This window comes from Idiotropiscis lumnitzeri, chromosome 17 (assembly GCF_059441095.1).
Source record: "Idiotropiscis lumnitzeri isolate Australia: NSW breed Sydney's pygmy pipehorse chromosome 17, RoL_Ilum_1.0, whole genome shotgun sequence".
Lineage (NCBI taxonomy): Eukaryota > Metazoa > Chordata > Actinopteri > Syngnathiformes > Syngnathidae > Idiotropiscis > Idiotropiscis lumnitzeri.
The window spans coordinates 7014033-7117997 of record NC_142407.1 but is presented as its reverse complement, the minus strand read 5'-3'; the positions used below and the strand labels follow the sequence as shown (position 1 = coordinate 7117997).

The 103965-nt window shown below is 39.6% G+C and overlaps 5 protein-coding genes and 1 long non-coding RNA gene across 11 annotated transcripts; 5 read left to right on the top strand and 1 right to left on the bottom strand.

The window, feature by feature from the left end:
- The first annotated feature begins 5473 nt into the window (after positions 1-5473).
- dhx33 (DEAH (Asp-Glu-Ala-His) box polypeptide 33) lies at positions 5474-13642 on the top strand. 2 transcript variants are annotated; one of them, XM_088280122.1, is made up of 12 exons: positions 5474-5850; positions 6143-6303; positions 7142-7369; positions 8169-8339; positions 8851-9036; positions 9168-9279; positions 9448-9607; positions 9711-9799; positions 9878-10005; positions 10594-10797; positions 10895-10981; positions 12235-13642. In XM_088280122.1, the coding sequence occupies exons 1-12, from the start codon at positions 5640-5642 to the stop codon at positions 12541-12543; spliced, it is 2046 nt and encodes a 681-aa protein (XP_088136248.1). In that variant the 5' UTR covers positions 5474-5639; the 3' UTR covers positions 12544-13642. The 2 variants fall into 2 exon arrangements, with proteins under 2 accessions (XP_088136248.1, XP_088136249.1); XM_088280123.1 differs by having other exon boundaries at positions 5704-5850; positions 6143-6295.
- A 1993-nt stretch (positions 13643-15635) lies between these two features.
- Positions 15636-18385, top strand: c1qbp (complement C1q binding protein). Its single transcript, XM_088279684.1, has 6 exons — positions 15636-16003; positions 17139-17289; positions 17365-17452; positions 17592-17687; positions 17782-17904; positions 18046-18385. The coding sequence occupies exons 1-6, from the start codon at positions 15754-15756 to the stop codon at positions 18193-18195; spliced, it is 858 nt and encodes a 285-aa protein (XP_088135810.1). The 5' UTR covers positions 15636-15753; the 3' UTR covers positions 18196-18385.
- A 1028-nt stretch (positions 18386-19413) lies between these two features.
- mlxipl (MLX interacting protein like) lies at positions 19414-35562 on the top strand. Of its 3 annotated transcripts, none has more exons than XM_088279632.1 (17): positions 19414-19839; positions 23057-23163; positions 23251-23333; positions 23408-23497; positions 23582-23623; positions 28176-28338; positions 28746-28826; positions 30347-30495; positions 30568-31129; positions 31219-31292; positions 32092-32332; positions 33165-33280; positions 33380-33502; positions 33582-33709; positions 34600-34723; positions 34905-35034; positions 35127-35562. In XM_088279632.1, exons 1-17 carry the CDS (start codon positions 19484-19486, stop codon positions 35288-35290), a joined length of 2733 nt encoding a protein of 910 aa, XP_088135758.1. In that variant the 5' UTR covers positions 19414-19483; the 3' UTR covers positions 35291-35562. The 3 variants fall into 3 exon arrangements, with proteins under 3 accessions (XP_088135758.1, XP_088135757.1, XP_088135756.1); XM_088279631.1 differs by having other exon boundaries at positions 28161-28338; positions 33177-33280; XM_088279630.1 differs by having other exon boundaries at positions 28161-28338.
- Positions 35563-37695: 2133 nt separating this feature from the next.
- Positions 37696-97981, top strand: srrm3 (serine/arginine repetitive matrix 3). Of its 3 annotated transcripts, none has more exons than XM_088279583.1 (14): positions 37696-37900; positions 64072-64370; positions 71929-72024; positions 76424-76516; positions 76993-77073; positions 77221-77289; positions 79066-79101; positions 80012-80062; positions 80483-80590; positions 81971-82127; positions 91730-91995; positions 93529-93774; positions 93854-93985; positions 96270-97981. In XM_088279583.1, exons 2-14 carry the CDS (start codon positions 64084-64086, stop codon positions 96541-96543), a joined length of 1896 nt encoding a protein of 631 aa, XP_088135709.1. In that variant the 5' UTR covers positions 37696-37900; positions 64072-64083; the 3' UTR covers positions 96544-97981. The 3 variants fall into 3 exon arrangements, with proteins under 3 accessions (XP_088135709.1, XP_088135708.1, XP_088135710.1); XM_088279582.1 differs by having other exon boundaries at positions 91727-91995; XM_088279584.1 differs by lacking the exon at positions 79066-79101 and having other exon boundaries at positions 91727-91995.
- Positions 97982-100080: 2099 nt separating this feature from the next.
- On the bottom strand, positions 100081-101407 carry LOC148319893 (uncharacterized). Its single transcript, XR_015839648.1, has 2 exons — positions 101252-101407; positions 100081-100991 (listed from the first exon to the last, which is right to left on the bottom strand). It is a non-coding gene; the product is annotated as an uncharacterized LOC148319893 (long non-coding RNA).
- Positions 100492-103685, top strand: hspb1 (heat shock protein family B (small) member 1). The gene is made up of 3 exons (XM_088280290.1): positions 100492-100944; positions 102372-102435; positions 103179-103685. The coding sequence occupies exons 1-3, from the start codon at positions 100560-100562 to the stop codon at positions 103333-103335; spliced, it is 606 nt and encodes a 201-aa protein (XP_088136416.1). The 5' UTR covers positions 100492-100559; the 3' UTR covers positions 103336-103685.
- The last annotated feature ends 280 nt before the right edge of the window (positions 103686-103965 follow it).

Here is a 103965-nt window from a genome sequence, read left to right as displayed (position 1 = left end):
GCACCACCAAATAGAAAATTGAAGATGTTCATCATGATATAATTAGTATTGTTTTTAGTGTGTGGAGCTGCATTGCATTATACTGAGATCTTACTATAGATATTGTGACAGGAGAAGCAGCTCTCGACTTTGTGGTGTGCAGTTCCACAAGTCTAATCCCTAATATCATGTCAGAATTACATTCAAGTAACTCCCCTTGCCTAGTCTGCGAAGCAACTCTGAAACAATTTTGTGGTCTTATGAGATACAGATAATTACTGCTGGTTAGAAAAAAGTGAAGTATTCAGTCTCGTTGCTCTGTCTTCTATCCCCTTTGGCACCAGTGGTCTGACTGTTCTGATGTGACTGGTTTTCATAATTTGATGCATGAAATTTCAATTTTTAGTTCCAGTGGCATATATAAGGGTCAATAAACGAACGAATGAACCTCATTGCCTCCCCAATGAACCTTGAAGGGTCAGACTGACATTAGTCTCCAAATCCTTTGCTGGACTGAGGCGTGACCTGAAAAAAGGCTTTTTGTTCCTTAAGCATACTGCCGACTTGCTTTGATTCTGTACATCAACACAAAGAATCAAAGCACAAGAAAGAATAAGAAAAAAAAAATCTAAGAAATTATTGGTTAGTTGTTACCTTGTGCCAATGAAGTTACATCAGAAACGTTATGAATGCAAAATGTCGCGTTGTCACATGGGAGAGTTCATTGTCACGATGCAATTATCTTCTCCACTAGGGGGCGCAATTAAAAAGTGAAATAGTAGTATTTTTTTCTTTTATGTCATAGGTGTCAAACACTTTCCTGCATGCTTCCAAAAACGGTATGCAACAGCTGCAACCCACCTGATTCAAATGAGCCACTCATCAGCAACACCTGTGCTTTATGTGGTCAGCGGTCGTGTCTTGTCTGAGAATAGCACATTGTAAACTGAGCTGTGATGAGCGTTAATTAACCATTTTGTACAACCCAAAATCAAAAATGTTAATTTGATATATTTTGAAACAACCGTCTTGCAGATTCAAATCCGAGCAGTGATACATGTGGATTTGTTCGAGGAGAGATTCAGGCGTCTTCGTCATACCTCAGTCATTGTTCTGTTTATGCTAATTTTCAACTGAACATGGTAGTTTGGGTTGACATGTCGCAGTTATTTTGGGATTAGTAGTCACATGACATGCAAAGAATGGGCCAGTGAAAAGTAAATTCTAACGTACTCAGGCATGCATGTTGATGCAACTACTGTGAAGTGTTGAATCGAGACGAGGTGACGTGTCGCATGGCTTTTGTTTGTGAACCGTGCAACAGTGAATCTGAATCAGAATAGCTTTATTGTCATGGTACCACGAGGTGCAGCGAAATGAAAAAGGCACAACACGTCCAACAGAAAAACAAAAACTATGACCAACAGCAACATGCAGAACGGGAGTCCTCTAAATCTCCTCCTCCCTGCTTTTGCAGATGAAAAGAAAAAAATACACAAGGGTTTAGTAATGGAATTGATTAATTATCTTTTAACGTTTTCAAGGGCTGACTGATGGTGACTGAAGGATTTGTGGAAGTTCACCAGGCATGGCTGGGACACAGTGGAATGCTCTTGAAGGGAGAGTAGAGGCTACTTTTAAGAAATAAAAGGGCAGAAAATTTGAGCAAGTGAAGGAAAGGCTTTGTGAGCGAATACGAGGGAGCTGTAGAAAATCATGTGGTAACCTTCTGTGAAAAAATCTTATACGTTAATCAAGTTCAGTAATCTTTAATAAATGTTGCATGTTTTGTGTCAAACAAAAGTCCCCTAAAGATAAGTGCATGTGTGCGTGCTTGTTCGATGTTGAAATTGGCACGTATCTAAACATAACTGAAGTTCAAGGACTGTTTAGTATACATGTTTGTGTTATTGCACATGTGGCGGTAATGCGTTGTGGGCTGTGTAAATAAGTGGAGAAGAAATATTTACTTTTGCTTGGTGATGACCGTACTTGATAGAAAAAATTATATAGGTGATAGAAAATACATCACATGTTAATTTTAACTTTATGTCATGTCCTGTTTTAGTAAGAAGACAAGAAGCTCACACACACACACACACACACACGCACGCACACACAAGAAAGACTTTCCTTCAACTATAATGTTAGGAAGGAAATAGACAAGAAAGAAAAAGGACATGGACAAAATCTTGAAAAAGTGGGGGGAAAAACGCACTAAGAACTTAAATCAAAGCTGACCTGAAGGTGGAACATTTGATGACGGCTTGTGTGAGGAAATGAAACTCCATATTAAGGACTATAGATCCAAATGTGAAAGAGAACAGAAAAGAAATGGGAATTACAAATCATGAAATTGTTTAAAGCGAAAGTGAAATGTTAAGGAAAACAATGAAGAGTTGTGGAAGTCTAAGCTGAAAATGAAGCTCGATTTAAAAACAAAAACAGTTTAAACTAAGTCCAAACTAGTCAGCGCACGACAATGAGTCAACCTGGCCAATCCTCAGGGAAGCCGTCAAATCACAGGAGATGCAACTTTATAAAGATTAAATCACCTGTCTCAACAGGTTTGTTGCCAAATCCACCACAGTACAGCAGCATGGTGAAGAAGGGCCACAAAGCCAAAAAAAAAAAACAGAAATATTCAACTGTTCTGCTGAAAAAGATCAAGCTCTTAAACGAGCAAACTCCTAAGAAGAAAAGACAACCACTCACATCAGGACAGAAAGTGTAAAAGAGCCAAGAACTTGAGGATGAGATAAATGAGGCAGGGTCACAGTTGGAAGACAGGAAGAGGAAAGGGAAGGAGGAGCAATTGGAGCGTTGGGCAATGTTCAAGCAGAAAAAATACGGATAAGCTTCCTGCGCGCAATATGAGAGGTGTAATAACAAGAGCTTATGGGAGGAAGTCTTACTTTTGTCGCAAATGGGACGGAAAACAGACTGAATGACCTCAAACCTGGATTTATTTACCGATCCAGCTAATAAATTATAACGATACTAAAAAAAAAAAAGACGTGGCGACAATACATTTGCTGGCAACCTGGAGGTCTTGATCTCAAGAATGTTTGGTTTCCATGAGAAGGCCAGTAAATGGATGGCTGCGTTTGAGGACGAAACAGTCGGTAAAAATACTGAGACCTCAATGTTAACCTCGTAAAGGTTATTGAGCCATTTCCTGTTATCTGAGTCCTTCGAAGTTCTGATCCTGTCCCAAGACCATCCGCGACAACGGCATGGTGAGCAACTCACCCGTTGCTGCCTCATCCATGACCTTTGACAGTCATAGTTGTTTTCGACTGAGTCGTGTTATTTAAATCCACCTGTTGTCAGTCATGATGAGGTATCATAACATGGGTACATGTTTGACTGATGTATGAATTACTGTAGGATTAGAGTCCTGCTGCAAATCACGAAAATCCACAAGTAATTGACGCCACCCACCTGATACTGTTTAATGTGCTGGAGTTGTCTGTAAATGCCACAAGATGGCAGCAAATAGCTACTTTTGTCCAAATGAAGCACTTCAACTCATTTCAACAATTCCTTGGCACCAGGATCTCTTCAGTTAGAGCTTTGGTCTAAACATCAAATTGAGCTGGAAAATTAAAAACAATAAACAATAGCATATTCAGCGAAGAATGGGAACTCTGAAGTAAGTTTTTTTTTTTTAGCAAATACTGACCAGCAAACACGTACGGGTTCACTTTACTTTTGTAGCTTCTTTCATTTATTTTTCATTACTACTACTATTTTGGTTGACCCAAAAAAACTGAAATAAAATTGAATTGTCAAAATACTTGACTCAAAACGTTTTTTTCCATTCTTTCCAATCTCTCTTATTTAACACTAAACCTGTATTAATTGATTTTTCAGTGTTAACATGGCCAAATGCAGTCAAATTGAGAAGTATACCTAAAAAAAAAAAAAAAACAGCCATTGAGGTTTGATAACCAAAAATTCACATGACTAATCTATTCAGAACGATGCATGCTTGCTTACAGTTTACTGGAAATTTGCCCCGTAGTTGTTTAAGTTGTGGTTTGTGTGGTCCAACATTAGACAGACTCAGGCTATCGTTCCTATAATAAAAAAAAAAAAAAGCAAAGAATGACACTTAGGCCATACCAAGTAAAGTGTTGCTGTTACTCAAGTTAATGGTTTGAATATCAAATGATTATAGAAAGACTACAGAAACATTGCAGTCGGGGAAAGACAAATGCTACTGAGTCACAGCCAGACAGGAAAGTATTTGCACTAAAAACAACACAAGGTTATTTACTGAGTGATTCCAGAGAAGCTTGGCTTAGATACAAATGCTGTTTTAATCCCCAACATTAACCTGAGCATGACACGGTCGCGATAACTCATGGTGCTGTGAATTATGGGAGGAAAATGAACTTGATGTCACGAATTGTATTTCTCCACTAAATAACAAAACATAACCTAGATGACATATTTTCAATGGCTAAAACGTTCTTCCAGGTGCATCCAGTGAAGAAGAAACAAAAACAGCACACCACTAATTTTGAGCGCCATTGTTAACTTTGCTGTTGATTTTATTATTATATTCAAGAAAACCACAGCAATTGAACCCTTATTTATTTGGCCGTGTACTATTAATCTAATATGGATTAAGAATGGTGACTTAACGTGAGAATTTGTGCAGTTTGCTCTGACTTCCACTTGAGCAACATAAAACAAAATATTAAGAATGTGCAGCAAATTATGTGTTTACTTTAATTTACATGCATTTGTCATTCTATTTTCATGTTTTTGGTTTGTGATTAAAGTTGATGGGGTAGATTTAGACCACTTTCAAAAGATTAACACACTACAAATGTTCCAAGATTTGTAGCTCGACTCGCGACGGAGCTGAAAATCACTAGCCAGCTAATTTTTTTTAAAATAGAACAATGAATGGACAAAACATATTGGCATAGTACATTGTTAATATAAGACATAAAGGATAACAGACCAACCTCAAGAAAGTATCACAAAACAATACATAAGGAATAAAATAGAAGAATATTAATAACTATAAAAAATAAAATAAAGAAATAAAGGTGATCACTGGGGGCTTTTAGCAGGGTTGAACTCCGCTACCTATCAGTATAGTTTCAGAGCATTTTTTTCATCATGTATTTCACGGATGCAAAGTAATGACACAGTTCTTTATGAAAAACAATACATTTAGGTTTAGATTTGATGTATCTATTTCGCTAGCCAGCTTTTTTTTTTCAATTAACTTTATCAACATTTGCACATCCTACAAAAAATATTTCAACCACCAGTGACAGTGCAAAGAATATATAAAACATCATTCTTGAATATCAATCAAATAAAAACAATCAAGCAAACAAAAAAATTATAAAATAAAATACCAGGGGAATAAAAGTTTACAAAAAATATCAAGATGTTTACAGGTATTGAAGTTTTTTCGCAAACTGACTAAAGTGGCAAGCTAACCTGTGACGTCAGAGACATGCGCCGACGTTTGCCTCGTGGGCCATTTTTTTAAGCGTGAGCAAAACAACCGCAGTGGCGCTTGGAAGTACCTCTTCGTGAACATGAAAAGCGTTTTTCCTCTCATTTGTTGATACTGTCAAGCCTTAAAGACGCGACAGCGAGTGCACTCAGGAAATCTTGTTTTCTAGATCATGCCCTACGATCCCGACCATCCTCCGGCTAAAAAATTCAAGCCGGGGTCCGTTTTCTTTCGCCTCGACAAGCAGAGACCTGGCATGCTGCTGCCTGGGAAGGCAAAAGCGACCACGCCGATTCATGTCCAGAGAAAACAGCTTCCCATATACCAAGCGAGAACTCAACTTTTGAGCCAACTGAGACAGCTCCACAATGCTATTCTGATAGGTAACGTCTGTAACGAAGTCAAAGTACTTAATTACTCTGCATACGTAACATTGTCTCGTGGCAACCATTGCCATTTTTTCAGTTATCGGTAGATAATGTAGCATTTTTTTACGTAATTCATACTATTAGCAATGCTGTGTAACTACATATCTAAAAGCATTTTCAAGTGCACTTATTGTTTTCTTTTGCTCAAGTACAGGAGTTGAATCTGGCAACAACGATGGTGTCTGAGTGTATGATGTCACCAAACTTGTATTTCTTTTTTGACAAGACCCAATATCTGTGTTATTAGGCGAGACTGGCTCAGGGAAGACCACCCAGATCCCCCAATATCTGTATGAGGCTGGGATCGGACGCCAGGGCCTGGTTGCAATTACTCAGCCCCGCCGAGTGGCTGCGATATCACTGGCAGGAAGGGTGGCAGAAGAGAAGGGGACACAACTTGGCAAGCTGGTTTGTCCTTCTTCCATTCAGTAATGACCCTGTTGATCACGATTACACGCCGTAGGACATAGAAAAACTGACACTTTTGTCACGATCCGATACGATTCCCAATACCTAGGTGGTGAGCCGATACGTATTGTGATACTTAAATATTGTAAAGTATTATCCTTAAAATATGTAAAAAACCAGCAGCATGTGTTCCCCAAGTTTCAACTTCGATACCATTTTTCCTTTATTCAAGTGTAACGATTGAAAAGTGCGTGAACCATTCCATTGATTCCTGACACACGTGAGTGCAAGATAGGGAAAAAACCCAGAGCAATCACAGAGCTCAACTTTAAGGGCTTCAAACGTTCCAAAAGAACGTGTAAGCATAACTCTTAAATGTTCAATAACAATATTCTTATAGTAGGTTCCCCTAAAACGTTACCTATTCTTCATAGACTGGCTTCATTTAGGGACAGAGAGGGTCTGGTTCAGAAATAAAAGCTGATCTACATGCTCTGACTTCTTCCATTGTGGCTGTGGTTTTGTTCGACTCTTTTTTTAGGTGTCTTTAGGCAGTGCAGTGCTGCCATGTAATTGTCTGGCAGATTAACATACGACTGGCTGCTATGCTGGCGCTGCACGACCGCATGATATCGACAGTATCGATACTATCTTGACGTATCGGCTCAAAAAGTAACGCGATACATTACATATTTATGATATTTTTCCCAGCCCTACTATGTACTTTTTGAGGTAAAGAGAGAGAGTGAGTACCAAGTAGTAATCGACAACATCCAAGACCTCACATTTTCATTATATTATTATTACTAATACAATTTACATCTGCAACTATTTTCAGGTGGGCTACACCGTTCGTTTTGAGGACGTCACGTCCCCCGAGACTAAGCTGAAGTTTATGACCGATGGCATGCTCCTACGCGAGGCCATTGGTGACCCCTTACTGCTGCGCTACACTGTGGTCGTCCTGGATGAAGCTCACGAGCGCACCGTGCACACAGACGTGCTGTTTGGAGTTGTCAAGGCAGCTCAGCGTCGGCGCAGAGAACTTGGCAAAATTCCTCTGAAAGTATGTTTTTTGTTTTTTTTTTAGTGAATGTGAACACGTGGTTTAAAGTTTTTTTTCCACTATTTAAAACAGTTCCCAGGTGTCTTAATAACATGTCTGTGAATTGCTTTTGTCAAAATTCACTTAAGATAAAAAAAAAAATCATTTCATATCTTGGGATCAAATTTCATATCTTACTGAAATCTGCTCGTTCTAAGCATCTAATGGAAGTGAAGGACTGCCGACGTAACTGTACTGCTGGGACAGCGGTGAGTCTCGTGTTGCCATGGCAACCAAGAGTGGAGCCTGAAAATCTTTACCTTTGGAGGTGTCACATGGACACATCACCCACAACAAATATCTCCACCTCATTGACAACTCCACTAAACAATCATGGATGCGCTGTTTATCGGAAGCTAGCGCTAATCTGCGCGTTTATGCAGCAAAGTTGAATTCCGCTCTGTTTCCCTTTTTGACTTTTACATGATAGCAGGGGAGTCGCACCTTTTTGGGATATGTGTTTTGGCCATGCTTAAAAGTGGCTTTGGCTCTTCGCCCAGCTTAGTTGGTCCTGCCATGGCCAGAGACACTCGGTGTGAAGGCGGGGCTTACATTATTTTGAGGAAGTGCAGAATGACTCCCTCACAGACAGATGTTTAGAACTGGGCCAATGACAAACGATTTACTTGGTTGTTTAACTTCACACTTAATGGTCACTCCTGTGACCCAACTATTTGTGTACAAGAAATTCAAAAGTAATATTTCTTGTCCAATATTCCTCCTTTGTCTCATTGTTTTTCCCTTTGTTTAACGTGCCCAGGTCATCGTGATGTCAGCTACGATGGATGTGGACCTGTTCTCGGAATACTTCAACAAGTCACCTGTACTGTACCTGGAGGGCAGGCAGCATCCCATTCAGATCTACTACACCAAGCAGGCTCAGTCTGACTACTTGCAAGCTGCTCTTGTCACTGTTTTCCAGATACATAAGGTAGTCTCCAATGAGGAGACAATAAAATGAACAAAGCATCCTTTTTTTTTAAATACGGGTTATATTATAAATTATTTTTATGTAATTTATCTACGTTAGATGCGTTTTTATCATGTCTAGTCTGTCAAAATTAATAACAAACCAAATTACTTCACAGAATATAAGCAAGGGTTTTATAATGTAAACGGGAAGTCTTTTACTCAAAAGCTTTATTGAGAAAAAAATTCAAATTACTTTAATACTTGCTATATTTCTGGTTTATTTTTTCACTCTGATAACCACACCTGTCATAGGGCATGATTAATCAACATCGGACATAAAATAATCAATAATTATTTCTGATGATTCATCGTTTAGCTACTTTTTTTTTTTTTTTAATAAAATGTTGTCCAAATGCTCAGAACTTAATCTTCCCCTAAATATTACTAATTTCTGTTACAAGTAAACCATTTTGCCTATGTATATGGTTTGTGTTCCTCCTTAAAACTGCAACGATCTCATGTGTGCACAGGAAGCAAATCCATCACACGATATCTTGGTCTTCATGACGGGCCAGGAAGAGATCGAGGCTCTTGCAAGGACATGCCGGGACATTGCAAAGCATCTTCCTGACAACTGTGGCCCTATGGTAGTCGTCCCTCTGTATGCGTCACTGCCTCCGACGCAACAGCTCAGGGTCTTTCAGGCAGCTCCAAAGGTAAAGTCACTGGCAGAGGAGTGCAAAGTAGAGAAAGTGACAATTTTTCGTTTTTGTTTTAAATGCAACTGGTAGCTGCCAAATTGGTGCCCATTTATTGGATGCAATTTGCTTCTGTTTCCTTGTTCCAGGGTTGCAGGAAGGTCATCTTGTCAACCAATATAGCAGAGACATCAGTTACAATATCTGGGATCAAATATGTCATTGACACAGGGATGGTGAAAGCCAAACGTTTCAATCCTGGTGAGATCCCATTGTCGCTATTCTTGTGAGGTCATTCACTGACTATGACCCCTCTGCCTTTGCTATCTTATTCTATAGCGTCTTGTATAACTTTGATAAATTGGTGCTTTTCTTTGCTCTATTCAGTGCATGTTGGTCGTTGATTACTGTTTGTCAATTTGCTCTCAGACAGTGGGTTGGAGGTCCTGGCAGTGCAGCGGGTTTCCAAAGCGCAGGCGTGGCAGCGAGCAGGCAGGGCCGGCAGGGAAGACTCAGGAATCTGCTACCGTCTCTACACGGAGCAAGAATTTGATAATCTCATCCCTATGACTGTGCCTGAGATTCAGAGGTAACCTTGTTTTTGTTTTTGTTTTTTATAGGTAATTAGTTCACACTCGAAGCCACGTATTCTCATATGGGTCAAACTGAGTGAGTGGCCTGTTGTTTTCTAGGTGTAACTTAGCCAGCGTGATGCTCCAGCTCATGGCTCTAGGGATTCAAGATGTTATGAATTTTGATTTCATGTCCAAGCCCTCCCCAGGTAAGATGTAAACAGATCATGAGCTGTAGAGCATTTCCTCACCACCCGGCAAGCTGCAATTTCACCTCCCCATTACAGATGCCATTCACTCAGCTGTGGAGCATTTGGAGCTGCTGGGGGCTGTGGAGAGGAACAATGGGCAGGTTCTCCTCACCGCTTTGGGGAAAAAGATGTCAAGCTTCCCTCTGGAGCCAAGATATGCCAAGGTAGCACTGTTTGAAATGTTTACTTACAACGAGTGGGTATTTGAAGTAAAAAAAAAAATATATATATATATAAATATAAAGGAAAATGCAATTGTTTATTTTTAGTATTACTTGGATGACAGAAAACATTTAAAATGTAATTATTTTGCAAATAAATGATGGGCTTCTGGACTACTGTTAGTGGTGCACGTGAGCAAGGCAGCAACACATTTTTGTTCGTGTCCAGGCCAAAGCTATAAAAGTGTTGCTTTGTTGTAATCTTGCAGCATCTTGGTGCCAAGGATCAGTTGCATCAGGTGTGTTTTACATTTTTGTGGCAAATTAGTGCCATGGAAATATGTTAATGTGAGTTGATGTTTCATTCAAACAAGAGTCGTGCTTTGCAACCATCTGGTGGCAATCTATATGTATTTATAAACCTTTTTTTGTACCAATTACATGTGGATTTTAATTTTTTGAGACATGGCTCGCCCCATATCCTCTCACACGACACTGCGCTTTATGTAACCTGGTTGATTTGACAAATTGCCCACAGATGATATATGTATGCTAGCAGACACATCAGTTTGACATGTTCATGCTTTGCAGACCATCCTGCTGTCCCCCAACTATGCCTGCTCTGAGGAGATTTTAAGCATCGTGTCTCTGCTGTCAGTGGACACGGTGCTGTACAACCCGCCAGCGCGGCGCGAAGAGGTTCTTGCTGTGCGCAAGAAGTTCATGTCCAGCGAAGGAGATCACATGACGCTCCTCAGCATTTACAGGGCATTCAAGAAAGTCAGTGGGAATAAGGCAAGTAGTGCATGTTAGTACTGTAACGTAATCATCAGATTTCACCAAGCTACTTGATGAATGTATGGTTGGTTTTTGTTTTTTTTTTCTTTTAAAGGAATGGTGTCGCGAGAACTTTGTCAACAGCAGAAACATGGGCCTAGTGAAAGACGTCCAAGGTCAACTCAGAGAAATCTGCCTTAAGGTGCATCCCCCTCAAGTCCTAATACAGCAATTCCCTGCCTGCATTATTTTTAATTTGCTATTTGTGGAGTCCTCTATTTCTGTTGTTGTTGTTTTTGCAATCTATGTTCTGTTAATTATCTGCAAAAGTCCTTTTCTGTTCTATTTGCATTTTTGTGCTCTTTCTATTATGCTTCGATGCCACAAGATGGCGCCAAAGTCCTGTCTAAATTAAATGTCTCTGCCAAAATTAAAAAGACTCGAGCTTTGCATGCTGGGGAGAAATTGGGTTGTTTGTAGAAGTAAGCAAAGTCTAGCATGTACTTGATCACTTCAGGTGTAATTTATAGGGTTTTTTTGTTTTGTTTTGTTTTTTTCCCCTCTAAGGAGCAAAAAAAGATCAATATGAAAATATAAATAGATATAAATATAAGTATAAATTATATGTAAATAATTTATTTGATTATGTTGTATATATGTGTAACAAATATGCATTTAAACAACTATAAATATTTCTGCAATTTATCGGTGGACAGTACAAATGCTTCCCCACATCAATATGATAACAAAATTACTACAACAAAAAAAAAAACATTTCATCCGAGTGGTGAAGTAAGGATATTGTAGTTTAGTGGCATTGGATTACGTCAATGAAATCATGAAGAGTAAACTGATAAATTGTCCACAACAATGTGGATTGGGAATAATAAATTGGGACAGGAGCCTTTGCACTTGAATCAGAAAACAAGACAAAGTTCAGGATGTCAAAGAAGTGGCTAGGGGCTGAGCATACTGCCAGAATGAATTGTCTGCTGGACTGAACTTTGAGCCCAATGACGATTGCCATTCTGTCCAAAGAATCAAGACAAAAAAAAAAACACACAAAGGGTGGATATCATCTAAATTGTTTCCATTACACAGATGACAGTACTTGAGGACAGGAATAATAAAGGGGCCAGCTTAATGGCGATGAAAAATGGAGGCGCTGTCGGTGTCGATATTTTCTAGCGCTGTAGTAAGCCATTTTTTAGAATTGTCATGGGCAAAAGTTTCTCTCAAAGATTACATTACTCACGCCATATGAAAAACAATCTAAAGGATTTTAGCATTGATGTCAGGGTGAATATAAACCTTAGAACAATTGCTACTTGAAAACACTTGCAGCAGCAAAAAAAAAAAAAACTGTTTTAATGTGAACAGTGTAAATTAAGGCTAAACCATTTTTTGGAGTTGACATACTCTATTATAGTTCTGTTTTTCTTTTTGTTCCGTCAGCTGAACTTAAAGCTGGAGTCATGTGGAGCGGACACGGGGAAGGTTCGCCAATGCCTCGCCCACGGAATGTTTGTGAATGCCGCGGAGCTTCAACCCGACGGCAGCTACTTAGCCCTGGACACCCACCAGTCGGTGGCCATCCACCCTTCGTCTGTCCTTTTCCAAGCCAAGCCAGCGTATGTGGTGTTCAATGAGCTGCTGCACACCTCACGCTGCTACATGAGGGACTTGTGTCTGGTAGATTCTGATTGGTTGCTGGACGCAGCACCGGAGTACTTTGGCCGCAAACTGCGCCCGATGAAGAGCTAACCGGTTGTGTTTAGTGCGCCTCACTAACCCAGGGGTACTGGATCCTCGATTTACGCTTCCAGCATGAAAACTTCATTATTATTATTGTTTTTTTTGTTTTTATTTTGTTTCTTTTTATTTTGTATTCATGGCTAAGTATGATCAGGCCGATGTTTAAAAATCAGGTGTTGCAGAGAAGGTTGTGACCGAATGACAGCTTCTATGAAGGACTGTTTTGGCATCTTTTGGAAACCTCCTGAGGTCATAAAAGTGCTCAAGAAAGTGTATTGAAATACTCAGTGTAGTAATGGATTACACTACCTCCCACTTAAATCTTACGTCAAAGTGTCACTGCAGCATGAATCTGCACTCTGATGTCACACAACTCAGAGTTGACAATTGTTTTAATAATCCCGTTTTATCAAACTGTTCAACGGCTAAACGGGGTTTTGTTCTGGAATGTTCGAATTTCTTCTCCTTTGCTTGTATTTTAAAAGAATATCAATCACCGTTTATCGTTAGTACATGTTTTCTTTGCTGTGAATGTCAGACTATGCGGAATAGAATTATTTGGAAACCAAATATTGACAAGTTGACTCGCTTCCAAAGAAAGTTAATGTAGACAAAAACTAAGCCTTGTGTTCTACTGAGTATATAGAAAGCGCTCTTGAAGAGGTGTTACGCACGCATTGGCTGTAGAATTGATTCAGTCAATAATGTATTTTAAAAACGTTCAAGTTTTGACTAAGTGTTCCAGCATGTAATATGAACTTGCTTTTGTAATATCTGCACCCACTTGTGCATGCTGTTTTGGCACAATTCATGCTTGGGAAGATGCATGAACGCATCTCTCGATTCTGCCTTTTGCGATTGTCTGGAGCTAACTAAGAACGTTTATGCTATTCGTGGAGAAGGAAATTAGAAGAAAATATCTGATTACTTCTTTTGCACTTTGTAGAAAGTGAATCCCAGCTTGTGAAAGATACAGAAGGTTCTTTTGTGATTTTTGTACTCTTCGACTCAGGATTGTACAATAACTTCAAATATTTTTACACTATGGAAACCGTGTAAGAACACCTGCATGTCCTGTTATAATAAAAGAATCCATTTGAAAGGGTTATTTGAGTTTGGAGGTTTTAAACCGGCGCTCACATCAGCACATCTCACATCGGGTCCTGATTTTTATCCAATAAGGGTAAAAAATAAATAAATAATTGAATGTAATACTAATGTATTAACCAACATTTTGTATGAAATTGAAGCAACTGTGCTTTTGTTGTCGACCAGACCTCTTGCCCAAATTCGGATGGTGTTGGCTCCAACTCACCCGTCATTTTTTATATCAATTTGAATCTATTTTCCTTTTCATAGCCTGATATTGATTCATAAAACCATATATCGGTACTTTTAATAACCTTTTTCCTTGTAAATCTACATGACTTCACGCGTCTCGCAAGATCTTGTCATAAACAAAACAATACAATTGATGTAAATGCATATCTAACATAAGGGTCAAACACTTTTGTGACATCAATTGTGATGTCATAGTCATGTTTTGGGGTTGGATTTGATCGAAAGGGGCAAAGGTAAACTAAAGCGACAGGAGTAAGCAGAGCTGATCCAAACTAGGTTTGTAAACCTTGCCAGATTTATTAGTGTTTGTGAATGAGAAGCATTGACTTTGTGCACTCTGTACACTGTAAAAACATTACATATTTATTGAGTTACTTATTCTTATACAGTATATTTAAGTTGGAGGGATATACAAGAGACAACAGTGTTGTAAACTCATTTCTTTGTTGAAAATGCAGGAAAGAAATTTTTTACATTAGTAAAAGTACAAATATTTTGAATTCCCAAACAAGAATTTTATCTACATTTTATTGCCTTGATGTTTGTTTTTTTTTAACAGTTAAATGTTCTATGATGTGGAGCCCTTTTGTTTCTTAAGACTTCAAAAGCAGCTTGTTACCAAAAGAGCCACTCACTTTCCTTCTTAATTTGTACTTTTCAACCTTTTATGTGTGAATGTTAATGGCCTGTTTTGGGCTGTGAGAGTCATTAGAAGTATAGTATCGGAACGCCATTGTTTTTTCCTCCTGTTAGCCTTTTAGCTCATGTTAGAAAAGTACTTAACAGAAGCAAAAGATGCTGTTGTGCTTGGGATACACCATCCAACTCCTAACCAACTTGTCAGTGTCCTCTTGAAATAGTGATGTGGCAACTCCTATGACTTTGATTCATGGGGAAAACAAAATATGCGGCTACTTTACTATGTCCTCTCCGAACCAACTCTGGACAAAAAGTTTGTATATAAACAGTAGGCGGCGTAGTGGGAAACTGGTTAGCATGATGGCCTCTCAGTACAGAGGTCGCGGGTTTGATTCTGGCCTTCCTGTGTGGAGTTTGCATGTTCTCCCTCATTTCCTTCCATATTCCAAAAACATCCATGCAAGGTCTATTTGATGCTCTAAATTTGGCCGTAGGTGTTATTGTGAATGCAAGTGTTTGCATTCTACTGAGAGTTATACCTTTGGGCAATATCTACATATTGTCACCCCTATAAAAACAGACGTTAGTCAGAGGTTACTCGGAAAACACTTTCGTAAATTTTTCACTTAATGGTTACTCAAGTAATCAATTACTGTACTACTTTTACTTGAATAGTACAAAGTGCCCCACCAGTATGATTTTAACTACTGTACCCAGATTTGGATTTACATAAATTTAACAGGAGAGAAGCCTTAATTGTGATACTCTTCTACATGTCTACTGTCAAACCGGCCGGGATTGTGACAGGTGAGATAAATATTTTTACAAACATTAACAATAACAATAAAAAATGCTCAAAGTCCCTTATTAAATAGGTCATAAAGCATTCAACACATTATAAGTAAACTCTGCTCTTAAATGTGATGTGAACTAGCCAAGTGTAGTCAAATGGGATTGAGTCTTAACTTCAAGTGCTTTTGTTTCGACTGTAAAACAGTTTTCACAGTTCCAAACAGCACGACTGTCAACTCCAAGATGGCGGCGATCTCGCCGTATGATTTGTGCTAAACGAGGTATTTCCCGGCTTCCTTTGTGTAAGCCATTACTTCCGGCGCATAGGGCATAATTACGACAGGTCAACGTGCCCTTCCACACACGTGTGTTGCGGCATCCGTCTTCAGTAGCCGGACATATTTTTTAACCGAGTCCGTAGGGTTATTCGTTTCCCACTTTTCGAACATGCTCAAGTCAGTTGTACGCGCGGTGGGAGCCGCTCTTCGCCTTCCGACGGCCTGCAAATCCACAGCACGGGCTCTGCCGCTTAGTTACCCGACACTGTGCTCGCCGAACGCGGCCACAGCCAGACCCTTCACCCGCTCCCTCTGGATGATGAACGGCAACGGAGCGTCGGGGTACAGGCCGAAGCTGTTCACTTCCAAAGTGTTGAATCCGTCGGCGTCGTGTGGATGCGGTGCAATGCATACGGAGGGTAAATTGAATGCTTTAAGATTTGCCGCTAATTTACGCGACTTGGCAACCGGCGGAACAGCGTGAGAGTTCATTCGAGGGATAATGGTTTATTTTGAAACATTCTTATTTGTAAGGCATCCACAAGACACTTATTTAGTGGGGGAAACAATGGAGAAAAACTCTTGAGCGCTCACCATGGCAAGGACATAGTACGATGTAGCTAGCTGGTCAGCATTCACCTTGAATTGATGCGTTTTCCGTGTTCTACGCCGCTTACACTTAGTGGTTCATCTTAGGAAAGAGGTTCCAAATCTATATGCCAAAAGACATTTCAATTAAAAAATGTAATGGCACACCTAGAAAGAAATAGGTACAAAATGATAGGTATATGTGTGAAATCTCAATGATTAATTGATTTACTTGAGACTTCCATCATTAACCAGATGAATTCCACTAATACAAGTATAATTTCCTGAGACCAATATAACACTTTTAAAACCAGTGGAAAATAACATCAATTTCTAGCTGTCTTAATACGAATAGGGGTCGAGATTTTGAGTGTGACCTTTTTGTTCAGAGTTTCAAACTTTTTTGTGAATTTCTAACCTTTATAATTGTTTGGAAAATGTTTCTAACTTTGTAAAATTTGCTGAACAGAACAGACAATGTGATGAACTTGAACATAATTATAGAAATCCAAGGTCCATAGTTTTTTGAAAATAATGTATTGTATTATATTTATTAAGTATTTGTAGTTTAGTTTGGCACTGGATATATATAGAAAAAAAGTAGTCCAGAATGAACAAAGACGATTAAAAAAAGAGTAAGGAATAAATATAGCACACTTGAGAAGTATTTGTGTTGGATAAACTTCATGGAGTGAAAAGAAAATGAGTCATGGCGGCCCAATGTAATATCTAGGAACCTGTCCCAATTTGTTTGAGAACAGCAAGCTGTGCTAAAAGCGCTAAAACAGTTGAGCACGTACATTCAAAAGGAACGATCAAATTAAGTTCATCTGTAAGAAACTGCAAGATTCCAGCGGCACACCTGATCTGTAGGCAATCATGCCCAAAGTAATCTGCAGTGTCAGTCATGGCAAACAAATGTAAAATGTCACCCGTTTGACCCATGTATTTTTCTTCCTATTACAGGTGACAAGGCATTTGGGGAGTTTCTATTTGATGAGATTAAGGAGGAGAAAAAGATTCAGAAAAGCGGAACGCTGCCCAAAGTATCCGGAGGTTGGGAACTGTCTATGGACGGCACAGAGGCGCTACTCACGAAACGCGTTGCAGGAGAAAAGTAACGCAACTGTTCTCAAGGCTCTGTGTTATCAGAGCTGTAAATATACTCAGCTCATCTTCTCCCCTTTTACAGAATCACCGTCACATTCAATGTCAATAACAGCATTCTACCGAACTTTGAGAATGAGGCCGATCAAGCAGAGCAAAAGTCCGGGGAAGAGGTAACAAGTCATGCTTGTCTAGAATGGAAACAAACTGAGCCATGTGAAGCAAATCTACTCCCGAGTAGCACTTGCATGTCCCTTTTTTTTTTTTTTTTTTTTTTTTTTTTTTAAATAAGCATCCCGTTTGTCTTTGCAGCCTGAAATTTTGTCAACGCCCAACTTTGTTGTTGAAGTTGCGAAAGAGAATGTAAAAAGTACACTCGTGATTGACTGCCAGTTCCTTCAAGATGAGGTACAGTCAGCCAACACAATTTTGAACAAACAAGTGGCAACGTGACTCTGGATTGTAAGTAACCGTGTTCTTGTTCTTCATCTGTTCGGGTTAGCTGGCACATGCCGAAGGAGAGGAGAGCGACATCTTTGGCGTCTTTGAGGTCAGCTTCCAGCCAGAAGGGGAATCGGAGTGGAAAGAAACCAGCTACACACTCACCAAAGATTCTCTGAATGATGTGAGTTTCTGCACAAATGGCATGACCTGATGGATTTCATATTTTTTTTCCTTTATAATAGAGATGCCTGGTCCAAGTCCCAAAATAATTTCTTTTAAGTGTTTAACCCCCCCCCCCCAATTGTCTTTTTATTTTCCCCAGTCCCTCTATGATCACATGATGGACTTTCTGGCCGACCGGGGTGTCGACAACACCTTCGCTGATGAACTGATGGAGCTGAGCACCGCCATTGAGCATCAGCAGTACATCAAGTTTCTGGAAGAACTCAAAACCTTTGTGAAATGTAACTAATCGTATTTATAGATTCCAGGTGTCTTTTTCTGTCCGCTCCACATCCAGTCGCAACTAACGCAAATATTTATAGCACTTAAGAATAAAGAATTTGAGTTAGCTGCGTAATGAGACAATAGATGTGTTCCGGAGGTTAATTGGATATATTGTTTTTGTTGGTCAAAATGCAAGTAAACAGTTTTTTCCATCATGGAGCGATCATGTTCCTATATTATTTAGCTTCTGTGTCCTAGTTGGGAGTGTTGAACTCTTGTTGAACCAATCCTTAAACTGTCCAAATAGGCCTATGTTTTTCTCTAATCTGACCAAAACCTGAACTGAGTCAATGATTGATGGAATGAAATGCCCATTAAAATAACAATTGGTCCATGCTTTTCAATCTTTAACCATGACAAGTGTAGCTTGTTCATATTGCTTGCAATATGAAGTTTAGAGCGTAATTTTAAGGTTGGAATGTTTAAAAATGGCTGAGAAGCTATGGTTAAAAAATATATATAATCTGGTGATTATTCTTCATTTAGATTGTGCAGGTGGTGCTGTGAGCAGCAACCATCAGGCTATCTATTACAATATACCTCAAATACAAACTTAAATGTGAACACTAAAAAGAAGGTCCTGATTTTACAAAGGCAAGAACTTGCATACATACCGGGGTCGTGTAATTGAACTTTAAAGGCTTAAAAAATATTGACTGCTAATGTGTAGTAATGCATTTATCTGCTAGTGATTTTGTATTGGCAGGCAAACATCTATTGAATGCTCTTTAACCACTTTTCCACAGTCGACCTGTTCTCGTTCAAAAAGCACAATGATAATCTGGTGTCAACTAGACCATCACTGATTTTACACTTAATGTGTGTGCACATGGTAGTATACCTTAAGATTATTCTTAAAAAGTTCGTTGCACTCATCGTCATAGTTTCAGGAATTTTTCTGAAAACAAATTATTGTGATGGGGCTTTCTTTTTCCTCCGCCACGGTGCCATCTGGTGGAATATTGCTACACTTGCCTCATACTGACTGATGCTTGTTGTTCCCTTAAAAAAAAAAAAGTCTATTAATAATTACCACCTGGGGCTTCCCTTAAGGACTTTAACACCAGCGAAGTGACCAGAATGCTGTAGCACAATCGTCCATTCAGGGGAAGAGGTGTTGCCTGGTGAAGTGACTCGGCGGCTGTCTGGAGGAAGCCCCCCCCCCCCCCCCCCCCCCCCCAAGTCGGTCACCGCACTATATCATCACTTTGCTATTAAAGGAGGAGGAGGCCTTGATCGTCGCGTTTTGGTGAATGCGAACACGGACTGAAAACGTGGCTATGGCGGCTAACGGGAAAGTTGGTTCTCTCGTCGGCGGCAACTCCGAATCCGAACCTGAGGCAGAACACGCTCAATTACCTGTCAGCGGGCCGGCTTACGGGCCTTTCACCTACACGCAGGTCATCCACAGCGGGCACTTTATGGTGTCGTCACCCCATCGCGACGCATCGCCGGGCGGCTTGAAAGGAGGACGGTGCCCGAGGTACGATTTCGACACGGTGAATCGGACCTGGTGCCAGACCTATCGATACGGGCCATTCAGCTCCGGGAGCTTGAGCATCGACCCCACGCTCACGCGCCTGTTTGAGTGCATGTCCCTGGCTTACAGGTACGTGGGTCGATTGCTTGTTTCATTTTTTGGTAATCATAAATTTGATTCAAAACTCCTTATGAAAGAAAGCTGTTGGAGTGTTTATGATATCAACTGCAAGATGTATTGACTTGTGCAGTGTTTTGCATACTTTTTACATAGCGCCTTGTGCAAAAAAGTAGTTCGTTCAAGATTAAGGTAAAAAATAAAACTTGTTTTATAGACTTAGTGTATTATTTAAATACTATGATTTATAAACTTCACAGAAGTATGCTGAAAGTATGTCCAGCCAAGATGGTCCATTTGTCATTCTCAAGCTCAAGCTCTCAAGTTTTTTTTAAAAGGAAATTGAAATGAGTTATTTTCTCTTTTTATCTATTCATTTTGGAGGGATTCAGAAAAAAGGGATGACTTGAAAAATGCCTACTTTTAACTCATTCACTGCCAGCCCAGGTAAAATGAAAGTACGTCTATATCCGTCAATGGTAGCGAATGAGTTAAGGATATGGCCACGCCCCCTCCGTTCTCTCCATGTTTCACTCGAGTCATTGAAGGGACCATTACAAACTCTCCATTGGAAATCATTGTACTGTCATTCCTTATAACATCCAAAAATGATCAACTGGCACCAAAATTCATGTGGACGTCCCAACTATGACTACAACAAGATAAAAGGATTAACCGCTCCGTGGTTGCTATACATGAGAATGAGGAACTGTGGAAGTGAGCAGAGCTCCATAGATATTTGCTGGAAGGAGCGCTCATTGATGCTCCGAAGCGGCCAGAAATACAGTTGTTCCACTAGTGCATCCTACTTATTCTTCTAGTGCGTGGAATTCTTTTCAAGAAGCTGTTTGACAATGTATTCAATATCCTTTATCTATGCGCTTTGTCCTCACTATAGGATAACTTTGGCATGCAAGTTAGACATACCGTTACAATCGAGGCAAATCTATGCTCTAGTTTGTAACTACATGCCACTAGTGCTACTCTCTTACTTTTAAAAGTTCACTAGTAATATTAGTTGTTCCCTTACGGTTTTTGCCTCACTTGTGTCGTTGCCCTACAGTACCCGTGTGCATAGATGCTACATAGTTTTAAAAAAGATAATTCTACTAGTGCACTGAACTGGTTTATTAGTGAAGACAAAGAGCGAACTGGTGCATGGACCTTAAGACACTTAAACATTTAGCGTGTGCGAAGTTTTTATTAATATTGTACTTTGGAATATGACTCTATTGGGTTATGGTTACATTTACTGAAGTTATTATATATTATTTAAATTAGATTGATTTTGTTCAAACCTCAAATATTACTTCTGGTTAATAATAATTTTAAAAAAGAAAACGTGAACTGAACAGGAAAGCACCATTTTCAAAAATGACACAGTTGTTTCACTCTTTCCAGATGAACATTTATTATTGTGTGTCTATAGACTAATATATATTTTAGATTAATACCTTTCTGTCCATCAAAACTGAGCAACAATATGGAGAAGAGTGATTACTGCTGTCCCTGGTCAATGTACATCAAGTCAATAATAATCATAAAAATGATCAAACTTAAAACGTATAAATGTGGCACTTGCTATTAACCTTAAAAAGCATCCAATAGGTTTGTTGTTATTGTTCAAGACTTTTTAAAGCTGATTGTGTGTGTTAGAGTACGTGTGTGTGTGTGTGGAAAAAGAGAACATTTTGCTCTCGTATGTTGTGCAACCGCCTGGTAACTTAACGACAAATTGGACTTTGATTCTAGTTGGCTGCGCTGGATAGATGTGAGTGTAACTGAGGTAAAACAGAATTGTTCATGCTTATACTTTCTCTTTTTCTTTATTTTTAATCGAGCGCTATTACAGGGTTGTGCTTTAACTAGTGTGGGTTGACTAATTATAGGAACAAATGTAAAAAATTAAATAAAATGTAATGTATGGTATTTGGGGAAAAAATGCCCATTACTGCTCAGGCATCTGTGATATGTCATGTCGTATAGCTACGTTGATTATCCTTTCCATCTCAAATTGCTGTTCTATGTTTCCTTCCATTATGTCCTCTGCTGCATATATTTTTCCTTAACTAGACTGGAGTACGCTGTTTTTCCTCTTGCAGCAAATTGCCGTCTCCACTGTTTTGTGAGAGGGAGAAGCCCTGATGCCCCTTCATTAGACGCATGTTGAAATGTGCTCTTGGGCTTGGCTTCCTAGCAACTCTGTGAGTGTCTCACATTAGGCGTCTCTCTCGGTTGGCGTAAAAACAGAGGGACTCTGGAAAACCAGAATTAGTGAGATGCAGTATCATAAGTCAAGATCAGGACAGATTTTCAACTAAGACATTTAATTGAAAAAAAAAACAAAAAACTTTGGGGTTTGAGTGCCTTGAAGGGGGATTTGATTTTAATATGTTTGTAAGATTTGAATGTAGTATCACTCTTCCACTAAATCAGGCGTGGGCAAACTACGGCCCAGGGGCCACATGCAGCCCGTTAAACGTTTTAATCCGGACCGCCAAACTTGAAGAAAAATTAAATGAATAAATCTTAATGTTTTATTTTCTAAATACTGTGGTGTGTCAAAGACATATTTTGTTGTAATGCGTTTGCTCACTTTCATTTAAAATTAAATGCATTTCTTTTTTCTCCGATGAGGTGAGGTTACCAAAACACTCCATACATCTGCTCCTGTTCCGGCCCCTTTGTCAAATTTTAGAATCCTTTGTGGCCCGCCAATCCAAATGTTTGCCCACCCCTGCTCGAAATCCTATCCTTCACCTCTGGAGTGTCTGACCAAAGACACGCCCCTCATTAACATGCGCAAATGTAAATATCCAATTTCTAGAAAATACATATTCACCCTCAACCAGATACTTAACTTGCTTTTACACAACAACATCGATTTGAACCTCAGCTGCTACCTTGTTTGCGCCCCCCTGTCTTTGTACCTCTTTAAGGCAACTCCTATTTTCACCCTTGTTTAAATTTTATTTTTAAATTTCTGGAGGTGGATATTTCACATTAGTTTCAACGAAACTCCTGAAGCCCAAGCTAATAGGTCAATACTCAGTATAAGGCCGCGGGTTTATGCCCGCAACAAGCGTGCGTGCCTGGGATAATTGACACCTTGTTAGTCATGCCTTTTGCATCCTGTTGAATGTTTTTTCCTCAAGTGTGGTGATTTCTTACAAATAAATTAAGTTTTGAAAAGGAAAGCAACAGAGTTGTAATTTTTTGTCTTTTTTAGTGGCAAGATTGTCTCCCCAAAGTGGAAGTCTTTCAAGGGTCTGCGGTTACTCTGGAGAGATAAGATCCGTCTAAACAATGCAATTTGGAGAGCATGGTTCATCCAGTGTGAGTCCTCTGCCCTTAAATGTCTATACACTAATTAACATGATCTGTTCAAGACTTGAAAAGTGGCAATTTCTGAATACTGTTTAGATGTGGAGAAGAGGAAAAATCCTGTTTGCGGCTTTGTCACCCCATTGGAGGGATCTGAGGCAGATGACCACAGAAAGCCTGAAGTAAGTGATTTATATTGTGGATTTCTTTTGATGTACAGAATGCCTTCCATGTCGCAATTGTTTCATTTATACAGGCGATTGTATTAGAAGGCAGCTATTGGAAGCGACGGATTGAGGTGGTCATCAAGGAGTATCACAAGTGGAGGATATATTACAAGAAAAGAGTAAGTATTCCTTGTTGCTTCTGTATCATTTATTTTTAATTCTCCAATTGCAACTTTACTTGCTATCTTATGGTTCCTTTACAGCTTCAGAAAGAGAAGGATGGTATAATATCAATGCTGCAAGAGGTACGGCAAGTTCATGTCCTGCTGATTTATTTTTTCACGTTCCAAAGCTCACTGAAATAGATGAGTGTGTTTGGGACTCGAGTAGCAATTGCAACTTAAGAAAGATTATCATGCTTAGTTCTATTTGGACTAAAAACAAACTGATTGTGTCCCGGATATATTTTGAAGGACAGACATGTGGCAGATTAGAAAAGCACATTGAGTGAAATGCATGAAAAATCTTTCCATGATTTTTTTTTTTTTTTTTATTAACTCTTTTCTTCAGTCATGTAGAAGTTTATCCTGCAAATGTTACCAACAAGGTCATGTTTGGTAGTCTCTCTGTCAGGGAGAAATGTACAGTAGGCCAAGTGGAACCAGCAGACGGTGCAATTAATTCAGGCTCATCTGTTTTGCCAATTAGCTGTGTAAACTGGCAGCTGGTCAAATCCAAACTGACAGAAGTTTGTCGAGTGAGTGTAAAGTGATGGTGGCAACCAGTCACGTGAATTGGTATCTCTTTAGGAAAGAAAAAAGGATTATTTTCAATGTTCCTACACTTCTGAGGTTTGAATCCAACCTGTGCCCTCTGGTCTGGAGTTTCCAACAATTGCATTTCTAAAATTATGTCATGCAGTCACTGTGGGCCATGTTCTCTAAAGTGAACCTTTTCTGTCTCTGCTGATTTTCCCATCGACTTGAATCTGACATTTACACATCTTCATGCCAGATATGCACTCTGAGCCAAGCAACCTTTCCCTGTCAAAGCTTGCCTTGCGTGTATTCTCCCGTCGATTCAAGTAATTCCCCTCTCATGCACTTCAGTGGCTGTAGTAAGTCTTGTACTCTGGGAAAGTGAAACGCCAAATTTCATTTGAAGTTTAGTAACAGTTCTAATCATATGCCTGAGTGATGCTTCAAGCTAATACATTTAGATCAGGCACGGGCAAACTACGGCCCGGGGGCCACATGCGGCCCGTTAAACGTTTTAATCCGGGCCGCCAAAACTTGAAAAAAATGAAATGAATAAACCTTGTTAATGTTTTATTTTCAAAATACTCTGGTGGGTCAAACAGATATTTTGTAGGAACACTTTTGTTCATTTGTGTTAGGTCAACAAATCTGGTTGTACAGAGACCCAAGGGTGTCTGGCGCGAGCATGTGAGGGACCAGGTTGAAAGCATTCTCCCAGTCCACATGTGGACTGGTTGGGTGAAGTCTCATGCACCTTCAACATGATAATGTGACAACTTAAAGATGGGGCTATTGATAAAAAATGAAAAACCTCCTAGTTAATCTAAATTGTCAATTTCAATTGCAAAGGCTATATTGGAAATAAAATGAAAAAGATCTCTGAATATATTAGGGAATGACATCTGCAAAATCCACTAGTGATTAAGCTTGCAGGGCTCCATTTTTTTGTTCTGAATTATTCGGAACAGATTCTAAAGGTGTACCTAATGTTGTGACTAGTAAGTATACAGAGCGACACAAACATGGAGTTTGAACCTTAAAAGCTGAATTTGACATATTGACAGCGGCCTCATTTTGACTTTAAATATTGTTTACTTCAGAATACTGCTGTAGCCCTACATACTGTCTGATCATCCATACAACTTTTTTTTTTTTACCTCATGGCTTAGTCAGTCATGTACCCGGAAAGGAAAATGGTTGCTTGAGATAAAACCGTTAACAACAACCAACTAACAACTTGCGTCATTGTCCAAATTGACGCATGTTCAGTGACAATAACCCCTTGCACTTCTTCAAGCCTCCTATTTATTTTGTAGGGAGAAAGCGCTACGATTTAATCAAATCTGACCTAGTTCCTGATATGCCTGATTAAAAAAAAATAAAATAAGAGTAAACTGCACGTTCAGCAGTGACGTCACGTACGGAAACAATCAAAAGACGATGAAAGGAAATGGAGACGGAGTATTCAAGTGAAGACACGTGCCTTCTCAAAACACAATTCGGTGATCAACTGAGCCATCTCACTATTTATTTCCTTTCACTGCTGTTGCCTCTCCTCCTTTTCACCGGATGCAAAGTTGTATGAAGTGTAAAACCAAGCTATATGGATTCCAGTTGATAGTTCAAGGCTCACAAAAGAAGACTGTTGAAGGTCTTAGTAAATAATCTTGTTTTACTCATTTTACTGGAACTGGAAACACAGGAATTGTAATATAGTTGTTTTTCCTTTCCCAAAAGCGTCTAAATTTGCTACATGCAGTTTGTAGGCCTTTTGGATGTCATGAAGGTGATACACTTTTGCTTTTCAAACGCCAACACAAAAAAAATAAAACAATCATACTTCATTCCAGATGTGATTAGTATCTACCAGTACCAAAATGCCTTCATTTTCAAAAGATTTTTTTTTTAATAAGAAAAAAGAATTCATTCTGTACTGCCTCCATTACGAAGTTTTGTCAGGTCCTTTACTAAAGTGATCAAAACGTACTGCTTGTTTGTCGGTTTTTCTGGTTAATTTTGAGTTGTAGGGTCGTCATCTCCCAACTTAAAGGTTGTGGATTTGATCCCCAGCACTTGTGATCATGTCGAGTGTCCTTGCGCAAAATGTTGAACCCTCCAGTTGGTCCTGATGTTGCGTCATCAGTATGCAAATGAGTGTGAAGTGCTTTGAGTGCCTGAATAGATGGAAAAGATTAATCAGGGAAGCCCAGACTTCCCTCTCCCCAGCCCCATCGTCCAGCGCCTCATGAGGTGTTCCCAAGGGACAGTCTCTCCAGCGTGTCCTGGGTCATCCTCGGGCCTCATGAACAGAACCAGGGAGGCATCCAGGTGGCATTCGGACAAGATGCCCAAGCCACTTCATCTGGCTCCTCTCAATTCTCAGGAGCAACGGCTCAACTCTCTGCCCCTCCTATGTGAGAGCCCTGACACTCATCTTGGCCGCTTGAATGCGGGATCTTATTCTTTTCGCCAGTTGAAACTCTTTCTGACCGGGGATTCTGCCAGACGTTCCCAGCAAGGGAGGTCAGAACAGCATCTTTCACCCTCATCTGAGCCGACTGACCAGTTGACAGCTCCGGCCTTCTTTTCACCTGACCGTGCGGCAGCAAATCTGATGACACAACCTCGTGCCAATTGTACACATGGACACGCTTTTGTTTGAACATGGTGCTCTAGTGGACAAAAGACCAGTAACCGAACACTGCTCCGGGTTCTGATCAAGGGGGCCTTTCCTCCCTATAGCGCCCCTCCAGGGCTCACTGTCATTGCCCACGTGAGAACTCACCAGAACTCCTTCCGAGGACTCCAAACAGGGTGCATACTCTGAACTGCTGTTTGGTGCATTAGCACAAACAACAGTCCGGTAAAAAAGGGGAGGGAGGCTACCCTCTCGTCCACCGGAGTGAATCCCAATGTACAGACGCTAAGCCTGGGGTAATAGTATGCCCACACTTGCGCCGAGTCGCTCAATTTGGTCAACTTCAGAGTGGAAAAGAGCCCAACCCCTCGAGAGGACTGGCACCAAAGCCACTTTAAACCCCTCCAGCACAGTAAGATGGTGGCTCATGCAGGGGCCATTTGCAGCCTTTTTACCCAAAAGATTATATTCTGTTCATGTGCAAGAGACGATAATACTGCATTCAGTGCATATTTAGTGAGCATGAGAACTATTGTTTAATAAATTTCCTCCATTTCATCCCTACCCATTTTTCCCCATTTGAATGAAATGTACGTGCAGGAAATCCCTCCTAAAAGGCAATCCACCGGAAGTAGGAAATTGCAAGCTGTGCATTTGCGTCTGTTTTTCTGTGGTTGCCACTTTAGTTGATGGGCACCTTAAGTCCTCCTATTCAGCCGCACGTGAGGATGAGTACTGTGGTCGAATTAGGTCAGGGACAAAAGACTTCCCTTCTTATTGAAATGGTGAGACGTCAAAATAAATGAACAAACCCAGCGTAATGATTACCTGGAAGGGGCTTGTGCTTTTGAACAGTATGCCCACTTTGTATTTTTCATTACACACTACTCACACACACAGAGTACTCTTTTCTGCTTGCACATGCATACTATTCTTCAATGACGGCCAATCAAGAGGCAAAAACAAATTATAGAAGGAACAGTCGTCTGCTTAGACGTAATGAAAACAGGCCGTCGTCCTGCGGGTTTCCCTATAAATGAGTGATCTCTCATGTGGATGATCAGAATGAAGCGGCACATCTTGGGCAGAAGGAAAGGCTGTGTTTGGACCTTTTATGTGACTTTCACATCTGGCTTTAGACAAGAGGTTGGTACTGAGGACTTTGTATTGATATAGTATTTAGTTCCGTGTGTTGTGTATTTGATGCAGTGCAGTTCTTCACTATGGCACAAGATACAATCATGCAGGATAGTTAATATAAGCACTTGAGTGGTTTGTGCACATTTATGCTCCGACTGTCTCGTGTGTGTTGTCAATAACCTTTATAACTTTTCTTGGCTCGTGAAAGTTCGATAAATGAGCAAAAGCTTTGCCATTATTTAAAATTGCCTTCCAACAGTTAGGTTAGGAATTGTCAATATTTTTCATCTCTTGTCTGACGTCAAGGGTCAAATCTGCCAGGCAAAGTTGGAGAAATGGTCCAGCCAGATGTATCCCGAGCCTGAGGCAACACCAGAGGACGCTCACATGTTTGACCTGGACTACCTTCTGTCTGACATCTCTGACACCCTGTTCACCATGACACAGAAGCAATGCCCCTGGGCCAGCAGTGAGTGGCACAACAGTAAGTAAGAATATAGCGGCGATATGTCTTGTCGATTAGTGTACCACTGAAAATATTATGTGATGAAATTTGCTCTTCCCTTACAGAAAGTGGGGAAAAAAGGAAATATTAGGGGGTTGAAAAAAAATAGCAGGAACTACATTTGCCTTGAAATACTCGATTGAATATGGCTGGCATGTGCTTTTTGTATTGTTTTCATCTGACAAAGGAGCAATTTTGATTTAGCCCAATGAAATCTGCCTAGCAACAAAAGGCTGCGTTGAGCTACAAATTCATGACTGCAGTTCTATTGATGTTATAGGTAACATTTGATTGCAGTGAAGGTTTATATGAATCCTGACTCACATTTAAACACAATATTCTGTCATTCAATGCGCTGTTAATGTTAATATTGTCCCCTTCTTTAGCATACACAACGAATGCTGATATGATTCAGCCCGGCCTGACTCCTCTGCAGCCCAACTTGGATGATTTCATGGATATACCAGGTATGCTTTGCCCACGTGTCTGTTTTCTTTTTCTCAAAGAATTAAACCAAATGGAAGATTTTTTTTTTCAACAAATTGGAAAAAAGAAATCTACTCCAAAATGACCCTACCACAACATAACATGGAAAAAAAGGTAGGAGTGAGCCAAAACAATGGGAAAGAAAACATATTTAATGATAACAACAAAAAAAAGGGATATTCAGGAAAGTATTTGTTTGACGAAGACATTATAAAAGAAGAGGGAAAATTATAGTTCATTTAGTTAAATCCTGACAATGTCATGGTTCCAAATTTTGAATGAATAATACTCCTCCACAAAGGTTGAATTGACACTCGGACATAAACAATCAAGGTAAAAGGCGGTCTCCAAGTGTAATCTCCCTCACCAACTTTACATTAACCGCACATGGAGGTTCCTTATCAATGTACTTTGCACGCATCTACGTCTGAGACTGCGGCAAATAAGTTCCTACTTCTGCCATGTCAAGGACAGCCGCCTTTAAAAAGAATGAGAAGAGCTTTGACTGGCAGGGAATTTAGTCAGATGTGTTTACGCCCACAGCGGCGCAAACCCCCCGCCCCCCTTTTTTTTTTTTTAAATTGTGCCAGACAGTGCACGTCAACAATCAGTCCAAACAGCCCCCTTGCAGAGTTAGAAAGCTCGTTGCGCCAGACTTGGTCACGCAAAAGAACCCCATGTCAAATTTGGTTGGCTTGTGTCACTGATGGTAGTTCAGGTAGCGTGTGTACAGTTCCAAATCAGCTATGGTGTGAATGTGAGTGTCAGTGATTGACTGTCTCTGTGTCTTCGGTGATTGACTAGCAATCAGCCTTTCAACCAAAGTTACCTGGGATCAGTTCCAGTTCCCTGTGACCCTGAATGAACCACTCTGAAGCAATATAGTATTGCCATCGCCCCCTTAACTCATTCACTACCAACTGAGTAAAAAAAAAAGACGTATTTAGCCGTCAATGGTATTGAATGAGTTTTAATTAAGGGGTTACGTATTTTCAATCTGGAACTATATCCTTAAAAGTCAGCATTAGGACTACTTGCTCAATCTAATGAGAGCCAATACAAAAAAATAAATTTAAAAATACTCTAGATTAAACTTCATACAAACAACTATGTAGCCAACCTTGTATCCCTGTGGATATACTGATTAAGAGGAACTACTGGATGAAACCTTTGCTGTGTTTCTGAACTTGATTATTGAAATTTCCCCACATCAGTGTGCATTGTCTTTGTGCAGTTAACCTATTGATGTGACCTTTTGACTGCGAATTGACTTCTGGTGCTCATATGTACAAACGTGTCCAATAAAAAGGGAACACAGAAATTCATTTATGACGATGTACTACTAAAGCTGATTCATGATCATGATCATTTATGAGGCTCAAAATTACATTGTTTTATGGATGCCGTCATGGAGTTTGCCAAAAACCAAATTTAAATCACTCTCTCTTTACCGTACCTGTGTGTGTGTGTGTTTTTTTTTTTTTGTGTATTATTTTGACAGATATCTTCATGAACTCAGGAGTCCAACCATGTGACCAGACAGTTTTTGCAGACTCAGGCTATTTTGAAAGTTCATCCAGCGTTGCACTTACCCCTGATGTAAATGTGCACACGGCTCCAGAACTGCTCATTGACACCCCGCTCTCACAGGTACTTGCAAAGGTAGTCATGTATACTGTGCTGTAGTCTGGAAAACCAAATAATTTGTCGCTTTTTCTGCAGGCTGGTTTATCTTCTGACAATTTGCCCCAGGCCTCATCATCTAACACCCAAACAGAAGGTCCCACACTAAATCAGCATTGTAGTGCATACCACTCGAGCACCCTGTCATATGGACCCCAGTCATACGCAGATCCCGTTCTTCCTGCGCCGTTCCCCTCCAACGTTGAGCAGGTGTTCTCAGCACCCGTCCCTTTTTTTTACCCACTCCCATGTCACAGGTTCGGCTATCACACGACCGCCGGCGTGACGCCGACCGTCATCACTCACACTGCCTCTACGGTGGGCAGTACGCAACAGGCTCACAGATACCCTTACCCAGCGAACGCATACCCCCAAGCTCCATGCCACTCTCTCAGTTACATGTCTGACCCAGTTCACACGGCCCAGCCTCCTGGAGGCACATCGCACTGCTTTGCGGTTCCTGAACAAGTATCTACCGCAGAGGTGCGAGGTAAACGCAAGCAAAAGAAGGGAGGAGAGAGGTCGTTTGGTCCACCTGTGGGTTTGTCTTATACTTCGTCCACCGCCCCCACGAGCTGCCTGGCTAAGCTGCTCTCCTCAGGTGCCCTTGAGCATGATTTTAGTTGTTGTTGTCATTTATCTTGAAAAGCAGCTCACACGTTACTAACTTGTGCTTGTTTGTGCTTTCAGGGAAGCCATCGGTTGGGTTTGATACTACTCATGTGAGAGTCAAAGGTCACAAGTCACCATCTCCCAGTGCTTCGGTGAGTAATGTGCACCTTTGTCAGTAATGTGCTCATCTTTATCAATCATTTCACCAAGGTTGCTGTAAAAAGATTACACTGTAGTTATCATGACAATGTTCTGTGTCACGCCTAGATTTATTCCTCCATGATTTTTTTTTTGCTCTTCAGAAAACCCAAGCAACCACAGGGAGAACTGTGAAGCTAAGACTTGGTGCTGCCTCAGCTCTATTTCTAGTTCGGAAATGTTTGTGATTTTCATGGGAGAGCGTTCCTTAAATATATAATATGTTGGATGTGGGGCAGCTCAGCGTACCGTGTAATACGCCTGCATCACAATTTTGAGATTCAGTATTTCAAATCTGGCCTTCTTGTGTGGAGTTCTTTGTATGTTCGTGGGAGTTTTCTTCAAGAACTCTGGCTTCATCCCACATTGAAAAGAAAAACCATTGCGAGGTTAATTTAAATCAAAATTCTCAAGACTCTCAGAATTGAATTCCATGGTGTCAAATTGACCATAATTGACTGTTGGCCCTTATATAACTGTGCGATTGACTTGCAACCAGTCGGATGTTTACCCTGCCTCTCGCCCAAAGTGACCTAGGCCCAGCTCTTCTGTGACCTTATTCAGGAAAAGCGCAATAAAAAATTGTTGGATGTTGGATATGGGGTAACAGTGGAATGCAATAAAAAATAAAAAACACTCATCTTCATGATAAAATAAAATGAAAGCATTTACAATCATGTATAAAGATTTGTTTGCAACTGGACAGATCAATATGTATGCACGTCCTTAGTGTCTAAAAAATGTGTTTTGCAGCACGCGTCTTCCAGTGGTCATGTTGGAGGAGCTTCATCTCATGGAGCAAATTGGCATGGAGTGATCCCAGCATTGTGCAACCAGAGTTCCGCTCAGGGTCACAGTGGAACCTCCAAAGGCTCAACGGTGCCTGCCCTGCTCACTGATGACACTGCACACACCAGTACAGCCCTTCTCATCCCCAAGACTGAGAAACTGTCACCTGTCCAGCTTTATGGCACGGACAGGAGCAGTTTAACAGGTAAGCATCTTAATGTAGTTCACAAAAGTTTTTAATATTTCCCCAGATGTGTCCGCAGATCGTATATCGTCTAAATTCAATTACGCCCCAATGACCTTAAATATCCTTCACAAATGAGACGTAATCATTCAATCCAAAGTTCCTGAAATGCCCAATGAACATTCCAACGTTTTCTTTGTACAAGATACTAAAATGCTTGTGCTTATGTTCATATTTTGGATGGTGGTTTGGTTTGCCTTTGCGCATGATACAGTATAATGTTTTGGGATGGACGAGTACCGATACCGGCCTTAGTTTAAAGTATCGGTACTCATCGAGGCTGCCGATACTGTCCACTGATACCTGGGCAAAAATAAAATCTGCCATGAAGTTCCCTTTGCCAGTAGCTTGACACATTGGTGAATCACCATCTGCATGAGGAAGAAAAGGTCTTTGGTCACATTTTTTGTCTACTTGTTAAAATTTGACACATTATAAGTATTAGAGGTATTGTGGATCACTCATACTAGTATCAGTCTGGAAAAAAGTGTCATTGAACATCCCTAAAAAAATCCACTTCTGCTTCATAGTTCTCATTCTGGGTTCATATCTCAGCTCTGGCATTCCTCTGGTGATTTGAAAATGTTCTCCTCATGCTTGTGTTTTCTCTGGCATTCTAAGGATGCGTGGTGCAAGAGCTAAAGAAAATCTATGGACTGTTATGTTGACGACAACATACAGCACACAGTAATTTCAACATGCCAATATTTTGTGGCGCATGAGATTAAATGTTTAAAACCATATACATTGATCGTAACATCTCTACTTTTAGTCATTGTTACTGGATTTCTAGTTGATTTTCCAGGTTATCCAGGCCAAACGTCACCCCCAAACCTGCTAGACAAACCTTCTAATCCCGAAGCTCCGCATTCAAGCTATCTCGGCTATGGAATGATAGAAATGAGTAAGGTAAAATCTATGCTTTTACAGTAAAAGTATAAGGCAGTGTTAAATCTGTTTTGTTAAAGAAGTGCAAGGACACTGGGTGATGTTTAATGTATTCTGCAGCATACGGAGACCAGGAGGATAACCCACATCTCGGCTGAACAGAAGAGACGTTTCAACATCAAACTAGGATTTGACACTTTACATAACCTTGTGACAACACTCAGCTCTCAGTCAAGCATCAAGGTACGCTGAAAGGACGCACAGAATCGTTAAACCGTTATAAACGGCTGACATGTCGCATCTCATCTGCCTGCTGGCTCAGATCAGCAAAGCCACCACGTTGCAGAAGACGGCCGAGTACATCAGTAAGATGCAGCAGAAGAAAGCTCTGCTGCACGAGGAAGCGCAGAGACTCCGAGAGGAGATCCAGCTCCTGAATTCTGCCATCAGGTGAGACATTTACGTTAGTTGGGCTGTGTGCATGCTGTGTTGGAGTGGAGGCCTGAAAGTGTGTGCAAGTATATATTTTTTATCTTAAAATATTCGTAACTCCTGCACAGCTGTTCTACATCACTGCAAACCACAGCAACTATTACAATCATCACCTATGCATCCATCCATCCATTTTCATTACTGTTCATCCTCGTTAAGGTCACATTTTGCTGAAGCCCAACACTCCAATGCCAAGTTACGATAGTGTATTGGTTCACATACAAAAGAATGTACTGCATATTGCTAGTTGTTGCACCAATGAAAAACTAGTCTGCTTTGCAAGGTTATGTACTTGACAAAAAAACAAAAAACAACCTAAAATTAAATGATCTAACTAAAGTAGTAATGAAATACAACTCTGAGTGCTTTACAAATAAAAAAAAATAAAACTAATCATTGGAAAAAATTCCTTAATTTTCATCTTTGTCAGTGAATTTCATATATGAGCGCTTAGGGTTTATTTTAAATGCATTTTAATTTAATTTAATTCAGTGTTTTGCGGCCATACTGACAAAGTTAGGTCGAAGTGTTTGGGCATTGTAGTTCTTGTAGTACTGGCAACATTTGTATATTCCATATATTAAAAAAAAAAGCAAAAAAAAAAGCTAAAACTAATACTAAAATGTATTAAAAGCTAAACAAAAACAAAGCATTTTTATGAAAATAAAACTAATAAACCAGCTCTTAACAACTAAGTACAACGAACTGATTTTTTATTTATTTATGTATAATACTACATTGAAAATACGAAATTGAACATCACTTCAGCTGCTGCGCCGTAGCTTGACAGTCCTACTGTTTTTTTTTTTTCCAACAGCCTTATGTGCTTCTTTTTTTTTTTCTTGCAGTGCATGCCAGCAGCAGCTACCTGCCACAGGTGTCCCCATTACACGGCAGCGATTTGACCACATGAGGCAAAAGTTCCGAGAATACGTCCAGGCACAGACTCTGCAAAACTGGAAGTTCTGGATTGTATCCTTAACTGTGAACGCACATGAAAGGCGGGGATAATGTAGACAGAAAAGAGACATAGACAGATTGAACGCCTCCAAGAAAATAATTACCAAAACAATGCATTTGGTTTACAAATAGTTGTTACAGAAAGGAAAATAACATTATCATAGTGACTTCTATTTCCTCAACTTGGTGTCAGTTCAGCATCATCATCGAGCCACTCTTTGAGTCCTACAACGGAATGGTGTCCACCGCCAGTGTGGAACAACTGTGCCAATCCACGTTGTCCTGGCTGGACCAACACTGCTCTCTGCCGTCACTAAGACCAAGTCAGTCCTCCACAATTCATCTAAATCAGATGATTTTTGTTATTTATCGCTGCACGTGTCCATTAAGATTTTTGTTGATGTTTCATTCTCAGTGGTGCTGAGTTCACTCCGTCACCTGAGCACAACTACATCCATCCTAACAGACCCGAGATTGCTGCCTGAGCAGGCCGCCCTTGCCGTCACTCAGGGTGACCCCTCAACTGGCTTGGACCACTCCATACAACACCCTGCTCAAGACAATATACGCAACATGTGACTGAAAAGAAAAAAAAAAGACTAAAATGTTCAATGTTTGGACTTATAATCATGTGTTATTTCCTCAAAATAAAATTCACCGGCTGTTAAAAGAATGTATGCCCAACAAATAAGTCACTCACAACTATTTGTCAATTGTAAATTCCGATGTGTTATGGATGTTATTTCTCCGAAAGCAACATGTGGAAACCAATGTTTACGGTTGTGTGTGTGACACTTTGACAGTGTCCATTTGTGTGTTACTTCAATTATATATTAAAACTTGAAAGTGTACTGCATTCATTGTTTACATACACCATTCGAACATGACCGACCACAAGATTCCAGAGAAATCATGTGCTTTTGGACTCCATGGTAAACTGTGACCTCGGAAATCTTAGCGTATTCCAGCATTTGATATAAATAGGTTTATGCAACTGTAAGTTCCATGTCCAACATCATCTAATATAAAACTGCTATACAGCATTTTGAAGTTGTTTAAATTACCATTATAATATAATGTGGTGGAATCATTGTACCTTCAAAATCACTTTACAGGAGACCCATTAACATTGCATCATCAATAAAGTCAGACGGTGCAAGCCATTTTTCAACACTTAAGATTGGTCAATTTATAAATAAAACACTCGCACATGTGGAGCTAAAATATACATTTGTGAACAAATATTACATTTACTAAATTGTCACATGGAGGTTTCGCTCAGCGGCAGTGATATACTCCACAGTGGCAAAAGTATTTGCTCACCCATTCAAAGGTGTTTCAAATCAAGCACCTGTGCATGCAGACTGCTTTGTTGTTGTTTTTCTAACAAACATTCGTGAAACAATAGGTCACTCTCAGGCGCTCAGTGAATTCCTGCACTGTGATAAGATGCTACATATACCAAGTACAGTTTTAAAATTTCCTTATTCCTAAATATTCCAGTCAATTGTATCATCAGACCGTCGTAGCATTTTTTTAGCACCAACTTTGGGGCAACAGTATGAAGCCTCCGGCCTTCCTGTGTGGAGTTTGGGTGTTCTCACCGTGCCCGCGTGTTTTTTTTTTCTCCGTGTACTGCGGTTTCCTCCCACATTCCAAAGACATGGTAGGGAAATGGAACACTAAATTGTCCCTATGTGTGATTGTGAGCGCGAGTGGTTGTTCCTCTTGTCTGGAAACCAATTCAGGGCCAGTTGCTACTGGGATAGACTCCAAAAGAAGCAGCTTAGATAATGGATGGATGTGTCTTTCTGAAGAGGTTGTGCGCATTTTTCCCAACACATTATCTCAAATTATTTTAATTCCTCTTTTGGAATGATTTCATATCCCCCGACTGACAAATTGTTTGACTTTTTTTCATATTATACGTCACATTAATGGTCTAATGGACTAATCTTTTGTCTCCTTTTTATATATTACTTCTAGAAAATAAATCAATAAAAATGGTATTTGAACTTGGTTGAATATAGTGTATATATTTTTACATCATCCATTTTTCAAATGTAAGGAGTAAACGTAAAAACTCATCAGTAAAATTACAGTTACAGAAAGTTTTAGAAAATTACAGAAAGATGTTGAACTATCTAAGTCAAGTGAAGTATCTTCATTACAGACACCAGGCGGCCCCAAAGAGCAAAAACGCGGCAAATACTAATTACATAACCCCCCAAACAGAACACAACAGCATATGAAAGACGCCAATAGCATATAAAACGGTAGAACGAATAAGAAAAAACACACAGCAGCACACAAATCACTAAACAAAGCATAAAAACCGAGAACAAAAGAATAAAACGAAACAGCATTTAAAATAAACACTAAAGCAAATGACACAAAGCAACCAATTTTAAGCACAACAGCATATGAAAAAAGCGCAAATCAAAGCAACAAAAAAACGAAACACAACAGTGCATTACAAAAACAAAAAAAAACTTATCTAAACAAACAGTAACACAAAACCATAGAAAAATGACAACACAATAACCAAACAAAACAACTAAACGTTAAACACAAGAACATATAAAAAACACTAAAACGAACAACTAAAGAAAACAACAAAAATCTAATCAGTCCTCCCCACCTGTTCTATCATGTCTATGTATTTAATGTTGTTATGTTTCTAATTATAGGCTTTTTAATATGCTGTTATGCTTAGTGTTTTTGTTCTTTTGTTTAGTTAGTAGTCGTATTTTTTTTTGCTTTTGTGAACTGTTTATTGTGATTTTGTTTCGTAGTTGCGATTTGTACTTCAGCGCCACCGTAAAGGTCCAAGTCACCACCTGCACGTCTTAATTCTGCCAGTAGATGTCGCAATCATCGAGCTCTCGACGTTACACTCTGACACTCCCCTTCGATAGAGGGCGCTGTTTAGTGGCTACCTCAGCAAAACGTTAATTTCCCCTTCTTCTGCCTTCCCCACAGCTCCTCGCTGAGCTGTCCACTTCAGCACCACAAGCCGAGCGTCGACTGCGAGGACTAGCTAATGCCGCAAAGCAGGAACGGCGAGGACCAAGCCACGGCTCTACAACATCAGCACCAGCTACCCAGTCCACAAGACCGAGGAACGTACGCCGACAGCGGCTGGGGACGCCCCCCGATTCCGTGGCCGAAGACTGCGGGAAAGGAAAGGTAAGAGTTTGGGAAGAAGCTTAAATAGGATCAAGTCGATAATAATGTGGCATCACCAAAGGGAGGATAACACGCTGATGCCGTAAATATTTTGTGCGTGTTGCCTATGGCAGCATGTGAATGTTCGAAAAGATTGTTCAGTTGTTAGTTTTGGTTGACAAAGGGCGACACGGTGTAGTGTTGTTGCCACAGCCTCTCCTCGCTGTGCAGATGGTGCGGTTATATCGCTCGTCCATGAATCGCAGCCTCCCCGCGGCCAGCTGCCGCTTCATTGTCAAGCCGCTCGCCCCCTCCCTTTCCGTCCCCCGTCTGTCTCCTCCTCCGCCTCCAGCCACGGGACAACATGTCACATCTTTCTTTTTGCTGGGGTTAAATGAAAGCAGCTCGTGCGCTTTATTTGCTTGACACGCGTTATAAATCTCGAACGCACTCACAAGCTATGCTCAAAGTGGAAGTACAGATACTTGTGAAAAGGGGAAAAAATCATATTCCTTAATGTTGCTCCTGTCCCTGATTTTTTTCTTTCATATTTTTTTTCAATCACTTGCTTAAACTTTACACCTCTGCGTCTTTTTTCCATGTTATCATTCTCAGAAAGTGAAAGGAGTAACGAGCCTGTTTGGACAAAGTAAGGAGTCGAAAGAATAAATCTGTTTCCAATGTAGGGCAGCAATGTAAAAAGTTGTCAGAAAAGTAAATACTCAAGTAAAGTACAGATATACCTGAAAAATATTTGACACTTCAGATTACATGGTAATCAGTTATTTTAGTAACTAGTCATCAACAAAGCATCAAATATTTAATAAGTTTGTTTATAGAATGAATTAGAATGAAATACTTTGTTTTCTGTTTATTTTGGTTATCCTTTTGTCATTTATATTTTACAGTTTGACCTCCGTTTTTTATGCTGGGTTAGTCTCAGAACTTGTGCTGTAAATGTTTTTAACTAATTAATCACAAACAATTTCCACGATTAGTTGTGATTAATAACATTTTCAACCACTTTTTTTGCAAAGCTTAAACAGATATTTATTTTAAATAATATCTTGGAATTAATGCAAAATCACCAAATATGAAGAATATTTAATTCAAAGGCGGTTCTATTAGCTTTCTGTGATTCTTGAATACGATTTAAACGAAGACATCTTTGCAGGTATTCTTCTTAGAACCATTTCTCAAAACTACCCATAAGCACCACACTCCAGCTGTGTTGGTTTGCAAGGACCGGTGGTAACTTGAGCACCGTGTTTTGTTCTGAGATGATGCGCTAAAGATGTACAGCTAAGACGATCCAGTATTTGTAAAGTATGCTAATTATTTTTTAAGTAAATCTGAGTTAAAATATTTGACTGAGTTAAAAACATTTTGATTAATCTCTACAGTTAACACTGTAATTTTGGCAGCCCTACTCAATAATCTGAATCAGAAATCAGAAAGGCCTTTATTGTTATTGTACTCAGTGTGCAACAAGATTAGAGAGCTTCCCTCTCCAGTGCAATACAACAATAATTTTATTAAATATATAAATTAGATTAATTAAAGCGTAAATAATTGAATAGAAAATAAATATGAAGAAAATAAATAATAACACATTATGTCGCTGCTACAACAACAGTAATTTTGTTTAGGTCAACATTGCAGAAAATGTTGCTTGACAAAAATTGGATGCTAGAAATTTAAGTAGTCGGCGCAACTGACTACTATTAATTTTTGGGGGTTTTGGTCTGCGCTGATTCGGTTATTTGGTGGAACAAAATTCAAATAACTGATTAATTGATTGGTTAATTTAATTCAAAAATATGTATAATGAATAAAGTAAAGGTCCCTTGACGCTCACAACAATATGGATATGGCTTTGACCGTCCTGTCGTGTTTAACTATACAACCAAAAGACAAATCATCCTTTTTAATTTTTTTTTTTATTGATTTATTTTTTTGGCCGAATATTTAATTTTGTATTTAATTTTTTTGTGGTGAGTGTGGTAGAGAGGGTTTCTTTGTCATCTTTGCGTTATGTTTTAATGTATGTAAAATGTAATTGAAGCATGATGATGCCGAATTAGTGAGATAGTCTCGGAAAGCTGTCTTTGAGTGACATTGCGGCTGTGGGCGAGAGAGGCTCAGGTAAGGGAGGATATTGATAGCGGGATTATTGTGTTTTGGATGAGGCTACTCAGAAATGTCAGAGCTGTGGGTAATAGTATGCTAGATTTCCTCCTTTACATTTACTTAAGTAACTTTTTGGATTAAGTGTAATTTTAATGCAGCATACTTTTACTTTTATTTCAGTTTTTTTTTTTTTTTTTGTTAAGTTGAAATGCTACTTTTACTCTGTTACATCGAGCCACACATTTGTTTTGCTTTGTCACAGACACTTCTGCCTCGGGTGCAGTCATGTGACATTACTAGCGCTGTTTGACCCCGTTTCACTAATCCAACGCATCCAGGCAGACATGACTGCACACGTTCCCCCACATTGCTGAGTTTTAGACGCGACTTATTTACACGAAGCGTGGCACACTCACTCAATGTTTACCTTGCGGCACAGATGTCAAACTTGAGGCCCGAGGAGAAGATCTGGACGGCCTCATCATTTTTTGTGGCCCGCAAAGGAAAATCATGTGCATTGACTTTATGCGTCCTGCTGAATACAAAATTGTGAATTGTCTTCACTTTTTACAAATCTTGACATGCTACAAGCCTTTTTTTAACTGGCTTCTGATTTAAAAACTAGTTATCCATCCATTTGTCATGTATATGTGATAATAAGAGGCAATTAAAAGTTATAAAGGCCCTCTCAGGGAAACCCTAACTACGCTCTAAAAACAGTTCAAAATAACCCAAGTTTGGGTCAAAAATGGACCGATCCAATCCGAAGTTACTCACCAGTTACTTTGAGGACTACTTTTTACGTTTACCCACCTCTGGCAGCACATCTGTTTGGACCCAGCTATATATTGTCATTAACCTGAGATTAGCAACTTCCATTCCGCAGTTGTGCTCCTGCATTCAAGCATCCTTGAGGCAGCCTCAAACTGCTCCTCCCCCTGTCCTACTTCCCTCCACTCAGGAAAGCGAGGACACAGGGTCGAGCGAGTGGCATCGGAAGAGCAGCAGGAGCACCCTCTGCTAATTCAAAGCCTAATAGATGGAGATCTGTGGGGAACATTTAGTCAGAACAATTAAGATCAGCTTCTGCTTGAAACTGCAGCTCAGCACCACCGGCCGGGCTTTATGCTTTCACGTCAGGTGGCAACGTCTTTGTGTTTTTTCTGAAAGGTTTGTCGGTAAGTGGGAGAGAAGATGAGGGGTGATATTTTTAGTGCTGTATGAAGTGTTACTTTAAGAAAGCTTAAAGGGTGTGTAATAAAAAAAAATGCAGCCATTGGCAGCCTTTGTAGTATGACGCATGAAAGTGTATGAAATCCTACATCAATCGCTTTCCACTGATAACTTGACTGCATATGAATTCAAATGCTTTTTAGTGGAGTAGTGCTAAACTATTAGAACATCTGCTTCATATTTCCCAGATTCATATCTTTATGTGACATTTTCGCGTTCCCCCCCCCCCTTCAGGTATTCGGCTTTATTTCAATGTATCAGGAGTTAGATTCTCCTTCAACAAACAATACTCTCAAATTTGACTTTGATATTTAACCTAGAGTGTGACATAATAATGCTCTCAGGTGGTAATGGAATCAACTTTTTTTTCTTTGCTGTAGATGCCGTATTGCTTCAAGCAGGTCCACAAAAATAGAAATAAATTCAAATAACATAATTGGTAAAATGCAGCTGTTGATGCCTCCACTACAGGTCTTCCATCGGGTTTAATTTTACTCTAAAATTATCACCAGACATACAATCTGAGCTGCTACTAATCTGTTAATATATATTTTCAATGAATTTATTATTGATTCTGGTGTTTATTTTAGCTTTGGTGATTTGGTAAATAAGATTCCTGTATCTGGAGTTGGACCGGATTTCATTTAGATTTTTTGGGCTTTTCAAGGCACATATAGACAAGCGGAATCGTAAGCTATGTGCTTTGATTGTTCCGTCTTGTCGTTGCCAACTACCCGCAAGCATACCACACCGTCTTTTCCTTGTTTGAGGTTATAGCGCAGATGACTTATCAGCGTAAGCAAATCCCCACACTGGCCTTATAGCAAAATTGTCTCATAGTGCTCGGACAGAGAAAATAGCGAGCCAATCGTTCTGTGTTGAAGCGTTTCCATTTCTAATCGTTTCGTGTACCCATATTTTCACCAGAAGTCTCTCACACACACACACACACTCACATACACACCCACACACACACAGAAATGCACTGTCTCTGTTGTCACAGTCTGTTTTTGATGTCTTATCTCACAAAGTATTTCAGACCATTTTGCTTTGCAGTGTAGGTAGGCCGGTGCATAGGCAGTTATTTAAGTCTTGCTCACTGTCGAGCTATTTTTGGTTTCTGTTTCTTTTATTTGTTGACTTTTTGCAGTTCAATGTCATTTCACAAGCCTGTGTGGATAAAATCTGGTGAAATGTTGCTCACATTTTCCTATTAATTTTCGATCGATGTTGGTGTAACTATGGAAAATAGCCAAGCACTCATGTTGTCGCCAGTTCCACCTAAGTGCAATATGTTCACCCAATCCCAGATGTCAAAAGCAGCCGTCATGTAATGAAAGAATGCGGAATTAAGTCCCATGCTGACACATTGAACTTTTGCCAAGCAAGTAAATGAAGCACCAAACAGTCAGAATGGCTTCTGACACGGACAATTCGACATGGTCAGAAGGTTCGCGGATTGAACCCACAACATTCGTCGGGTTGGAAGATGACCTCCAGCAAAACACTTTTCTAGACCCTTATGTTAATGTTCTTGAAAGCATGTGACATCTGAAATTGAGTCTTCGGGCAATCTGCTTCGTAAATTTCATTTTCAGAGTTCAACTCTTCCTCAGTGGGAGGCTTTTAAGCAACTTGGAAGATCACAAGAGCGTCTGCTTCAACTTGTGATCAAAGGGGAAATTTCGTCCCACATTGCACTCCTTCTCGGGAAGATGGGCAAAAAGACACAGATGAAAATTTAGATCAAAGATCGGAACTGAATAATTTAACTCGACTTGTGGAGTTGGAAGGAGGGTGTTGATAAAGAATTTTGTCCTTCCCGCATTTATTCCCAGTTATTCATTTAGGAACTTGCTTGCTCACAAGTACTTCAACTCAATTGCTCATTGATGTATTTGTGCAATAACCTTTTTAAACGTTTCAATCTGGACAATACACTGTATCTACCATCTGATATGCGCTCTATTTGAATTTGAGCAAAACTGGTTTACTGAATTCTATAGACTTTTGAGAACGTGAGGTATTCTATTAGAGCTGTGCCCTTTTGAAGCCGCCACTCAGCAAGTGTTCAAAGGGCACTGTTAGACTGCTTGTTAGCCGTCTCTGGACTGTGTGCATGCATGTGGGCGTCTATGTGTGGTACTATCCCCCAGGGAACCATTTTCTCTACCTCGCCAACTTTGAAGCTGTTTTGAAGATCCTTAGATCAGCGTTAGAGGAGGGAAGACGTGGATGATGGAGGAGAGAAAATATGACAAGATACTTATTGGGGATATTTGGTGGGTGGGACTTTACTTGACTGTCAGATGGAGAGATCATTCCATCCATCTATTTTCTGCCGCTTATCCGGGGGCGGGTCACGGAGGCAGTAGCTTCAGCAGGCAAGCCCAGACATCCCTCTCCCCAGCCGCATCCGGAGGGATCCCCAGGTTTTCCCAGACCAGCCTTCGGCGCATCCTGCCGGTTGGACATGCCCGGACCACCTCACCAGGGAGGCGTCCAGGAGGCATCCTAATCATGCCCGAGCCACTTCATCTGGCTCCTCTCAACTTGGAGGAGCAGCGGCTCGACTCTGAGTCCCTCCCAGATGATGGAGCTTCTCACTTATCTATGAGGGAGAGCCTGGACACCCCGTGGAGGGAAGGGAAGCCTTTGCAAAGTCCATCCTTCACAGAAAACTAAGCCGACTTACTGCGGGCAATGTCGACCGAACAGCCCATATTGGGCTTCTCCAAGTCCACAAAACACATGTAGATTGGTTGGGCGAACTCCCATGCACCCTCGAGGACCCTGCCAAGAGTGTAGAGCTGGTTCACTGTTCCACGGCCAGGACGAATGGCACACTTTGCAGAGAACAAATGGTGTGAAAATGTCTTTTTTTTTCTTAGCATTGCTAATGCACCAAAAATTTAGCTTCCCAAAGGTCAATTTTCAATTTCGGTTCAAAACATGTGATGACGCAAGCATGTGCGGACAGCCCGCTGAGCTGAGTGAAGATGGTGCCTTGGCACAGGAAAATTAGCCCAGAGCCAATATTCCCTCGCCGCGGCATCCCATCGTGAATTGAGGAAATTGGCAGAGGAGGGACAAATATTTGCAGAAACGAGACAATCATCCATCATTGATGTCATTTCCTCAAGACTACAACGGCAGTATAATGTGAATGTCACTTCGTTGACTAATGTCAGAAATCAACAGTTCCAATGGCTCACTTATTAGTATCGGCACATATTTCTACTTAATGCTTTGTTTCAAGTGAGTAAATTGAAAACAAACATGATCATCACTGTTACTCTTCAGAATTTTGCAGATACAAACACAATCTTGAATGGTCCATATCCCAAGCGCATATTCGACGTGACTCATAAATATGTACAGTATAGTTTTGATATGATGCTTATATATTGCGTTGGCCAGTGGTTGTGTTATTATTTTGGCCAATGCTGAATGCTATTTTGGTTGACGGTTCATCAAGTGCAAGTCAAGTCCGGGGAGTTGGCTGTATCATTTGTCTCAGTGTACCAATTGAAAATGCGCCGCCAAAAACGCTAAGCTCATGTTCGGAAGCATACAAGTTCCCTGTATGGCGAAAATGTGTACGCCTACTCGTAATTAGATGAGAAAGGCAGCGCAAATGTGATTATGATTTTTGGGAAAATTCAAGGTTTTTAAGCGCGGGTAAGGGTACGAAAAAAAATATGTTTATGTACATCCAGTGTCATGAATATCCAATTCCACTCCCAGCTTTAATAAACTATTCTGTCTATGAAGGGGCATGAGTGAAATGTTTCATTTGTGTGGTGAAGTCATTTTTAATGTGTCAATGTGTGCTACATACGCGGATAATGAGAGGGGAGAATGAGTCACTCAAAGACAATGAGGAGCTTCTCAATCGAGGGAATGAGAGCCTCAGTAATCAATTGGTGAATGTCTCTTTTTTTTCCTCTTTTATTAAACAATGAAACAACTAAATCCCTAATTAACATGTCATCCACTCGAGCCAAGCTGAATAGCCAGTTACATTTGTCCACAACATGCAACTCGAGCAAGAGTGTAATTGCGCTGGACGAGCGGTGCTGTCTGGCTTAATGAGTGACAGTTTCTCATCGAGTGAAACCAGCAGACAGCAGCAGATGACAAAATGTCATCAGAGCCAAGAAGCGCTGCGGGATACAATTCCATTTATTTGCCCACAAGATGGGAAATAGGAAAAGAAAAGTGATGCTGTGAGCAAAACCGCCGCTAAAAATACGATGCAGAGCTTTGACCTTTTGCAGAACAAAATAAATAAATTATATATATATATATATATATATATATATATTATTATTATTATTATTATATATATATATATATATATATATATTTTTTTTTAATTAAGTCACACCAACAAGCTTTCACCCAGACATGACTCTAGTTAAGAAGTTTGGGAAATTATTAGGAGCAGGGGTGGCGCTCAAACTGCACGGCAACCTGGTAAGCTTCCACTTCAGGGAGAGCGTTGGCAGGTAATAGATATGGATAGTGACTTGTGAATTATTTAGAAGCTTGATCGGGTGTTGTGTGGCAGGGAGATGCTGGCTGACACTGGACTGAGAGGGAAGGAAGTGAGGACCCCCGTGGTAGTTGCCGTCTCCTCTCGGAGTAAGCACTGGAACTGTTGAGCTCATGTTTCTGCTTGGTCTGCTGTTCAATGATGGGAAATGTAAGAATGTTTTCTGGCTAACGCTTTCACATAGGATGTCAACACAATTAATCCATTAAAACAGATGGAAAGATGTCTGGAGTTTTTAATTCCTGCCAAGTGTTCATTTGGAAGGAAATTAATATCATACAATACGTCTCATAATTTGACAGTGAATCATAATTTTAGGGAACTCATTTATTTATTTATTTATTTTTTTGTGAGTATATCGAAAGTTTCAGGAAAATTTCCTTTCAGCAATGATGTCCCCCATCATCCAACATTGGGATTTCAGTTGAAAACATTTCGATCGACTCAACTCTTTTTTTTTTTTCTTGACTGTCTTACACAGACGTTCAAATCATTGCAATACGAGCATAAATCAGTGAGGCATGCTGGGAAAGAGAAAATGACATGCCAAGATGAACATCATTACCTTTGAATAAATACAATTAATGAAGAGTGCTCTTTAATGGCCAGTCTGGCTCAAAAGTGGTTTCCACAAGTTTTAATTGTCACCATTCCTTTTTTTTTCTGTCTTCCACTCCAGCAACTATTAGGCATTTCTTATTCTCTCTTTTTTTTATTTTTTATTAATCCCTTTTGATTTGTGAATGTTTGGCAGGCATTCAGCTGAATTTGCATTGCAGTCCAAAAAACAAAAAATACAAAAATCAACAACTTATGCTAATCAGCTTCAGTAAAAATCTTGCCATTATTGCTGAACCAGAACAGAGAAGAAAATTTGGCTTTATCTTCTGATGGGGGATACCAAGCAAAGTGAGATCTCCTTGCGTGCGACAGCGCTCTCATTCTCTTCCTCCATTCCATGTTAAGTGTTGCACCCACCACGTCACCAAATAACTCAGTGCCTACTTGTTAACTTTTAAATAGGCCGCTAGGCTGGTCACAACTTTGAAGACACCTCTGATGATAAATTAGAAGACAAGCCTAGGAGGCCCATTATTTTTGTCCAGGCCCTGTTTCATGATTTTTTATTTTTAAATAATTCTGTTGAACCACAATTCAAAAACGCAATACCTGATTTTCTTTGGTTAATTTTCATTGCATTGTTCTTCGATATTGCTTATGTCAAATTCAAGTTATTTTCTGTGACCACTGTGGGTTTTTCTTTGATAAAAAGACGAGTGACAACAATTTTGTCCTCGTGTGCTTCGGCCTGGACCGGGGAAGCTTTGAGGTGAGCTGCTCTGAGCTGCTCTTGGATGTCCACTTGGAATATATGATGCTAGTCGAATGGCACTTCTAATTTGCTAGTGGAATTGTTTTAGTATATTGGCCAATCTCATGAACGAGACACTTTATCTCTATTTTAGTTTTGTGCCATCTCCATTCACACTTTTAATGCTTATGATGAGGTGTGGCACGAAATGAAAGTTTCCGCACACAAAAGACCTCAACGCAAATACTCAAGTGGAGTCGACTCACTCGTCATTCTGCCATCTTCCATAGCCACAGGAAGTATCTGACTTGCTTCTCTCGCTTGGTCACAGCATGTGGCCTGTGTATTTGAAGGATTGACTGCAGTGCAACCGGGAGGTCTGCTCGCAGACTCTCAAACATTTTCAACCATGAAGCGCACACGTTTTAATATTCCTCATGTCACTCATGGTTGTGGACACTGGCTTTTTACTGACGGAGTTGCGTCCCCCTTTCAGCTTATCTCTCTCTTTCGCATCTGTATTCTGCTTTCTATCCCCCGACATCAATTAGCCTCCTCATATCCTATGTTGGGTTTAAAGGACTCTGTTTAGAGTCTGGCTTAGTTCAGTAATCATTTTAATCTTTCTCCCCCTATCATCTGTTATGAGATGCAATTATGTGAAAAGTTAAAAAAAAGGAAAACAGGAGTCACTTGCTCAACAGAGACGTATGGTAGAATGCTGTGCAGGAAACAGATGGTGATGGGGGAGGGAAAGGGCAAAGGGAGGGGCGGAGCCTAGTTAGGTGCGCTGCCTGGCCAGAGGATATTACAGCAAGCTTGCATGGACACACTTCCCCAGAGGATTATTTAACTGGCTGGAGAAGGCCAAAGAAGGGCTGCGGCAGTCGTAGATTAGGGGGGATGGGGTGGGATTATGTTAGCCGGGGAACAATTTTTTTCATCTTCGAGTGTTGCAATTTGATTTATCTTGAGAGGGCAAGTCGTTGAATTTGATTATTAATAGAAACAAGAACCCAAGTGTTATTTATATATCAAAATGCTGGAGACAGAATAAGAAGCAACTGATAAACAGTCACTAGTCAAAACCACTACTCGGTTTGTTTTTTATGACCAAATGTAGCCATTTAATAAATTATACCAGACAATCGAGAGTAGCATGGCGGGCAAGTAATATCAACATCCCCGCCACACAGTCGAGAAATCCTGGTTTGCTTTTATGTTCTCTTTGTGCTGCCGTGTTTTGTTCGGGTACTCCAACTTCACCCCACATTCCCAAAACGTGCATATTAAGTTCATTGAAGACAAAATTGTCCATGTGAGAATGAAGGGTGTCAACCGGTCCAGGGTTTTCTCGACCTTCCCTGCAAGTTAGCTGAGATAGACGACTCACCCACAACCTGAATGAGAACAACTGCAACGTAAAATTAATGGATGGATGCAATTGACGAGATGATGCAAAACAAAAAAAAAGAAAATCACATAAGGGATGGTACATGGGCCAAACCCATAAACGTTTAAAGTGGCTCTCATTTTAATTTCATTTCACTGTTTGACTCACTAAGGCATAAAAGGAACTGTCCACTCCCTGAATCATAATGACCCCACCCATTGGTTTATCATCCTCCATTAACCAAGAAGTAGCATAGCTTATAGACAGGTGGACAATCTAAATTAATCACTCAATTTATTTTCTGTTTTGTAAACAGTTCAGCCTTGACGGAGATCTGCCGTCTATTGAATTCGTTTAGTTAGGCACGTTCAACATATCGCGTTAATAGACTAAATCTAATCCAATTGAATATTTTTGCATTGCACTATATAAGATGGCTGTCCACTTGCCATTGTCCTTTCAAAGATCCAAGTTTTTGTACACTGTAGCTGCCATCTCAATATCGATTTTATCTGCGGCTTATTCGCTCTCGTGGCTATGTGTGACCTTTTAAGGTGCCTAGTGCGAGCCCACTGAAATAGCGCCAGCTCACCTGACCTTTACTCGTGCTTTCACACTGCCTCCTTTCACCCTTCGCAGCCAATTTACAGCCTGCTACCGCCTCTACAGTCAGATTTGCCGAGGTCCTCGGCTCCCCAGAGGACTAGCTCGCCTCAATCTATTGACACAAACCAGCATACAGAGAAAGCTGACGCTGCTAGGTGCCTTTGAGGAGCGTGCCGTGGATGGTTTTATACTGCAAATAGCTGGCCTATATGCTATAAAAAAACATCTGTCAGACTTCTCTTTGTGGAGCTATGTTCTAGCTTCAATCCTGTTCCTGTGTCAGGGAGAGATGGAAAACAGGCAGGACAGCGGACCTCGAGGAACAGAATTCAAGACACTTGTTCTAGATCAGCATGGGCAAACTACGGCCCGGGGGCCACATATGGCCCGTTAAACGTTTTATTCCGGCCCGCCAAATTTGAAAAAAATCAAATGAATACACCTTGTTAATGTTTTATTTTTTTAAATACTGTGGTGTGTCAAAGACAGATATTTTGTTGTAATCCTTTTGTTCAGTTTAATTTAAAATTAAATGTTTTTTTTTTTTTTACCAAAACACTCCATCCATCTGCAATTTTAGAACCCATTGTGGCCCACCAATCAAAAAGTTGGCCGACCCCTGTTCTAAATCATAGTTGCTGTCTATGTGTGTGTGTTGTGAGTGTGCGCCAACTTTTCACAGCAGCTTTTAAATATAACTTTCTATTACTACTAATAAAAATAAGGCAAATAAAGGAATTCATCTTTTGATTTGTGTCTAGTTTTACATTCATGACTTCCATCCTACATTGGTGCAGTTGTTGCCCTGTGATGTTGTGAATTGAAGTGTGAATGGTTGTCTATTTCTCTGAGAACCTTAACAATATACAAAATGGATGAAATTGTAATTATCTGAAAGGATCAAAACATTTGCATTCTTTTCCCTGCATCATCAGATGATTGAATGGGGCACTTGCTATTCATGTGAAATACCAAATCAGCTTAAGTGACCTTCTGTCACTGACGGGATAAATGAAATGAAAATCCATTGCAACAATAACAATCATGATGCACTTCTTGTTGGTGTTAGCATTGAAAATGTTGGCAATAAAAAAATTAAGTCGAAGCACGACCAACCTTTGCTCTAACAACTTTAAATTGTCCATACATGTGAATGGTTTGTTGTCTATATGTGTCCCGGGGTTAGGGTCAATATTAGAGTACGTGTTAGGGAATGCATGTCACCATTAGGGCTGAACGATTTATTGTTTTGGGACCGAAATTGCGAGCTCAGACAACACAATTTCGTCAAAGCAGTGTGGTTTTTTTTTTGTTTTGTTTTTTCATTAAGGGCTCTTATGCTTCTCGCTCACGAAGCAGGTCACAAAAAAAAGTCGTGCTGTCGCCCATAGAACTCGAAGTCCTAGTCACCAAACACAAGGAAAGCTTTTGAACCTCTAAATCAAATCACGCTAAAGTTCTTTGTTGTTCAAACTGTCATGGACGATGTCATGCGACGTCATCTCATTAAGAGTTCAATCAATGCTGCATCATTAAAGTTAATATTTGAGGAGTTTCTTGTTTTAGTCATGGCTGTTTTTGTCCTAATTGGACAGGTAGGATAATAAAACTATTACCTGGAAAAAAAAATCTCAATCACTATGGGTTTTATGATATTGACAGTTTGAGCTCAGTGCTGATTATTTTCAGAACACAGTTGTTCCTAATTCCACAAAAAATTGGAGGTTGACGGTCGTCCATCGATGCCCAGCATTTCATTTTATCGACTTCAATGTAGATTACTCATTAATTTGTAACATAAGACGCTGTCACATTATTGCTCTTGTTATTCTCTGATATGATCCAATACTACTTCCTTAGTCTGCTTCTGGAAACAAACTTTATTTGCGCAGAGGCTAAGATTATAGCATGATGCCTCCTCTCAAATATGTCTTAATCCTTTGCCTATCTGGCAGATTAGAGAAGCTTCTGCTTTTTGAAGATTTCTCTCTCTCGACTCCCTCCCCTGGCATGTAAACACATTTAAACACTGAATATCGCCGAAACATTGCTTTAGTCCGTCATATCCCTTCCTCTCATAAGAAACATGCGACCTTCACAAATAAGCATTAGCAAATTCTTATATTCATGCCTGTATCGTTTCTGGAGGCAGGGCAACAGTGTCTGTTGTTACTGCGGCCGTTTCATAGAAGTGATAGATTGATCATTGGCTGGGCAGATTATTGGGGCCGATTTTTTTTTTTTTACATGTTCCCGATTGTCGACATCTGCCTTTTTTTTTTTTTTTATAACTTTCAAGGCTGATAAATTAAACGCTGGTTTATTTTGACTCGCTGCAGCATACTTCTCTCTCTCTCTCTCTGCTCTGCTGGTGGCCCTGCCTGCAGAAGCAGATTGGCCGCCCATATTACCATTTGATTGGTTCCTTGTGAAGTGGGTTGCAGCCAATCAGCAGTAAACTGCCTATTTGCTTTTTTAGCAGATCGGTCTATCACTATTTTAGAGCCCACAAGCACGTAGTCTTTCCTTGACAGATGGCTGGAGGAGATGTGAAATCTGAACTGCCAGTGAGAGAGGTGAGATGTCCATAGTGGATTTAGGGTTTGTCTCATATTATCGCTCTTTGTCCGTGGCCGGGAGGATGCGTCGCGCGTGGCATCCGAGGCTTTATTTCGATGTAATAGCACAGGGAGAAGGGAGTGAGCTCACCTTCGTGGGGTTTCTTTTGCAAAGTTTTTGCGGCTTTTGTGACATTCTGCAGTGTCATGAGAGCTCTGCTAGGTTGATGACCTACATATTTGTCTGCTGCATGTCTGTCCTTATTTCTCCCATTTTGTTTAAAGTGAATTGATTTTGTCTCATCTGTGAACAAAATGTAGCCCCTCTCAGTATCTGTCTGTCGGAAATTACTTTCGTAATATAAATCATTCTATATTCCTAGTTACCGTCATGTGGACCTCGTTAGTTATATTGCTACATGAATGTCTCTGAATTGTAATACATGACATTAGTTCCGCGTCACCTTTGGCTACATGCAAATTGCTCAATTATGACATTTAACTATAATACACTAATGGCCGGGTAACATGAGCACATATTCCCCACAGTTCTGAGGTTTGGCCCTCCATTGTGTACTTTGGATGTTCTGTCGGCGCTTCTTCCCTCATTCATTCTTAAAAGATTTGAATTAAGAAGCCTAAATTTCCCATAGTTGTGAATGTGAATACTTGTTTGACTATATCTTCCCTGTGATTGGCGACTGACCAGTCCAGGATTCAACCCACCTTTCAAACTCAAATGAGATCTCGAGTGCCCCTAAAAATGCTGAAACAGATGTTCAAGAGAAAATAATTTTCTAAATGACTTTTGTGCTCTTTTGCCAAATGTAAGACTTATTTGGCTGCAATAAGTCTTCCTGATATGCCCTCCAAACTGTAACTTGTAATTCGTTATGTCTAATCTTTACTTCTATCTATTCAACATTTGGCACTAAAAATACATTTTAATAAATAACATTTGCTTGCCAGGATCTATATGTTGCTTGCAATTAAAATTCAGGCGCGTGCCTGTATTTTGATTTTTTTTTTTTGTTTTGTTTTATTTGATAACGTGGACTCATTTTTATCATAGCTAATCAGTAGTTCCGTTGTATTGTATTCTGTACAATAATGGATCGGTTGTAACCCTTATTTTTCATCAATGTCTTAATACGTTAGAGCAAAAAGTTACAATTCCTCTAAGTGCGTTGCTTTTGTACCATGTTAAAACGTGTGTTTAAAATATTAACAACGTAAATGTATGAAGAAGAGTTTGCAATTGCAATTTTTTTTTTCAACAACTACTTATTTTAAGGCAGTTTGGCTGTCTTGACCAATCATGGCTCAGCTTCGGGAAACAAGTGAGCCGTGATTGGTCGTTACCTGAGCCCTGACCAACTGTGATGTCATTTTCAGTCAACAAAAGTGACAAAATGCCGCCCCCTGAGATGTCTAAAAACAGGTGGATTTTGCTCCTGAAGTCCAATTCCACATACGCAAAATTACTCAGAATGCCATGTTTAGCCAGTGAACATATTATTGCAAAGATTTTTTGAGGGTCTGACTTCCCCTTTAAGGTCATGGAAGAGCTCCGAGGACTATTGACAGAACCATCCATCAGTCAATTGGTATCTCTTTCATATGCATTCCTATCTTGTCCTCAGCCAGTCTTCCTGTCTCCACATCGTCTAGTTTCAGTTTGTAGGCTTGTTCTTGTCACCCGGTAGAGTTCGCTTGCGGAAGTCTCCAACTAAATTTGCCGGTGCCCTTTTATTTTTTTTTCGTGCAGTAGTAGCCATCACTTGGAAATCCTGCCTCGAAAGCAGTTCTTTTTCTTGGTAATCTCGATTCATCCATCTGGCCTTTGTTTATCAAGGACTAAGAACTGAGAGTCTCTTCGCTTTGACAGTTGTTGGTGAAGGGAAGTGGAAAAAGTCGACAACTCGTGTACAAAAACATTCAGGGGGAAAATATCACCTTTCTGTAATCTTTCTCCTTGGGTGCAGCGGCGTTTCAGAGCTGTCAGCAAACTCCACGTTGCCCCAGTCAGCTGTCGATTGAATACACTAATGATGCACGGAGGGAACTTGATTTGTTCTGAGGGTGAGGTTTGGCAGAAGGGCATTTGACAGAAGCCTCTTCATATCTGTGATTGTTGCATTGTTGTTGTCATGGTGAGAGGGCATATTCAAGGACATACAGAATACAGATGATACACACTTAATCATAGAATAAATTTGAAATTAAATTATTAATAATAATTAATTATTTTAATAATTATTTGAGCGGAGAAAAGACGCACTAAAATTTGATTGTAAAATATAAAAAAAAAAAACAATAATTCAGAAATGATCATCCACTGCTTCTTTATTGCACCACACAATGCAGAACAGAATCTAATAGGTGGACATTTTAGCTTGTTTTGCTTTTCTCTCCAGACTGAAGTAGCACCTCCTGTTACATGCTCATTTTCTAAGAGCTCTTCTGCTCAATCTAATTTGAAATGAATGTTTAGGTTACCTTGGAGCCATGCTGAGGCAGTACTCTGACATTGTAACTCAACTGAGCAGAACACCAGCAAGCATTTAATGAAATGAAATAAATGAAATATTACTTTCTTCTATCCATCTGTTTTCCTTAATGCTTTTCCTCATTTCCGTCACAGGCAAGTTTCAAGTCATGCACCAGGTTATAAGGCGCATTACTGCGCATTACGGGAAGCAAACCACTAAAGCAAATAAGTCAAACTTCATTTCACTTCCATTTGACATCCATACATAAAGCATGTCCAATTATAAGGCTCACCGTTGATGACAAAATTAAAGGATTTTAAGTGCGCCTTATAGTTCGAAAATGTGGTAATTTAATGAATGTAAATTACAGTGTTGTGATTATTATAAATACAATAACAAAAAATTGCTGCAGAGATTTTAGCTGTTACAATTGAGAATTTTATTAGTATTTCCAATTAGAGACCTTATTAAAAAAAAAAAAAAGTTTTGTGACACATGGACTAACCCAAACTGGTTGAAACATCAAGTAATCACGATCACATTGGAATTGAGCTGTGGCACAGTTTTGTAGTTAAAAATCAACACAGATGGCTGTTTCAGAAATTAATCCATTTGTACCGCACGTGCGCTGGTGATAGCGGTCTGCCAAACGAATTATAGCACACAAATTGTAATGAGCTTATTGTTATCTTTTTTCTAGCTCACTGCCTTGCTGTCTAATTAAGTGGAATTGCAAGTTGAGCTTGTTAGAAAGCTGAAATCTGAACAATGTTTTCATATATCCTCCTGGCTCGCGGTTCATCGTCCTATGTGGAACATGCCGTGTCTTCCAGCTGGCTTGCGTCTCCCTTATCCAGTTAAGTAGCTTTTGAGGAAGCGGACCGGCAGCGTGTGTGTTGCCTTCAGCTCTGCAGATTATTGGTTGATTTCAACACGCATTGTGTCAACTGCTTCTGTTCGGAACACAACACAATACAGTTGTCTATTTCCAGTATCTGAACTTGCGCTGACTCTGCATCTGTGATTTGCATTTTGTGCCAGACACACTTGTTTCTCTTTCCCCATTATGTTGTTCACTATTCTTCAATAAATCACGTGTTTAAACCCATGAGAACTGAGTGACAAGGAAACAAATAAACAAATCACCTAATTAATTAGACATGGCCACAAAAATTAGCAACCTTCAGTAGAAGTAACTGTCAGACTGAGTGTGCTTGCCAGCTTTTATGACACGGTGCATGCTGGCGAATATTCTGGTCTATTTCATTGCGTCTTGACGCAATTGGGGAAAAGTGCAGTGTGCTACCTGACTACAACCAGCAGAAGCACCATTGATTCAGTTCTACTGGTTGCAAAGTGCACTTAGACAAAGACCAAGACTATTTCACAACAGCTCCGAACTGCATTATCCCGCCTCATGTAATTCAGCCCCTCTTTTCTTTATCATAGGCCTCCTGCTCATTTATGGACTTGATTAGCTTAGATCTTGTAACTCATCCTTCTGTCTTTATCCATATTGTGATGCCTCTTGGTGGGCTATCGGGACCGCGTGTGCATGCTCCTTCTTAATCCTGATTCATCCCGTGGATCTGAAAATGAATGAATTGTAGTTCAATAATTGCTGGATTGCTCAAGTCGAGCAATCCATTATAGACAAAGTGGAAGTTAATATGACTGAGTGCGCAAAATTATTGCACTGATGGAGCCTGGCAATTTAAAAAGACTGCTCCCCCCCAATCCCCTCAACACTACGTGCTACATACATTTTTGTGTTCTATCTTTGAACAAAAATCCCTTAAGAAATATTTCTGTTTACAGCGTTGCAAATGATTTAGGAGTGTTATATTGTTATTTACTGCGATTGGCTGGCAACCCATTCAGGGGGGGGGCACCCCGCCTTGCCCAAAGATGGCTGGGATAGGTTCCAACGCGCCCGTGACCCTTGTAAGGAGAAACAGATCGGATAATGGTTGTATGGATATGGATATTTACAATTCTACTATTGAGAATAAAGTAGAGTGAAAAGTTTACACTCACAATCAGTCAGTAAGATGACATAAGGATAATAATGCGCGCGTGTGCACCCAATATACATATATACATATATAGTATGTATTTATGTATGCGTGTTTGTTTTAAGTCTGAATTTAACTTATTCCATAGTTTCATCCAGCAATGGAAACACAAAAACTTTAGTCCTATCTCAAATTTATCTTGAATTGTAGCCAGGAAAAAACAAGGATGGACACTAATATTCAACACATGTTGCCCTGATGCAGAAAATTATTTTTCTGTGAACATTTCCGGGGCATTGGGTTAGTATTTTTGCCAGGAGAGAAATTCATGCAAAAATGTTATTTTTTTGGTTTTATTTGATTAAAGTAGAGCAACACGTCATCACAGGAATGGACATGAAGTGCTTTGTTTGTATGACATATGTTAAATAATGCACACTTGGCTCAAAACGATGTCGTTAGAATTTATTTACTACAGAAAGTAAAGTTTACACGGCATGTTGTAATTATCGGGCAGCAATGATGTAACAATTAGATGTTAGTGTTATCTGTAAGACTGAGTGAAATATACAGTCGGCTATATAAAAAATTCTACACATTACGGTATCGTGTTAAGTGAGTCGGGAATGGGTAAAAGATTTTCTTCCTAACGGGTCTAAAGGAGCATTAATGAGAGCACAGATGTGCGAGAGGGGCTCATAAATCTCGGCCACCTGTCCTCTTTTGAAACGAGGTCATCGAATAACCCGACAGCAGGTTGATGTTCGCCACTGGTAATAGTTCTGCTCTGAGTGACAAAACCTTGCCTGTTCTGTGTTTTGCGGTGCTTCCAGATGTTGCAGTCACAGTTCAAAAAGAAGAAATTGGATTTAGTGGAAGTTGTGAACATATATATAGTGCCAAGAAATCATCTCTTGGCTTGTTTATTTGTGGCATCTATGAATAGAAATGTGGTTGTTTGTCAAATGCCACTGGAATATAATACGATAATACAATACAACTTATATATAATGTGTATATATATGTTTATATCTCTCACATTTGTTGTAATGTAAATTAGCAGGAAATTTGAACACAAATTAAAACACAAAATAGAATGTCAGAACAGCGAATGTCTCATGTTGAGTTGAAAGCTGATGAATAAAAATGTGTCATCAAATAAGTTTTAAAAGTGGGCCGAGAGGGGGCTTGCCTAACATTTAATGGAAGATCCTTTGCTTTGCTTTGCTTCGTCCTGGGCACCTCCAGCAGCATTTGATCCGCAGACGTGAGGCACCGTGAAAGCGCGCAGGGGTGGAGGAGGTCGGAGAGAGGTACGCTGGGGCGAGGCCATTTAGAGATTTGAAGACGAACTGAAGTATCTTAACATGAACTCTGAAGTGCCCTGGGAGCCAGTGAAGAGAGGCCAAGATTGGGGTGATGCGATCCGTCTTCCGAGCTCCAGTTAAAAGGCATGTCTTGTGGGTTTAATATTAACGTTATGCAACATATAAGACAGTATGAGATAACTTTTATATGAAACATCAATAATAGGAACTCTACATAAATGAGAACAAATGACAATTTTATTCGTTTTCCTGAAGCAACATAAGTTGACAGAGCAACTCCTCATAATTAACAAGCATTGTATTCTCATAAATCATCTCACCTCGAATGATTTTAGATTTGCAGATCTTTGTGACTAAAATAATCGGAGGTATTTAAGGTATTGAAAAAATTAATTGTTCAAAACTATTGAAAATGTTAGTGCAGGTATTGGTTGGGCAAAAGATGTCTCTGTCCTATCAGATGAAAGTGTGTGGGAATTAAGAATTTTATGCCGCGGCCTCCGTGCATGCTTCAGGTGATTGCAGTCTGGGAATAAACTCCTGCTGTTAAGTGACAAGCGACACTTTAGATCTGGCAGCTGATCTCGCTGCTCTCCACAATGCTGTGCCAGCATAAGTACATCAATGGGGGCAAAAGAGGACAGCGTCCTTTTAGTGCTGCAGTCAGCTGTCATTGGCCTCCTTTTCATGCAGGTCTTGACTTTCTCGGTTTAATCTCACAGAGCCTGCAAGCAGAGGACCAAGGAAAAGATTTCAACTTATTCTGTTACAATAATGGCAAGATTGAAGTCTTAGGGAAAATATGGCTCCTTGCATAAATGGTTTATGTTGGACTTGGGGGGGCAAGGGAAATAACTGGCAAGTGGTGCCCGTAGATGTAACTATAAATGATTACTTTCATCACGTTTCAACCAGTAAAATGCTAATGTTCACTATTCTACACAATTCTCAACTCGTTTGAAATTGGTATTTCATCACAAGACCAAGAGCACACTTAAAATGATTAAAAGCCTTTGGGGAAAGACATGGAAGTGAACGTCCTTGGTCGATTCATGGATGAAACAACTGTTGTGAATTTTGACATTCAGCTAATTAGAGAACATCAAGTTTTGCAAAAGGTAGTGAAACAATTGCACAATTTTAAACGAAAATAATAACTGAAATCGCAGAAATAAATGCATGTGAGACCAATTTCTATCGTAGAAACTGCATTGACAAATTGTATGTATCCTGTAAAGTTAAACCAGGTCGCACCTAAAAGATGCTGGTACTCGCGCTTCACCAGGCATCCTGCAAGGTTTGACAATGTGTCAGGAAAAAGCGTAATAGTCGACTCTAGTGTATATATTATTTTACTCGCTCCAAAACACATTTCAGCTGTCAACGCCTCCTATGAAGCGGCTCATTGAACAAGCTTGCAGCAGACCATTGACATATCTTTCAGCAATGTAAAGCTGTATAGTGTTACGGTTTGCACCCTCTTAACATTAAAGAGTATTTATGATTGCAAGCCTGCCTGGCAGACATCACTGGTTTACTACATGGGTTATCAGGTCATAATTATACACTATATTGTTGAGAGAGGGAGAGAGCGAGAGTGATCTTGTTTTTTCCACTTTGCTTCATTTTCCATTTTCTCTGTATGAATCTTCTATCTAAAAAAAAAAAAAAATATATATATATATATATATATATATATATATATATATATATGGAAATTAAGCTTGTGATTTTGAGTGGCAAACATCCATAAACATTTCAGCTACTTATAAAAAAATATATGAAAGTTCCAATAATAAGATTCCAATGATTACTTTGGTAAAAGTGAAATGAAAAGGCCTTAAAAAAAACAAAAAACAAACTTGTTTTCATGAGCTGGGTCTGCCCACTGGCTGTTTGACCCCGCGTGTGCATGACGTGCCTGGCCTAACGGGGCCATCTTAAGACTCTGGAGTTGGTGATGACAAGCTGTCGGTAACTATTGGTCGCTTCTTTTTTATTGTAAAATTAAAGGAGAAACGGAATGAATCAAAAGTCAAATCACAGTGAGCAAACTTGACAGCCAGAAAGTCACAGACTTTGATGACATAGAATAGAATAGAATAGAAATAGAATAGAAATCCCTTTATTGTCATTGTACTCAAGTGTGCAACAAGATTAGAGGGCTCCCCTCTCCAGTGCAATACAACAATAATACAGACAAATATATAAATTAGATAAATAAAGAAGACAGTGCAATGGAATTCAGTACTGAATAGGGCATATAGAAACACATCACAATGCTGTTTTGCGAGGTTAGGGTGGTCTCGTGTGTGTGTGAGAGTTCAGTATGGAGATGGCTCTCGGAAAGAAACTGTTTCTCAGTCTATTGGTCATAGCTTCATGATTTCACTGTCGCGCTGGCCCCGCCCGGAAGATTTTCAAAGCGTGAAGCTAAATCTACAAATTTAAAATTTTAAATTATGAACTTGGAATTTCATAATTGCTCAACACAACATATTGAAATTTGTAAAAATCTTCTCCCATACATTTTAGTTAACTACACTGCTCGCGTTTCTATGTAAATTTCAGATTAAGGAAAACAACCAGTAAAATAAACAAAGTATCCTCTCTTCCCTGTCTCAGTCAAGGTCAAGACACTTTTCCTTCCACCCGGCAGTGATGGCTGTCTTTCAAACACTGTAATTCAATCACAGAAGCCCAGAGTGACTAAGCATGCGATGACAAAAGGACAATGTCGGTTGGGGAGGGTGGGAATGGAGCTTTAAAACTTGGCCTTAATTGACAAAAATGCCTTCAAGGCTTTCACGTCATCTCTGCTTTTTTGTCTCGTCATAGTAGCAGTCCAAAAAGGAATGCACTTATAAAAGCCAATACCAAAATGGATTTTGTTCGAACTTTAATGTCGAAGAACCACCAAGATTCCAATAAGCCGGGGATTCCATGAATGTTATTTTAGTGCCTTGTGTTTTATACAAACAAATTGACGTGTTCCAAAATGGGAAATTCACCGTCTGCAGGTGGTTACAGCAACAGATCTGTTATGATTTGATGGGCAGATGGCAATGCATACGCATGATTGACCGCTGTGTATCATTAAAATTGGAAAAGATCTTACTTAAAAAAAAAAAAAAAACACTCACAGTATGAGATGGCTCAGGAGTAGAGTGGTCGTCTCCTAATCTGGAGCTTCTATGTTTCATCCTCATCCCCATTTGTTACCTTGTGTATGAAATCCACTTTGTAAAAATAGTTTTCCCTTGAGTGACTTTTTTAAAATCCAATATATTAGTAAAATATACTCAAAAACTCTTGTAAAATGTATTTCTTGTAAAACTTCACTAGTTCTTTTCAAGTAAATATAACTCCTCTTTTTTTTTTTACAGTGTATTTCTGTATGTGCCTATCACTGACACTTGACAACTCATGCCAAGGAAGCGTTTTCACGATAATACATTTCAGAAAAAGAGAAGAAAAGGAGTGAAAAATTGCCATCTGGTACTCGCATCATGTGGCAAGTCTCACCAGTTCCTTCTCTTACGACTCATTAGCAAATGCAAATGAGATTTTCTCACAGCTTGTCCATAATGTATGTTTCACTTTATAATTAAGCTTAAGCACTTGCTGCATCAACTTGACATTATATGCATGTGTGATTGTGGTGCATCATAGAAAAAAAAATAGATCATCGTCATCTCATGGCTTTTGTTTGTTATTACAAGTATTTTATTGTATCTTTTTTCCAAACTCAGTTGACACAAAAGAGGATGTGACAAATTTACAAGCCCTCACAGAAAAAAAAGGTTGAAGCCTCCATTAATGCAGAACTGCAGATAACCTTCAGTCCCCGCAGAGGACTCGCACACGTGTCTGCAGCACTCGTTCTTATCTCGTTTGTTATACAATGCAAGGAAAGAGACTTTTATTTATTTATTTTTTGCCAATTAGTTTCACCGTGACACATAACATTTCCATTAGTATGATGAGACGTCTCAAGTGATTTAACATCAGCTTTGTGGTTCCATTTGTGACTATGCTGATGTGGAGGGGGCTTTCTTTTCTTTTTAGTCTGTTATGTTAGCGTGTGCGCACTTGAGGAAATAATGGTTGCTTTTATAAGGAGTGACCCAATGGCCAATCATGTATTTCTTGCACAAATGTGGTAAACTTCGGTGAAAAATGAAAGAATACAGCTTATCAAGATCTGAGTAGTTTCATGATGATCCTGAATTCATAGATGATCTTTCAACAGAAGAGTGTTTCAAGTAGGGCTGAACAATTTTAGAAAAAAAGTATTGCGATTTTTCTGACAGATATTGCGATTTAAATTTAATTTGCGGTTTCCTTCACAATGTTCAGTGAAATGTAAAAACTAATTGACGTCAAATATAATTTTGTATTCATGTGTAATTGTGTATATACGTATTGATTGACATTTCCGTTCATAGCTGCTGGGTCTCCGCTTCAGACAGACTTCTGTTAACAGTCGATTGTACACCTAAGGACTTGCTTTGGGTCTTTTCGGACTCTGTATTTTACTTTAGCGATTAGCACACATAGTGACTCCTCATTTGCCTCGTTGGTTAAAATGCTGCTTGTTAGTGGGCTAGTTTATTTGTTACCAGGCAGGAGATGATCCACATGACGCAGCTCTATAGTACAAACAAAGTCCGCACTGCTGCTGCGCAAGCTAGCTTGGCGCCTAGCATTCAAGCAGCGGCGAAATGATTTACTTCCGGGACTATAGGTGACCGTGCAATGATTTTTTTTTTTTTTTTTTAATATTGTTGCGGCGCTGGTTAGTGGGACCTGCTTTGTGGGCGTGGGGCACAATGCCCTCTAAAAAGAACGCATCTTTGATGATCTCGATATTGTTTTGCCTGAGATGGCGATTTCGGTCCCAAAACGATAAATCGTTCAACCCTCGTTTCAAGTGATCAAGTGCAGACGAGAAAACATTGTCACAGAGATAAAATAATAATGTGGGAGCCTGGTTTTACCCACCCTGCCTGGTGTCTTCCGGACTCTGCGTCAACCCTCTATGTCAATGATTAAGTGCCTCAGCTTCTCATCTGTGGCTCCTCAATGAAAAATGAAGCCATTAGATTTGCAGTGGGAGAGAAGGGAGACTCCTGAGTACGTAAAGGCCTGTCTCTGCTCACGATCTCCCACTCTGGACTTAATCAGATGATTCATCTTGATCAAAATGTCCCTGTGCCACTTATACCAGATGAGTTTGTATTCCTGGAAAAAAAAACACCTCTTAATCGAATGAGCAATGCAACCGCACGTTTGAAAAGTTAGAAAAGAACGTATCGACGAATACTGATGTCTTTATTCCAAAAAAAAGTTTTTGTCCCGCCATGTTACGAGAAGCAGTTTATGCAATTAGCAGTCTGCAATCTGATGAGAACAAAGCACTCGATGTTAGCACATGGCCTTTATTATGAAGCCATATACAACCCAAATAACCGTAATGTTAACAGCCAATTGACTACTAGTGCAACATCAAATTGTGTTGTTAAAACACAAGACAAATCAACACAAATGCCACACCTAAAAAAATCAAATAAAAATGACAACACAAATCACTGGCAAAACACATTTATGGTATTTCATCGGACTGTTCGGCAGTTTGGTGGACTCCTGCCTTAAAAGAGCACGGCTGCTGCCAGCTCTGTTGTGAGTCACGCATGTCTGCATGTAGCCTGAATCCAGTGTTGCGTTTGTTGTGTTTACAGATCATTCTGATGTGCTGCTCAATTCAGACAGAAATCCTGCAGCTTGTCATGACACATTAACATCAAATCACAAAAGGATCCGCTTCAGGGGTGTTGTTTGGCATTTAACCTTTTTTTTTTTTCTGGCTTGCTGGTTGTCGAAAACAGTTGCGGGTGTGCATATGAGGGGGATTTGCAATTCTTGTGGGATTTTAAGTGCCCTTCATGGCGTATGATTGCGTCCTAAGTAAATCTGCCAAGGTTACATTTTCAAATGTTATCTGTGTCGGTTTCTGGGTCCCAAATTGTCACAGAATCAGACTGCAGAGTCCATCCTTAAGCTTACTATTGAATCTAAATTAAGACCAAAGACATGTTGAGGGATCATATAATCCACTTTATTATATAAGCAATTCTTTCTGGATCTCATCTATATTTGGTAGCAATGAAAACTTTACATGGAAAAATCCTATTTCATATGCTCCGAGGCTTGCATTGCTTAGTTTTTATAAGCTTCTGTCTGTATAACCTCAGCAGATCAATTTGTAATTTGTTGTGCCCGTGTAAGATATTATGTTTTGATCGCATGGCTCCAAATGAGATTGTGGATCTCTATTAATTCTTACCTATGTGGAGCTGCTGGATTGTAGCCACTCAGGCATTGAGTTTGCATTTGGTAAATGTATTAGCCTTGGCTGATGTCTGTTCGTGTATTATTATCATGGACGTGTTTGGGAATAAATCCCTAGAACGCAACTCATATCTTCATCATAAAAACAAATTAAATGAGTCATATTGTCTGCCGGATGCTGAGTCATTAATTTCCTTGTCTCCTGTATCCTCACAGACTGCAGTCATCATGTACGATGCAGCAAGGGTGCCATCTCCCAAGGATAGTGCAAACGGCCTGACCAAGCCACTCGTCCCTGCGGCAGGACCAGAAATGGGGGCAACGACGGGAGGAGGGGGCCGAACGCCACCAACGGCCCTGCAAGCAAAAACTGAAGCAGGACAGCCAGGTGCAGAGGAAGAAGAACCCGAGCCGGTCTTGGTGAAAAAACCGCGGAGAGAGATATTGGACCACGATAGGAAGAGGAGGGTTGAACTCAAGTGTATGGAGCTCCAAGAGATGATGGAAGAACAAGGGTATGTTCAAGTTTCACACCACACAGTTGTATTCTTCAGTCATTGTTAATCAAGAAAACAAAATACTTGCTGGTTAGTCAACTGTTGTTTGCAGAGCGCTCATCTTTTTGTCCGATTGATTTATTAGGGAGATGTATTCAACTTAATTTTGACTGACCTACTGTCGGTTTTAAAAGTATTGATAGGCAAGGTGATTGATTAATTATTAAAAATTATGTCAATACTGTGGAATTATATAATTAATTCTGAAGTAAATGAAGCAAATTAGAGTACCGTAGTCTGCAATAGCCATCATTGGCGCTCTTAATTTAGTCTGAACAAATTTTCTATACAACAAAAAATATGCCTACCTCCTCATGACAGCGAGAGAGAGATTTTTCCCGTCAATAAATCAATTTATTGAATTTAAATTTTTCCTATAAACAAACAAGGATATTCGTCAAATATCCATCCCTAGAAACTATAAAGTTGCACAAGCTGCACTAAAACCGGATAATCCAAATTTACAAGGATCCTCTTCATTTTGCAAAAAAGTGAAAACCTGCAAAGACGGGGAAAAAACATCAGTGTAGTAATCATGATTATTTTTTGATGAAATAGAAATCCTGATTAATAAACACGATTATTCATTAATATCAAAGCTAAGTACATTCAACTACCCAAACTCCACTTTAAATAGAACTCAAAAGAACAACCAGAAAATTAATACCTCTAACAAGTGATATAGCAATAATATGCAAAAATAATTGAAATAAAAGTATTTATTCTTGGATATTTAGTTTTACAGTAAACTCCAACTAGGGTGGCATTGAACATCTTAGAGCACGCTCAGGAAAGGCAGACTAACATACTCGTCACACGCTGTTTGCAAACAACACTGTGAATACAAGCTGTGTTGATGATAAGAATTTGGATGGTACATTATTTTTCTTGGATTATAGTCTTTTTATCATCATGAGAAGCTAAAATACAAATCATGATTATGTTTCGATTAATTGCCCAGCACTTCATTGTAGCTGATCGCGTATCTCTGTGTTTGTGCCATGTGAAAAACAATGCTGAAGGCGTAATTGGATTACCAGTCATTAGATGTGATGATTGTGCGCGATCAAGAGGTCAGTTTTTTTTTTTTTTTTAAATGTTCAAGTACCGTTGGAGACCGAGCAATGACTGACAGTTTTGCCACAAATTAAATTTAAGTCATTTTGCGCGTGGTGCAGAAGGGCACAATTATTAAATTAAATTGTTTGCTAGGTAGGACATTGGGTTCCAGTGCTGACCTGACTTTGATTGAGATTATTATCAATGCTTCAAAAGAGTCTCGAGAATAAGTGGTCTAGATAATGGGTGGATGGAAGGTGCTCAGTTTACTTTACATCTACATTAGTTGTCTAAAGTGAGGAACACACATTTTTCTCATCTTAACCATTTTTTTTTTTTTAAGATGTGAGCCCGCCAACATGCGATAAGGACAAAAAAAAACGGCAACTGGGTGCATGAGTTGGCATTATACACCTAAATGTCTCAAAATGTATTTTTAATGATGTGAAGCACATTGAGTTTGCTTGTGTTTGACATGCACTAAATAAAGCTCCCTTGCCTTGCCTCGGTGTGGGGCTCGGATCTGTTTGCAAAACAGTTGGGGGTGCCAATTAAAAATATTAAAATGAGAATAAAATGCACAAATTAAGCCTGACAATGCGTGTGTGTATCCCGCTTAAGAGTGATGTCAAGGATTAGTGATCTTGGGGAACAGTACAAGGCATATTACAATATAGCTAATGATGGCAGAAAACAAGCAGACCACGCTCCACTTACCGTTCAGGCTAGAAGGGCAAACAGTCTCTCTTGAAGGACAGTAACCACTCACATCAGCATTGAAGCTCTGGACTGACTTGTTGACAACTTGTTTTGCTGTAAAAATTGCCCATCTCTTAACCCCCCCCCTCACCGCTATGTCCTCGGACCACCCTCACCCATATTATTCTAATGTGCCCTTGTAAACAGAGTGTGACTCGAGGATTATGAGATAGACATGCCAGGCTCGAGACCCAATTAAGAGGATGGCGTCTGATTGGCACGTCTGAGTCATCGTATTGACTGAGGTCTCAATAAACTATTAGACTGGGGGAGGGATGTCAAGAGTGATGGGCAATTGATAGAAACCTATTAGAGACCCTCAGCAATTTATCGTGTGTCAATTAAGATATTCAATGCTTCATAATGGTCAATGTGCTATTCTGCAGCTGCAGGCAACTTGGCCATTGATAATTAATCCAAATTGTGTTTTTTGACAGCATGGTGGGAGAGTGGCTAGCACGTTTGCCTTACAGCAAAAATGAAATAAAATAAAAATAAAAATAGAGCCCGCCCCTTGTTTGGTTCGAGCTTGGACTGTTTTCCATGTGGCATTTATTTGTTGTTATGCTCCTCAGGGACGGGCAGTGATTTGCTGTTAAAAGCTGAAATTTTGCTGTCCACAGTGTGTCGTGCAAAGCACCTTCACTTTTTTTTTTTTTTTTTTTTTTTTTTTTTTTAAGGGAACAGCCTGAAATCTTGCTGTTGTCTCAAACAAGTGTGGTCGCCTTGTGTTAACGGATTCACTTCCAACTCAATGACTTCTTTGAATAATATAATGAATCCCATATTGCTGGGTGCTTAAGTGAGGTGTTGTGATGATGCATCGTTAGACCCCCTGTGGCGGCTGAGTCGTTTTCCAGCTCGCTAATAAGAGCTACTCACGGCACCTTGCACTTTAGACAAATGAATCCTGTATATGCTTTCACAAAGCTGGAGGAACATGAAAGATTTACGAAGTGTCAAGCAGATTTTTTATTCGCCACATTTTTTTCCCATCACACATGCATTAATTTCAGTCATTTTTTTATCTTTTTTTTTTTTTTGTTATGGAGCCACCCCTCATTTCTGGTAATACTACGAGTTTTTTTTACTTGGAAGCAAGCCACTGGAGTGTAACACTTTGCCAGCCTTCTCTTACTTAGGATTCTTCCAGAATCCTCTGCAGCTCCGTCGTCACAGCCATCTTGGCTGCCAGGATGGCCGAGTGGTCTAAGGCTCCGCGTTCAGGACCCGGTCTCCCCAGGAGGCCTGGGTTCAAATCTCAAATTTCCCCATTGTGGGACTAATATCATCTTATCTTATCTTGATGTCTTCTTCAAAGTGGTTCCCCGTGAAGACTGACACCTGGTGCTTGGGTTGTCTTGCCACAACTCTTGCCCTTTCTCATGTGCTGAACAAACCAAGCGGCATAAGCTCTCTTCGTAGAAATGCTGATTGATTGCTTGGTGGTGAAGAAGAAAACTTGTGATTTCTACTTAGGGATTGAAATATCTTTTGCGACACCAGCCCTGAAACTTATCTGCCACACCGATCAACGCTAATTGAAATTTTACGAGCCTAAACCAATCACAGTGCTTTTGGTTAACATTAATATGTTCTTAAGGGCAAATACGCTGACTGCTAAGTACCTAATTCAAACAAAAGCTGACAAATCTAAGAGATTGATGGTGAATGAATATGTCCCAAAGCACTCCATTTGCGAGTAAAACCCTCTTTTGCTGGCTTCAATTGGACAACTGAAATAAAAATGTGGATGTGTTTACGTTGTGCATTTCAATCTCATTAAGTACACTGCGACCGAATTGATGGCCGCACTATTTATTAGATGTATAACAGTCCCTGGGCTCGACTTGTGGAAGCAGCGTTTCCAACCATCAAACAGACAGATAACACGCATGCAAACATGTACTTAATGGAGGGATAATAGCGTGAAAGAAATAGTCTCGGGTTGCATTTCGTCTTCCTTTCAGAGGATAGTTAATCTACAACTGCCCAGAGATGTCAAATTACTGCAATCACATACTTTAATTGCGGTGATTTGTTATGGGAAGCTTGACAGAGAGCGCCACACTTGAATCAATGTCCTTTCAAATCATCATGGGGATTTCTTTTAATGTTACCTGTTTTGGCTATAAAAGTCAGACAGGTATACACGCGCAAAGTAAAGTGTCAATGTCGGTTAGACTTTTATTTTAATATTAATAAATATACTTATTATTATTTCCTTACTATTTTTGATTTGGACAAACAGTCACTCATCTAAACTCTATGCCATACGATCTTCTGCTTGTTATGGCATTAACAAGTATTAAATAAATATTTTTCAGGGAGCACATTCCATTTGTCATGATCTGTGTTTTGGTTGTTTAGAATATATTTAGTTTTGTTTCATGTTCTGTCTTTTCCCAATTTCAAGAGTTTTGCGAATATCGGATCTCATCAGCCCTGTCCTTTCTGTTAACCAATCAGCTGCGCTCATTCTCTCGTCAGTTTACTTATATTTAGTTCCCTTTTATTTGTCACTGGGTCTGTTCATTGTTGTTGTTACAAGTCACGTTCCCCTTGTCATGTCGTGAATGTTTAGTATGCTGATGTTTCTGTTACTTTGAATTATGATTAGTATGTTGAGTATTCTACTCGCTTGGTTTGCCTTTGTTCTTGAAAATAAATATTTTGTTGGCTTTCATCCTGCTTGGTTTCACCTTTAGCCACATTACCAAAACCTGACAAAAATCAATTCAGAAATCTAGATTGAGTTTTAAAAAAAAAAAATTTTTTTTTTTTTCAGCAGAAACATTTGGCAGTCATTAGTATGTTTTTGTGTGTGTGTGTTTTACAAGTCATAGTTTATCCGCCCGGGTATGTTTGTGACCATCGGCCACAAACTAATGAAGTCAAATGAAGATTTTTAACTCCAGGCTATTTGTCAAAGTGCAACACTCTCTGACTAGTTAGCCGGAGTGGTTTTACAGATTGCTTTAAGATAAGCATCCAAATGCTGTAATGCAGTGGGAGGATGGCCAACTTTAGCGATTAGACGGAGTGAGATGAGGTGAAGGACATGTTCAGGTCAACGCAAACTTTAGTTGTTTGTGTTTTTAAGCTCGGATCTCTCCCAACGATATTAAGCAGTCATCAAAATATAACAGTGTGGCATGCTGGCAGTCATAGGGGCAACAATGCCCAACCAACAAATCTCATTACTTGACCAACAAAAATGACTACCGGTATAGTAATTCCTTTTATAGACACAGATTTGGATAAATAATACAACTTTACTCAGTTCTCTAGCCAAATTCCAGAAGATGCCTTCTTGGCAATTTATTATTAAAAAAGGGCGGGCATAATAATTGTTGAATCCATTAATTAATCTTAAATGCGTTGACTATGGGATTGACTGTTGATTAATCCTGTGAGGCAAAATAGGATTGCAGTACTTGTCTGCAAGTAGCACAGTTGCTGTTGTTTGTGGTGGAATTCATAACATTGGCTATGGAAAAAGTTAGTAGTCTCCATCTATGTAGGCCTCCTGAAACAAATGTTCAGAAGATCTTTATTAGGAAAAAAAAAGACGCAATCAATTCAAAGATGTCTTTGAATGTGGCCCACATTTTAAAACAATTCCCATGCAGGTGTCCTGAGAAGATGTCTTGGACAAGCTTTTTATCAGAGTATGCCTACTTTTTACTCGTATCATATCTTTGCAAGCAAGGGACGCTAACACCTCTAAGATCCTGACAATGTCGAGTAGAAATCTCTGCAGCCTGTCATCTTGGACAACTCGTATCTTGTCTCCTTTTTTTCTTTTTGAGCCTTTCACAAACGCGCCCCCTCTTTTTTTTTCACTTACAAGCAGAAAATGTCAAGAAGCACCTAACATGGTAATGTGTCGTGCGCTTGGTGTGGAAGCCATGAATATAAAGTAAGTGTTTAGGGTTTCCATTGTGCTTAGGTGACAACTGCTGGGTTGAGAGATTGGCCAACAGCAAGACTTGATGGTGCTGTCCGACCTGCTGGGCCATCTTCCAGATATTGCAACGCTCCTTCACACTCGTACTAATCTCATTCTCCACACTGTCAATATGATGACGGCTGCAGATGAAAAGACATGGTATCAGCTTTTTTTTTTTTTAATCTCTGAAAAGTAAACACCCCTTTTTAACCAGAAAATGAACCTCTGGATAATTCATAAGATGTCTCTGGGTTCGTCCTGTTGCTGTTAGGATGCTTGGTTTACACAGCAGACCCAAGTGCTGAATTCCTATTCAGCTTTTATATACGAATTTTTAATTTTTTTTTTGGAATGCTTATTTACGTGCGTTTTTGATAGAACCGTATCTTATAGGATATGGAGTGGAGTGTCATTACTAACCATCTTTCTCTTCTGCTGGCCCGGTTTACATATTCTAGCGTTTTCAGTTATTTTTGCAGGTCTGTCTCAGCAGGCTTTGTTTCAACTGCAAAATCATTTGAATAAAAAAATACTCGTTGAATTTTTTTTCCCCCCGATAAATGTGTTCTGTGGAAATCTGTGTGCAACAGGGACCAAAAAATTCAAATTTTGCTGGATATTTTTGTGATATCAAATCTAGACCTACAGACAGAATCAGTCCAAGTCCCCTTTGCTGATAATCCTTGATGGTAGCAAATCCCAGCAGCTTGATTATGATACCAAAACCTGCAGCAACCTGCTGTTATTGAAAGCAAGGTAGCGTACGCTGAACAAATTAAAAGCTAACAAATGTAGGCAGAAAAAAAAATAAAAAGATAGTTTGACATGCAACTCCCCTGTCCTGCATTGCTTTTCTATTCAAAATAATTCCAAATGCTTAGCTGCATTCCTTCTCCACTGATCACATGTAAAAGAGCTTCGGATGAGTTCATGCTTAATAAAGCCGATAGCGATCAGCCATTACGCCGCCCCGAGTCATTGTGTAATATCTGGCTTGTGGCCACATTTTTACAGCTTTATAATTCTGCTATCTCCCATTCGCTCGCTTTGCGCTTCCCCCTTGCTCATTAGAGCTCATTACTGCTCCTACAAGGACAGAATGTTGTGAGGGTGATGTGACACAGGTGTGAATCCACCAGCATATCCGCTCAGTGTGCAGTGCCCTGTTCCGACATGTGCTGACCTGCATGCCCACCGTTTGACAATCTGTTAGCCCGACAGGACTGACGTACTGTGACTGCTGCAGTCACGCTTGTTCAGTGAGGTTGGCTGAATTATGATTGTCATCCTTGCCGAGACACCACTCTTGTTGTGAGAGGCTGCATTGAGCATTTTAAGGACAATTTTACAACAAGAAAAAAGTGAAATATATCCGTTGCTCATGGCAACAGAACTCTACATTAGCCTCATTCTATGTCAACATGTGGCATCTTCCTTAACATAACAAGACAGTCAGTTATGGTCTGAATAAAAGAAACGAAATTTACAAGACAACAAGTTTTGACAACATGTACTTTGGATTAAGGATCTGCGTCAATTGTTTTTACTTTGACTCTATGTAAAAAAAATAAATAAATAAGAATGTGGCAGTGATGATGATTGACATGCCACTGCTTCTATTCGCACAGATTCATTGGCATTCGCGCAGCCTTCTCCAGATATCTTCATCCTCGTCCACTCAGAAAGGTCAGCGTAGCGGCAGAGAACTCACATGACTTATTGTTTTGTCTTCTTGTGCATGCTCAGGTACACAGAGGAGGAGATTCAACAGAAAGTGAGCACATTCAGACAAATGCTGATGGACAAGGAGGGAGTCATCACCAGAGATGACTCACAACCAGCGTAAGTTAGTTGTTTTTCCTTCTCCACTTTTCTCCTAAAAAAAAGCAATTGTGTGATAAAGGCATACACTGATTTTAGATTATTTTGAAAGCCAAAAAAAAAAAATATTAATACATTGTTTTTTTTTTTTTATTGAACATTGAAAATATATGGTATTAAATAAACTGTCAAAAATGGTCACTGAAGGCATTAATTCGCCTGACTTCATCCAACTATGTAGAATGGTTTCAGTTCTAACTCAATGAGCAGTAGGGCTGAACAATAAATCAAAATCAATTCGCCTTCGCAATGCAGTTGAATGCAAGTTTCAAAACGGAAAGGCTGCAATTTGGTGGGGTAAGAAAAATTTCGGCTGGTTCATTTCGGTCAATCTGAAGGCTTTATTTTATATATATTGTAAATATTAGGTGTATCAAAATTAGTGCATAAATAACGAGTTATCTTAAAGTCACTTTAACCTGACAAATTTTGGGAATGGGGACTAAGTGTAATTTTCAATTAACAAAGTGGGCAGGCGTCAATGTGTTCCTTCATGTTCTAATTAAGCTACTCTTAATTAGAAAATAATTTTTTTATTGTCCCCAACATCCAATATGAAATGCAAAAAAAAAAGAAAAATCACCTCAACTCAAATCTGACTCAATGTTTTTTAAGCACAGGGAGAGCATGCAGTCTGCACACAGGAAACCAGGATTTAAACTCAGAACCTCTCAAACTAGCATTACCAAAACAGTGCTGTTGATGAAAATATAATTTATCCTGTACAGTTTTTCTTTTACCACCTCAACAGCCAGTATCTGTTCTAGTCCTTCTGACTGCTCCCATCAAACTGTAAAACTGATGGACTTTGTCAATGATGGAGAATGGCGTTGTAGTGGTGCTGATGTGACCCCGCAGTCTTTAAAGTAATGACCACTAATGGCGCCCCACTTCTCTTCTCACAAGCCAGATGAATGACTCTCCTTCCACTGCACCTCAGCTGCTATCTGCTGACATTTAAGTAGAGCACGCTGAAATGTGGAGGCTCGGTGCAGAGGAGGCCGTAGGAGTTACGTAGGAAGTTGATGCACACAGAAGAGGATGGATTAAAGGACAGAGCAGTGGTTGAAATGAGAGCAATTTTTTATTTTATTTTTTTTTAGGTTTACGCACTTCTTGAGTCCATTTTGGGACTTCAGGCCTTGATTGTTACTTCTCGACGAAAGCGTTGGTGTGGAAAATTGAGGAGGTAGTAATTTACAAGGATGTTGCCCGCTACACTTTTCCAAGCCTTAGTTCTCACTTGAGGCTTCGACAACACATTACAGCTGCTAGTAATGGATGTTCCTCTGCCTCGACAAATGGAAGCGTCCAAATATGTGACAGTCGAAGCTTGGTTTTATTCCTTTAAATCAAAAATATAACTACTCATGTCTTAATTGTTTCAAGCCAAGTGAAGCCTTAGTTTTCTGAGAATTTGCTCAGCAGTATAACAATATGTTTTCACGCGGCAGAAGGCAGCACGCTCAGTTACCGCCATTCATTTTTCATTTCATTGTTTCATATTCATGGCATAGATGTATTTTACATGCAAAAAAAAAAAAAAAAAAAATCTCACCCAAAATGGGCTCGAATAGAAAATATCCAAATATCCTGTTATCCGTAAACTGTCCCCTCCACTCTAACAGATGCACCAATTATGCCTCCCCCATCAAATTCTGTAGCATTTCATTCAGTAGTGCAGAATTTTGGGGTGAATTGATTCAAGTAAAAAATAAATAAATAAAAACTGACATTGTCCTACATCCATACAGCCAGTGCAAACTTGATTAGCCACATTTAATACAACTCACACATTAATTAATATAATGCCTAACATTGGATTATTTATTATTAAATCATATAATCACCATAATTCCCCATTGATGTCAGTTTCATTTTTACTTGACCATCACAGACGCTCGTATCTTATAATTACAGCTTGATTTATGTCAATTTGTTGACTGTGATCAGGTTTGAATCTCCTTAGCTTTGGAGTTTTCTTTTAACTCCAATATTTTACAAAGGAATTATCGACAGTGGAAACCCCTCGGCGGCGGCTTAATACATGAACACTGGCAAGAAAACAGCCTGCAGCAAACATGTAGGTGCGAGTACACCATTCTGTTTACCGATAGCCAGAAAGGATTCCTGGCAGGAGGGATGGGAGCGCAGACACAAAGAAGGAACTTCATGTGTAAAGAAATGGATCTCAGACACAAACAAAATGATGCGGATAAATACAATTATGCCGTCAAATCTCACTCACAAATGATTCCCCTGACATTGTAAATTATGTGTCTCTCACCCATCCAAAACGCTCCCTTTAAAGTTTAAAGTTTAAACCCTGCTTCTCATCCAAAGTCAGCAAGGCATCGACTTTTGAGATTATTTTTTTTTTTAATTGAAATTGATTGGCATCTATTCTAGCGAACCGTTATTACTTTTATAAAATTGGAAATTTTAACATTTCAAAATATAGTGCAAGTGTACGAAATGAAGTGTCAGTTGAATAAGCATGCCTGAATTTTGAGGTGGTGTTAGTAATATAGGGAATTTGTTTTGTGCTATTTCAATAATGGTCTGGATTATTCGTTATAAATAGCTCTTTTCTTGCAATGTCTGTTTTTCTAAATTCTGCAGCATATTTGGGGAATGGTACAAAATACTAAATGCCAGACTCTCCCAAAAGATTCTGCAAATGCTTCTTCTTGATACTTAATAACCTTTCAACATTGGTCTGCTCTTGCACTTAATGAAATCCAAGAATAAATTGCCTTGATCGTAGGTCCCCCCCGTGTATTTGCTTTCACTCCCCTTTACTTTAACAGCTTCTTTTTATGAGTCCCTCCACCCTCTTACTTTCTTTACTCGGCCCCCTCTAAAGGATAATTCATTCCTGCAACAGCTCAACCATCATTGCTCTTAATTCCAATCACCTAAACATTCGCTGTCTGTCCCTTGGCACGGCTCTCTCGATATATTGTATATATTAAACCCTGTTTTTTCCCGCCAGTTCCCTGAGGAAGTAAGGTCAATGAAATTGACTTGCATGAGGCAAACCTATCAGTGCAATATTTTTTTTTTGACCACCGACCTTTTATTCGCGCCTGTGGCGCCAGCAAGGTCAGATGTGTCGGCTGAGGGAACTCAACAAAGGAGGGTGTGCAGAAGGGATTCTGGGTGAGACTGCTGCTGTTTACAGGTGTAGTCAAACTGATTTAGACATCCATTTTTTTTTAATACCTCTGAAGCCTATATTTATTGATTTCGTGTGAGAGGTGGGGTACGCTCCCGACTGCTCACCAGCCAATCACAAGGCATGTATCGACAAAGAACCTTTCACACTCACATTGACACCTATTGACAATTTAGAGAGAGTCGTCAATTGACCTAAAGGACTCTACACACCAATCTGATGTCAGCCATTGTGGCCAACCGTCGCGTTGGCGCATCAGACCTTAAAACGACTGAAGAACACACTGCAAAAGCTGATGGAGATGCCAACTTCTCAGAACCTTGTGCGCAATTCCTGAGAAGTAGTACCCCTCCATGCCATCGGCGGCGATAGTCAATGCGTAGCCTTTGACGGTGATGTGGAATAATGTCAATCTTTCATGTTTGAGAGCGATTAATCAGTCTTCGCGCTCTTCTTCCATATAGAGGAGATGTGAAAATGAGCAAAATTAATTTAGTTCTTGAGAAATAGCTTCAATTGTCACTGTTGTCCACTTCCGGTTCTTGTCCGATGAACTGATTTGCTAGCTTACAGCCAATCACAATTCTCATTTAACCCAACAGCGGCCAAACACGCCCTCCAAACGTCCCGACTATGGCTCTGACTTTACAACATGGCGCGATAAACCAAACAGACGCCGTGTACCGACTTTCGGATGGCTGACGTCGGATTGGTGTCCTTGTGCCCTTAACATGTTTTTGAATGTGGCGGGAAACGAGAGCATAGGAATAGAATTTTTATTGTAAAGCATGACTTGCAAATTTACTATACATAGTCACAGAATGCAGGTGAAGTGGAATAAGTTAAGAATGCCGTCAGTACGCATACATTTATTTTCAAAAACAAGTTACTGCTGTGATATATTACGCAATAGGGGGGCAGTCTCTCAATGAATGAAATGCGTCTCAACCAGTACTGTCTATCTAATGACCACAATAAATAGTAGTAGTTTAATGCCCTCGGAAGACACATTCTGTATTTAATGTACTTTATTTTTATTGTCGTTGTGCCTCCTTCTTGGTCAAAATCCCACAATACATAAATCAAAAAACTGCCTCCTCAAGTTCAACAGCAGAATAGACCTTTTTCATGTACCAGTTTTCTTTGTACAATCACTCTTGACTCTCTGCTGCCATGTTTTAGGGTCAACCACATGCACTACTACCCTGAGAATGACGGTGAATTGCCCGGCGATGAAGATGGAGACTACGCTGACGATTATCGCAGTGACAACAGGTCAATCACACGCTCAATACACACCATTTAATATTGACTTGTTGACCCGCTGTTGATACTCAAGTGTTTAATTAAATCATCCATGTTTTATCTTCTGCATGCCTGCTTGGATTTTAAAGAGTTTATATTCATGACTTACACAGAAAGCTTTAAGTGCCTGTAACATTTCTATTTCAGTGCAATGGTATATTATAGACGACTTATGTTTCAGAACGCTGGTGCATCTGGCATATGATGCATTTGTAACAATTTTACCAAAGTGTATATTGAAAATAGAAATACAGTCATTTGCTCCAGGTTCATAAAGCATTTACTAGATAATCAGCATTTTTCCTGAATGAGTTGATGAATTCCAAATGCAGAAGACATCAAGTGCATTCAAAATGATGATTCAACAGTATTCTGAATGTGACCCTTCTTAGATCTTTCAATAAAAGCCTTGCTCACCCACTGCTGTCTTCTTATGGGTATTTCAGAGTAAAGACAAAATCAAGCAGCTCGCCATCCCCTCGACCAAAGAAAAGAAAGAAGAAGAAATCTGGCCGCCGAAGAAGTCGGTGAGTGGAAGTAAAATAACAGTAATCTTGTAAATGATTTAATAATAAATAAATATTTTGGTCCAATTCCAATCATTGACTAAAAGTGACAGACAAAATACTGAGTTTCATAGCATTGTCATTTTTTTTTCTTCTTCTCACTGATAGATTTGGCAGCTCATCACCCAGTCGCAAAGAGAAGAAGAAAAAGAGCGGCAAGAAACACAAACATGACAGGTGTGTGTATTTATGCAATAGATAAAGTGTATGTGAGTCATCACTTTAAGATATTAATTTTCAGGGATGAAGTCTCACTCTTGCTCTTGAAGAGCAATTGATTGCCTCTCTCGTTAACTACAGTGGCCTTTCCTGCATTTACCTTATCTTGCTTCCATTTGCCTTGGCAGAGAAGGGGAGAAAGTTGCTAAGAAAGGGATGAAAGAAAAGGAAGAAAAAGGCAAGATGAAAATGAGGCAAAACAGGAAGGAAGGTGCAGAAAAGTAGTAAGCAAATGAGGTGAGAAGTTAATTAGAAGGTAAGAAAGCAGGGAAATGAATTGTGAAAGATTCAAGGTCCGTTCGTCTGCGGCAATATAGTCGCAGTCTAGCCAGCCCGTGCACAGATTTAGACCCCTCCTCGCGCTAGACTTTCACTGGGCACGAAAATAGAGCCAGTGACAAAACCGAGACTAACTCACCAAAATGTCAACTTTTATATGTAAGTGTTTTGGCCAACGTTTGTCCTTTCAAGTACATATGAAAATATCTACCTCTGCATTCACTTTTGCATACACATAATTTCTGTACATTTGCACACATACAAACATGCCAGGCCAGTTACACGCATAATGTAACGTCTATCTGTCCCTTTTTTTTTTTTTTTTGCACACATAATATGCCTTTTAATATAATGTAGTTATCATACACACTATAAGCAATTCTAGAATGTTTTCACAAGTGTGTCCAAATAAGAACACAGCCTCCCTATACGGAGGAGGATTGCACATCAGAAGAAAAATGACCCTCTTCTCAATTATCAAACACTACAGCACCCTTGTTCCCCACTTTTCAGCCACCCCGCCTTCTGCCTGGGTACTCTCTGCCCCTCTTCTGTCCCTCGAGTGTCACACTACAGCTGGTCTGTTGCTGCAGCTTGAATAATGTATGGCCGAGGCACATAGGGAAAGCATAAAGTGTTCCACCCATGAGACGGCCTCCCTTGTTGATATTCGCCCTTTTAAGTTGCACATGAGGTTGGAGAGGGAGGGAGGGGTGGTATATATTGAGGAGAGTACTGGATTATTCCTACGCAATGAAATTCATACAGCGACTAGGTTGTTGTAGACAGCTTTGCAAAACAGTTGAGATTCGTCTAATGGGGTCGTGCATTTCATCAGTCGTGGCATGTGAGTTACGCAGCTTTTTTTTTTTTTTTTTCAATAACGGAACAATAAGTTCTGCAGAACAACACCTCCCATCCACTAGTTCCCAGGTGGCTCCTTGCAATGGGGGGAAAAATGGGTTGCTGCAATAATTCATATATCAGCCTGTGATAGTTTTATTAGCTCTCCTTCACCTTTCTAGTGCTGCCACTCTGACGCACACTGTAGGTGTGTGGGTATGCAGTAGAGATGTGGGTCTCCTCTGCAAAATAGCAACAACTCCCACACACGTTGACTAATTCCCATGGAAACCGCAATGAGGGTGACAGTAAAGTGATATGACAGTTATGCATTGCAGAGCTTTGTATGTAAAGACACAAGTGTTTGGATAAGCACTTCAACATGTTTGCATTTAGTTGAACAAAATTCCGACACCTGTTAGATGGCACGGGCACATCAATTTAGTCCAAATATTATTTCCGTCAATTATTTCGCTGCTCAGTGACCGTCACGAATTGTTACGTGGAATTATGTAAAATAGATTTTCTGGTTAAAAATATCTTTCCTCTGGTACACACATGAATAATTCAGTTTTTGAAGCTGTCTAATAATAGTCATGTTCACGTTTGTAGGTCGGCATCAGGCTCCACCAAAAAGAGGAGGTACAGGTATGTGAGCAGGAGAAGAGAAGAACGCTGTAAATGAATCACCATTTATTATGCCCAAATACAAAATTTTATAAGATCCAGCAGGAGAGATGTAAAGGTCAGTTTTCATACAAAGATAATGCTCAGTTTTGTTTGCCGCTGAAGTTGTCGTTCACAATGATAGCTTTTTGTTGGCATAAACATTCAGAGGTTGCCAAATTCCCATTTCCTCATTCACCGACAACTGAAAAATATTGCACCATGCAAAACATGCAACAATGAAGGACACGTGTGCTTCATTTTTACTCATTGGTTTCACAACGTTAAATTGTGCACAGTTTAATTGCATAATAGTTTACTCTTACGATATTCTGTGCATCACCAGGGTTCATACTGCTTAGACCAGTTGTGTCAAATTCCTTTTTGTAGATGAGCCACATCGTAGTTATGGTTTCCCTCAGACGGCCGTTAAGACCTTGAACCCATATAAATGTGTGATCACCTTATGTTATCACATACACAGAACAAATTGATGGAAAGCCAGTTTTTAAATCAGAAGCCAGTAAGTAATTGTTTTTTTAACAATTCTTCAATTTATTTTAAAAGGGGAGGATTGGTTCAAAGTAAATGGCAATAACCCATATCTCAATGTTGTTAAAAGTGAAGAAATGTGCTAGAAACAGGAAGTTGACACGCATGATTTGCCCTTTGCGGGCCACATAAAATAAGGTTGCAGGCCAGATCTGGCCCCTGGGCCTTGAGTTTGACACCTGTGGCTTAGCCAATTTCAATGTCACACCTGGTCTACAAGCGCAGCGCTCCACCATATTGCACGTTTTCGTTTGTTTTCTGGTTAGAATCCATTTAGAGTAAAGGGAGTGATGACCCATTGCATATAAAATTATTTAACTGTCTCTCACTTTTATTTCAGGTCAGGAAGCCCAAAGGACAAACACAAAGATGGGAATAAACAGAAAAAGAGGTGAGACACTCATCAACTCCGGGGAGCATTTTCGAATATTTACATGTAAGGCTTTCAAATTAATTGTATGAATACATCCGTACGTTTATTATTATGATTTTATTTTAATTATTTTATTTTTTTATTTGAGAAAGCAATCCATGAAACAAAACACTTGTGAGCAAGGCCGGCTGTCAGAAATTTATATTGGTATTTTTTTCATCTTTTATGTAAAATTCAGCTCTACACATAATGCTAGACTATCTTTTCACGAGGCCTTGCTCAATCTAAAATTATTCTGCTGTGCCTGACCCGTTTTACATACGATCAGATGGTTGACTGAGTTTGCTTTCTGCATGCGTGTCACTGTGGCGTACTCATACAGCCAAATTCCTTCCTGTTTGTGCATGTCTGTTGGTCCGTTTGCGGCTGTTCGTTTAGGTCCCCCGCCGAGACCCCAAGAAGAAGCGTACAGCGCCAAGGCAGCTGTTGCAGCAGTCGCAGCGCTTCTCTGTCATCCGCTGAGAGCACCTCGAAGTCTCCCAGCAGGTACATTCCACAAATGACACACATATGCATGATTTTTCTCACGCAGCTGTATCAACCGAGCACTTATACTTCATTTTCAAACCTCTGGGGAGGATTAAAATAAAAATGAGACTCCTTGGCATATTTTATAACGACCCCCATTAAATAGTTGAGATTCATTCTGCTCTCATATTGTAATATTCATGGCTTGTCACACTGTTCGACAGCCCTTTTGTTTAAAAAATAAAAAAGTGTACTTGAAGAGATGTATTTAAACGCAGATGCAATTTCCTGGTGTTCCATTCAAAGGCCTTTGGGGCTGTCTATTACTGACATTTATTCAGAAATGTGATTTGACTCAAATGGCAGAAGACAACATAAAACGGTACGCACGACACTTTGGTACAGTGTTGGTAGGACTGCATGAAGTGTGTTTATGGACTATTGTGAAAGTAAGGTAAAATGTCAAAGAGAGAAAATGAGTGAGAAAGGTGCGGCATTTAATATAGCAAAACAAAATAAATCGTTGGTTGCCACTACACGAGCTGGACAAAAAGATCTTGATGTGCTCACATTTTCAACTAGTTGGCAATCAAATTTGGCAGCTTGGTGAAGTTCAGCTATTATTGTCATGGGTGTGGGTGCAGTTCATGTTGTACTTGGGAAATGTAAACTGTTTTAATAAAAGAAAAAAAAAGGTCAGACACTGCCTTATGAAATTTAATGTAGCACAAATTTGTACAAGCACAGGAAGTTTTGCTGCATGTGAACTAAAATGTTAAAGCCAAATTTGGAATTTTTTATTCCCCCCCCCCCGCTCATTTCAACCACCGCGCTCATGGCAACAAACAAGCACTATTCTTGGCAGGGCTGAGCTGGTTGGCAGATGCACAAATTGTGCTTCCATATCGCATGGTTGCTTATTTGGCTTGTTTAAAACGAAAATAATTTGAACCAAAGGAAAATATCATGCAGCTCTTTAACATTTTAAAACATTGTCTCGTGATCTATTTTTTGTTCTAGTTGACTTTGAATATCAGTCCAGTTACCAGCGCTGTAAAATCACACATTGCTATCCTAAAATTATCATTTAAATCCCATCCCTATCCCATATGTTTCTTCTTTTGAAAAGCAAGCCACTGCAGCTCCGTCAGAGGTTTGACTTGAATGATTAATAAGTGTTTGCTCAGGATGTGAGTCCCTCGACAACACAAGCAGTGTTCATTATTAAAATAGTGACCTAGGTAATTTTGTCAGTTTGCATAATTTTTAGCGTTTCAGGATGGGGTTCAGGAAATATTTAATTGGAGGAACTGAATTTTTCTTGGGCCATTATTTTAAGACGGCTTCGACAAAAAAAAAAAAAAAAAAAAACGTCATTTATCGTCTTTATTCTTCCAGGCTGAACTCCAAGCACAAGAAGGGTGGAAAGAAGGCTTCCCTATCCCCGGGCCCCAACAGTCCCGCTGCGCGGCATAATGGAGACCACACCCAGCGCGGTCACAATTGCCTCAAAGCCAGCAGACTCAACCACACAGAGGGTGATAAGGTGCAAGATGTATGTCATCTCCTCTATTCTACTTCTTTAATCCTCCCCCCTCTCCAAACCTTCCCACAGTTTCTAACGTGAAACGTTTATTTATTCTTTTCATCAGTAATTCATAGGTGACGGGACTTTTGCTCTTTGATTGTCCTTTTTTGTGATGTGTAGAAGACCTGCTGCTTTGTATCTGGCTTTCTTTTGATTCTTCTGACATCTTGTTCATTGTTCTTGTTTGGTGGCGACATAGGCGAAGGTTCTTGGCGTGCGTGTGCATGAGGATGTGCGAGTGTGTGTGTTCCACATCGATCTTCTGAGCACGGAATTAGCATACGTTCCTCACATGCAAAATCGAGCCGTCTCGGAACACTGCGATGCCAGAATAATGAGCAAAACTACTTGTGGTCTCTCTCATGCGGTTGTTCACTGAGGCGTATGAAGCTAATAAGGGGGAGGGAGGTCCTTGAGTTAGTTGATAGAAGGTATGACTGATGCAAATACTGCACACAGATATCACTAAAGATGCGTGTAATGAACACAAATAGGTGTTACAGAACATTTCAAGTTCAAATCAAAATGAAAAAAAAAAATGAACTCAATCAGGCAAATATTTAAAGCCATCTTTATATTCATGTCGTGCAATGAAAACTCAGTGCTATAGCTGCTATTATCCCTTAGCAATTTTTTTTTTTTTAACCCCTGCAGGTTCCCCAAGCTTTCAAGCGTCGTAATATGCATGCGGTATAGAGCCTGAGCCGAATATATTTTTCTTGGATATTGTGAAAAAAAAAATGTGGAAAGTACGGAGCCCCTTAGGGGACATGGAAGAGAAAAAAAAATAATTTGCATTCCCTCGCAAAATCTTTGCGTTCCCTCGCAAAGTTTGCGTTCCCTCGCAAAGTTTGCGAGGGAACGCAAAGTTGTTGTTTTTTCGAGTGAATGTTTATTTATTTATTTTTTTAATGCGCGTTTATGTACTTCCGGGTCAGTTTGACTACCCTTGCCTCGAATGCGCTGCTATTCAAGAGACGACAGTACGTTGGAGGCGGCACTAATCATGGAGGAGGGCTTGGAACTGTCTTTCACTTATTTGAAAACCGTGCTTAATATCCAGAACTGATTTTATTTCTTTGTATTTCAAGACAGTTTCAAAGTAAAATTCAATTAAACTCGCCCACGGGTGAACACACTCCATCTTTGCTGCGTTTGTTTACACGGAAGATGACCCGGAAGTACATAAACGCGCATTAAAAAAAATAAACATTCACTGGAAAAAAAACAAAAAAAACTTTGCATTCCCTCGCAAACTTTGCGAGGGAATGCAATCTTTGCAAGGGAACGCAAAGATTTTGCGAGGGAACGCGAAGTTTTTTTTTTCTCTTCCGTGTCCCCTAAGGGGCTCCGTAGGAAAGAGCCTCATTTGTGTGTTAAAGAAACTCTGGGGGCAAATGTACTATGATAATGATAATGATAATAATAACAATAATAATATCAATCATTAAAAAGGTTAACAGAAACAATTAATTCATGGTAAACAGCATATCTCCTGTCACTATGGAAGTTTACTCTAGCGCTGAACGATTTCAGGAAAAAAAAATTAATTTGACCAAAGATTCATACAGTGACATAAATAGAAATACGTCACAGTACACTACCTATTGTCATATTACTTATTCTTACTATAACTTAAGCATAAAAATTATCATTGAAATATTATTTAATTGTGAAAAGTAATTCTTTCCTGTTAGTCTCTGCTTCTTTTCATTCAAATTTTGCAAAAATACTCTATGTCCGCTAGTTCTTCTGTGTAATGAATAAACGCACAACAGAAATAGAGACCCTTAAGCACGGCGATGTAATATTTTTTCTTTTGGGGCCCTATCATTGTGTCAATCTCAAAACTTAACACTTTAGTGTTTAAAATAGATCAAACAAAAGCAAATGCATAGCTGATATTAAAACATATTGTTTAACATATTAAATAATAGACTTTTGGCCTCCTGAGTGCCTTGACCTGGCTCATTTTCCGTTTTTTTGCGTGTGCTTACTATGTTGCTCACAATAAAAATTTTCTGTCTCTATACTTTTGAAAATATCTGCTAATTTGCTTTTCAAAGGTAGTTGCTCACCGCCAGACTTTAATCAAAAGTGTATTGCACACCGAAGCACTTTTTATGGTTTCTGGCAACACATTAGCTTTGCTATTAGCATTGGCTTATTTTTGTTCTGTTTGCTTTTGCATGCTTAGGCTACTCCTCATCAACCGGAGGGATAACAATGGTTATTATAATGTGTAGTTTATTTGCCGCCATTGAGACGAGGATTAATTACTTATTGGAGAGGATCTGCATCACAGGAGGATAATGTTTAGCAAAAAAAAACAAAAACAAATCAAGCTTTGACAATAGCATGATCACATTGTCTGGAATTGCGAGTTTGATCAAAAAAATGATAAATCATTCATCCCTAGTTTACACATAGCTCACACAGTGATTCTTATGTTGCTGGAATATCGACCACTCATAATTTAGTCCTTAATTTGTACACTGTGCTCCTATCAGGACAAGTACAACTCGTTTTTGCATTAAACTAGGATGTGTTGTTGGAATCAATCTTTTAAAACACACGACTGCCTTCTGTTTTGTATTCGTGCATGTGTCTTCTGAGGCCTCATCTGATCTCTGTCTGCTTCTGCCATTCATTCATTCTCTTCTTACCCCTTACTCAATCTAAATGGTATTTAACAATTAATAAATTCCCCAATGTCTCTCTTGTTCATATAAAAAGCACTCAATTGCTTTGGATCTGGACCAAGTAGGTTAACTGGGTATGTGGAATCGTTTCTTCTTGTCAATCCAGTTGTCTTTCTGTCAAAAATAAGCTCTGCTCAGTAATAGATCCTCCTCTCCTGCAGGGGCACTACAGCAGGAGTTCATTCATTAGACTCCTTTCCATGTCAGTGTGCATGTTGCCTCTAGGTGGCAGTATCTTCTCTGTGTCTGACTATTGTCTCTTCGTTGATCTGATGGGTGGAGAATGGCAAACAAGCTTTGTTAGATCATTTTTCGCACGGGATGTAGTTAAGGCACATGTTTCAAGTGCCTTTGAATATTTCAAGCATCTTACCAACCATTATTAGGTGTTGATAACGTGCAATGAAAGGTTATGTGTGAGCATTCCTGGATGAAATGAAGTTGGATTTCAATGCTGCAGCTGTGTGGTTTTGCAAATGTTCTTTTTTTTTTTTGGACAGTTTTAGTTGTGTTTTTTTTTGTTTTGTATTTTTTGGGGTTTTTTTGCCCCTGACCGAGGTTTGGGTCTGTCTCATTCCAAGACATTGCTGGATGCTTCCCAAAGCGCTTTTGTGGGGCTGTGCTTAATCAACAATATTAAAGGAAGTTAACATTTAAACATTGACGATTAATTATTGAATGAAATAAAATAAAACAGTATTTCCTCCAGCAGGATTATTTTGTAATGGCGATAATCACTCTTTATAAAACCTATTCTATTTACCAAGACATTCTAACTGAGCAAAACACCCAGAAATATTCAACAACAATGTGGCCACTGAGCCATGACAGGCACATGTTTTTAGCATGCACACAATGAAATCATTTAGACAGGTAGGAAACTGTCAGTACACATGCCAAGTTATAGAAAATCAGAAAAATATTTAAAAAAATGCACACGCTTCTTCATTTGACATTTCAAAACATTTGCCCACCATTATTGTTATGTCACCTGTCGAAAGTAATTGAAAAATATTCATACGAAAAAAAAGTGTTATTTTTACATTATATAAATTGTCGGAAAAATATTTTTTTTAATCTATTGAGTTGTACAGGACATAGGTTTGACCATTGGTGTAAAAGTTTTTAAATCATATTTTTTTGTACTGCATAATTAAAAAAAAAAATACATTCAATGCAATACTGAAATAATGACTTGGTAACAGGAATTATGTATTTATCTATTTTTTTTCATAGAAAGAGAATTTATTTTGTTCGCATACAGCTGTACAGGTCCCGGTTAACTCTCACAGCTCCGATAGAAGCAGCATACCAACGGGAACGCATCCTAGCATGAAAGTGAGACAGTGTCAAACTGGGGTAATCGTGTAAACTCAATAAATCGGACACCACAGATGACGTGGGTCACCGCACACTTTTATTATTTGTATTTTAAAGGGACCCAAGCCATGTTTCTCTGTCACCCATGTTTAAAACAAAGACTCACTTTTAAGCTGCGTTTGGAATCATACTTATTCCCGACTCCCTAATCACTGTTTTGTTTTTTATATAGTCGAAAAAGAAGTTCACCCCCCCCCAAAAAAAAGAAATCAGACACTACATGGGCTTGTCCATAATGACATTGTTGCTAATTTAAATGTACCAAAAATGTTAGATAATGGACCTTCTGTACAAACCCCCCCCCCCCCAAAAAAAACAAGTGCATAATATTATATTGTTTTAAGATGAGTGAATCATAAAATTAACAATTATGAAAGTATTACAAACGTATCACTTTATATCCAACTGAGTTGTGTTGCATTACTTTTATTAAAGATGTTTTTTGCATCACAGCTCCTTATCAGCTATATTCTGTATCTGATGTATTTTTTTTTTTCTCGTGTCCATTGGTTGTTTGCTACTCTTCCAGATGCATTGTGGGATACATTGATTGAATACGCTATACTCACGATACATTTGAACAGCACTGCAAAACAACAAACTCACAACAGAAGGAAGTAGTGGATACAGTGTGATTCCAAACACGGCTTTATTGTGCCTTTCACTGTTTTAGTATTTAAAAAAATAAATAAATACACGCATTACCAAAAAGGCGAGCTGACATCAAAATAGTCATAGTACTGGTGGTGGTGGTAGTAATAGTTGTAGTAGTCGTAGAGGATGTAGTGAGTGTGAAGAAGGCCCAGGCCAAAATATGACTGGGGTCCCTTTCAAATGTACCAACTCTCGCAAACTCATCTCAGCAGTGACACTTTTCTCCTTCTTGTCCGACATGCTCATTTGTGTCATGTGACTCACAGCTGACTTTTGTTGTTGTAGCATTTATTTTTTTTCCCTTCCCTCCTTATCTTTCACATCTGCCGGCTCTGCATGCACACCTTACCTCCCTACTCCCCTCCACTAATATGATATTAAACGACTGTATATCCACTTACCTCAATCCTCCCCCCCACTCCCTGTTTGGATTCAAATATGGCTGCATTTGTACAAGCGAAAAAGACAAAGCAAATCATGTAGTTTCTAGAATCATCCTAATTTTCCATCTGGATTTTTTTTTTTTTTGTCATTGACTTTTTTTGTTTTGTTGATTTCTCGTTAGTCTCTGGACGAAAATGGAGCTTTGATACTAAAAGAGGTCATTGTCTTTTTCCCATATCGCTGCGGAGAACATTCCCTCCTATCTTTTTTTCTTTGTTTCCTTGTTTTGTTGATATTGCATACGTGTCACTGATTGAAACGGAAGGTAGGTAACGCTCTGCCTACGCACGTGATCTTTATGCAGATGAGAATGTGACAAGCACCCTAGCCTGAGTGACGTCAGTGTTTCTCTCTTTCTCCTCTTTCTCTCTGTTGTTTACAAGTGGTCTTTGAAAACGTTTGTTTTACTTTCGATTTTGATTTCACTCTTGAAGATTTGAAACGTACCAAAAGCTCTAATCTTTTTTATTTATTTTTTTTGCGCATTTAATTCATTTTCAAGCCCGGTATTTTGGTCGATCTCCCTGGATCATTTCTTCTCTCAACATGTTTTTTTTTCTGTTTGAGTACAATGCATTTCTTGTTTGTAGGTGATTTCTTGTGATTTCCCGCAATTTTATTTATTTATTTTTTTTTTTTAAACAATTGTCACCACTGGGTGCAAGTTCGCTTATTACAGTATATTACTTAGGTGACTTCCGTCTGGAGGCCAGAAGATCTATTTGAGAAGTTTGACATTTACAGCGTCTCAGATTTTGAGGCATTTTCGAGCTACTCTGACCAGCCTCATTATCATCTCCCCTTGCACAGTCTAATGAGATCCAATACAAGGCTTGTATTTTGGGTTGGTATTATCAGAGAGAAAAAGAAAGTGGCAATCAATACTGAGCTTTATTACATCCACCAAGTGCACATTTTTGTTTTGATTGTCTTTTGTTAATTAGTACATTGGTACCTTGACATTTGAGCTTAATTCATTCATTCGAAGCAACAAAAAGAAAAAAAACGACAATCAAACGATAGCTTATAACTTGGAAAACTTGTGATTGAGGGCACTCATAAATCAAGCTATGGCTATTTACATAAAAACTACACAACTGTTTTCCATGACACTTGGTGGCGTGTGGTGCAATTGCCGAGCAAAAAATAAATAAATTTACGCACACTTCCCCTAAGACAGATCCTTTAACGCTTCTCAGCCAAGCACAGTCAGACAATACCTACCTGGGTCTTTGATGTTTGTTACCTTAACTTTTAGGAATGTTTGTTTATCCTAAGCTATGTGTTTATCAATACAGCGAAACCTCATTTTAACAGGACTGAGCGAGGAAGGGTTTGTCTGTTCAAGCTAAAAATACCCAATATAAATATAATGTACCAAAAATAGCCTGCTCTCTTTTTGATATATTTGTGAATGGCTGCTCACTGGGCACTTTTGTGCATTACATGAAATATGAAATAAAAACAAACAAACTTGTTGTGGGATATTGAGGATCCCTGTATACATGTAGTAGCTGAAAATATATCTTATTGACAGAGATTTATTTCACTGAGAGAATACAGGTACTCTGCATGAAGGGAATTATTTGACCTGACATTCTGGATTTTGCAGACATGCGTTCTACTGAGTTCCAAAATTGTTTTCTATATATGACCAGTATATTTGATAAAGCTCTTGTGTTGGATCTCATCAATGCGCATGTGCCCATTAAAGTGCCCAGTGAGTGCTGATAATCATCTGATTGTTAACTTTGGTCTTGAGATTTTTTTCTTTGGCCATTAAGGACAGAAATGGTCCTGGAAAGTGCGGACCTTAAAGTCGTTTAACTAAGCCATCCATGGATGCATTAAGGATTATGTTTAAACATCACAAATGCTGTTTTAAGAGGAAGATTTGGTTTCAATAATCAAAAATTCAGACATAGAAAATATATACAATCATGAAATATCTGTAATATCAAAACATTCTAGGGCAGAGATGGGCAACTGGCTTCAGAGAAAAAAGAAGAAATTGTTAAGGGTTTAGGGTATAATTAAAAAATAAAAAACATCCTGATAAACATTCTATGTACTTTTTTTAATGGAACATGGGATGAATTGGGAGCGAATGGGGGGGCTAAGCCAAGGGAAAATAAAATGTAAAAAATTAAAAGAAAAAAAAAAGAAAAACAATATGCAGGAATAAAGTGTATCTTAAGTTGTTCTAGCACCAATCACCCCTAGATGGCAGACATGTATTTAGTAGCGTTTTTACTGGGTCTTTTACTGCCTTATACTACAACATGAGACGGTCTAATAATTGTTGGGTGGATCTGAAATGATATGCAGGGCAAAAATAGCACCTCAATTAAAATTGCATTTTGAGTGGGTTGATTTTTGTGAAACAAAAATTCAAACAAATCATCATTGCACTTAATGTCGGTTTCTTGTCCAGCAGTTTTGTGCCACCATTGAATGGTATTTTTTTTTTATGCACTTAAATATGAATGGACTATCAGTAGAAGCCAAAGCGTTTCTGATAACTTCTGTCATTTTTTTTTCTCTGTAAACATTATCGTTGTATTTTACACTAGGATACCTGTCTGGAGTATTGAGAGCCTCTCATTGAACAAACTTCACCGTTTGCCACGTCCATTCAGAGTAGATTATCTCAGAAACGTCTATTGTGACTAAGCGAGGTTAGGTTAACGTTTCGCAGCCAAACGATTCATTTCATTTTTGATAGTTCTCACAACATGATGCAAATGAATCTTTGAGTAGCACTCTGAGATATTCCTTATAAGAGAATATTAAAAATCACATTCTTACTGATGAAATGTATGTAAGAGACTTATTGGTACAACCGTATGCCATACACGCTGGCATTTTTGCCGCAGATACATAAAATGACAAAATGCTGTCGAAAAATAGATATTCAAGTTTGGCGTGCTTGGAGAGTAGCAATGCAAGATTGCCCGTGACATCGCTCTTGCCTTTGGCGAGTAATCAGCATGATTAGTCCATTCATATATAAATCTGTGTAGTGACCTCTTGGCACTGGAAAAGAAAATAGCCTGTAGTTATTTTGTTGTTTGCTTTAAACTCTTGTCGTTGGGTTAGGATAGAGGCTCTTTGTATACATGCGTTGAAAAATATATCATCAAAAATGAAATATATTATGAGCACATAATTACCTTTGCACATATTTTGTGCGTTTTCAAATCACATTTATGTCATACATCTGATTAGGGTGAGGTGTAGTCCTGTGTGGCCCCCCAAGTCGCGCTGATGACAAATTGTGGCCCCCTCTACCATTTAAGTTGCCCATCCCTGTCCTAGGGTCTTTTAATCAGAACTTACTTTTTACCAGTTGTCTCATAGAAACTCCCTGAAGACACTTCAAAACAAACTTTTCCACTCGGAGAAAGTTATGTAAAAAAAGGCCGTTATCGCAAACGGAGAGAATTAAAAAGTTCAGTTGTGTCCAAGTGTATTCAGGCAGGAAAACGATAAAAGCCGATGGGTGGCGTTGATGAAATACTCCACGTGTGAGGAATCCCTTGCCGTCACGCTTTTCCTCTGTGCTTTGACTTCTTTTCCATTGATTTCCATGCACTGTCTCATGAGTCACTGACAGGGAAGGGTTTTGTGTCTTTTTCTCTTGCATTTTGTGAATCTAATGATGCACTTATGTTGCCCCACTTTTCCCTTTTCTTCATACCTTACCTACTAAAGGAGGGAATACCACTTTATTGGTAAGTGGATGCTAACCAGAAGGGAGTTAAACAAGAATAACCATTTAAAAAAAAAGAAAAAAAAAAAAAAGAAAATGGGTCGCTGTTCACATGTCAGAACTTGTCTTCAGGGGGAAAAAAAAATCCAGAAAGAGAAAATTGAGTAGCAGATGATTTTTGTTTCTGATTCGACTGATTGAATAATTGTGATCTTTATTTTGTTCCCTCCATTTCTGTGATGTTCCGTCCAGTTGTCTTCTCTTTCTGTTTACTTTCATTTCTTTGACATCATGACTTTTAAAATATAAAGAAGTCCTCTTTTTTTTTTCTCTCTCTACACTATCTGTAGCTCTTTACCTTCTGCCTTTGCTCTATTATTTGGTTCACTTTTTTGGTATTTCTCCCTCTCTACCTTCTCCTAGTTTGTTTTTGAGGTTATGATTTCTTCAACTCATTATGGTTTTGCATGCCAAGTATTGCATGCGCTGCACCATAGAGGACTATCTATCAATAAACCATATGGAGAAAACTTAGATCTTTTTCTTTCTGATGTTACCTTCGTTTGGTACACCGTAGCACTCAGTAAAATGTAAACATAAAGAACATTCTAATGCTTCTTTGTCCTTTTTTTTCCCTCTTTTTTTTGTCTCTGTTGGTCATCATTTCTTGACAGAAGCTGCGGATACCGCCAACCGGCTCCAAGAGCATCCAGTCCACTTTTCTGAGAGAACAGAAGTTCCATAGCGCCCCCAGCAGGAGCCAAGCAGTTCCGATCTGCACCACGAGTGAAGCTGGAAGTGTGGAAGGCGTGAACACGTCCGGGAGGAGAGCGAGCCAGCGTGGACGGAATAAGAGCTGCCACTCTCCTGCTCACAGCAGCGACTCGGCACGTTCCCATCACAACCACGCTCACAAAGGGAGGAGCGGCCGGCATCAGCGAAAGTAAGGAGAAAGTTTTTAATATCCGGTTGGACCCTTTCCATCTGTTTTAGAATACTGGCTGTCCTGTTTCAAGGTTGCTTGCAGCTGCTTAGCGTGAGAGGCAGGTTACACCCTTGATCACTATCACATCATAAATTTTGAATATTTCTATGCGTGTTCACAACTTCACATGCTTGGAAGCAAAAATACATGTATATAAACAGTTACCTTGGTCTTTAATGGACAATATCTTGATATTCAGGATTTACATTTCCCTCTTTTGTGTCCCATGCACCAGCTTCACCAATTTACGCGCCTTCTCCTAAAAAAGTGTTTCTTAACGCTTTGAGACATGGAGATGATTAGCAGGAATCCATCTCATGTACGCACTTATTGTCAGCATCTAGTTGTCCATTCTCAGAAATACATGTTAAAAATCTGTCTGTCATTCCCATTCAGAGAAGGCGTTTCCCCAATTAATGGCACAGATGTTTTGAGACCTCGTGTGCTGGTTCAATCATGTCGAAAAACAGTTGTCAAAAAATTGACAGTGTGCGACTCGTGTGTCACATTTAAAGGGATGAGAGGAGCCAATTGAGGGATTCACATACGCTCACGCATATGAGCAACTTTCTGCCCATATATATATATATATATATATATATATATATATCGTATATATATATATATATATATATCGTATTTAAAAGAGAGCTTTGGTCACCATAACACTTGGTAGAGCACTGCAAATCCAAATTGAAGATTGAAGTGATGGAATGGGAAGTGTCAGTAGCTCAGTAGCAAACTGCTTGGATTAATTGAGGGACCCCGGCAATCACAAAAAAGGCACGTTTCCTTCATTTTCACTTTCCTTGAGTGTCTGATGGTTGTAGGTGCAAGTATGTGCTCATTGGACAGCATGCTTGAAAATATTTATTAAGGCCAATTATCCATTACGTTGGTGTACTTTTTTTTCATGGCCTAAAAATAATTCCCAGTACAGAACCCAATTATTGGAAATACACATGGGGGAAAAAAAACAACCTTGAAAGCGTTAGAAACATTTTGTTTATCCAAACTTAACTTTTTGGTTCTTGGGGCGAGGATAATGGCATGCATCTGGTGGCGTTCGTGTTTCATGTGTTAGCGCTTACTTTTTGTTTTGTTTATTCGTTTTGACCTCTGTTACGATTATTATGAACAACTGTGTGCTGTCTCAAAAATAGCATGCTCAAGACATGTACCCAACTCGCTCCGGTAAGAACAACGATAGATAAACAGATCAATATGGCACCCTGTGTGCTTATGACTGTTGCTATGCTAACGTCTCTGCTCCATCACATTTAAAAGGGACTCTCTTTGTTGCCAGCATGGCCGCCGCATTGACACGCCGTTGACTGGCGCTGTGGAGAATTGCAGCCAATTCTAGAACTAACAGATTTTGAAATGTACAAGGGCTGTTTTTGTGTCTGTTGAATCCAGCATCTGATGGTTCCGATGTTCCGCTATACCGACACGATACAGGGTGTGATAGCTTTTGATTTTGTTCCTCAGAACAAAAAGCGGCCATTCCTCCAAGCGTCGCCACCGCTCGGGTCGAGGTCAGGCACACAACCGCAGCCCATCCGCCTCGCCAGGCCGATTCTCTCATACGTCGAGCAGAAAGAAAGAAGTGTCGCGGAGCAAACAGACCCTGAGACATCGCAGCAGCTCTTGGAGCAGCGAACACTCATCGTGTGCCCACAGGGACCGAGGCCTCAGCAAAACCAAATCGCCTCACGACAGAAAGAACGCCTCCAGGTGAACACAGGCTCACGCCCGCTTGATTCACTTTTCGTCACCTCGCGTTGCGCTGACGCGGCTGACCTTTGTTACGCAGAGAGAGGGACAGTCCTAACCGCTGCGACAGCGACGCAGACAGCCGGGCCCGCCGCCGCTCTCGCAGTTACTCGCCTATACGCAAACGGAGGAGAGATTCGCCCAGTTTCATGGAGGCTCGCAGGATTACCAGGTAACACACGTCTTCTAGACACGGGTTTGCATTCAGCCAATATTTGACAACCGGAAGTCGTAATCAGTCACAGATGGCTGAGTGGTAGAATTTCCTGACTGGCTTGTGAACAGTCCAGAGTGTAGTCCGCCAGCACCAAGAGACCCTGAACAAGATAAGCACTATGGATGGAGTCTTAACGTGTGGTTTCTACCATTTTCAACCAACCTGGTATTGACTTTTCTGTTTAAAAATTAAGAAGCATACTCTATTTACATACATGTTGTAATTCCGACACCATTCATCTGATTTGGATGGAAATGAAATGAAAGCTGCAAGGCTTGTGTTAAAGCACATCTTGTTGTTTCATTTAAAATCTTTCGTGGTGGTGTTTAGAGCCAATTAGATGACTTATGTGCATGTCCCAATATTTATGGATCTAATTATAGGTTGTTCACAAGCCTTTTTTTTATATATATATACAGACTTCATGCGTTTAAACCTTGATGTTGTAGCTCAGTGTGACCTGCTGTGTGAGTTGACACGACTCACAAAAAAAGGGATTGCGTTTTGAATTTTTCCATTCAGCTGCTTGTTAGTGAAAAGCAAGTTGCTACGAAAAGCAGTGAAACATTAACAGCTGGACGTGCATTCAAAAGGTTAGAGTTGGTCAAATTAAGCTCAAGTGTAAAGGTTACGATGTATTTTAGGTTCATTCTGAAATTTCACCCGTAAGTTTTTGTGTTACGTTTAATCTTCATGAAATAAAAATAACAGCATGCAAATCCAAGTGATACATGTTAATAATGAAATTGATGAATCATTAAAATGAAGTCGCAATATTATACATTATAACCGAAATATACCCTTTTTTTATTTAGAATAAATAAATAAAAAAAACAAATTAATTAAATAAGGCTAACTGAACAGGTCAAACTGACTCACAACGTAGCAACAGGATTAAATGCATTTTATTATCATCACCCCAAAGCGTGCTGAGTGTAAAATCAACTGGTGTAAGTGGACGAATATATGAATGTAAAAGTGTGAAATATTCTGTCATCTTTCACTCCAGCCCTTAAAGGTTCTGATGCCAAGACAACATGATGCGCCTGAGCTGCAGGCCAGTTGCCGTGGTAACTGTTGCCGTGCAGTAGGACCCTGCTAGTCTGACTCCTGAAGCTTGACTGAGCAGTAAAACACCCTCAGAGTAAACCTGGCTTCCTGCTGTTTTTTTTTTCTCTCTCTCTCTCTCTCTCTCTCCTCCTCCACATCCTTCCTGAAATTCACAGCAACTCTAAAACTCTGCCCACTCACTCATATAACACAATTACAAACGCTATCAAGGTTCTTTCTTTGCTCTCGCTTGTGCGTTGCCATGACGCATTGGCCCAAGGACACAAACTGATTTGCAACTACTGGATAGCAGCAATACCTTGATCGCGTTTTACTAACCACGTGGTGGGCTTGCATTTGGTGCCTGGGCCTTCAGTGGGGACTTGAGCAACTTAATCCACCTCTTTACAGCACCACTATCGCATCACGATTGAATTTACTATTTCTTAGCGGGGTGTAGCAAAAAATTGCTTTGAATCAGAAATCAGTTTTTTTATTTTAAACAATGCATTGAAGTCAATTGAATCAAATTGTTCCATTTGAAATTATACTGGGTTGTGTATTTTATTTTTTATTTTTTTGAGGAGCGATAACTATGAATGAAAGGAAATCAGTATTGTGGGTGCAATGAGTTGCAGAAAAATCCTTCGTTGGTTGCAGCGCCATTGAGTAAAAAAACAAAAGAAAAATGGTTTCAATACTGAACTGTGAGCACTTTGTGGAATCGTTTGGTACATTAGTGTTACACACCTAATCTCCAGATTCGTTTTAGAAATCTGAGACACAAAAGAAATCAAAGCGGTGCTGCCAAAAGAAAAAAAAAAAGGAAGAGACTCTTGGGAATATATGAGTACAATTTCAAGGAATGAAATTCACTCACCACTGTACTAACCACAATGTTGTTAAGTGTTGATGTCTGCTGGTGTTTACCTCCATTGACAAGTTCTTGTGGGGGAGAATTACTTTCCGAAGCACTTCCAGACTGGCTATTAATGAGGAAACTAACAACATGCTTTTCTCTTATGGGTGTTTGCAAATGTGTGTGCACAGCTTTGTTTGTTTTATTTTTTTTAACCCACATAGCTGCTCTCTTTTAGCTCCTGTCCTGGTCACAATCATCTAACAATGATTTGTTTGACAAAATGATTTTCATTTGAAACTGATTTTGACATCCGGTTCCCCTCCCCAGTGCTCGGAAACGTCCGATCCCGTACTACCGCCCGAGCCCGTCGTCGTCGAGCTACGACAGCAGCCCCTCGCGCTCCAGTCGCAGCCGCAGCCGCAGTCGCAGCTACAGCAGCTACAGTCGCAGTCGCAGCAGGAGTCACAGCAGGAGCAGGAGTCGAAGCCGCAGTCGCAGTCGCAGCTGGAGTCGCAGCCGCAGTTGGAGTCGAAGTCGAAGCCGCTCTCGCAGTCACCGAAGTTACTCCAGCCATAGCAGCTACGACAGTCCCGGCTTCTGAGGGTAACGCGCAATCAGGGGGAGGAAGATTTTTCCATCCCCGGGTCCAAATCCATTTTTCCCTATAGACTATTATTTCTCTAGCACTGAGTCTGTTTTTATAATGTGGTAAAACGGCACGTATTTGACCAATGACAGTCAGTAGGATTTGTTTTTACACAACACCACAATGGGTTCGAAATAAAACCAGCATGTGAATAAAATTCACAGTTAATGAAGAGGCTTCAAAAAAATAATGCATTTTCGATTTCAGCATTAAGGGCTGTGTACTTGTAAATGCCGGGAACCCGCCCACCATGATGAAAGTAAAGGAACCAAATAAGAAATGTTTTTTAGTTGTACCGCACCGGCGCGCATTAAACACATTTAAAGAAAGCATAACATGCTTAACACATGTTATCGCCTTCAAGAAATGTGAGATTACCTCGTATCACTCCCGTCACTTTGAGGAAATATTTGCTTGCACAGGTCTACGAATAAGAAGCCAAGTGTGCTTGCCTCAACCAAAACAGCTAATTTCATTTAACAAAAGTCTGTTAGCTTTCTGCTAATGCCAATTGTGAAATGCCCTAAACAGGCTAACGCAAAGGAAAGTAAGTGATTACAAGAAATTATAAACCTTCAAACAACTGATATTTTCACACACATGGAGCAGCATATATAACAATACTTAGAGGTTTATATTCGCTCTGCGTCACGGGAAGGAGAAATTACTGCCGCTTAGTAGAGAAGAGAGACCTGCTTTGCCTCTTCTTGTGCTTGTTTTGAAACAATGCTTTGTTTTAGACTTCAAATCCATTGTTGTGGTGTTTAAAGGCAAATCCAGAAAAACTCAGAGGGTAAAATATGTGATTTGGGAGAGAGCCCTTGGAACAAATATTGCTCTTTCACTTCTTCCACAAAGTGACCAAAATCCAAAGTAAGTATATATATATATATATATATATATATATATATATATATATGTATATGTATATATAAGAAAGAGCTGCCGATTATACCCTATATGATTTATTTCCCTTGCTCCCCCAAAGATGTTGATTCCTTGAGAGCAGCAAGATCAATGAAAATAGGAACAAAAGAACTTTTTTTTTTTTTTTTTTAATGCTCAAAAGACACATTGTATATTATATTTGTCTGTATAGATCTCTTCTCTGCTGGCTTTGTAAACTATGCACCGTATACTCCATTGAGTTGCAAAAGTGGAGGTGACACAGTATTGCATGGCGAACCGGAAAGCAAGTGTCCCTTTTGTCGGGGTACGTGGCCCTAACTACGCTTTTAGGACGCTGTTCTCATGGTACGCCAGCCAGAGATGAAATGTACTATTTATTACTTTAAGTCTGCCCTATCTAATTGACTGTGACGCGTGTGTTGTTTCTGCATATCCTTAATTCACGGGTAACAGAGTGTGTGTGCCGACCGTGAAGCGGGGTACACACATAGTGTAAAATTTCAATTTGTCAATTGCAACGGTTTTCTGAGCAGATGGAGTGTGAAAATCGCAACAACACTCCAAACTACAAGATAATCACTGGATAATATTTTCAAGACATCCATCCCAAAATGCTCAATTTGGGCCCGATTATCGGTATGCGTGTACATCGCTTTCGGCGTAATTACGACGGATGCTGCCCCCTGGCACTGTACAGGAAAACTTACTGCAAAACTTTCCATGCACATGTTTTATGAATCTACTATTTAATGTATTTATTTATGTATGTATTTATGGACTGATTTATTTATTGGACTATTTATTATTTTAAGTTATTGAAGCTGTTTTTAGCACGAGGCCACGGGCCGGAAAGCTGGTCGAATCATGCTTGGAAGATAACATTGCAGCAGTTGTATTCTCTTGTGAAAATGGACTGCATGCATCCATGTTGGTTGGGTTAAAGGCTTCCACATGCACTCTTCTCCGTTGGAAGTTGTTCACTCGTCAATGGAATCGACAACGCGACTGTCGTTTATTTTGTGGAGTGGTTCAATTCAAGACTAACAAAGTCTCCTTCTACTGTATGCACAAGAATATTGGGATTAATTAATTCATCATTTGGGAATGTGACAAGACTCATTTATCTCACATTTTACCAATTTGGGTAGTTTGATGCTTCATCCCCAATATTAAATTACCTCTGGGATGGTTTTTATTCCTTAGTGCAACAAGTCAAGGTCCTAAAAGCCCAGACTGCAATGGCATTGAACACGTTAGAAATTATTTTTGGGAAGAAGCTGAAAAAGCTGAGTGTCCCATTGCAAAGTGTCCCAATACTTTTGTCCGCACCGTGTAAAAGCCAAGCCGAGCAGAGACTTTGTCAGGATCTGTCCTGCCCTGGGCCATGTTAATTTACAGAAGCAAATACAGTCGGGATGCACCGGAAAAGTCTTCCTACCACCTTCTCATGTCTTATGTCGTTTGCACATTGTTACATTCCTTGCAAAACCTCCGAATAATAAAGCCCGACTTTATCCATCCATCCATCTGATCCGCTTATCATCACGAGCCCGTCCTTAATTTATTCCAGATATAGCACTGCCCCCTTTTGATCCATTGGATCATTCTTTGTAGTGTACAAGTTCATATTCCTGACAATAAATTCAAACAAATGGGGAAAACATTTTTTTTTTCGTTTTGTTTCTGTCACCAGATAGTGAGTGTGTGTGCGCGTGTGCGTGTGTGTGGTTAGCAAGCATGTCAGTCATTCTCGAATGGTCCAGGGGGGTTTGAACATTCAGAAGAAACCCGGTTCAAGCAGTTGGATGGAAATTAACGCTGTAATAGAATGCTCATCGACTTAAGCGTTTCTCTTTGTAACAGAAAATAACATTCCAAGAACAAAGATGCGCTATCAATATAAAAATACAACCTGAGTCAACTTATTTTTCCCATAGACAGAAATTGAATACATACATAATCGGTCCTAGTCAATTTATGGTCATCATACATCTTGAGTAACTATACCAGCAATGTTTTAAATGTAGTAGTTGGTCTAAAACTTCACGCAGAGGGTTAAACTGCATTCATGTTTGGAATGTGATTCGTCTCACGTCATTCGCTTCTCAGCGCCGCCTTGCCAAGATTGTACCTCATGCAATAAGTGTTTTTTTATGAAAGACAAAGAAAAGCAAAACGCACAATGACTGCTTTGACGCTCACTTTAAAAACAGCAATAAAAGTGTCAATTTGAGAGATTAGATTTACGAATATGAACAAATTTGATTACAGTTTGGAATTGTTAACGCAGTTGGAAATAATGTGTCAACAAAGTTATGCCGCAATGAACTCAGCAAAATGCCATAGATGGGCGAATAGTAACTCTAAACCTTACAGAAATTCCGAGCCTTTATATATATTACTCACCGACATGTTTTTTGTGATCTGTGGGAATGATGACTATTACTTCAGCTTAGTAGGGGACCTTCTCTGCCTCTTCTTACTGTTAACTATACTGCATCTACATCCAATACATCTACCTGGAATGTTGCTGCATTGCTCTTAATTTCAACTGATGCAGCAGTGGTTCACAGTAGGCGAATAAAAGATTCACTTGGTTGTTTAATTTCACGCTTGGTGGTTTGGCACGCATATACAAGCAATTAAAAAGCCCGTTTTCCATAACATGTCCCGTTACGGTTGTAACTGTTTATAATCACAACTCTTTAATGATGTTATGAAATGTAATCCAATGCCTGTCTGGTTTCCGAGCAGCCTTCTGGATTCTTCTTCTGTCACTTTGAGCCTCCGCAGTGGGGACGGCTGGATGTCAGTGCATGTGGGAGGGAGTGAGGGAAGTTCAACAGTGCAATGGTCAGCTGTCATTTGGGGAGGGTCTTCCTGCTGGATTCCATTGCAGTGCTACGTCTACCACAAATAGATGTTCTGGTAACTTCCACAAGTATGTGGAGGGGAGTGGAAAGAGGAGGGCTGGTGTCAGTGGTCATATAAATACAAGATGGGCAGCATGTTGGGCCCACATTGTCAGAGAGGCCAAAGTGCACCAGCAGTTCTCCTTCATCATGGCAGAGAGACGTATTCCTTTCACGCTGCTCCGCACCCCGAGCTGGGACCCCTTCCGCGACTGGCACAGCCGCATCTTCGACCAAACCTTCGGCATGCCCGCCCCGGCGGAAGACTTGGCTTCGTATCCTTGCACCCACTGGCCCGGCTACATGCGGCCTTCGGTGATGCCCACCGAGATGGGCGCCGTGATGCCTCACACTCCCGCGATGTACCCGAGCGCCATGATGGCCCAGCAGGCTCGCGCCCTGTCCCGCCAGATGAGCACAGGCATGTCAGAGATCAAGCAGACCCAAGACAACTGGAAAGTCTCTCTGGATGTGAACCACTTTTCACCTGAAGAACTGGTGGTCAAGACCAAGGATGGCGTGGTGGAAATTACTGGTAAGGTCTCACTTACACAACCAGCTTTAGAATCATCTCGAAGCATCCTAAAGCAGATTTTGAAGCACAGGTGAAAAATTCAATTGATGAGATTTTATATATATATATATATATATATATATATATATAGGAAATGCCACACTTATAGTCGTGGCTGGTTTATTCATTTACAGTATATGTAAATTGAGCCGCACCATATCAAATCATAATCACACTGAATCAAACCAAACTGAATCAAATTGTTCCACTTTAAAATTGAAGAGTCCTTGAATGGCATCACACCATATGTATCGAGTGTTTTTATTACCTTTGTAAAGACAGAATGTTCCTCTTCTTGCCTCGCATTAGATTGCACTGGAGTACCTGCCAGTCCCAGAAAAAAAATCTGTGCTTCTCCACATAACAGCTTAACTGTTCTGGAAACTTTGAGTTACATAATACCTTGGAACAATGCAGTGCTGTTTTTCAGTGTTCTTGTGGGTGTGAGCTTTTGAGATCAAAGACTGCTGGGACAAAAAAAAACAATCCACGGTGTGGGCCTGGACAATTTCCTTTGAGCTGACGGTATCTTCACAATTTTTCACGCAATTTGCATAGTAGTTTGCTCATTGGGTGTCACTATGTTGGGTTGGGGTTTAAAAGGGCAGTTGGAGCTTGTCCAGACTTTACTTTGACAGCCGCCATACTGCAGATAGTTCAGGGCACCGAAGATAAACAAAGCCGTCATGGAATTTGCAGCCGTCTGTTGGTGTATGTCAAAGCAAACAAAGACAACCTGCTTCCCTGTTAACCATCAGCATATATATCGAAGTACAGTTGCTCACTTTGACAAGTCTCCAGTTGGTCCTTTTCAGGATGTGAGGGTAAGTGCCCAGTAGATAAACTACGCTCGCAGTGCATAATCTGCCTGTTGCCACAACAAACATAACGTACATTGCTCAAATGAATATGGACACCTTTGAGAAGCTTACAGGCTATAATTATGCTTTGTGCGGATGGATCATCTGGGATTGTTAAACGGCTAGCACTGCAAACCAAAATAGATCTGATTCTATTGAAACATGTAATGTGTCAATTCAATGCAAAATGTGGTATAAGATTAAAAAAAAAAGTGTGAGAAAGAATGAGGAAAACTGATGAGTTATATAATGCTTATTTTGTTGATCCGATCAATGATGTCATTGATTAATCTGCAATTTATGATATTGCTACCGATCTCCGATTTTGCATAGATGTAAAATATCACCGATACATTCGATTATTGCATTAGTAGGAACCCATGTTATATTTGTTTCCAGGCAAAAATGTGTTGACAAAGTGGTACATGAGCATATTTGTTCTCAAAAGTGCAAAAAGTTGTGTATGCGAAAATGTCGTCTCAGTCAGAATGTTCGTATTTTTAAAAATGTGATTGTTTTTGTTCATAGGCAAGCATGAGGAGCGTAAAGACGAACATGGTTTTGTGTCCAGATGTTTCACCAGGAAATATACGTAAGTCGTTCAAGGATCTCACCTTTTTTTTTTTTAAACTGACAACGGGACTTTTTTTTTTTTTTACTGATTAATTCTCTATGTCAGACTATTTCAGTATGATAGGCGCTTCTGATATAAATTAGTTGACATTATCTGGGAGTAAATAATCTACTTATCACAAATGCAATACCGACCTTTGAACTACACTAATCCTGCTTTTTTTTTCTCAAAATATGAATTTTGTATTGTGAATTTTATTTACTCTCAGTAATAGGCAACTTTTTAATCCCTGGGGCAAAAGAGTTTTTTTTTTATAGGAACAAAGTATTATTTTGGGATTCTTGGGAAAAAAGTCTCGTCTTTGAGGTACCTGGACCAAAACGTTCGAGAACACCTCTTTTCAACGTCTGCACTTGTCCACTTTTTAGCTTTGGATTTGCCGCCACCTAGTGGCCACATTGACAACTGAACTGCTTTTAATCAAATAGAAAGGACGTAACAGCGATTTTGATAAAGTGACGATTTCTTTTGAACGTTTTTTTATTTATTTTTTTTTATTAAAACTATTTAATTAATCCCGTCAACAGTCCAATTTTCATTAGCTGTTTTACTTGAAATTTAATGTTGGGGAGGACAAATGATCTCCAATTCCGCAATGATCAATAAACATCCTCATGTCAGTGATGCTCTTGGTCAACACTTTATAATGTTTTATTTTTTTAACTGACAACATTTTAATAATTGTACATTGCTCCCTGCAGCCTCCCCTCCAGCGCCAACGTGGAAAAGGTCACCTCATCGCTGTCTCCTGATGGCGTGTTGACCGTGGAGGCCCCTCTCGCCAAGCTGGCCATCGGAGCCACAGAGACCTCAATACCCGTCACTGTGGACACCAAAAGTGATGTGGTGAAGAAATAGGAGGCTCGCGCACAAACATGCGTTCAAACAAGATTTCAACGCCAAAATTGGTGAAACGGAGACTTTTGCGGCTACATGGAGCTAAGCCAGGCCCGAGAGCACCTTTCCTGCATGTGTGTGTTTTCACTTTGCACTGTAATTGTTCACCTCATTTCCATGTGGGGTAGCTCACATTCTTTGTTTTCTCTTCCTCATTTCTGCTGAGCACATCTCCTTTCGCGCTGGCTGTTACATCACAGTGGAGTAAAAGTCTCCAGAGACCCAAAAAAGCAGAACAATGTCACCAAATAGATGGTTTCATCCTCAGTTGATTTAGAACTGTCAACAGAGAATAAATATGAAATGCTATACATGGTGTCTCGCTTTTCGACTACTTTATTAATAACTTTATCCCACTTAAACAGCTAAACAACCTCACCTGACGGTGTTCATTTTCGATGCACACATAATACATAGAATGTTCCTTGTCTCATTGTCTATTTATAAAGTACATGTCTTTAAAAGCTATTATTAGTCTGCCTGACAATAAATGAAATACTTCATGTTTAAGAGAAAATAATTTTTTAAAAAATGGTCATTTAGGTCACATTAGGAAAAGTTGTGACATCACTGTAAAATGTCAAAATGTAT

Bases quoted from the DNA above. Each gene is read 5' to 3' on its own strand.
- dhx33 (XM_088280122.1), top strand. From the start codon at position 5,640: ATGCCCTACGATCCCGACCATCCTCCGGCTAAAAAATTCAAGCCGGGG. The intron at 6,304-7,141 runs GTTTGTCCTTCT...AACTATTTTCAG, and splicing joins GGACACAACTTGGCAAGCTG to GTGGGCTACACCGTTCGTTT. The intron at 9,037-9,167 runs GTAAAGTCACTG...TCCTTGTTCCAG, and splicing joins TCTTTCAGGCAGCTCCAAAG to GGTTGCAGGAAGGTCATCTT.
- c1qbp (XM_088279684.1), top strand. From the start codon at position 15,754: ATGCTCAAGTCAGTTGTACGCGCGGTGGGAGCCGCTCTTCGCCTTCCG. The intron at 17,688-17,781 runs GTACAGTCAGCC...TGTTCGGGTTAG, and splicing joins GCCAGTTCCTTCAAGATGAG to CTGGCACATGCCGAAGGAGA. The intron at 17,905-18,045 runs GTGAGTTTCTGC...TATTTTCCCCAG, and splicing joins CCAAAGATTCTCTGAATGAT to TCCCTCTATGATCACATGAT.
- mlxipl (XM_088279630.1), top strand. From the start codon at position 19,484: ATGCGAACACGGACTGAAAACGTGGCTATGGCGGCTAACGGGAAAGTT. The intron at 33,710-34,599 runs GTGAGACATTTA...TTTTTCTTGCAG, and splicing joins CTCCTGAATTCTGCCATCAG to TGCATGCCAGCAGCAGCTAC. The intron at 35,035-35,126 runs GTCAGTCCTCCA...TTTCATTCTCAG, and splicing joins TCTGCCGTCACTAAGACCAA to TGGTGCTGAGTTCACTCCGT.
- srrm3 (XM_088279582.1), top strand. From the start codon at position 64,084: ATGTACGATGCAGCAAGGGTGCCATCTCCCAAGGATAGTGCAAACGGC. The intron at 76,517-76,992 runs GTCAATCACACG...TGGGTATTTCAG, and splicing joins GATTATCGCAGTGACAACAG to AGTAAAGACAAAATCAAGCA. The intron at 79,102-80,011 runs GTATGTGAGCAG...CTTTTATTTCAG, and splicing joins ACCAAAAAGAGGAGGTACAG to GTCAGGAAGCCCAAAGGACA.
- hspb1 (XM_088280290.1), top strand. From the start codon at position 100,560: ATGGCAGAGAGACGTATTCCTTTCACGCTGCTCCGCACCCCGAGCTGG. The intron at 100,945-102,371 runs GTAAGGTCTCAC...TTTTGTTCATAG, and splicing joins TGGCGTGGTGGAAATTACTG to GCAAGCATGAGGAGCGTAAA. The intron at 102,436-103,178 runs GTAAGTCGTTCA...TGCTCCCTGCAG, and splicing joins TGTTTCACCAGGAAATATAC to CCTCCCCTCCAGCGCCAACG.